At 45.7% G+C, this 110,850-nt stretch overlaps 4 protein-coding genes across 15 annotated transcripts; 1 reads left to right on the top strand and 3 right to left on the bottom strand.

The window, feature by feature from the left end:
- Window positions 1-23,591: 23,591 nt before the first annotated feature.
- On the bottom strand, window positions 23,592-50,962 carry RBFA (ribosome binding factor A). Of its 5 annotated transcripts, none has more exons than XR_016387671.1 (8): window positions 50,677-50,962; window positions 47,988-48,029; window positions 46,588-46,768; window positions 45,915-46,027; window positions 42,668-42,752; window positions 38,356-38,426; window positions 36,030-37,279; window positions 23,592-35,849 (listed from the first exon to the last, which is right to left on the bottom strand). XR_016387671.1 is itself a non-coding variant. In XM_089895368.1 (7 exons), exons 1-7 carry the CDS (start codon window positions 50,802-50,804, stop codon window positions 36,916-36,918), a joined length of 984 nt encoding a protein of 327 aa, XP_089751494.1. In that variant the 5' UTR covers window positions 50,805-50,962; the 3' UTR covers window positions 23,592-36,915. The 5 variants fall into 5 exon arrangements, 2 of the variants coding, with proteins under 2 accessions (XP_089751494.1, XP_022415697.2); XR_016387669.1 differs by having other exon boundaries at window positions 23,593-33,450; window positions 33,552-37,279; XR_016387670.1 differs by having other exon boundaries at window positions 23,593-35,005; window positions 35,660-37,279.
- Window positions 50,963-51,191: 229 nt separating this feature from the next.
- Window positions 51,192-74,347, bottom strand: LOC149747662 (uncharacterized). The gene is given in 9 exon segments (XM_089895373.1): window positions 51,192-52,284; window positions 52,287-52,357; window positions 56,526-56,622; window position 56,940; window positions 58,035-58,209; window positions 59,666-59,837; window positions 61,359-61,741; window positions 74,101-74,186; window positions 74,189-74,347. Coding segments are annotated over 9 exon segments (1,113 nt in total). The 5' UTR covers window positions 74,240-74,347; the 3' UTR covers window positions 51,192-52,207.
- An 89-nt stretch (window positions 74,348-74,436) lies between these two features.
- On the top strand, window positions 74,437-87,003 carry TXNL4A (thioredoxin like 4A). Of its 5 annotated transcripts, none has more exons than XM_022559963.3 (4): window positions 74,437-74,536; window positions 74,833-75,073; window positions 82,545-82,648; window positions 86,599-87,003. In XM_022559963.3, the coding sequence occupies exons 2-4, from the start codon at window positions 74,849-74,851 to the stop codon at window positions 86,768-86,770; spliced, it is 501 nt and encodes a 166-aa protein (XP_022415671.1). In that variant the 5' UTR covers window positions 74,437-74,536; window positions 74,833-74,848; the 3' UTR covers window positions 86,771-87,003. The 5 variants fall into 5 exon arrangements, with proteins under 5 accessions (XP_022415671.1, XP_022415670.1, XP_022415672.1 ...); XM_022559962.3 differs by lacking the exon at window positions 74,437-74,536 and adding an exon at window positions 74,580-74,721; XM_022559964.3 differs by lacking the exon at window positions 74,437-74,536 and adding an exon at window positions 74,586-74,721 and having other exon boundaries at window positions 74,833-75,001.
- Window positions 84,692-97,104, bottom strand: HSBP1L1 (heat shock factor binding protein 1 like 1). 4 transcript variants are annotated; one of them, XR_016387673.1, is made up of 5 exons: window positions 96,791-96,952; window positions 95,754-95,820; window positions 94,635-94,753; window positions 88,753-93,016; window positions 84,692-85,569 (listed from the first exon to the last, which is right to left on the bottom strand). XR_016387673.1 is itself a non-coding variant. In XM_089895371.1 (4 exons), exons 1-3 carry the CDS (start codon window positions 96,839-96,841, stop codon window positions 94,644-94,646), a joined length of 228 nt encoding a protein of 75 aa, XP_089751497.1. In that variant the 5' UTR covers window positions 96,842-96,952; the 3' UTR covers window positions 84,692-85,569; window positions 94,635-94,643. The 4 variants fall into 4 exon arrangements, 3 of the variants coding, with proteins under 3 accessions (XP_089751497.1, XP_089751498.1, XP_022415676.1); XM_089895371.1 differs by lacking the exon at window positions 88,753-93,016; XM_089895372.1 differs by lacking the exons at window positions 84,692-85,569; window positions 88,753-93,016 and adding an exon at window positions 93,530-93,793.
- Between the last annotated feature and the right edge of the window lie 13,746 nt (window positions 97,105-110,850).

The raw sequence follows: 110,850 nt of genomic DNA, 5'->3' as shown, positions 1-110,850 counted from the left end.
CCAGGATCACATTCGTATCCATGAAGTAGTCACTCCCTCTCCCTCACCCCCAGCCCCTGACAACCACTGGCCTCTTCTGTCTATGGATTTGGCTATTCTGGACACTCATATAAAAGGAATCAGACAATATGTGATCTTTTGTAACTGGCTACTTACGTTTAGAATAATGTTCTTGAGGTTCGTCCGAATTATAGCATCTATCATAATTCATTCCCTTTAATGGCTGAATAATATTCCACTGTACATATGCACACTTTTTAATCCATTCATCCACTGATGAACGTTAGAGGTATTTCCATGTTGGGCTATTAGGAATAATGCCGTTATAAACATTCATGTGCAAGTTTTTATGAGGATATATGTTTTTATATCTTTTGGTTATATATACAGGAGTGAAATTGCTGGATCACGTGGTAATTCTGTGTTTACCTTTTTGAGGAACTGCCAAACCCTTTTTCTATAGTGGTTTCACCATTTTACAACAATTTAGGAAAGCTCCAATTTATTCACATGCTGCCAATACCTGCTATTTTTCATTGCTGTTATCGTTGCTCTTGCTGTTTTTGTTGTTGTTACCATCCTCATGGATGTGAAGCTGTATCTCATTATGGTTTTGATTTGCATTTCATTAATGACCAGTGATGTTGAACATCTTTTCATGTACATGTTGGCCATTTATATACTTCTTTGGAGAAATGTCTACTAAGATTCTTGACCCATTTTTAAAAACGTTATTTATTTATTTTTGGCTGTGTTTGGTCTCCGTTGCTGTGCACAGGCTTTCTCTAGTTGTGGCAAGCAGGGGCTACTCTTCGTCGTGGTGTGCAGGCTTTCCCTTGCAGTGGCTTCTCTTGTTGTGGAGCATGGGCTCTAGGCGCACGGGCTTCAGTAGTTGTAGCACTCAGGCTCAGTAGTCGTGGCTCACAGGCTCTAGAGCGCAGGTTCAGTAGTTGTGGCGCACGGGCTTAGTTGCTCCACGGGATGTGGGATCTTCCCGGACCAGGGCTCGAACCCGTGCCCCCTGCATTGGCAGGTGGATACTTAACCACTGCACGACCAGGGAAGCCTGTCTTTACCCATTTTTAAACTGGGTTGTTTGCCTTTTGTTGTTGAGTTGTTAGAATTCTTTATGTGTTATGAATACTAAACTTATCAACACATGATTTGCAAATATCTTCTCTACTCTGTACTTTTTATTTGTTTGATGATGTCCTTTGATATACAAAAGTTTTAATTTTGATGAAGTCCAGTTATTATTTCTTATGTTGCCCATGTTTTGGTGTCAAACCTAAGAATGCCTTTGCCAAATCCAAGGACAAAGAGATTTACCCCTATATTTTTTACAAATAGTTGTATGGTTTTAGCTTTCACACTTTGGCTGTTGATTTTGAGTTAATTTTTGTATACGGAGTGAGGTAGGAATCCAACTCTGTTATTTCCTGTGTGCACATCCAGTTGCTGCATCACTATTTGTTGAAGAGACTCTTCTTTCTCATACTGAAGGGTCTCAGCACCCTTGTCAATTGGCCATAAATATATAGGTTTATTACTGGACTCTTCTATTCCATTAGTACATGTGTCTATCCCTATGCTAGTACCAATACTGTTTTGATTACTGCAGCTTTGTGATCAGGTTTAAAACCAGAAGTATGAGTCTCCCAAATTTGTGTTTCTTTTTATATTTGTTGTTGGTTATTTGGGAACCCTTGCAATTCTTTTGAATTCTAATGAATTTGAGTAGTGGCTTTTCCATTTCTGCAAAAAAAAAAAGCCATTGGAATTTTTATAGGGGTTGCATTGAATATGTAGTTTGCTTCTGGAGTATTGTCATCTTAACAGTATTGTCTTCCAATTCAAGAATATGGCATATTTTCCCACTTATTTAGGTCTTCTTTACTTTCTTTCATTAATGTTTTGTAGTTTTCAATAAACAAGTCTTTTACCTCCTTGGGTAAATCAGATCCTAGGTATTTTGGAGGGATGCTATTGTAAATAGAATTGTTTCTTAATTTTCTTTTAGACTGTTCATTGTTGATGCAGAGAAACACAACTGCTCTTTGTATGTTAATCTACAAGCAATTTTGCTAAATTTATTTATTAGCTCTACTTTTTTTAAATTATTCTTTGGGATTTTCTATATGTAGAATCATCTGCAATTCGAGATAGTTTTACTTATTTCTTTCCAATTTGGATGCCTTTTATTTATTTTTCTTGCATAATTGCTCTGGCTAGGAAATACAGTACAATGTTGAATAGCAGTAGTGAAAGGGAGTATCCTTGTTTTGTTTCTTATCTTTGGGAGAAAGTCTTTTATCATTGAGTAGGATGTTGGTTTTTAGTAGCTGTGGATTTTTCATAAATGTCCTCTATCATGTTAAGGAAGTTTCTATTTCTAGTTTGCTGAGCATTTTGATCGTGAAAGACTGTTGAATTTTGTCAAGTGTTTTCTCTGCATCTATTGAGGTGATCATATGGGAGGGGGGTTCCTTCATTCTATTAATATGGTGGGTTACATTGATTGATTTTCTTATGTTGAGCCACCCTCACATGCCTAGAATAAATCCCACTTGGTCTTGGGGTATAATTCTTTAATGTGCTTTTGGACTCAATTTGCTCAATTTTTAGGTTATGAATTGAATTCTGTTCCCCTTAAGAAAAGGTATGTTGAAGTCCTAATCCCAGATACCTATGAATGTGACCTTATTTGGAAATGAGCTCACTGCAGATGAAATTAGTTTAAATGAGGTCATACTAGAGTTGAAGGAACCTCTAATTCAATGTTCCAGATGCCCTTATAAGAAGACAGCCATGTGAAGACAGAGACACAGAGGGAGAATGCTATGTAAAGATGAAGACAGAGACTGAAGTTATGCAGTGCAAACCAAAGAACACCAAAGATTTCTGACAAACCACAAGAGGCTAGGAAGAGGAAGGAAGGATTCCTCCACAGGTTTTGGAGGGAGCATGGCCCTGCTGACACTGACTTTGGATTTCTAGTTTCCCAAACTTTGAGACAATGATTTGTGTTGTATTAAGCTACTTAGGTTGTGGTACTTTGTTATGGAAGCCCTAGGAAGCTAATACACTATATTCGTAAGAGACATTGGTCTGTAGTTTTCATTTCTTGTGGTATATTCATCTGGCTTTGGAATCAAGGTAATAGTAGCCTCAGAAAATGTGTTAAGAAGTGTTCCCTCTTCTGTTTTTTGGAAAAGTTTAAGTATGATTGGTGTTTAAGTCTTATTTAAATGTTTGGTACAATTCATCAGTGAAGCCATCTGGTTCTGGGCTTTTTTTTTTAACTAACTAACTAACTAATTAATTAATTAATTAATTTAGCTTTGGCTGTGTTGGGTCTTCATTGCTGCACGTGGGTGTTCTCTAGTTGTGGTAACTGGGGGCTACTCTTCGTTGCGGTGCGCGGGCTTCTCATTGCGGTGGCTTCTCTTGTTGTGGAGCATGGGCTCTAGGCACGTGGGCTTCAGTAGTTGTTGCATGTGGGCTCAGTAGTTGTGGCTCATGGGCTCTATAGTACAGGATCAGTAGTTGTAGTGCACGGGCTTGGTTGCTCTGTGGCATGTGGGATCTTCCCAGACCAGGGCTTGAACACCTGTCCGCTGCGTTGGCAGGCGAATTCATAACCACTGTGCCACCAGGGAAGCCCTGGGCTTTTCTTTTGGGGAGAGATTTTTGTTTATTGATTCAATCTTTACTTGTTATAGGTCTGTTGAAATATTCTATTTCTTCTTGAGTCAGTATTGGTAATTTGTCTGTTTCCAAGAATTTGTCAAACTCCCCCAGATTATCTAATGTGTTGGCATACAGTTGTTCATAGTATTCTCTTCTAATCCTTCTTATTTCTATAAGTTAGGTAATAATGACCTCCCTTCATTTGTAATTTTAGTTATATGCATCTTCTCTGTTTTTTCCTTTGTTGATCTAGCAAACGTTTGTCAGTTTTGTTGATTTTCTCAAAGAATCAACTTTTGGTTTCATTGACTTTATCATGTTTATATTCTCTATTTCATTTAAATCTGCTCTAATCTTCATTATTTTCTTCCTTCTGCTGGCTTTGGGTTTGGCTTGCTCTCTTTTTCCTCATTCCTAAGGTGTATAATTTAGACTGTTGATATCTTTCTTTTTTTAATAGTGTAAGCATTTGTAGCTATATATTTCTCTGTGAGCACTATTGTCACTGCAGGCCATGAGTTTTGGTATATTGTGGTTTTGTTTTCACTCATCTCACATTATTTTCTAATTTGCTTAGCTATTTCTTCTTTGGTCCATTGGTTGTTTAGGAATATGTTGTTTAATTTCCATATAGTTTTGAATTTTCCAGTGTTCCTGTGTTATTGATATCTAGCTTCATTCTACTGTAGTCAGAAGAGATACTTTGTATGATTTCAACCTTTTAAAATTTATTGAGAATTGTTATATGCCTTACATATGATCTATCTTTGGAAAAGTCACTGTACAGATGACTGAACCCCTCAACACCAATCCCTGTGGAAGGGGAAGAAGCTGATTTTCAGAATTACCACATAGCAATGTTCAAAATATCCAGTTCTCAACAAAAAATTTACATGGCATACAAAGCAACAGAAAAATATGGTGTATTCACAGGGGGAAAAAAGCAACTGGCCATAAACATCTCTGAAGAAACCAAGACACTGGATTTACTAGATGAAGACTTTAGCTGTCTTAAATGTGCTCAGGAAGCAGAAAAAAAACATGCACAAAGAACTAAGGGCAATCAGGGGAACAATGCATAAACAGTAGGAAATATCAATAAAGAGATAGAAATTATAAAAAAGGAACCAAATGGAAATTCTGGAGCTGAAAAGTACAATAGCTGAAATTAAAAATTCACTAGAGATACCTCCCTGGTGGTCCAGTGATTAAGACTTTGCCTTCCAATGCACGGGGGTGTGGGTTTGATCCCTGGTTGGGGAGCTAAGATCCCACATGCCTCGTGGCCTAAAAAAAAAACATAAAATAGAAACAATATTGTAACAAATTCAATAAAGACTTTAAAAATAGTCCACATCAAAAAAAAAAATCCACTAGAGAGATCTAGCAGCAGATTTGAGCAGGCAGAAGAAAGGATTAGCAAACTTGGATACAGGGCAACTGAAATTACCCAGTCCGAGGAGCAGAAAGAAAAAAAGACCTACAAGACATCAAGTGTATCAATATCCACATTATGGAGTCCCAGAAGAAGAAGTAGGATAGAAAGGAAACAGAAAATATTTGAAGAAATAATGGCCAGAAATTTCCCAAATTTGAATCTACACACTCAAGTTCCATGAACTCCAAGCAGGATAAACTCTAAGAGATATCACTGAAACATGTTACAATCAAACTGTCAAAAGACAAAGAGAAAATCCTGAAAGCAGCAAGAGAGAAGCAACTTGTACAAGCACTCTTCAATAAGCCAATAAGTCAATTTCTCTTCAGAAACCATTGAAGCCAGTAGGTAATGGGAAAATATATTTAAATTACTGGGGAAAAAAGACTGTCAACTAAGAATTTTATGTCCAGCAAAATTATCCTTCAAGAAGGAGAAATTAAGAAATTCTCAGAGAAACAAAAGCTAAGAGAATTCATCATGGGTAGACCTCCCCTACAAGAAATTCTAAAGGAAATTCAGGGTGAAATTAAAGGAACCTAGATGGTAACACAAAGTCATACAAAGAAATAAAGATCTCTGGGAAAGGTAAATATATACATAAATATAAAAGTTAGTATTATTGTGTTGTTGGGTTATAACTCCTCTTCTTTTTTTCCTATATGATTTAGGAGACACATGCATAAAACAATTATTCTACATCTATGTTAATGGGTACACAACATATATAGATGCAATTAGTGATGACAGCAACACAAAGGGGAGATGATGCTGGATCGGAGCAGAGTCAACATATGCTGTTGAAGCTAAGTCTGTGTTTATTCAGTCTAGAGTCATGTAAATTTAGAATTTCACTCTAATCCCCATAGTAACCACTAAGAAAAAACCTAAAAATTATACAGAAAAAAAAAGGGAACCAAAATCAATCCCCAAAAAAGGTGGCAGTATCAGAGGAATTAAAGAACAAAAATAATAACAAATATAGAAAACAAATAGCAAATTGGCAGAAGTAAATCCATCATTGTAAGTAATCACTTTAAATGTAAATAGATTAAACTCATCAATTAAAAGGCAGATATTGGCAGAATGGATTTTAAAACATGATCCAACTATGTGCTGCCTACAGGAGACTCACTTTAGATGCAAAGAGAAAAATAGGCTGAAAGTGAAATGATGGGAAAAGATATTCTATACAAATAGTTACCAAAAGAGCTAGGGTGGCTGGTTATACTAATATGAGACAGTAGATTTAAGTCAAAAATTATTACAAGAGAAAAAGAAGGGCATTACGTATTGATAAAACAGTCAATTCATCAAGAAGATATAAGAGTAATATTTACAATAGCCAAGACATGGAAGCAACCTAAATGTCCATTGACAGATGAATGGATATAGAAGATATGGTATATATATAGATATAAAACGGAATACTATTCAGCCATTAAAGTGAATGAAATAGGTTGGCGCTGCTGCCGGTGGGTGACATGTAGGCCATGCCTGCTCCAATCCCTCCCTCCTCGCCAGGTCTGTGGATCTGTCAGCGGTCAGGCTGTCTTTGTGGACACTGCCCCATGACTGGGAGGGACCTGGCAAGCCTGGTGTGTGGTGCGGACGAGGATGCGGTGGGGCAGCTGCCTGCTGGCATTCTCTGCACTGCCCTCCGCCCCCCCACCTGGCGTGGGAAGTAAATATCAAACCGAAAGTGAGGGAAGCACAGAGGCAGGAGCTGGCAGAGTGATGGGAAGTGCAAGAACCAGGGCCGAGAGCCACGTGGCTTACAGGGTCTTGGTGCTCTGGCCGGTTGTCAGGCCTGAGACTTTGAGGTGGGAGAGCTGAGTTCAGGACATTGATCCACCAGAGACCTCCCATTCCCTCATAATATCAATCAGCAAGAGGTCTCCCAGAGATCTCCATCTCAACACTAGGACCCAGCTCCACTCAACGACCAGCAAGCTACAGTGCTGGATACCCCATGCCAAACAACTAGCAAGACAGGAACACAACCCCACTCATTAGCACAGAGGGTGCCGAAAATCATAATAAGTTCACAAACACCCCCAAACACATCAACAGATGCAGTCCTGCCCACCAGAAAGACAAGATCCAGCCTCATCCACCAGAACACAGGCATCAGGCCCCTCCACCAGGAAGCCTACATAACCCACTGAACCAACCTTGCCCATTGGGGGCAGACACCAAAAACAATGGGAACTACGAACCTGCAGCCTGCAAAAAGGAGGCCCCAAACACAGTAAGTTAAGCAAAATGAGAAGACAGAGAAACACACAGCAGATGAAAGAGCAGGTAAAAACCCACCAGACCAAACAAATGAAGAGGAAATAGGCAGTCTACCTGAAAAAGAATTCAGAGTAATGACAGTAAAGATGATCCAAAATCTTGCAAATAGAATGGAGAAAATACAAGAAACGCTTGCTCTGTTAGAGCAAACAAACAATGATGAACAACACAATAAATGAAATTACAAATTCTTTAGAAGGAATCAATACTAGAATAACTGAGGAAGAAGAACAGATAAGTGACCTGGAAGACAAAATAGTGGAAATAACTACCACAGAGCAGAATAAAGAAAAAAGAATGAAAAGAATTGAGGACAGTCTCAGAGACCTCTGGGACAACATTAAACACACCAACATTCGAATTATAGGGGTCCCAGAAGAAGAAGAGAAAAAGAAAGGGACTGAGAAAATATTTGAAGAGATTATAGTTGAAAACTTCCCTACTATGGGAAAGGAAATAGTCAATCAAGTCCAGGAAGCACAGAGAGTCCCATACAGGATAAATCCAAGGAGAAACATGCCAAGAAACAGGCTAATCAAACTATCAAAAATTAAATACAAAGAAAAAATATTAAAAGCAACAAGGGAAAAGCAGCAAAAAACATAAAAGGAATCCCCATAAGGTTAATAGCTGATCTTTCAGCAGAAACTCTGCAAGCCAGAAGGGTGTGGCAAGACATATTTAAAGTGATGAAAGGGAAAAACCTACAACCAAGATCACTCTACCCAGCAAGGATCTCATTCAGATTTGACGGAGAAATTAAAACCTTTACAGAAAAGCAAAAGAGAATTCAGCACCACCAAACCAGCTTTACAACAAATGCTAAAGGAACTTCTCTAGGCAGGAAAGACAAGAGAAGGAAAAGACCCACAATAACAAACTCAAAACAATTTAAAAAATGGTAATAGGAACATACATATCGATAATTACCTTAAATGTAAATGGATTAAATGCTCCAACCAAAAGACACAGACTGGCTGAATGGATACAAAAACAAGATCCATATATATGCTGTCTACAAGACACCCATTTCAGACCTAGGGACACATACAGACTGAAAGTGAGGGGATGGAAAAAGATATTCCATGCAAATGGAAATCGAAAGAAAGCTGGAGTAGCAATTCTTATATCAGACAAAATGGACTTTAAAATAAAGACTATTACAAGAGACAAACAAGGACACTACATAATGATCAAGGGACCAATCCAAGAAGAAGATAGCAGGGCTTCCCTGGTGGCTCAGTGGTTGAGAGTCCGCCTGCCGATGCAGGGGAAACAGGTTCGTGCCCCGGTCCGGGAAGATCCCACATGCCGTGGAGTGGCTGGGCCCGTGAGCCATGACCACTGAGCCTGTGTGTCCAGAGCCTGTGCTCCACAGTGGGAGAGGCCACAACAGTGAGAGGCCCGTGTACCACACACACAAAAAAGAAGATATGACAGTTGTAAATATTTATGCACCCAACAGAGGAGCACCTCAATACATAAGGCAAATGCTAACACCCATAAAAGGGGAAATCGACAGTAACACAATAATAGTAGGGGACTTTAACACCCCACTTTCACCAATGGACAGATCATCCAAAATGAAATAAATAAGGAAACACAAGCTTTAAGTGACACATTAAACAAGATGGACGTCATTGATATTTATAGGACATTCCATCCAAAAACAACAGAATATACTTTCTTCTCAAGTGCTCATGGAACATTCTTCAGGATAGATCATATCTTGGGTCACAAATCAAGCCTTGGTAAATTTAAGAAAACTGAAATTGTGTCAAGTATCTTTTCCGACCACAATGCTATAAGACTAGATACCAATTACAGGAAAAAAAAAACTATAAAAAATACAAATACATGGAGGCTAAACGATATACTACTAAATAACCAAGAGATCATTGAAGAAATCAAAGAGGAAATCAAAAAATACCTAGAAAGAAATGACAATAAAAACACGATGACCCAAAACCTATGGGATGCAGCAAAAGCAGTTCTAAGAGGAAAGTTTATAGCAATACAATCCTAACTCAGGAAACAAGAAAAATCTCAAATAAGAAAGCAATTAGAGAAAGAAGAACACAAAAACACCAAAGTTAGCAGAAGGAAAGAAATCATAAAGATCAGATCAGAAACAAATGAAAAAGAAATGAAGGAAACAACAGCAAAGATCAATAAAACTAAAAGCTGGTTCTTTGAGAAGATAAACAATATTGATAAACCATTAGCCAGACTCATAAAGAAAAAAGGGAAAAGACTCAAATCAATATAATTAGAAATGAAAAAAGGAGAAGTAACAACTGACACTGCAGAAATACAAAGGATAATGAGAGATTACTACAAGCAACAATATGCCAATAAAATAGTCAACCTGGAAGAAAAGGACAAATTCTTAGAAAAGCACAGCCTTCCCAAACTGAACCAGGAAGAAATAGAAAATATAAACAAACCAATCACAAGCACTGAAATTGAAACTGTGATTAAAAACCTTCCAACAAACAAAAGCCCAGGACCAGATGGCTTCACAGGTGAATTCTATCAAACATTTAGAGAAGAGGTAACACCTATCCTTCTCAAACTCTTCCAAAATATAGCAGGAGGAAGAACATTCCCAAACTCATTCTTCAAGGCCACCATCACCCAGATACCAAAACCAGACAAAGATGTCACAAAAAAAGAAAACTACAGGCCAATATCACTGATGAACATAGAGGCAAAAATCCTCAACAAAATACTAGCAAACAGAATCCAACAGAACATTAAAAGGATCATACACCATGATCGGTGGGGTTTATCCCAGGAATGCAAGGATTCTTCAATATATGCAAATCAATCAATGTGATAAACCATATTAACAAACAGAAGGAGAAAAACCATATGATCATCTCAATAGATGCAGGAAAAGCTTTTGACAAAATTCAACATCCATTTATGACAAAACCCCTCCATAAAGTAAGCACAGAGGGAACTTACCTCAACATAATTAAGGCCATATATGACAAACCCACAGCCAACATCGTTCTCAATGGTGAAAAACTGAAAGCATTTCCACTAAGATCAGGAAGAAGACAAGGTCGCCCACTCTCACCTCTATTATTCAACATAGTTATGGAAGTTTTAGCCACAGCAATCAGAGAAGAAAAAGAAATAAAGGGAATCCAAATCAGAAAAGAAGAAGTAAAACTGTCACTGTTTGCAGATGACTTGATAGTATACACAGAGAATCCTAAAGATGCTACCAGAAAAATACTAGAGCTAATCAATGAATTTGGTAAAGTAGCAGGATACAAAATTAATGCACAGCAATCTCTTGCAATCCTATACACTAACGAGGAAAAATCTGAAAGAGAAATTAAGGAAACACTCCCATTTACCACTGCAACAAAAAGAATAAAATACCTAGGAATAAACCTACCTAAAGAGACAAAAAACCAGTATGCAGAAAACTATAAGACACTGATGAAAGAAACTAAAGATGATACAAACAGATGGAGAGATATACCATGTTCTTGGATTGGGAGAATCAACATTGTGAAAATGACTATACTACCCAAAGCAATATACAGATTCAATGCAATCCCTGTCAAACTACCAATGGCATTTTTCACAGAACTAAAACAAAAAATTTCACAATTTGTATGGAAACACCAAAGACCCCGAATAGCCAAAGCAATCTTGAGAAAGAAAAATGGGGCTGAAGGAATCAGGCTCTGGGACTTCAGACTATACTACAAAGCTACAGTAATCAAGACAGTATGGTACTGGCACAAAAACAGAAATACAGATCAATGGAATAGGATAGAAAGCACAGAGATAAATCCACATACATATGGTCACCTTATCTTTGATAAAGGAGGTAAGAATATACAATGGAGAAAAGACAGCCTCTTCAATAAGTGGTGCTGGAAAGACTGGACAGCTACATGTAAAAGAATGAAATTAGAACACTCCCTAACACGATACACAAAAATAAACTCAAAATGGATTAAAGACCTAAATGTAAGGCCAGACACTATAAAACTCTTAGAGGAAACCATAGGCAGAACACTCTATGACATAAATCACAGCAAGATCCTTTTCGACCCACTTCCTAGAGAAAGGGAAATAAAATAAACAAATGGGACCTAATGAAACTTAAAAGCTTTTGCACAGCAAAAGAAACCTTAAGACGAAAAGACAACGCTCAGAATGGGAGAAAATATTTGCAAACGAAGCAACTGACAAAGGATTAATCTCCAAAATATACAAGCAGCTCATGCACATCAATATCAAAAAAACAAACAACCCAATCCAAAAATGGGCAGAAGACCTAAATAGACATTTCTCCAAAGAAGATATACAGATTGCCAACAAACACATTAAAGGATGCTCAACATCACTAATCATTAGAGAAATGCAGATCAAAACTACAATGAGGTATCAGCTCACACTGGTCAGAATGGCCATCATCAAAAAATCTACAAACAACAAATGCTGGAGAGGGTGTGGAGAAAAGGGAACCCTCATGCACTGTTGGTGGGAATGTAAATTGATACAGCCACTATAGAGAACAGTATGGAGGTTCCTTAGAAAACTAAAAATAGAACTACCATACAACCCAGCAATCCCACTACAGGGCATATGCCTGGAGAAAACCATAATTCAAAAAGAGTCATGGGGACTTCCCTGGTGGCGCAGTGGTTAAGAATCCGCCTGCCAATGCAGGGGACACAGGTTCGAGCCCTTGTCTGGGAAGATCCCACATGCCGCGGAGTAACTAAGCCCATGTGCCACAACTACTGAGCTTGTGCTCTAGAGCCCACAAGCCACGACTCCTGAGCCTGTGTGCCACAACTACTGAAGCCCACGCACCTAGAGCCCATGCTCCGCAACAAGAGAAGCCACTGCAATGAGAAGCCTGCACACCGCAACGAAGAGTAGCCCACGCTCGCCGCAATTAGAGAAAGCCCATGGGCAGCAACAAAGACCCAATGCAGCCAAATAAATAAATAAACAAACAAATAAATAAGTTTTTTTAAATTATAAAAAAAAAAGGGTCATGTACCACAATGTTCATTGCAGCTCTATTTACAATAGCCAGGACATGGAATCAACCTAAGTGTCCATCGACAGATGGATGGATAAAGAAGATGTGGCACATATATACAATGGAATATTACTCAACCATAAAAAGAAATGAAACTGAGTTATTTGTAGAGGTGGATGGACCTAGAGTCTGTCATACAGAGTGAAATAAGTCAGAAAGAGTAAAACAAATACCATACACTAACACATATATATGGAATCTAAATAAATAAATGGTTCTGGAGAACCTAGTGGCAGGACAGGAATAAAGATGCAGATGTAGAGAACGGACTTGAGGACATGGGGAGGGGGAAGGGTAAGCTGGGACGAAGGGAGAGAGTGGCATGGACATATATACACTACCAAATGTAAAATAGAGAGCTAATGGGAAGCGGCTGCATAGCATAGGCAGATCAGCTCGGTGCTTTGTGACCACCTAGAGGGGTGGGATAGGGAGGCGGGGGCAGGGAGATGCAAGAGGGAGGGGATACGGGGATATATGTATACGTATAGCTGATTCACTTTGTTATACAGCTGAAACTAACACACTATTATAAAGCAATTATAGTCTAATAAAGATGTTTTTAAAAAAGAATGAAATAATGCCATCTGCAGCAACATGGACGGACCTAGAGATTATCATACTTAGCGATGTAAGTCAGAAAGAAAGAAAAATGCCATATGATATCATTTACACGTGGAATCTAAAGTACGACGCAAATGAACATATCTATAAAACAGAAACAGAGTCACAGACATAGAGAACAGACTGGTGGTTTCCAAGGGTAGGGGGGATGGAAGGATTGGGAGTTTGGGATTAGCAAATACAAACTATTATATATAGGATGGATAAACAGCAAGGTTTTACTGTATAGCACAGGGAACTATATTTAATATCCTGTGATAAACCATAATGGAAAAGATATGAAAAAAAATATATATATATACAGAAATATATGAGTGCATATATATATATATATATAACTGAGTCACTTTGCTGTACAGCAGAAACTAACACATTGTAAATCAACTATACTTCAATAATTTTTTAAAAAGATATAACAGTTATAATTATATATGCACTAAAAAGGTGGAGTCTCAAAACATATGAAGCAAATATTGACAGAATTGGAGGGGAAGATAGACAGTTCTACCAGAACAGTTGGAGATTTCAATTCTCTACTTTCAATAATGGATAGAACATCTAAACAGGAGATCAATAAGGAAACAGAGGACTTGAACAACGTTAAAAACCAATTAAACCTAACAGACATATACAGAAAACTCCACTCAACAGCAGCAGAATACACATTCTTCAGTGCACGTTGGTCATTACATTTTGAATCAACAGTGAATGTCTGTTCTTTTTTTTAAATTAATTTATTTTTATTTATTATTTTTGGATGTGTTGGATCTTAGTTGCTGCACGAGGAGTCTTCCTGTACCACAGAACAGTCTAATTTTTCTCTTACCACCCTATGACCGCACCTAAAATGAGCACCTTCTCCAGAGTTCCTGCTACCCAAGGAGAAAGCAATAATGAGGCTTGGCTCTGATTCCAGATAAGAGACACCCACCCCAGGAGCATCCTCAGGCTGAGGCAAGAGAGGCATCAAATTGTGCACGTGCAGCAGCATCTCATTATCAAGCAGAAGTGGGTTATATTAGTGTTCTCTTAATTAATATATTTCTCCATGCTTTGGTAAGAGTGTCTCAGTGCCTTCTTACCAGAACCTAGGGAGGAAATGTGTAAGTGGGTCTTACTTGACATACCCATTCCATTATTTTTTAACTCATTAAGCCAGGAGAGTCCATTAAATCAAGAAAGTTATGGATCTCAAATTCATTTAATGTGGCCACCAATTACTCTGGCTGTCAGTCAACCAACTAAGAAAATTGTGAGAACAACTCCCAGCTGCTGAGGCTAACGCTGAGTCCAGAATATCTGCTAAGTACCCCATATCAATAGATTCTGTTCAACCCAACATTGTTTTCCTCCTCGTATAATATCAATAGAATCCATTTTCAAACGTTATGCTCAGATATCCGTTGATAACAACTAGAACAAGCCTTTTGCATACCTCTCTCCCCGGGCCAGACTTGGTATGCATCCCCCATGCACAGGGATCTGACTGTGGTGGGTGGGTCTTGAGAATGGCATTCTCTTGAAAGCTAACTGTCTCGCTGAGAACATTACAAAGTCTTCACAAGGGGAGGTTGGTCTCCTCGGATGGGAGAAGGACACTGGACTCTAGCAGTGAGGGAGGTACAGAGGAACTTGGAGGTTCAAGCTTCTCATACTCATCAGAATCCACCCAAGGATCCCTATTCCACTGCTGAGGGCTCCTCTCTTCCCCAGTCAATGCCCTAACTTTTGGTAAAATGCCTGGAGAGGTGTGACGTCATCTTGTGTTGTTCTTCAGAAACCTGAAGGATAAGATTTGGGTCAAACACAGAGAAGTGGGCTCTTTCACAGCTTGGGGCCCAGTCCACCTGCTTTTGATTCTAAATGAGAACAGCTTAGGAAAATATAACCAACCTGGTGTCCTTGGGACTCTGTGTGCAGGAAGTCCCTGCCCAGCCCATCTAGCCCCTTTCCCATCAGTACCTCCAAGACCTCAGTTCCCACACAGTATTCCCTGATTTCCTTTTAGCCCCTTTCCACAATCCCTGCTTTTATTACTCTGAGAAAGTTTCTTGCTCTGAGCTCTCCTCTCTGGATCCTTCACCTCGTTTATGTCCTCATTACTGTTTTCTGTCTCCACCCTGCCTGAGAGTTATCTGAGACAACCCTGAAGGCCCCTCACCCTTGAGGGGATCCTCACGGGCTTCTCTTAGAGATTTGTAATGAGTTTCTCTTAGAAGCTCAGAGAAGCTCCATAATTAAAACACACACACACACACACACACACACACACACACACACACCCCTTTTTAATGCTGTCAGTTCATGTTTTGTTTGATTTAGTGCTTTCAAAAGCCAGAATAAAGGTCTGACCATTTTAGGAGTCAAGGTAGTAAAATGAAGTGGCCCTGTGTGAACAAGCTCCTTTTAAGAGGAAGTAGAGAAATAGAGAAATTCTTAGAAAGGTACAACCTTCCAAGACTGAACCAGGAAGAAATAGAAAATATGAACAGACCAATCACAAATAATGAAATTGAAACTGCAATTTAAAAACTTCCAACAAACAAAAGTCCAGAAGCAGATGGCTTCACAGGTGAATTCTATCAAACATTTAGAGAAGAGCTAACACCTATCCTTCTGAAACCATTCCAAAAAATTGCAGAGGAAGGAACACTCCCAAGCTCATTCTTTGAGGCCACCATCACCCTGATACCAAAACCAGGCAAAGATACCACACAAAAAAAGAAAGAAAGAAAATTACAGGCCAATATCTATGATGAACATAGACACAAAAATCCTCAACAAAATTCTAGCCAACAGAATCCAACAACACATTAAAAGAATCATACACCATGACCAAGTGGGATTTATCCCAGGGATGCAAGGATTCTTCAATATATGCAAATCAATCAACGTAATACACTACATTAGCAAACTGAAGAATAAAAACCATATGGTCATCTCAATAAATGCAGAAAAGCTTTTGACAAAATTCAACACCTACTTATGATAAAAACTCTCCAGAAAGTGGGCATAGAGGGAACCTACCTCAGATAATAAAGACCATATACAACAAACCCTCAACTAACATCTATCTTAATGGTGAAAAACTGAAAGCATTTCCTCTAACATCAGGAACAAGACAAGGATTTCCACTCTTGCCACTCTTATTCAACATAGTTTTGGAAGTCCTAGCCAAGGCAATCAGAGAAGAAAAACAAATAAAAGGAATCCAAACTGGAAAAGAAGAAGTAAAACTGTCACTGTTTACAGATGACATGATACTATACATAGAAAGTTCTAAAGATGCTACCAGAAAACTACTAGAGCTCTTCAATGAACTTGGGGAAGTTCCAGGATACAAAATTAATACACAGAAATCTGTTGCATTTCTATACACTAACAACGAAAGACCAGAAAGAGAAATTAAAGAAACAATCCCATTTACCATTGCATCGAAAAGAATAAAATACCTAGGGATAAACCTACCTAAGGAGGCAAAAGACCTGTACTCAGAAAACTATAAGATGCTGATGAAAGAAATCAAAGAGGACACAAACAGATTCAGAGAGATATATCATGTTCTTGGATTGGAAGAATCAATATTGTCAAAATGACTATACTACCCAAAGCAATCTACAGATTCAATGCAATACCTATCAAATTACCAATGGCATTTTCACAGAATTAGAAAAAAACATGTTTACAATTTGTATGGAAACACAAAAGACCCCGAATAGCCAAAGCAATCTTGAGAAAGCAAAACGGAGCTGGAGGAATCAGGCTCCCAAACTTCAGACTATACTACAAAGCTACAGTAATCAAGACAGTATGGTACTGGCACTAAAACAGAAATATAGATCAATGGAACAGGACAGAAAGTCCAGAGATAAACGCATGCACCTATGGTCACCTAATCTATGACAAAGGAGGCAAGAATATACAATGGAGAAAAGACAGTCTCTTCAATAAGTGGTGCTGGGAAAACTGGACAGCTACATGTAAAAGAATGAAATTAGAACACTCTCTAACACCATACACATAAAAAAACTCAAAATGGATTAAAGACCTAAATGTAAGGCCGTATACTATAAAACTCTTAGAGGAAACCATAGGCAGGAACACTCTCTGACATAAATTGCAGCAATATCTTTTTTGATCCATCCCCTAGAGTAATGAAAATAAAAACAAAAATAAACAAATGGGACCTAACGAAACTTAAAAGCTTTTGCACAGCAGAGGAAACCATAAATAAAAAGAAGAGACAACCCTCAGAATGGGAGAAAATATTTGCAAATGAAGTGACCAACAAGGGATTAATCTCCAAAGTACACAAACAGCTCATGCAGCTCAATATCAAAAAACAAATAAACAAACAACCCAATCAAAAAATGCGTGGAAGATCTAAGTAGACAAAAAAGACATACAGATGGCCAAAAAGCACATGAAAAATGCTCAACATCACAAATTATTAGAGAAATGCAAATCAAAACTACAATGAGGTATCACCTCACACCAGTCAGAATGGGCATCATCAAAAAAATCTACAAACAATAAATGCTGGTGAGGGTGTGGAGAAAAGGGAACCCTCCCACGGTGTTGGTGGGAATGTAAACCATTATGGAGAACAGTATGGAGGTTCCTTAAAAAACTAAATATAGAACTACCATATGACACAGCAATCCCACTCCTGGGCATATATCTTGAGAAAACCATAATTTGAAAAGATACATGCACCCCAATTTACACTGCAGCATTATTTACAATAGCCAAGACATGGAAGCAACTTAAATGTTCAACAGAGGAGTGGATAAAGAAGATGTGGTACACATATACAATGGAGTATTACTCAGCCATAAAAAAGAATGAAATAATGCCATTTCCAGCAACATGGATGGACCTAGAGATTGTCATACTGAGTGAAGTGAGTCAGACAAAGAGAAATATCATATGATATTGCTTCTATGTGGAATCTAAAAAACTGTACCAATGAACCTATTTACAAAACATAAATAGAGTCACAAAGGTAGAAAACAAACTTATGGTTACCAGGGGATAAGGTAGGGGGGATAAATTGGGAGATTGACATTGACATATATACACTACTATGTATAAAATATATAACTAGGACTTCCCTGGTGGGGCAGTGGTTGGGAATCTGCCTGCCAATGCAGGGACACGGGTTCGAGCCCTGGTCCGGGAGGATCCCACATGCTGTGGAGCAACTGGGCCCATGCGCCACAACTACTGAGCCTGAGCTCTAGAGCCCGCAAGCCACAGCTCCTGCACCCGAATGCTGCAACTACTGAAGCCCGTGAGCCTGGAGCCCGTGCTCCGCAATGGTGGGGAGTCCACCATGGTGAGAAGCCCGCACACCGCGGCGAGGAGTGGCCCCCGCTCGCGCAACTAGAAGAAGCCCGTATGCAGCAACGAAAACCCAACACAGCCCAAAATTAAATAAATAAATAAATAATTAATTAATTAAAAAAAATAGATAACTGATAAGGACCTACTGTAGAGCACAGTGAAATCTACTCAATACTCTGTAATGGCCTATGTGGGAAAAGATTCTAAAAAACAAACCAAAAAGTGGATGTATGTATAACTGATTCACTTTGCAGTACACCTGAAACTAACACAACATTGTAAATCAACTATATTCCAATTTAAAAAAAAAAAAAAAGAGGAAGTACAGCGTCATTCAGAGAAGAGGAGGAGGAGAAAGTTTCCAAAGCTGTCTGGTGTTTCGGAAAACAGCAGTGGTGGCTTAGATAGGAGAAGCTAAGTGGGGACCTTCACAGCACAGAGGTGTGGAGGCCGCAGCTCACACGTGCACCACAGACCAGAGCTGAAATACGCTGGAGGGTGTGGGGCAGAGGCCCTAGAAAGCCTAGGGCAGGCTCAAGGTCAAGAGAAGAAGCGAATTTAGAGAAGAACGCAGTCACTCTCGCTCCTTGAAGCCTTACTTTGCTGGGTTTATTCTGCTTTCAAATAGAAAGTAAAGGGGAATTCCCTGGCGGTCCACTGGTTACGGCTCGGCGCTTTCACTGCCAGGGCCCAGGTTCAATCCCTGGTTGGGGAACTAAGATCCCACAAGCCACGTGACGCGGCCAAAAAAAAAAAAGAAAAAAAAAAGTAAAAACTTACTGTTACTAAGCAAGCTTTCTACCAGTGAGGTATGAAGTGCATATCCTTCCTGGGCCACCCAGCCAGCATCTCGAGAGCGGCACCCTCTCTGGTTCCTCCTGGGAGCCTCGCAGCCTTTGACTACAAGGCTGATTTCTGAGTATCCGCCGCGTGCTCTGGACACCCTGACTTAGCTGACGCGGCACAGGCCACACTCCGCCTTCCTGTTTCAGCTCACAGGTACACATATTCTTTTGTGGTCCATTTAGTGACACTTTTTTTGCATTTTGGTGCCTTTTCTTTGTGTTTTCAGGGTTCCTGAGCCCAGGAGGAGAAAACGCAGTGTTAGATGAGCTGCATCCAGGCTGAATCAGGCGCTGCTGGCCACAAGGTCAACGTTAATGCATCAACAATATGTAGAGGAAGGGCATCTTTAAGCAAAAGCACACACAAAGCAACGTTCTGTTGGTCGGGTGAGGAAAACGCTGTGACCAGAGGCCTGGGGGAAGCTGCCCGGGTAATTCCCGAGGAGCCAGGCTTCAGGGTTCACAGTGGCTTTTTGTGCGTAAGGACCTCAGATCATAAGAATCAACTGTATGTGCCCCTGTGGTGCTCTGCAGAGCACGACCCTCTGCCCCTTTGATGGAAGAGAACACAGCCAACAATGTCCCACCACAGAGCAGACTGTTAGCAGAGCAGAGTGGCTGCATCCCGAGCCCCTCCTCGCTTCACCATTTCCTTTCGTGTTTCCAGTCTTTCCTCCAGTCATTTCCTTCTGCTTCTCAGGTTCCCCAGAATTAAGTCTCACGAGCTGTTTTAATCAGATTCATCCCGCCATAATGGAGAAATAGCAAAACATTGGGAACTTCTGGCCTCCCAGTGGTATTTTTAAGTTTTTATTAGAAGAGGGATACAAGTGGGACTTCCCTGGTGGTCCAGTGGTTAAGAACCCGCCTTCCAACGTAGGGCATGTGGGTTCGATCCCTGGTCGGGGACCTAAGATCCCACATGCTGCGGGTCAACTAAGCCCGAGCGCCAAAACTAGAGAGCCCGCATGTCACAATGAAGACCCAGCACAGCCAAATAAAAAAATCTTAAAAAAGAAGAGGAGGGCTTCCCTGGTGGCGCAGTGGTCGAGAGTCCGCCTGCCGATGCAGGGGACGCGGGTTCATGCCCTGGTCTGGGAGGATCCCACGTGCCGCGGAGCGGCTGGGCCCGTGAGCCATGGCCGCTGAGCCTGCGTGTCCAGAGCCTGGGCTCCGCAACGGGAGAGGCCACAACAGTGAGAGGCCCGCGTACCGCAAAAAAAAAAAAAAAAAAAAGAAGAGGAATGCAAGTATTTTTAGGGGGAAAAAGTCATCATTTAAAAATTGGTTTACACACACTTATTCCCAAACTAAAAAACAAACACACAGTTATCATAAAAGGTAGCAAAGGGAAAGGAGAATTAATACTTAATTCTCAAAAATCACAGAGATGTTATTGTCTCATTTTACAGGTGAGGCAACTGCAACTCAGAGAGACGAAGGAGGTGACTGAATTCACACCCCCAACTGTGTGCAGAGACAGGCCACCGGACTGCACGCTCCTGGTCCTTCCCATTTTCCTGCACGACTGCCACAGGTGTCATAATCACCTCCGACACCGGAGCGGAGCCCGCACGGCAGGTGGAGTGCAAACCCCCCATGAGGCGCGGGAGTTGAGCAGAGAACTACCCGAACACTGAGGTCTTCTAAACCTCGTTTTTGGTCATCTTCTCCCTCCATATCTAATTTAGGCTCACTTTCTAGGTTTTGTTCAAGTTCAGAGACACCACTTAATGACACTGGGACTTGTCTGCCAAGTCATTCCTCCGCGTTCTCCCCATTGTGATTGAAACAGCTTTTACTGCCGGACACACCTCTCCACTCCCGCCTTTGTCACAGCCTTTCTTTTCTTTCATAAAGTGTTGGTCCCAACCAGCTGGAAATGGAGGTGATTCTTGTTCATTTACATACCAGAACACACTTTCTTTCAAAAAGCCATGGAAAAAATAATTTCTGAATTGTTTAGAGGAAAATTTTATGACTGCATTTTAAAATAAAATGTCAGTGAGGCTCACTTTGAGAACTCACTTGAAATCACTCAGCTAAGAGGATGGCTCTGCAGGCAACGTACATACAGTCACACCTACTCTGCCGAGCACCCTGGCAGGTGCAGATGAAATGGAATGCGGTGAAGGAAGCTTTAAAAGTAGACATTTACAAAAATTCAAACTATATATTTTATATAGAAAACAAAACAGTACGATACCTAATTCAGAATTTCTCCTTTATCATAATTGTCATGTTTTAATAAATTTTACTCCTTTTCCTATAAAAGCAGAATGCTCACCATTCTTCAAACAGGCACAAAGCTTAAAAGTTAGGCTTTAAGATAAAAGCAGTCCCCCCCGTCTCCAGCGTCGCACGTCACACAGAAGCTTGTCTGCACAACGTAGTGTAACTTTTATATGTGTCGTCTATTCACTTCTTTTTTCTTCCTTAGTGATCTTCTCCTATCCTTCTCCTTTGGGGTTTTACTGTCCTTTATCTAACTCCAAATTATAAAATTAGAAGTAAAATTTGCGTCTGGCTTTGCCCTGCTACACTGCTAATGCTCAAAAATCATAAACAGGAACCTACATCGTCTGCCCTGTAGACAGTTTGGGTTTGCACTAGCTCTTGGCCGTCCTGGGGGACAGCTGCGCCCCCAGCGGCAGCTGCAGGAGGGTGAGGACCAGCGGGCAGTGCAGTCCTGTTTTGATGTCCTGCGACAGCGCCTGCTTCCAGCCTTTAGAGGGGCCTCCAGGGCCCCAGCCTCCCAAAGTCCCTCAGACTCAGAACGGGGGGGCACAGCCGCTGCCAACAGGAGTCCCTGGGCCTCCCGCGCCCCTTTCTAGTCCAAGACAGACGCTCACCAGGGCCCCTCCCTGGTCTCCCCCCACCAAAACAACAAGCCACCCAATTAAAAAACGGGCAGAGGACCTGAATAGACATTTTTCCAAAGAAGACATACAGATGGCCAACAGACACATGAAAAGATGCTCAACATCTAATCATCAGGGGAATGCAAACTAAAACTACGAGATGTCACCTCACACCTGTTAGAAGAATGGCTATTATCAAAAAGACAACAAATAACAAATGTTGGTGAGGGTGTGGAGAAAGGGGAATCCCCATGCACTGCTGGTGGGAATGTAAATTGGTGCAGCCTCTCTGGAAGTTCTTTTAAAAATTAAAAATAGAACTACCATAAGATCCAGCAATCCATTTCGTGGGATTCACAAGGACAGCTGAGCAGAGGGCTCCTGGGTTTTGGCTCTCAGACCAAGAAAACGCAAATGGATGTTTTGCTTATAATCGTCGGCTCAGAAAAGACCACACTACCCCGTCCTTTGGCGCATTCCTTCCCAGGACGAATGATCCAGTCCCTTCAAAGTCGCTCAGGAATCTGGCGAGAGCACCAGAGACCGGGCTTCACACTCGAGGGGTTTCTAGCAGGTGGTCCGGTCCCCGCCCCCTTTACCTGCTGACTTTCACAAAACACAGGAGAAAGCCATCTGCTAGATTTTCTTTTAAACAAGGGACTAACGTCTTTTCCCCTCGACCTTGCTTCCACGTTCTGCTTTACAAGCCTGCGAAGAACATTTAGCGGTTCTCCCACCTAGAGCCGCCGAAGCCGACCGGCCTGGGCGGGATCTGCGACCTCGCGGGCAGCAAACTCTGGGGGCAGGCTCCCCGCCGGTTGCCCCACGGCCCAGGGTCAGAGACTCCTCTTCCCAACCCCGCCCCTCGCCCCGCCGTCCCCCGCCCCAATCCAGGCTAAAGAGAAGGTCCGCTCCCCGGCTCAAAGGAGGTGGGCGGTACTTGCAACAGCTGGAGACCCGCGTCTCCGCCGGCACCCGCGCGGCCAGAGCACGTCGCCCTCGGAGTTGCCTGCCCGCGGTCAGGGGAGGGGGACAGCCCGGGGTCGCCGGCGCCACGTGTCCGGGGCATCGGGCGGGGCCGGCAGCTGCTCCCGCTCGGCCTGGGGGAAGGCTGCGCCGGCCCGCAGCGCCCTGCCACTGCCACTGAGCCCCGCACGCGCCGTGTCCCGGACCCACCCCGCGCCGCACCTGCGCGAGCTCTCAGGTCCGCCTGCAGGTGAAAAGGGCCGGGACGAGGGGCCCGGAGCGAAGGTCGTCCACTTGGCTCGGCGGCTCGAGTAGTTTCCTCCTCAGACCTCGGAGAAGGCGAGGCTTCAGGGTTCCCGCCCTTACTTCCACCGTTGCAGGCGACCCCGGCCCGGGGCGCGGGAGAGGTGGACGGCTGCCGGGCCGATGGAAGACCACCCTCCTGAGAGCCGGGCGGAGAGCCGCGGAGCCGGGGCAGCTAGGCGGGCAGCCTCGGTGCGCAAGACCCACGCACGTGCATGGGCGCAGCCTGGGCGGGCGGGGCGCGGGGCCTGCTCTCGGCGCAGGAGCCAAGGACGGAAAGGTGCAGGAGGCGGTCGGGGCCCCGGACTATAACCAGGGGCTGGGGGCGGGGCGGCGGGAGGGGCGGGGCGGCGGGAGGGGCCGGGGATGAGGCCCAAAGATAATACACCTGTGCGCGCTCAGGGGCCCGTCCTGAGCCGGGGCTGCGGTTCAGGGCGGCGCAGACGCGGCGCCAACTCCTACCCGCTACCTCTGCCGGGCCGGTATCGCTGGCCGGAGGCTGGGGGCCTTGTCCCCCGACCCAGACGAGAGACGGAGGTTCGCAAGGGGAAGAGGCTCGCCCAGGTCTCCAAGCCCTGAGCCCGGGTCCGGACGCAGGTGTGTCTCGGTCACTCCGCGGCGGCCCGCGCTGCGCTGGCGGCCCCGAGACGGCCAGTGTTGCCCATGAGAACTCCGGTCCACGCGTGCAGCCGGTCCGCGCGCAGCCCCCGTGGTGCAGCGGGGAACGGCGAGTGGTGCTACCTCCTGGGAGAAGTTCTCCTGGACATGCCTCGGTGGTTTGCAGAGTGTACTTCCTGGGCCGGCAGCATGCGTATCTCCAGGGAGCTCGACAGAAGTTCAGGTGCTCGGGCCTCAGGCCTGCGAATCCGGAGGGCTAGGGTTGGCCTGCGTCTGATCTTACCAGCGCCCCAGGGGTGTACACTGAAGCTTGAGAACCGCTGACCTATCTAACAAAATAACAGGCGCTGATACAATAGTTTCTCAGACTGAAACGCGTAGACTCGCGTTCGCAGCGAGAGGTGTTTGCAGAGAATGGGTTCACGGATGTGCTCACAAAGCTAGTTTGAGGACTTCACTAGATCAGCACTTCCCAGCCTCTCGTGCTTACTGTGGACTGAGGTATCCGGGGGGCTCGGGAAACCCCCAGGTGTGGACTGTCTCGCAGGACAGGGAGCGAGGCTCTGCATCTCTAACTGGGTTCACTCTGCGAACAGCAAGATCTAGGACAGTATCTCGGAGACGTGCCCACTGCTGCCCTTTTGGAGACACTAAGCACTCGCTAGTAGGAGCCCGGCTCTGATCCAGACACTGGTCAGCTCCTCCAGCGCAGCATTTCACCTCTGCCTGGACCTGTTTCCCTGTTTGTAAGATGAGGACTGAGCTTGCAAGCCCGTGCCTGTCTGTCCCGCTCTCCACACCGACCCCCCCCCTTTGCCTTTTCCCGTCCCTGGATTTCTCCAGTGTGCCGGCCTCACCGCCCCGGGACACACCAGTCCTGTCACACGCTGGAAAGGGCCCCAGAGACAAAACGAAGGCAACAATATCTTTGGTAGCAAGAAAATAGCCTGCCCATCTTAGGTGTGTCCAGGGATGCACGCTTCCCTACTAAAGGTGGCATCAGAGCGCCCTCTCCCCGCCCACCGATGAGGGTGCGCAGCGGAGGTCAGGACGGCAGGCTGCCTCTGGCTCTGCGGCCTTGGGCTGGTTACGTAGCCTCTGCCCTCATCTATAAATAAAGGCGATAATGGAGTCTGCCTCTGCGGATGCCGAAAGCGCTCTATTGTTACCCTCCTTGGCACCATAGGCTTCTGCTCTCAAACGTGGTAGGTTGTGTCTGATAAACTCATCACCACTGAGGTGTTCATGGCCAGTAGTGAGTTAGCCTATCCCCCTCCGTGCAGCATCTGGATTTCAGTTGGGGAATTCTCAGGGATTACATCTGTCGGGGTACGTCTGGACGCAATTGACAGGACAAGTGAATGTGCTTTAACAGTACGGATACTCCTCATCTCACTAACGAGAGAAAGGGGCAGAGATGCCCAGGCCATGGTTCTCTGTGCTGCGTCACGTCTGCCCAGCACACCTCAGCCACGGCGTCCAGAGGCAGAAAAAGGGGCGGTCTCCTCTGGCCCCCACTTCTCATCGGCCGAGTGTCCATTTCTAAATCCAGTGCTGGCACGAAGAGCAGGGAACACATGCTGCCCCAGTAGGATTTTGGTTAGCAAGGAGGAGGGGGGACCCCATTACCCCCACATGCTGTGATGCTTCGACCCCAAGAAGCCCACCAGGAACAGTGGGACTTTGGTCAAACTGGTAGACAGTCCAGACCTGCCAGTTACTAGCAGTTACTGCTACGAGTTACTGGAGCGCCCAGAGCTAAAGAGCTTCCTCTGTCATGTGGGGTTGCCAGCACCTGCATCCTCCGGTTGTTGTTAAGGAACACCCGAGACTGCCCTCGGTCAGCGTGTGGTGAATGTCAGCTGCTACGACTACCATTACCTCCTTTCTCCCAAGGGCCTTCCTCTACTTAAACTACTTAGTGTGGAGACTTAAATGTTTAACTGCATAAATACTAATGTTTTTGACACAGTGCGCTGCCTCCGGCCGTAAGGATTTCAGATAAGGGATCACAGGCCTATGGATACTTTTCACAGGTGTTACTAGTATAAATAAGATAAAATTTTGTCTTTCTTGAATCTTTGTATGTCAGCTATTTGCACACATTTTCCCAAACTTTTTATTGTGGTAAAATATACGAAACAAAATATACCATCCTAACTATTTTTAAGTGTACAGTTCAGTGGTATGAAATATTCATATTGGGATGCAACCATCACCGCCATCCATCTCCGTAACTCTTTTCATCTTGTAAAGCTGAAATTCTATAAGAATTAAAAACTAACTGCCTATCCCCTCTCCCCTCAGCTCCCGGCAACCACTACTCTACTGACTGTCTCTATGATTTTTGAGCACTCGTACTGCATGTAAGTGAAATCATACAGTAATTTGGGTTTTTGTCACTGGCTTATTTCACTTAGCATAATGTCCTCAAGGCTCATCAATGTTGTAGCATATTGCAGTTTCCTTCCTTTTTAAGGCTGAATGATATTCCATTGTATGGACATACCACATTTTGTTTACCCATTCTTTGGGGTGTATACCCAAGAGCGGAATTGCTGTATCATTTGGCAGTTCCATTTTTAATTTTTTGAGGAACAGCCATACTGTTTTCCAGTGGCTATACCATTTTACATTCCCAGCAACAGTGCACAAGGGTTCAAATTTCTCCACATTCCCGAAAACACTTGTAATTTTCTGTTATTTTTTAAAATAGTAGCCATCCTAATGGTTGTGACTTGGTATCTTGTAGTTTTGATTTGCATTTCCCTAATGATTAGTGATATTGAGCATCTTTTCATAAGGTTTTTGGTCATTTGTACATCTTCTCTGGAGAGATTTCTATTCAAGTCCTTTGTTTTTGAATTGTTTTGTTGTCCTTGTCATTGAGTTGTAGTCATTTTTAATATATTCTAGATATTAATTCCTTATCAGATATATGATTTGCAAATATTATCTCCCATTCTGTGGACTGCCTTTTTATTTTACTGATACTGGCTCTGCACAAAATTTTAAGATTTTCATGAAGTCCAATTTGTCTAATTTTTCTTTTTCTTTTTGGCCACACCATGCAGCATGCAGGATCCTAGTTCCCCGGCCAGGGACTAAACCCGCACCCCCTGCAGTGGAAGCGTGGAGTCTTTTTTTGTTGTTGTTAAATCTATGAACCAATCAGGATTCATGAATTTCTTTTCATTAGTATTATTTGGCTGCGTTGGGTCTTCGTTGCTATGCACGGGCTTTCTCCAGTTGTGGCAAGTGGGGGCTACTCTTCATTGTGGTGTGCGGGCTTCTCATTGCGTTGGCTTCTCTTGTTGCAGAGCATGGGCTCTAGGCGTGTGAGCTCAGTAGTTGTGGCTCGTGGGCTCAGTAGTTGTGGTGCACGGGCTTGGTTGCTCTGCGGCATGTGGGATCTTCCCGGACCAGAGCTCGAACCCGTGTCCCCTGCATTGGCAGGCAGATTCTTAACCACTGCACCACCAGGGAAGCCTGGAAGCATGGAGTCTTAACCCCTGCCACTGGACCACCAGGGAAGTTCCTATTTTTTCTTTTGTTTCCTGTGCATTTTGTGACACGTCCAAGAAATCATTGCCAAATTCAATGTTCTGAAGCTTTAGTCCTATGTTTTCTTTTAAGAGTTTTATAGTGGGTTTTGTTTGTTTTGCTGCATTGCACGGCTTCTGGGATCTTAGTTCCCCAACCAGGGGTCGAACCTGTGCCCTCGGCAGTGAGAGCATGGAGTCCTAACCACTGGACTGCCAGGTTACTCCCTATACTGTTAAGCCTTACATTTAAGTCTTTGATATATCTTAAGTCAATTTTTGTATTTGGTGTTAGGTAAAGACCCAACTTCATATTTCTGCATGTGGATATCTAGGTTTCCCAGCATCATTTACTGAGAAGACTCTCCTTTCCCCATTGAATGATCTTGGCACCTTTGTCAAAAATCATCTGGCCAGGGACTTTCCTGGTGGTCCGGTGGTTAAGAATCCGCCTTCCAATGCATGGCACATGGCTTCAATCCCTGATCAGGGAACTAAGATCCCACGTGCCACAGCGCAACTAATCCTGTGCACCACAACTACTGAGCCCACCCACCACAACTAGAGAGAAGCTTGTGTGCCGCAACGAAGATCCTGTGTGCTGCAACTAAGACTCAATGCAGCCATAAATAAATAAAAAGTAAAAGATTAAAAAACAAAAATCATCTGGCCATATACGTGAGGGTTCATTTCTGGGCTCTCTATTCTATTCCATTGGTCTATATGTCTGTCTTTAAGCCAGTAGCACCCTGTTTCGACTAGTTTTTGCAGTAAGTTTTGAAACTGGGAACCGAAAATCATCCAGTTTTGTTCTTTTGCAGGATTGTGTTGACTATCAGGATCCCTTGAGATTCCTTATGAAATTTAGTATGTTTTACAATTTCTGAGAAAAAATCATCAGGATTTTGATCGGGATTGCACTGAACCTGCAGAACACTTTTGAGTAATATTGGTGTTTTAATGGTAAGTCTTCCAGTTAGTGAACACAGGAGGTTTCCACTGATTTCTCTTCTTTCTTTCAGAACGTCTTGTAGTTTTCATTGTACAAGTCTTTCTCCTTCTTGGTTATTTCCTAAGTATTCTATTCTTTTTGGTGCTATTGTAAATGTAATTATTATTGTAATATGGTGGGGGGGGTTGTTTGTTTTTTTGGCTGCACCACACAGCTTGTGGGATCTTCACTCCCCAACCAGGGATTGAACCCAGGCCCTGGCAGTGAAAGCGCTGAGTCCTAACCACTAGACTGCCAGGGAATTCTCTGTAATGTTTTCAGATCATTCATTCCTCATGTATGGAAATGCAACTGCTTTTTGTGTGTTGACTTCTAATCCTGCTACTTTGTAGAATTCACTTGTTGGATCTAACAGCTTTTTGTATGTGGTGTCTTTACGATATTCTACACATAAGGCCATTCATCTGCACACAGATGAGTTTCCTTTTTCCTTTCTAATTTGAGGCCTTTCCTTTTTCTTACCTACTTGCTCTGGCTGGAACTTTCAGTACTATGTTGAATAGAAATGGTGAAAGCAGGCACACATCTTTGTCTTGTTCCTGACCTTAGAGGAAAAGCTTTCAGTCTTTCACCATTATTATGTTTGCTGTGGGTTTCTCATATACAGATATTATAAATATTAAGGTCTCCTATTCCTATTTTGTTGAGTGTTTTTTCATGAAAGGGTGTTGAATTTCGTCTCGTTTTTTCCTGCATGATTTGAGATGATCATGTGGTTTTTCCTATCATTTTGTTGATGTGGCATGTAACATTGACTTTCCTGTGTTGAACTTTGCATTCCAGGAATATATCCCACTTGGTTATGGTGTATAACCCTTTTTTTTTAAGGCTAGTTTTTTAAAGTTTTAAAATTTATTACTTTTGGCTGCATTGGGTCTTCATTGCTGCATGTGGGCTTTCTCTAGTTGAGGCGAGTGGGGGCTACTCTTGGTTGCAGTGCACAGGCTTCTCATTGCAGTGTCTTCTCTTGTTGTGGAGCATGGGCTCTAGGCACATGGGCTTCAGCAGTTGTGGCACACGGGCTCAGTAGTTGTGGACAGTGGGCTCTAGAATGCAGGCTCAGTAGTTGTGGCACACAGGCTTAGTTGCTCTGTGGCATGTGGTAACTTCCCGGACCAGGGCACGAACCCATGTCCCCTGCATTGGTAGGCGGATTCTTAACCACTGTGCCACCAGGGAAGCCCTAATCCTTTCAACATGCTGCTGAAACCTGTTTGCTAGTATTTTGTTGAGGATTTTTACATCAATGTCCAAAGGATATTGGTCTTTACTTTTCTTACTTCGTAGTGTCTTTGTCTGGCTTTGGTATTGGGGTTATACTGGCCTTCTAGAGTAAGGTGGGAAGCGTTCCTGCCTCTCCATTTTGGGGGGGAAAAGTTAGGATACAGTGCTCTGTTATATGTACTACACTGCCACCCTCTAAGAGTTACACAGATAGAATTCAGGCAAGATTTTGCAATGAATCTTTTGTCATTTCTCAATGGTTCTTTCTCCACCTTTCCTCTTCTGGTCACTAAAATACACTCACACACAATCATTCTTGGCTTTGTGACCAAGATTAATATATCTCTGATGAAACCTGCTTTGAAGATCCAGTAGTTGAGCATGGGAGCCAGATGGGGCTTCTTGATCCCAATAGTGTGTGATGCAGCCATCCAGCCCACAAGCCAAGTTGCAAGTCGTGGGCCTGAGCAGGGACTGACATCAGGAATTCCACTTATCCAGATGGAAGGACCAGCCTACGCAACACAGATGCCACCATCATGCTGGTCACGGTATGAACACAGCTGGCTGCTCTTCTGCTGTGGCTCAGCACCCGCCCACCAGCCCCCACCCCACACCGAATGTTTGCCAGCTTCAGGGGCATCTCTCCCCATTGCATTTCACTAATTTTTGCAGAACCTGCATCAAGCACGTTTCCAAAGCCAGTGCATGCGCCATCTGCATGCAGTGGAGGCACAGAGGGGAATTTTATGTTTGGGGCTGAGTGAAGAGGCTTTATTGGACACTTGAGAGTTCCTTCTATACACATTCTTCCCAGAACAGCTTACTTTAAAAAGCTGTACCTAGTAATGTCATGCTCCATGTTGAGGGCTGCTATGCTATAACATAAAATACGTACAGAAAACAGTGTTGCAGGGACCTGCATTCTATAAAACTGGGAACCGTTGTCCAGAGCTAAATAAAATATATTGTAGGCCACATTTTTTTCCTTCAGTTACTGAAAACCTATTTTTTAAAAATAGATGTAAATTAGATTGCTTCCACATTTACCAGGAACACTTGGATTCTGATCTCAGCAGTAGTTGTATAGTGACTGCATGTCATCTTGGATTATGTGGCACAATGAGACGTCCCACATCCGTCTTCCACCAAAGATTCCTCAGAGCTGTGAAGGGAAGGGAGTTCTCTTAACACTGGTCTGATTACTTGTGTGCACTTCACGGAGGGTAAGGGGAGACGGTGAAAGGCTGAGTCAGAACTGCTTCCCACACACCATGTCCAGCGAAGTGCCTGGTTAGACAGAGCTTAAGTTTTCTCAGGGAAAGAAGCTGCTGCTTGGATGTTTCTAGAGGTGAGTCCTTGGGCACCCAAGCACCCACCCCCAGGGGAATGTGACAGTACCTTCCATCTGCCCTCTGCACCTGGGGGACAGAGAATTCACTCCTGACACCTTGCATGGTCGAAATCTGGAAGATGGGCCAATCTGCATAGTTCCTGTTCTAGAAGGGAAAGAAGCATGATTCCCTCCACCCTGCCTCCAACCCTCGTCGCACCAAGATTCAGAGTTTCAGAAACCAAGGCCTGGTGGCAGGGAAGGCTACCAAGACTCTTGCACTAAGACACTGCACTGAGAGTGTGTGTGTTGGAGGGGGGGGATTAAAAAGGGAAGGTGCCCCGAGATCTAGGAAAGCTGGAATTCTGCTGCCATCCTGCTAGACTTGGCCAGTTTGGTGCTGTTACCACTGCAAAGCAGGGGTTCCTCCCAATGCAAGCAGAAGACATGTTTCTTCAACGTGAATGCTACTGCAGCGCCATGAATTTTCATGCAAAACTGAGACGTCATCTCTTCAGCCTCTGAGGGCATGAGTGTGAGTTCTGGTCTCGGCCTGGCAAGACAGGAGCATCAGAAACGCCCAGGAGGCATCCAGAAAGACAAGGCAATGTATCCAAGCATGTGGAGCTTGAGGCCTGCAAACAAGCCAAGCTGGGGAGGGAGGTTTGGAAACAAAACAAAGAAGCCCTTAACGGGACCTGATGGGTCTTTGTTGACCACTGGCCTTGGACTGTGTGATGCTTTGTTGCATCTTTTCATCTCCTCCACACTGTTTATCCCGGATGTCTGAGTCCCATCTCCTCCGAGGGGGCTCCTGAGACCCCACGACCGGCTTAACCAGGTGAACTATGGCCGCAGCTCGGGAATCTCAACATAGGAGGTTATAAGGAGTCCACGCCTGAGGATCACACTAAGCTTCACTTTCCAGAATGAAAACAACTTGTCAACATTCAGCTTCCTGTTCGGGTTTTACTCAAGTCTAGTGCTGGATGGTATTCAAATTAATGCAGAAGAGCCACACAGGGTACTCATGTTCCAAAGACAAAACCTGAGAGAGAAGGCTGTTTGTGCCTCTGCTTTCCCAACAGGATTTTGGGGTTGCAGAGATGTTTGCATAAATAAGGCTCTTCAGGTGTATCCTTGGTGCTCTGGGTTCTGATCAACAAATTTCACTTCTAACAGGCAGACTTTGATCTCCTCCTTTCATCTTCATGTCCCAAAGACATGAAAACCTGGCCACGTGTACAATTCAGTCACGTCTGTGGGCCCACCCTGCAGAGGCCCAGCCAGCTCCAGCCAGGGGCACCTACAGTCCTCCTCTGCACATCCTCAAGAGGTAGACTGTGTGCATCTCCACCAAAGGACATGACAGAGCCAACTGCCCCCCCAGTCCCTTTACTTGTCACTGAAACCAAAGCCCTAGGAAGGCAGCATCAAGAACTGGGACTCGTGGAGCACATACCATGTGCCAGGCTCTGCTAAGTGCTGCCACATGTACCACCCAGGCAGTCCTCCCAGTGACCTCTGAGGCAGATGCTACCAGTATCCCGACCACGGAGAAAACGGAGCAGAGGCCACTCAGCCACCAAGTGTCAGATCCAAGCACTGAACCCAGGGCAGCAGGTTTAAGAGTCAAATGGCTGAAAAGCCCTTCTCTTCCGCCTGTCGGACCTGGATAACTCGGGGCTCCACCCTCCTTGTATGCAGAGAATCGTGTCTTGTCTTCTTTCTGCTTCTCCCACTCACCCTCAAACCCGGGTTTTTTCCAGTGATCCTAATGCCCAATGTCTGTCTGGTTTCTTGGCTCCACATCTGTTTCTTCTCTGCTTTTCTCAGGCACAGGGTGAGAAAGAGCCTCAAAGCCACTCCCGCGTTTGCTGCTTGTCTTCTCCTTCCTCTGAGCAGCAAGAACGTCTGCCTTCAACCTTGGGGCAAACCTCAACAGCAGTCCACTGCTGGCGGATCGACACGTGCTTCAGTCTTGCCTAGCAGGTCTCGAGGACCGTGGCTCTCCCCGAGAGGCTGACGCTCACATTTCAGGGCCTTGGGGACTGGGTTATGGGCAAGTGCGCTCTTCACCAGGAGAGGCGGGAGCAGTGGGACGAACGTGAGCCCTGATGCAGCCGCAGGAGCAAGCACAGTGAGGCACCGGGAGGGGAGGCTGTGCGCAAGCGTGGACCCTGCCCACAGGGCTGTGGCTTGAGTGGCCTCTTGTGCTGAGGGGTCCTGGACAGAAGCAAGCCTGCAGGCGGGTGACAAGTGGGGGGCTGGGGAAAAGAGGGGTGAATGTGAGTCAAACACTTAGCAAGGAGCCTTTGCCTCTAACAGAGGTAACATCTCAAGGTAAAAATGCAGATTCAAAGCTGACCTGCAGGTGCCCCAGGCGGGGAGCTCAGGCCTCCTCCTCGGCTGCTGCTGCCGGTCTTGGTCTCAGCTCTCCTCTACCACGGAATAACCTTGCAGCTTCCCCTGCGTGTCTCACAACAGGCTTAGCCAACCCTTCCCAGGGCATCATCCCCTACCATCGAAGTCCTGTTTAAACTCGGCTCCAGGGTCCGGTGCCAGAGTGACGGCCACCCCCAGCCAAGCCGCAGCTTCCATCCACAGCCTCAGCAGCGCGCCCGCCTCAGCTCAGCCAGAACTCAGTGGGACCACCAGACCCTTTTCACCTAACCCACAATCCTGTAGATTATTAACATTTTAAATCTCAAACATAGGAGTTTGTGTGTATTCCTGTCAAATTTCATCTGATAGATTTTGGTTTTTCATCTCGAACTGTCTTTAAAAGGCAAATTGGAGCTCTACTTTGTCACATGACGCATTATTCTTTCCAGTGTTCCATTCTACATAGCTCTGATAACCTTCAATTAAGCGTTGAGCAAATTCTGAAACGCGACCTTCGGATACGGGTGTCCACACCTCTCAACAGGCTGGTGTTGAGCCCACAGGCAGGCAGACGATGGGGCAGTTCACTTGCTCAGGCTTTCCCCATCTTTTACTCTAAAGCTTAGATACGTCACAGTTTTGATGGTGATGACTTGAATATGCTTTTTAAAACATATGATGAAAACTACTTACTTTTTATTAAAAAAAAACAACAGAAAACTATACGTATAACAAACTCTTGAACAGAAGATGCCGTAAGAAAATTTTAGGTATTCTGAACTTTACTGATAGGACTTGGAAGGCCAAGACATCAGAGGAAAACTCAAGGTAGAAAAACCCTTTTGAAGAACATGAAGTTTTTCAAGACTAAAAGTAACTTTCGTGGGCAGTGCTCCCCTGGAAGACTGTCAGTTTTTCTTTCCTATTGGCTGTTTTTACATGCTTAATATTCGCTCATCTTCAGCTTTGTTCTTTGGCTGCTCAGATGGCCCTTTCTAAGATATCCATAGTCAGAGTCCCTTTGTTCTGTCTTCAGTAAGTTTAAGTTGTAGGACATCTGGTTGCTAATGAGCTCCACCTGCAGGTCACTGGTTTACTATGAAAGGATGTAACCCGGGAACAACCAGATGGAAGAGGTGCACAGGGCGAGGGACCGGGAAGGGCACGGAGCTTCCCCGGATCTCTGAGCGACCACTCCCCAGCTCCACGTGTCCAGCAGCCTGGGAGCTCCTTCCATGTGCTCTGAGGAAGCAAAGTTCTATGCCCTTTGAATGAAATGAAAGGTGAGCTGGGTGCGTCCTGTATTCAGTTTTGTCTCTTTCCACATCAAATGTGCAGCGTGCCTGCAGCTATTAGACGGCATCTGCACTTGTGAGGTGCCTGGGGCAGGTGCAGGGCTGTCAGGGATCAGCCGTCCCAGCACCGGCATTCCAGGGCCTGTGGAGGACATCCAGGGTCACGTTCCAGGCTCCTTCCTTTTACACCGTCTGTCTGATTCCTGGCCCCTCTTGTACCCTTACAAACCACTGTAACTCCCTCCTGTAAGAGTATGGAGCAAAACCAAAAAATGCTGGTCTGAGCAAAAAACTCCTGTTCCTGCCACTTAACTTCATAGAGAACTTAGGCTGGGGCACAGGCAGGAAGAAGGGTAAGCGGCATCGTGCACCAGCCTCTCCTACGGTCCCGGCTTCTTGCACTCACAGGGCCGGTGCACTCATCGCCTGCCACCATGCTTGCCCCTCGCAATTTGGGATCTGGGCACTTTCTGCAGTGTAGGCTCAGACGCAGTCAGTGGAGAAGACTGCTCAGTGCTGTCGGGTATTAACCATGGTGTTTATTTTCTGTTATGTTCTGACATCCTGGGGGCCTGTGGGCTGGGGAGAGACCCCTCCGCAAGCTGGCTAGCTCCCCGTGAGCGCACCACTCACACGCAGACCAGCCACGCCTGAGCCCTCCCTGGCCAGTGTCTCCTCTGCCCCAAGTCACCCCAGGGCCAGGGACTGGACAACTGGAAGCCACCCCTAGAGCCCGGAGCCTGCTGAAATGACCAAGCTGTCCGACCCCAGGCCTGCCCAGACGTGCTCACCCTACCTGGCCCACTCCGTCCTCCAGGAGCCACGAGACGGGTTCAGCCACGCTTCCTCCTCACCCTCGGCCTGCTGACAGACCCTGGCGCTCCTCGTGGGCCCCGTGCAGCGTGGTGCACCCCTCCTCTCGGGAGCTGTGAGTCAAGAACTCTTCTTTCAAGGTAGCAGTTTCCAACTCTGTCATCTTACCACACCTGATCAGGACACATCCCGTGTACATTTTAACACAGGTCAATCCTCCCTCTGGACATTTCTTCTCTGGTCATAAGCGGCTGTGTAAGCAACCCACACTCCTAATGCAGACAGCCCACACACAGGCTACATGCACCCTTCCGGGGCAGGATCCCACAAGCACCACTCAAACAGCAACATGCCTGGAGCATCCACAGGGTGGCCCGTGATGCCAGCCCTTCAGAGGGGGCCACTGTCCCGGCAAAGACGGAGCTTCTTGGTGCCATATCCCTGCTGGGGCATCACACCTGGTCCCAGATGCCGACAGGGAAAGTGGCATTTGGGGCTTGCCACTGCTGCAGAGGCAAGGCAACGCTTTCCTTCCTGAAACAGTTTACAAGAAGGGAAATTACACTCCCTGAAAAGCCACGTTACAGGTTTCCTTGCTTTAGCTTTGTAGCGTACCCTTCTCCAATCATCTGAACTTTATCATTTCAGTGTTTCAAGGTTAATGATAGTTGGGAAATGGAGCTGCCCCAAGCCCAGGACAACGTTTCTGTGTCAGAATTAAATGATTTATTTATTTCCTAACGAGGCTCATCTAACACGTGCTTTCTCTAGGAGACACATCACGGCCTCTTGCACTTAGGCACCATGAGTGAAATCTCTGTCAGAAGGCACTAACGTGGCGCTAACCCCATCAGAGAGGGTGGCTGTTCACAGCCCGAGATGAACAAAGCAGACAGAGCAGTGCCTTGTGTGACCACAGGCCACATGTGCATCCCACTGGTCTGTCCGTGTCCGAGAATGACCATGAAAGTGCCACAAGTATGGATCTGGGGGCCGTGGACAAACTCTAGTGAGCAAGCAAACATGCAAGCCTGGAACCCCAAATATGGAGGGCAGATCATACGCCATCGACCTAAGAGATTTCACACCCTCTCCACAGCCTCGCCCCATCTCTCACTGCAGCACAGCAATAGGTCTGAAGGACTCAGAGATGACACCCGCACAGCTCAGGCTGCACCTGCACAAGGGCATCCCGGGGGGCACCAGCAGCACGGGTCTCTGTGTGCTCACGGGAGCGGGTCAGGACCCGCGATCCTTTCTCTCTGCCTCTAGTTCCTGCTCTGCCCCTGGAGCCCCCTTGCGTCCTGGGGTGTGCTCCTCGGGAAGGGCCCCGCCGTCCAGGGGCCCATCACTCCCCGTCTCCCACAGGCAGTCCTTGGGCGGGAGGTCGTCGTCCACGCGGGGCCTGGCCTTCCTCTTCCTCATCAGCTCAGCCGTGGGCTCCAGCCACGCTGGGCCCATGCTCCCACGCCCTTTCTCTCTCCTCCTCTTGTACTCCAGGATCTGCTTGTTGAGAGCCTCGTGGTCGATCCCACACAGACTCGAGGGTGCGGCAGGGCCCAGGGTATCACGCGGCGATGTAATGTCCAGGGCCTTGGGGGTGCTGGAGGGGAGAAGAAATCCACACCATGCACAATACTTCCTACAGCCATTTGCTTATGCACTGTCCTAGCACCTCTCTAAGGGAAATTGTGGAAACTGGACAGAAGGGGGATTTGGTCTGGCATTCTCCAGTCCAGAACCTCTCGGCCAGCACTCTTGGAGCCCGTGTGTGGCTCAGGCCAGCATACTTCTGGTGCAGCCATTGTGTACTGACATTAAATGCGTTTTCATTTTTTCCCCACTTAAACATGGCTAGTACACTAGGCTAGTTAAACAGAATTATTGGGGGGACGGGGGAGGGTTCTTTAGATCTGTTGCTCAGGTTACTTGATGAACCAAAAGAGAAGAATCTATTCTGAGAGCAAAACCAGAGCAATCTTTTCAAAACCCAAATCTGGCCACATCATGCCTCTTACCCCAACTCTCTGATCTGGAAGGGCTCCCCACCCGCCTCTCCCCACGTCCACTCACTGCTGATCTGGAACCTGGGGACTCACTGCCGCCTGGGGCCTATGCTCTAGCTCAGGGGTCTGAGTGCTGCAGCCCATCCCCTGGCAGGCTGGCTGGGGGTCCCCACCCCAAGGCCCTGACGGTACCCATATGATGCTGACACAGTTGATCTATGGAACACAGGCCAGACACGTGGTGCAGCTGCTCCCTCACCTGGAATGGGGCTCCCCCCACCTCCGAATCCTCACGTCACCTTCTCAGAGGCCTAACCTGACATTTACTGTGCACAGATGTTCCCTAAGTACAAGAACAGGGCCTGCCAGGCAGCAGTGTGCCAAGGGAGTGGAGAGGATGAACCGCTACTGACAGCACTCAGAGTCCAGGCCCCAGCACTTCTGTGTGGACCCCCAAGGCCCTCCTGACAGCCTTGCCCAGGTGCTGGGTAGCTCACCAGTTGCACGCCGACACCGGGCTGGGCCCCAGGGCAAGAGCCAAGCGCACAAAGCAGGACCCGCTGCCCCTCGACACCTGGCTGGGGACAGGCAGGACTGTGCAGCTGCTGTGGAGACCAGCAAGTCCACACCTGGGTGTCTGCCCGAATCAAAAACATATGCCCACACGTATCACCTGAAATCATTTTGCTCAAAGTCTTTTTCATCCGGGGGTCCAAAATCAGCGATTGCCAGTAACCGATCAACCTGAAAAGGAACAGACAGAGGGTGATTCTCGAGCCACAGCACTGCTTGCGTCGGAGCTGGGCGCCAGCTGAGTGAGAGCATCCGCTGTCCGGTGCCAGCTCCACCACGGGCCTCAAGCCTGCCCGCCGTCCTTCCTTCCCGTGCCGCTGCCCACACCCGCTACCTCAAGCACACTTTCTCTGATAATGAACTGAGGCTTTTTGAAAACTACACTTAAAACTTGTAAATGTCAGTCAAATTTACAAAGAAACAGTTAAATATTAGTTGAATTACTAACGCTTACTGGTTTCTAACGAAGTTTCATAAAATGCTTCAATTTTGCCGCAGAATTTGCGGGGAAACCCCCCAGTGCGGTAACGTGAGTGTCCCAAGTCTAGCGTGTGGCTCCGGTCCTGCAGGGGCTGAGGGGCCTACGCTGGGGACAGACCCTGCTCCTCAGCAGGGCCCGTCAAGGGCCTCTCCACCTTCACGCGTCTCTTCTGACTGCCGCCAGGTCATCCTACTGGGGCCATGCACTGAGACCCGACCTCCTGCTTCAGTGCAAGCCCCGGCGAGCCTGGTCCACAACCGGGCCCTGTCATATGCAGGAACTAAAGCATCATCACCAACCGGTGACACACCAATCAAACCACAAAGGTGAAAAGAAGAACTGGAGACAAATCAGTCCACAGAAAATACCAGGAACAGGACTGACGATGCTACAAAACAAGGACAAAGTGGCCTCCTCCAAAGTTAAAAGTGGGAGAAAATATTCACAATGAAGATTTCTGCCAACTGACTTGTACCAGATATACAATGAACCTACACAACTCAATAATAAGCAAACCTTATTAAAAATGGGCAAGAGACTTTAACTGATCCACAAAAGGAGGAATGACCAGCAGGCACATGAAAAGACGCTCAATATAATTAGTCACCAAGAAAATGTAAGTTTAGGGGGCTTCCTGGTGGCACAGTGGTTAAGAATCCGCCTTCCAATGCAGGGGCTGCGGGTTCCATCCCTGGTCGGGGAACTAAGATCCCACATGCCACGGGGCAACTAAACCCGCACGCTGCAACTAGAGAGAAGCCCGCAATGAAGAGCCGGCATGCTGCAACAGAGACCCAGCGCAGCCAAAATTTAAAAAAGAAAAAAAGAAAATGCAAGCTTAAGCCATCAGGATGGCAACGCCAGGGGCTGGCGAGGGCGTGGAGGCCCAGGGACCCTGACGCTGCGGTGGGAGTGCCTACAGCACGGCCATGGTTAAAGCAGCCTGGCAGCTTTCTGACAGTTAAACGTACGCCTGCTGCTCCTAGGAACTGACCTAAATGAAACAAAACATACATCCACAAACATCTGTACGCAAACGTTCACAGTGCTTCACTCTTTATAGCCAAGGACTGGAAAAAAGACAAATGTCTATCAAAAAGTGAATGGGCTAGTAAACTGCAGTACAGCTGTACAGTGGATACCGCTTACCAATAAAAAGGGAACTACTTACACATGAAACAACGTGGATGAAATCTCAAAAACACTGTGCCGAGCAAAGCCAGAGGCAAAAGACAACATCCCGATTCTATTCATGTGAAATTACAGGAATCTCAGCAGGCAGAACTAACCTACAGTGACTGAAACCAGATGGGTGGTAGGGGAGAGCTGACCGGGGTGAGCAGGGGTGGCGATGACACAAAGGTATGCGTTTGTCAAAGGAGGCACAACTCAACATAAATTAAGCCTCCGTAAAGCTTATTTTATTAAGAACCAAATCCAAACACAACCTCAAACTCTAACACTTTAAACACAGGCCGCCGGGCTAACTTCTTGTGTGGAAGGGGAGCTCTGGGCTCAGATGGTGCGGGCCAGACCATGCGCGGTGGGGCAGCGGGTGCCCCTGCGCGGTGGTCACCAGCTGCCCGACACCTGCTCTCAGAAGCCTGACAGTCAGTGGGGAGACGAGTGTGCATGTACCACAACACTGGTGTCAGAGTTTATGTATTTCCCTTAAAAATTCAGATAAAAAAGTTGTTTCCTCTATAGTTACAGTAAAAATCAACATTTAAAAAACCTCTTCACTGAAGTGCAACATCTATGGGAAAGGTACACAAACCATGAAGTGTAGCTCAGTGACATCCCACAAATTGAACACACGTGTGGGCACAGCCGCGACACTTAGAAGGTGAAGCCCAGAAGCCTCCTCAGGCCCCTCCTGCTCACTCCCCTCCCCGTGACAGCCATTACTTTTACTTCCAACACCAAGGATTAGCCAGGCTCTTCCTGAACGTTTTATGAACAGAAGCTCTCAGCGCGTGGCCTTTCCTTGGCTCCATGGCCGGTGGGAGGTGGGCCAGGGGACTGTTCCAGAGCACGTCCGTCCATTCTGCTAACTGCACTCGCCAGAGACCCTGTGCCAACGTTCCCGGCCGAGTCCGTGGGTACTGCGGGGGGTGGGGGTGGGAGGCCTCGAGGGTCACAGACTCAGCTTCCCTGGGGACGGCCAGTCTAGCGGGGCACTGTGAGCCGCCTTCCCGCCAGGCCCCAGCCCTCGGCGCTCGCACCCTCACTCCTGTAAGGAAAGCCCTCACGGAGGGGTGCGCGCTGGAATCCGGTTGAGCGCCTCCGCGTGTGTTTACTGACAGTACCATCAATATTGATGAATTACTCAGGGTGCAGTTTGGACAGAGCTCATTACTAGTTCTCTTTCAAATGTCCAGACTGGTGACCTAAGGATTATCCTGAGGATGCAAGGTAAGCTGCTGAAACTGGTAACATGTTAGCAGTTGCAACTACCTGTGATTTTTGGTGCAACCAATATGAGACAGAAATAAATGGACTGATAGAAGACTCAAAGTTTCGTCCAGGACTCCCAATTTCAAATGTCTGTCTCTAGCCAAGTGCTTTATCAACAGCTGACTTTAAATCTATTAAAAACATACACAGTGTTTGAAAAACAATGCCCTGACTTACGCCAGGGGAAGCAATGACCATGTCCTCAAATGATCACCTACCCAAATCAGAAACCCCTCTGGTCCAGCCTTCACTTCTAACTACAGTGAGGCAGAAACTGCAGGACTCTGAGGCGCCAGCCGAGGCCTGACCGACCCTTGGCCCCCAGGTCAACAGCTGAGCTCTGGGCACATGCAGGACCCACCGTCACCACGTGGCACGTGTCCGACCCGCGGCCACTTCCCCAGAGCACACGGGGCAGGACAGACGCTAGAGGTCTCCAATGCAAACACCCATCAGCACGGCCTCCGGAATAAGGCCCTCCCAGAAACGCTTAAGCTCGCATGCACCTCCCTCCCTCCAGTGACTTTTTCTGGAAAGGAACCCACACAGCCAGGTAGGACCTTGCAGCTCTGAATTCTTCCTCCACAGAGAGAGGGACGAGCCAGCTGAGGGCTCATCCTCTGAGACAGGTGGGTCCTCCCACCAGCCCCACCCGACGTGCCCGGGGATTCCTGCTGAGTATCTGCACAGCACACCCATGACCTAAACTCCACTTGAGCTGTAAGCGGCACTGCAACTTCACTCCTGTTCCCCTTTCTAGCTAGGAAATCACACATCTATCAAAGTTATCCACATAATGTTTTCAGTATCGCTTGTGTCATGAATAACAAAAGACAACAATGTACAATTAGACTTTTTTTCCCCTCTGTGAATCTGAATACTACCTAGTCCTACAGTAAGTAAGAGCCACCTAATCATAACCCCGTAAATGCTGCCGTTTTCTTCAGTAAACTTTTTAAAGGTATAACATACCTTAATAACCACTAAGTAACCACCACCCAGATTAAAATGTATGTATGTTTTAACAGGTTTTTAACCTTTATAATTAACCTATACCTAAAACAAGGAACATAAGTATGAAACAATTACAGTTACAGGACAGAACGTAAGTGTGTCAGCCTTAACAGTGTAAAGTAACCATAGACAGACTGAAATCTAGGGAAGTGAGAGAAGGAGGTAAGCACAGGAGGGCAGCTCTGGCTGCTTCAAGTTTGTAAACTGAGAGACAGAGGGATCTGCTTTACTAGTTAGGGCTATACTGACAAGCATTAAAACATTAAAGCCATACAAGGTGGTTACCGCTGGGGAACAGGGCTGAGAGCAAGGCACAGGTGCCTTTCTTTTCATCATCTGTACCCTTCTATTGCCTTTTAAAAACTGTATACGTTATCTTTTGAATATTTAAAAATTAAATGTAAAATCTTACCCATATAAAAGTGTACATCATAAACAGGTAATTATGTAAAAGCCTTACCTCCACTACAGCTGCATTTTTTTTGTCCTGAACAAACACTATTGGCGGCATGTTCCTCAGGGTCTGCTGGGACATCAGAAGGTGCCTGGAGAGAGAAAGAGATTTGTGCAGTCACAGGTGACACTTGGTGGAGGGGTGACGACGCCAGAAACAGAAAATGTCATCTCACAAAGAGGTGAGGCATCATTTTTTAAAATTAATTAATTAATACACTTATTTGGCTGCATTGGGTCTTCATTACTGGGCGTGGGCTTTCTCTAGTTGCAGCGAGCGGGGGCTACTCTTCGTTGCGGTGCACAGGCTTCTCACTGCGGTGGCTTCTCTTGTTGCGGAGCATGGGCTCTAGGCACGCGGGCTTCAGTAGTTGTGGCACACAGGCTCAAGAGTTGTGGCTCGTGAGCTCTAGAGGGCAGACTCAGTAGTTGTGGTACACGGGCTTAGTTGCTCCGCGGCATGTGGGATCTTCCCGGACCAGGGCTCGAACCCATGTCCTCTGCATTGGCAGGCGGATTCTCAACCACTGGGCCACCAGGGAAGCCCTGAGGCATGAGTTTTGCTTATCACATTCTTCAAAGATGAAAAGTCTTCCTTAGCCAACTGCCACATTTCAACAGGCATACAAAATGCATGATCACGATTGTTTTTAATTCTCTAAATGCAACTTCTGAGATCCTTATAAATAGTCTGACGTGAACTTGGGACATTCCTGGGCATCACTGTGGCCTTGGGCTCTGTGGTTTGGGCACCAGCAACCTGCCAGCACTTCCGTCCCTCCATCCGGCCGACACTCATCGGCAACAGCGCCACAGAAGTGTGGCTGCCGGCCGTGCTTCCCAGACGTCAGACACAGAAACGATCTTCATATTACCCATCATGCAATACATGCAGATCCAGGGGCGACAAGTATCCAGTGAAAATACTGCTGTGACACACAGCACATCTGCTCAGTGACGCAGTTATGGGAAAACCTTTACACTAAACCTTGGTGATCAAAAGAATTGGGAAAAGGGACATTCTGTTCAACTGAATTTTCTGTTACCTAAAAACTAATCAGAAAACAGCAGGAACTCCAGTCCCGAGGGCTGCTCTGCCAGGTCTCTCTGCATCTTTAAGACTGAGGAGAAAACTGAGTAGCTTCTTTACTCTCAGCCAGCTCAGCGGTTCTCAAAATCCTTGGTCTCAGGACCCCCTTTATACTCTTAAAAATTACTGAGGACGCCAAAGACCTTTTGTTTATGTGGGTTACATCTACCAATATATACCAGACTAGAAATTAAAGCTGAAAATATGTATTTATTAATTCATTTAAAGTAACTTTTTTTTTTTTTTTTTTGCGGTACGCGGGCCTCTCACCGTTGTGGCCTCTCCCGTTGCGGAGCACAGGCTCCAGACGCGCAGGCTCAGCGGCCATGGCTCACGGGCCCAGCCGCTCTGCGGCATGTGGGATCTTCCCGGACCGGAGCACGAACCCGCGTCCCCTGCATCGGCAGGCGGACTCTCAACCACTGCGCCACCAGGGAAGCCCACTACTATATTTTAAAAGAAATTAATGAGAAGAGTGGCATTGCTTATGTAGTTGCAAATTCCTTTAATACCTAGCATAATGGAACAGCTGGATTCTCATCTCTGTTATCTGTATTCAATCTGTTGTGATTTTGCTTAAAATAGAAGAAAATCTGGCCTCACACAGATCTGTAACTGAAAAGTAAAGAGTATATGAACAGCTTTTCAGAAAAGTGTAGATCTTCTTTGATGCTACCCAAGAACTCAACAAAGAGTAGTTTATTAAAGATTGCAATGTGGAATCTGAAACCAGATCCATGAACAGCGTTCTCTGTACATGAAAATCCACTGGCCCTCTTGCCCTTTGAATCGATGTCTCCCTGTGTGTGATTTTGTAACCTCATGCCTTGGTCTTTTAGAAAATACTGGTTCAGCAGGTCACACAGATTTTCAGAATGATGATGTATTTTACAATACGTCACCTCCAATCTCATCAAAAGGGTCTTATGTACCATGAGGCTGTCAAACTCAGAGTGGTGGATACAATACAGTTTCCTAAAATTCTGATTTTCACTGAAAGCTTAAATTTTACCACTGGCAACAAATATGGTCAGTTGTGCCCCTGAAGTGACAGGTTCGCTTTGCTCACTTTGGAGAAAATGTCTGTCCTATACCCACATCCGAATAACCATAGTTATGAATGGATAAAGAAGATGTGGCACATATATACAATGGAATATTACTCAGCCATAAAAAGAAACGAAATTGAACTATTTGTAATGAGGTGGATAGACCCAGAGTCTGTCATACAGAGTGAAGTAAGTCAGAAAGAGAAAGACAAACACCGTATGCTAACACATATATATGGAATCTAAGAAAAAAAAAATGTCATGAAGAACCTAGGGGTAAGACAGGAATAAAGACACTGACCTACTAGAGAACGGACTTGAGGATATGGGGAGGGGGAAGGGTAAGCTGTGACAAAGCGAGAGAGAGGCATGGACATATATACACTACCAAACGTAAGGTAGATAGCTAGTGGGGAGCAGCCGCATAGCACAGGGAGATCAGCTCGGTGCTTTGTGTCCACCTAGAGGGGTGGGATAGGGAGGGTGGGAGGGAGGGAGACGCAAGAGGGAGGAGATATGGGAACATATGTATAACTGATTCACTTTGTTATAAAGCAGAAACTAACACACCATTGTAAAGCAATTATACCCCAATGAAGATGTTAAAAAAAAAACAGCATAACCATAGCTGGTCTACTTGTTCTTTGAAGTGAAGTGTCTACTTTGGGCCACAGTCAGCAGCTGCAGTGTTCCGAGACAACCACCAGCGTCTCGCACGCTTCCCACCACAGATACTAAAAAGATGTGCCAAAGGGCCGGGATACGCGTCACGGACACGCTTAAATAAAGCTGGCGGTGCACTACCGCAAGCGTGAGCGGAAGCCACAATGACCCAGGACATCTGGGCCAGCAGCTTTACCCCCACAGCTTCAGTACAAAATGTCAACGCGGTGGGAACGGAAAACCACACCTCATTGTGAAGAAGCTCTCACTTCATCAACCTCCCCCTACAAAGGACCCGGGATCACACTTCAAGAACAGCTGACCTAGGTTATGGCTTACATGAAGGCGTTAAGTTCTGCTCTGAGATTCAACAAGATGCTTCCCAAATTTTCCTTAAAAGCAAAAATAGTGGACAAAACCAGCTGGAGGGCAGGGTCAAGGAGAGGCCTCACCTCATGTGCGCAGCGCTCCTCTGCAGGACGGCCTCCACGTTTGTGTTTTGAGCCTCAGAGACAGTCGTCCTCCAGAACACGCGGCAGGTGGAGAAGTCTGAAGTCAGAGAGACCTGAGCCCAGCCCCAATTACTCTCAGCTCACCTGGGCTCCTGGAGACAGAGAGCGTCAGGAGAGGCGCACTAACTCATGGGCAGTCCTGGCTTCAGGCTCCCACTGCCAGGGCCAGCGCCCCAAGCACACCACTGGGGACGGGGGAAACGTCCCCTTCCCTGGGCGGAGCCCAGCCTCAACCCACGCACAGCAATGCCTCAGCTGTTGCTACTGCCCCTCCTCCTTTCCCTCTGGCTGCACGCACTCTGCTCTGGGGGCACAGACGGCAGAAGCTGCCTCCCGTGTCTTTACACCAAGATGAAGGCAGATCATCCACCGCTCACCTGACCCCCAGACCTTCAGACACCCCACTTCATCACTTACTGGGCTCTGAGCACCCTCGGTGCTGTCTGGCCAAACACCACCTGTGCACAGCGAGACACCTGCTTTTGCACCCCACAAGCACCTTCCTCTCCTTGATACCCAGACGGCCACACTGAGCATCCCTTCCACCTTTTCTAACTGTCAGGCGATGACAGAGGCGCGAGGCCCACAGTCCCTCCCTGGCCCCGAGGCCTACCTTGGACAGCTCCACATTCAAGTCGCAGAGCTCCTGGCTCACTTCCGGGGTGCACAGCAACTCAGTCAGCGCTTTGTAGAGGAGGCCGTTCAGGGCCCTCAGGCGCACGTGGTCTTCCCTTCTGGCTCTCTTGGAGGTGCTCTTTGTCAGGGATGCCAACTGAGACGGCTTGTGAGTCTCCGTTAAGAAGAAAGGCAGACACACAGGCAACATTACAACTGTACATAAACTTGTACTAACTAAGGATAAAGGTCATTCTCGGCCATCTTAGTTTTCATGATGATACAGTTTCTTTTACAGACCAGGACCCTTCTAGATTTTACCTACCATGGCTTAAAGATCAAGAGTATTGCCAAGCATATATTTTTTTCCAAAAAAAATTTTACTGAAATATAATCCACACAGCATAAAATTCTCCCTCTTAAAAAGTACAATTCGAGGGGCTTCCCTGGTGGCGCAGTGGTTGAGAGTCCACCTGCCGATGCAGGGGACGCGGGTTCGTGCCCCGGTCTGGGAAGATCCCACGTGCCATGGAGCGTCTGGGCCCGTAAGCCATGGCCGCTGAGCCTGTGCGTCCAGAGCCTGTGCTCTGCAACGGGAGAGGCCACGGCAGTGAGAGGCTCGCGTACCGAAAAAAAAAAAAAAAGTACAATTCGGTGGTTTCTAGTATATACAGTGTATTTTTTTCTATCAAGAACCATTCATTACATAAACTCTCACAGTACAGGTATATTTCAGAGATACTGCAGGTTCATTCCAGACCATCGCAATAAAGCAAATATGACAATAAAGTGAGTCACATGCATTCTTTGGTTTCTCAGTGCATATAAAAGTTATGTTTACACTATACTGTAGTCCATTAAAGTGTGCAATAACAATGTCTCAAAACAATATACATACCTTAATTAAAAATATTGCTAAAAAATGCTAACATCACCTGCTAATGCAGGGTTGTAATAAACCTTCTGTTTGTAAAAAACACGGTATCTGGGAAATGCAATAAAACAAGGTATGCCTGTGTATCTACACATATCTGTTATACACACACAAACTGAATGGACATTACCACATTAGAATTTGATAACAGATACGACATCCCGTAAATTTTGTCTTCTTTTTTCTCCGGCCGCACTGTGCGGCATGTGGGATCTTAGTTCCCTAACCAGGGATCGAACCCACGCTCCCTGCAGCGGAGGGTTAACCACTGAACTGCCAGGAAGTCCCCTAGTGTCATTTTTTTTTAAAGGTAAAAATTCTGTGGTTCCAGTGTATCTACTCCCATCTCTACAGAACTTGTCCCCTCCAATATTGAAATGGAAGGGCTGGAGTGCTGCCGACTTTTGGAGCCTCACACCCACCGAGATTCTCAAGTGGCTCATCCCTACTACTCTATACTTACCAAGTGAGAGCCCAAGGAAGGACCTTCATACCAAAACTTCTTCCTATGGGGAGAAAATAAGAACTATGCTGGATACTGACGGCAAATAAACTAAGAAAGAGTTACAAAAGCTAACATCATAACTGTTTCTAAGGGGCTAGCCCTGGACATAGAAATTAGGTTACTAGGGGCCTAAAAGATTTAGATACCCAATGAACAGCAGCACGGGTTGTGGGGACAGACAGACAACAGTTTCAGTTCAAGCTCGTAACTTTTACCTAAAGTCTACCTCTAGTCCCAAAGGTAGAGAACGAGGACCTTAAAAACACACCTACCAAACTGCACATGAGCACTGTCCTCTACTGAATAAAGCTGTTTCCCAGGGGAGGGTTAACGACTGATACCGCCACACATCAACTGGGACTGAACAGCTAAGTAAACAGGAGGCAGATGGGGGATCCAGGCCCCTCACTATTGCAGACAAGCAAGGGAAGGAAGTGAGAATGATTCGTGTGCTAGTGGATTAGGGCTGGAGATCAGTACAAACTCAAGTTTCACTTACTACAGCTACAGGTGGTGACACACAGAAACGTTTCTAGATAAGCACAGACACAGGGATTAACATAAACACTATTTTTTTTTTGCTTTGCCAGCTGAAAGGGTCTAAAAGACAGACACCCCAGTAGCAATAAACATACTAAGCTCTCAGATCATGGTTTCTGACCTCTGTTTCCAATAAAGGAACCAGAGCTCCTTGGAGAAATGGCGGATTCTAGGGCCGAGGCAACCTGTGGTGCCAGAAAGTAAGGAAGTGCTAAAAAAAAAAAAAAAAAAGGTTTCTAATTGAAAAACTACTCCAAAACCCCATAACAACGGGGTGTGTCAAAGGGATATAGGAGCCACCTGAAAGAGCTCGCAATGGTCAAAGCTGGAACAACTCGAGCAAAATTAAGTAGTACTGGATTATAACCCGTGAGTCCATCCTGATGAGTTAATAAATGAAGAGACACATCTCCCCTGCAAAATTTTGAATAATTCATGAATTTCGAATAATTCCCCACTCCTTAGGTGTGAGCTGCATATGGTGACTTCCCCCCAAAGAAGACAATATGGAACTGGGGGGCTGGGCGGTAACTTTACAGTGGCTAAACCTGACAGACACAGATGACCTCAGTCAGTCATCAAGACCAACATCAACAGTGATACACCATGTTGAGAGCATGTGTGTGTGTCCACAGGATGTGATGAAAATGGCACTTTACACCTGTGGTCTTCCTCCCCCAAACCAAACCCCAGTATACTCAAGAGAAAAACATCACGCCAATCCCAACAAAAGGGCATCCTACAAAATATCTAACCGGTACTCTTCAAGCTGTCGAGGTCATCAAAACAGGGACAGTTAGAAACTGCCACAGTCAAGAGGAGCCTAAAAAGATGACGACTAAATGTAATGCGGCCCTGGATGGGATACTGGAACAGAAAAAAGACGTTAGGGAAAAACTAAGGAAACGTGAATAAGACATGGCCTTTAGTTAATAATCATGTATCAATGCTGGTTCATCAATTGTAACAAATGTGCTGCACTAACATAGGAGGTTAACAGAAGGGAAACAGTGTGCTTATATGGGAACTCCACTCATCTTTGCCAAATTTTCTGTAAACCTTAAACTTTTAAAAAAGTGTATTAAAACAAAAACATACATATATACATATCTACAATTGAATTAAAATGATATGAAGTCAACATATTTTATTATACTTATCTCTCGTCATAAAAAACCTATCGTGACAAGCTTTCTTTATTCCTCAAATTAACCCCACAGAAAAAGCACTAATATGGAAAGGAAATTCTTCCTTCTCCTTTATGTGATGCAACTACTCCCCCGAAAAACGCTTCTAGTAACAAGAATCATCACCCTTCAGCACCTGTGGGGAATTGGTTACAAGACCCCCAAAGATACCAAAATTGAGGATGCTCAACGCGCTGTATTTGCACATAACCTCCGCACACCCTCCCGGATACATTAAATCATCTCTAGGTTACTTAATGCTACGTAAATGTTGCCAGCAAGGCAAGTTCAGGTTTTGTGTTTTAGAACTTTCCGGAGTTTTTTCGGAACATTTTCGATCCGAGGTTGGTTGAATCCGAGGATTGGGAACCTCGGACCCAGAGTGGACTGTAAATGTATACATCACTTTGCTTCATAAATTCATGATGCACTCTTAGCTTTTAGGACACTTAGAACTTTACCGTCACAGCTGTGTGAAAGAACAGAAAAAAGGTTGGGTGGGAAAAACGTTAACTGTCAGAGGTGGGCTCTCTGGTGAGCTTTCAACAGCCATTAACCTAACAGGCAGCGGCTGCGCTTACTGACGCGGCTGGGAGCTCTGGCGCCGGCCAATGCGCCGGCGGTGGAACCCCTGCGGACCCCCCGCCCCGCCGAGCGCCCCGCTCCACGAAGCCCCCCGCCCGCGGACGCCCCGCCCCGCCGAGCCTCCCGCCCGCGAAGCCCCCGCCCCGCCGAGCCTCCCGCCCGCGGAGCCCCCACCCCGCCGAGACCCCCACCCGCGGAACACCCCGCCCCGCGGAGCCCCCCGCCCCGCCGAGCCTCCCGCCAGCGGAACCCCCGCCCCGCCGAGCCTCCCACCCGCGAAGCCCCCATCCCGGGCCACCGTCCCCGGAGCCCCCGCCCCCACTCGGGTAACAGTACTTGGTTTTCGAAGCAAATTTCTTGAGTAGGTTCTTGCCGCAGGAGACAGGCGAGCTGTGCAGACCTCGAGCGCCGCCCAGAAGGAGCCCCACATGGAGACCCCCGGCCCCGCCGAGAGCCGCCCACATCTCAGCCGAGCGACGGCCTACCGGGTGCCGCGAGGCGGGCTGAGGTTGGCAGTGAGACGTGGGGCGGGGAAACGCCGGGCGGAAAGACGTGCAAACGGAACGACGTGAGGCGGCTCGGGGCGACGTGGGGCGAGGCGACGTGCGAAGTCGCCGGGAGACTGTGGGCGGGACGAAAGGACGAGGCGGCGTCTGGAGGACAGGTAGGCGGGACGTGAAGCGGCGGGGCGGAGCGACGTGCGGCTAGGGCCGAGGACAGGCGTGACGACGCGTGAGGAAGGGGTGGCTAGACACGGCGTGGGTGGGGTAGTAGGCGGGGCAGGGTGACGTAAAGGACGGGACGCCTGTGGGAGGGGCCAGACGACACGTGGTGGAGAGCGGGGCCTGATGACGTAACTGAGGAGCGGGGACGGGACGTGATGACGTTTGTGCGGGGGCAGGGCCAGCTGGTGCGTGGGCGGAGCGACTGGGCCACGCACCCGTCGTACTCCCACGGCGAGCTGGGTTCAGCTAGATGCTGCCGAGTGCAAGGGAGGTTGCGACTCTGTGGCGGGGAAGCGCACAAACCACCCGGATGCGGAGATTGCGGAGCGAGGAATACACTTTAGGGAAACGCACGAAGCTAACAGAGAAGGGTGCATTTCAACTCCCTTGCCACGGAATATCAAATGAAGAGCAGGGAGGTAAGAGGTCTTAACTGGGTGGGCGTCCCGGAGCAGAGCTCCTTCTGCCTGCACCACTAGGAAGGACTCGAGTCCTCTTTACGCTGCCAGTTCGTTTGCTCACTTCCTATAATACCTCCTCACCAGTCTACGTGGAGAAAGACACAGCTTCCAAACTACTCCAGAAAAGAGGCATAGTCACCTCAGACCCCTCTTCATGGTCATCCCTGATAATTCCATACTGGGCATTGACAGTGGGGACTTTTTTTCCTATAGCAGCCCCAGCACTTAGAACAGGACTTGGCACGTAGAAGGTGCTCAGTAATCCTTTTTTTTTTTTTGAATGATTGAAACAAATGGATAGTGATTAGAGTATCAGGGGGACTATGTAATCCAATAAAGTATCAGAATTTATCAGGATCGAAAGCAACATAGCTCACTGGGAAATCCGTAGACCTAGTGCAGGCTTTTGGACTTTGGACAAGTAATTCTCTGTGCTCAGCTTCATTACGAATCATAACAACATAACTTCCCTCATACAGCTGCCTTGAGGATGAAGTGAGAGTGTAAGGAAAGCATTTAACAAACTCTCAACGGGTGGTAACTATGATTACTATTCCTTAAGTTTTTCATCTAAGTAGTATTAATTCAATCTATATAATGGACTCTTAACATACAAAGTAAGTGTTTTTTTCCATTTAATCTGCCATGTTTTCATCCCATTGAATTCTCAGCCCACATAAATCATTTAAATAGCACTTCATTAGGAATAGGAAGGCCATTGAGAGAAGCCAGGATGCTTTCAACCAAATTTTCCATTGTCGTCTTGCTTGATGAGTTGCACTTCCAATGTGAGGTGTCAGAGTGACGTTCTTCAACTCCAACAAAGGATCTCTGAAATACAGATTAATTGAGGAAAACTATTCAGAGTTGTTTCGTTTCTTTAATGTCATGTTATGGTTTCATATCCCCTACGCTGAGATGGGGAAGGCTGTGGGAGCCTTATGGCGTACTCTTAATGACACCTAGGTATGACCACTGCTCATCTAACCCTGGTTTGGGTGACCCAACATTTCTGGGTGTAAAATACGTATCCTAACTGCACCCAGGCCATTAGTTCACAATTGCACAACATGCATGATGGATTAAATGATACTGACCCACAGGACAAGAAAGGGCCTTGGGGAATTAGGCGTTGATCTAGGCATCATGGGACAAGCTGAATGTGCCTTTAATGGGAATAGCATTCAGAGGGGAAAGATTTATTAACTAGAATTAGCAGATCAGAGGGAGCTCTCGTCCAGGAAGAAGGCAAAGGATGGGAGTTAGCCTGGAAAGATAATGAGGTTTTAGTGAAGTGGGTCAGGCAGACTCAAGCATAATGATGGATAATATTAGCACCCAGGATTGGGAAAGTGCTATGACCTGGCCCAGCGGGCATCCTGACTATTTTAATAGAGGCCAAAGTAGACATGTGGCAGTGGTCCCCCATCATAGATACTGAGGCTCAAGGGGCACACCCTTGAGAATCTTACAGACCCCCAGACCTATGGAAGTTCTCTGGGGGCACCTGTAATTTATATCAATGCAGTTTGACTGCCCTCACCTCCAGGAATGACTGAAGTAAGACATATCCTGTGGTACAGTTAGCAGTGGTAGAAACTATTCTGAAAAACACTCATCCTCCCCTTATGAAGGAGGTGGGTCCTACTATATAACATCACACGCTGGAAAACAGTACAAGGGTGCGAACTGAGACAGGGTGACTGGTTTTGTCCCAACTGACTTGGAACCCAGAAAGAACTGAATCACGGCCAACTGTACAACACCTGCCCATAATAATATCTGGTGTATAGGCAAGAGACAATTTTGTTGAGAAGGCATAGCAAATACCTCTGCAATTGTTATCGATTTGTTATGTAATGAAACTGCATTGTACCACGACAGTATTGCAATATGGTATAACACTGGCGTTGTTGGTAAGATTTAAGTACCTCATGTAAATAAGTCAGATGATAATACTGACACTGACGATCAATGGGAAATGACTGGCCTGAGGAATACTGGATTTAGGTCAATACCAGCTAATTTATATACTAAATAGTGCTACACAAGTTCATCATAATGTACAAATAGTGGTAGCTCAAGGGGTTGGGGGGAACAAGTAATCATATTGGTACAAAAATACAATGGGTTAGTTTCTTTAAATCTATCCCTGCCCCACATTGGCTCCTCCAAATGTTAGGCGAAGTCATACTGTATCTGTCATATAAATACTGTAATAAATGTAGATAATCCAATAAACATCATTTTGCTCTGAGACAGCTAAGGCCAAGGGCCAGTGGCTGGCCTGTGTAGTAAAGAATTAACTCAGCAGGCAGGCTTGGAGTTCTTGAACCCTGCACATTCCAAAAATAGGACTGGCCTTTGACTGGCCTCTGGAAGATAACCTGTGAGCCCTTGAGATATACTGCCTGGTAAGAGTGTCTTATACTTGGGGCCTTGAGCAAAGCCAGATAGTTTATGCTAGTGATTTAATTTGTGGTGAATACCTGTTTTTGTTCGCCTAGGGCTCTAGGCCAATCTGTATCAGTTTGACCTCTGCAGGGTCTGGAGACTACGAAGCTAGTGTCAGACATGTGGGCACTCCACACCTACATGACTGACCCCCTGATACCAACGCTGGGATGAGCTTCCCTGGTTGGAAATACTTAACGTGTGTTGTCACACACCATTGCTGGAGGTGGTAGCACTGTCCCCACAACTCCATTGGGGGGACAACTGGAAGTGCAAGCCTGGTTCTCGACTCCCCTATGAGTTTTCTCCCTTTGCTGATTTTAAACTATATCATTTCACTGTAATAAACTGTAACTGTGAGTAGAAAAGCTTTTCTGAGTTCTGTGAGTCTTGCTAGCAAATCATTAAGGCTGAAGGTGAACTTGGGGACTCCTGGCGCTATTGGCAAATGAATTTTTTCATTTTAAAATAATATACAGGGGGCTTCCCTGGTGGCGCAGTGGTTGATAGTCCGCCTGCCGATGCAGGGGACGCGGGTTCGTGCCCCGGTCCGGGAGGATCCCGCATGCCGCGGAGCGGCTGGGCCCGTGAGCCATGGCCGCTGAGCCTGCGCGTCCAGAGCCTGTGCTCCGCAACGGGAGAGGCCACAGCAGTGAGAGGCCCGCGTACCGCAAAAAAAAAAAACACAAAACACAGTAAATCCTTTTGTAAAGCAAAGAATACTTATGTAGTATGACTAAATAACCACAGGTTTCCTACTTTTTAAATTACTTTTTTCACAGTAAGTGGCATCAAAATGTCTCCCTGAAAAACCAAGATGAAAACTCAGACCTATCTGATAAACATACAGATTAGAAATTAACATGGGATCTGAATATAAGTTATTCATAAAATAGTTGTTAAACCTCTTGGCCACAAAAATGATTTCACATGGGACACTGGGAGCGCATCACCTATTAGAATAAACTAAGCTTTGGGATATAACCCTAGTATTTGCCTTGTGACTTGTGAGTAAAAGTTCATTTTAGCAGGCAACAGGGGTGATAACATGACTTCTCCATTTTTCAGTAAGTTGACAACTGTCTAAAATGGTCATGCTTCTTTATTTATATTGAAATTATTTTTTGTTCTAGATTAGTGGCTCTCTTATTTGGTCTTTACATTCTTAAAAATTGAGAACCCCAAAGAACATGTGTTTATGAGGGTTATGCCTATCAACATTTATTGTATTAGAAATTAAAACTGAAAAAAATTTAATACAATCATACAGAAGCACACATTTCATTAGCTGTCAGAGTGATGATGTCATCACATGTCCTTAAGTCTCTGGAAGACTCCACGGTACACTTGTGTGAGAAAACATGAGTGGAAATAAATAACATCTTATAGTATCATGAAAATAGTTTTGACTTGGGAGCTCCTCTCTACTTGCTAGATAGGATGCTGCCTGATTCATGAATTATCAAATAAATCTAGTTAGACCTTTAAAAAGAAAAAAAAAATTAGTTTTGACTTCACAGACCCCCTGAAAGGGTCTCCAGACCACATTTTGAGAAACTCTGCTCTGAATAAATTATTGTTTTTCTCAGAAATGTCTGTAAGTTCTATGACCAATCTTGATAAAACTTAGGTATTAAATTTGGTCATAATGTCAAACATTCATCTGACAGTAATTTGCTTACTGGATAGAAATCAAAGCTGGAGGAATCAAAGTTAGGAATAGCTGGTTTAATGAATGACAGCATCAAGATTCCAAATAAGTGACAGACCAAGACTCCAGTCCCAACAGGCTGGATCACTGGGTCAAAACACACAAGCAAATGAAATTAAATACAAGTAAATGTAAAATTCCACACATAAACTTAAAAAACAATTGAGAGAATAACAATTTCAATTTTAGCTGACTAAAAACTTAACGAGTTAAAGGTGCAGCGAGGCTTTGAGGAAGGGTGCTGCCAACACAACCTTTGTGTGATTTCTCTACAGTGGTCAGGCCACAACATGAATACTGTGTGCCATTCTCAGGAGCACATTTTCAGAGGACTGTAGAATCTAAAGTGCTGGAAGGCAAGGTGTCTGGAAATGACATCATTTAGGCTGCAACTGGAGGATATGAAGATACTTAGCCTCAAAAAAAAAAAAAGACTAAGATGAAATGTAGTGGTTGTCTTAAAATACATGAAGGTTTGTAAAGAGGAGAATAATCAGAGCTCGCCTTTGATGCTGCAGAAGGCAAACCAGGGTCGGTGGGTAAAGGGAGGACTACTTGGCTTGATCTGAGAACGGCTGTCCTGTGCAGTCTCCATCCGCGGCGTCTGGGGCCTGAGGGCCCTGAGCACCCTGTCCGCGGAGGTGCTGAAGCAGAGGCCTGACCCACTGCAGAACTGGACAGGTCACCAGGGGCCTGCTCAGGCCCCTCCAAGGCCAAGACCCTACACGATTACAACACGTGGCTCAACATGGCCACAAAAGCCAAAAGCAACAGTTGTCTGAGGACTGCCCCACCTGGATCGAGAAAACCGTAGATCCTGTGTGGCTTTCTTACCTGGGCAGGGGTTCTGGGTACGTCACATCCAGCACTGCTGCTTTAATGACCCCGGTCTGAAGGGCTTCCACCAGGGCATCTTGATCAACTAACAGACCTGGGTGGACGAGACCCCTCCTCGGTAGGTCCCACAGTGCACTCTGGTCACATTCACTACTGTTCAAACACGTCTTGATCTTGTCACAGGTTTGACAGCATGTGAACTTCATTCTGCCACTTCGTTCTCAGACACTGAGAGCCTGCTACATGCCAGGCGGCGCACTAAACCCTTTACAGATGCTGTCTCGCCACCTCCTCCACTTACCCAGCAAAAGTCAATACTCTTTTTACACGTGAGGCTTGTAGGTTACATGCTCAGCCAAAGTCACGTGCTTCTAAAGCATCTACCCAGATCTGAGGCCAGGTCTGTCTGACCCTGAGCCTGGGCCCTGCCACTTCACCACACCGCCTCCCAAAGCCACCGCCGGGTTCCGGGAAACAGCCCCCAGGTAGTAGTTTTAGGTACACATTAAAAAACCAAACAGCCACAAACATCACCCATAACTGCATTTCAAATACAAGATAGCAGCAGCAGCTGAGAAGGAAACCCCTTCCTCCCAGCAGAGACCTTCAAGGAACCTCCTTCCCGCTGGCGTGCTGAGCCGCCCTACAGGTCAAGACACAGCACCCAGCCTGCCTGTGCTGCTGGTGGAGAAACCTAGTCCCAAGCTCCTACCTGGGGTGTTTGTTTTTCCAGAATCTTTACTTCGTCACCGACCTCTGACATTACCAAAAGCATATAATGCACTGGTCCTTCCTGCTCATCTACAGGGTCTGAATTTTCAGAAAACCTTCAAGCGTACTAGCTTGGCCCTGTGGGGTTTCACGGCAAGCCCTGTTTTCCTTGTTTTACAGATGAGACACAGGTGGTTGCTGGTGACGCCAGCTCTCACATGTCTTCTGCCCCCGATCCCAAAGGCAAGCCGCCTGCACGTTTGAGGCCAGCACCGATCCTCACGTGTGCTGGCACCCCCAGCGTCGAGCACTCCGACGCTTTCTTCTTCACAAATGCCACACCAACCCACCAGAAAATCTGGTTATCGCGCGGGGCCTAAAGCCTCCTGTATGCAAACACACAAAGCTCTACGAAAATGTCAGAGAACCAACCAAACGAACTAACACAAAGTTATTTTTTTAAACTGAGGCTCAGAAAATTCATCCCCATAAATTTTGCTTGATTATACGTGGAAGGTCAAACTGTGATTCTGCTACCCAAGGAGATGCCCATACTTGGATCTGAAAACCCCACAGTGTACGATTCTCATTCTCTTTATTACTAATTTGAGGTTCAAAATGATGTGAAGACAAAAATCAGACGTATTTCTAAATATAAAGTAAAACCCCTTTAACTCACCACCCAGCCGTCTAAGTGGATTTTTCAGACCACTCAGGGAAAAGGTTTCCTGGGAATGCTGAGAGGATGGCCATGGCTGGAGCCCCCCAGCCTCCACACAGCGGTGGAGCACGCACCGCTGCCGATGTGGAGAGAATGGCAGTGGGCTCCATCCCACTCAGCTCGCGCCTCCCGATCAGGCCCCGGGCCTGGGGCGTCAGGCTCACAGCCAACATCACAAAGTCCGATCGCTGAAGCAGGTCATCCAGCCTCTCACAGTAAGTGGCCCCAATGACTTCCTCCTCCGATTCTCTATGAAGGGAACAAGGGAGAAAAACCACGTTCTCTAGTTAGAAATTCAACTCCCGGAAGGAGTTTCTGAGAGGAGCCATGGACTCAGTCTGTCCTCCCGTGGGCCAGACCCCCACCTGGGTCCAGAGGCGGCTGGACCCCGAGGCCAGGGCTCACCCATGGAAACGCCGTGGGCGTCTCTGGGTGCTCTGAGCCCCGTGTCTGTGGGGTGTCACACCAGACTGCGAGCCCCTTGAGGTCAGGAGCTTCCTCTCACTCAACTTCGAGCCCCCAGAGTCTGGTACAAGCCCGATGGTGTCAGACGTGCTTTCAGTGACGTCCAGCATTGCTGCATATGGGCAAACACATCTGAATTTCCAAAGAAAAATAAAACGGGAGAGAGCCTGGGAGTGCCATCTGTTCAACAGAGAGCGAGGATCCAAGGGTCTGGTGCAGGCAGGATTGAGTGCTGTGTTTTGGGTCCAGTCCTAACTCCTGCTCTGGGCACCCAGACAGCTGACTATTCAACAGAAGTTCCAAGCTCCAGGAGGTCACAGCATCCCTGGTAGCCGCTACTGCCCTACAAATATGGAATACAAAAATATATGAATTGTTTCTACACATCTTGGCCAGCAGAGCACCTGAAGGAAAGAGGAACGGCCAGCACACGCTGCCACTGTGAAAGCCCTGCCCACCTCACACGCCTTGTCCTGGCCTCTGCGGCGGCCCTCACCGCACTGGGAGCTGTGACAGCTACCGAAGCCTCGCCGCTATCCACTGTGCAAACAGGGTGACTGAGAAGGGGGCAGTCCCGATGTGAAGTCTCCCAGCTCACCCTGCCTCTGGGAGTGGAAATCTATTCCGTGGCAACAGAAGCCACTGAAAGGCTGCGAACAGCGCCATCATCTGGCCGGTCTGCAGACGGGCTGAAGTTCGAGGGCAGAGAGCAGCTCCTTAGAGGGCAGGCACTGCAGGTGAGGAAGGCCGGGGCCTAGGCCGGTGGCAGGTGGCAGCGATGAAGTGAGGGTGAACAGGCAGGTCTGAGGGTTGTTTTGAGACAAAATTAACAGGACTGGGTGTTGGGCTGAATGCTGCTGGTGGAGTACGAGGAAGAGGGTTTCAGACTGAATACTGGGGGGTGGGAAGCACACACCTGTGTGTTATGTGTGTTCAAGTGTGGACAGCATCTCCCATGATCAGAAAGAGTCACTGTACAAACTGAAACAGCACAGCTGTAGGTGAGCCAAAATCTCTTTTCTCTCTGGTGAAATTTTTTCAATGAAGAGAAGATTATCCGCTGCATTTCTGGGTGATCATAAAAACACCACAGTCCCTTCCTTGATCATCAATCCTTTTTGGAGAAACAGAATAGGAGAATTGTATGAAAAGTGGAGGAATAATATATCTAAACTATATTTAAGGCAGTGATGGTGCAAGTTCTGCTCAGTCAATTTCAAGTCCATTTTCTGAATTTTACCTGCGTTTCCTACTGTGGTAGAGAATCTCCATTTCAAATGCTCTGGCCCTCTGAGCGATCTTACAGCCAATGCTCCCCACGCCGATAATTCCCAGAGTGGTCCCTGTCACTTCTTAACGCATCCAGTCTGTAGAAAAGTTCTCCGTATGTGGCGAAATAGCCAAATGATGACCTAAAATAAACACGATGCAGAGTGGGCAGTGTGGACAGCACCACACACAAAATCCCCACAACCCTCACTGGGCCGCCTGAAGGGGAGACGAGGTTACAGGAAGTCCAGGGCGGACCCTGGGCGCTCACTCATTCCTATCCGACAGCAAAATGTTTCTGCAAGGGAAGAATGACAGGAACAGGGCAGTTTCCTCATAACAAACCCCAGCCTCCTGGCAGAATGCTTTAAAAGAGCAACTTCTGGAACTTCCCTGGTGGTGCAGTGGTTAAGACTCCAGGCTCCCAATGCAGGGGGCCCGGGTTCGATCCCTTGTCAGGGAACTAGATCCCACATGCATGCCGCAACTAAGAGTTCATATGCCACAACTAAGGAGCCCATGTGCTGCAACTAAGGAGCAGGCGAGCCGCAACTAGGGAGCCTGCCTGTGGTAACTAAGACCTAGTGCAACCAAATAAATAAATAAATATTTTTTAAAAAAACCCAGCAGCTTCTTTCACATTAAGGGAGGATTCCTGGTTAAAATTTGTTGGTTTTGGTGTGTCCAAGTGTCTGTACATTTGTGACTACATGTATGTGTATGTGTGTGTGACTGTGCATATGTTTGTGTGTGCATGTGTGTGTGCGTGTGTCTGTGAGTGTGCACATGTGAACCAGCAGTCAGAAACAGAACCGGCTCTGACTTCCCTGGTGGCGCAGTGGTTAAGAATCCTCCTGCCAATGCAGGGGACAGGGGTTCAATCCCTGGTCCGGGAAGATCCCACATGCCGCGGAGCAACTAAGCCCGTGCGCCATGACTACTGAGCCTGCGTTCTAGAGCCCGCAAGCCACAACTACTGAGCCCGCGAGCCACAACTACTGAAGCCCGCGCGCCTAGAGCCTGTGCTCCGCAACAAGAGAAGCCACCGCAGTGAGAAGCCCGCGCACCGCAGCAAAGAGTAGACTCCGCTTGCCGCAGCTCGAGAAAGCCCGCGCGCAGCAACAAAGACCCAACGCAGCCAAAAATAAAAATTAAAATAAAAATATTGGAAAAAAAAAAAAAGAAACAGAACCTGCTTGGTTCTTGCCTCCTTTCCTCAAGCCCCTTCACCCCAGAGCTCCACCAGGACGACGGCCAAGTGCTGAAGTGCTGCGCTGCTCCTCGCGGGGCGGGCCCAGCCAGGTCCAGTGTGTGGGGAGCTGGGGTTCTGCCTGCTCACTTGGGGGCCTTCACCCCAGGGTAGCATGCTGACCGGCCAGTGAACTACTCCAAGGGCATTTCCACAGTGGTGTTGAAAGTACTTCACACATTGCGTAGTGAGTGGAATTTGGTGGAGGAGAAAACAGCGTATCAGACAGATCACATGGACTGCATGTGCCTGGGTGCCAAGCTTGGCCCTGACTAGGCTGAAACAACCAAAAGTGGCTCCAAGTCCAGGGCAACAAAGTCCTGGACGCAGTGTGAAGAGATCAGGGCCTTATCAGGTGTGATATTAAGTATCTGTCATCTGATCTCTAGAAAACAAGCGTCTCCTGGCTGTTTACCTTCCACGACGCTCAGAGCTGCAGCCAGCAGCAAGGCCATCCCCAGGTCTGCCGTGGGGTTGGAAACGGCGTGTGGCGTGTTGGCCGCCTTCACACTAAAGCTGGCAACGAGTCCCGGGTCCAGGTGGTCCGGCCCCGCCCCTACGCCAGCGACGATCTTCAAGCAGGGCGGGCTGCGCAGCTCCTGGCTAACGGCCGGCCTTCCGCCCCAGACGTACACGGCTTGGCTCTTTGGACCCAGCTGTGTTTTATTTTCCAAAAATTCTTGCATGGTAATGAGATTAAAGCATTTCTGCAGGTCTCCAGCATGATCTTCACATATACCATACTGTCCTTCAAGTCCAGACACCAAAACTCCAGGTAGGTCCTGATCGCCCGTGGCCTGCAGAAAGACAGATGCAATTTCTGCTGTCAGAGTCTTCAAGAGAACAACCCATATGCTCTTCTACTGTTCTTTAGATTTTCTAAATTACAACAGGACTGGAATTCATTTTATTTCCTGGAAAAATTCCTGTAAAACCTGTAACACAGCAGAGCTGGACTCTGAAGGTACCCATGCTCCCATCACTGCCACTTTCCTCCCCACCCGACGGGGGTCTTTATTTCTGCCCTTCGGCTGCGGTGGCAGCCTCTGGGCCCCCTCCGACGGCACTCCTCGTGATCAGGCCCTCGTGAGACCCCCAGCCTGGAGTGCACTTCTCGTGAAGAGAATGCAGCAGAAGCGAAGGCGGGTCCTGCTCTCCCCTGCTCCCCCCTCTCCCGGGGGGCCAGGGCCATGCTGGGAGGCAGCCCTGTGCCAAGGCCCAAGTGAGTGAGAGGCAGGACTTAAGAGGCTGGCCAATGGCCTGGGAGCCTGGGGATGACTGCAGCCCCGGCCAGCGCCTTGACTAAAGTTTCCCAAGGGACCCTGAGCCAGAACCGCCCAGGTAAGCCACTCCTGGACTGCGACCTGAAGACGTAGCGGGTAACAGAGGTTTATGATTTTCAGCCACTAAAATTTAGGGTAATTTTATGCAACAATAACTAACAAATAAAACTGACCATCTTTTACTGTGAAAGTAAAAGATACTTTTTACTGTCTGTCAAACAAATTAAATAATGTTTTATGTTCTTTGTTCCTAATTAAAAAGAAGATATCTTTAACATTTTATAGCTTTCTTCCAAAAAGAAAACCAGTTGCTTTCAAGAGTTGAGGCTAGTGAATGTATTTTATATTTGGGTCACAAACTTAGCTAAAAATGTTTACAGTGTGTTCAAAGCTCAGAGCATGATGGGCTAAAAAACTTGTTTACTTTTTGGACTTTCAGTAAAAGATTAATAGAGTTTCATTCAAGACAAGATCTCAGTTATTTTGATAGAAAGGAGTCTCAATTCCTGACTGCTTTAACGTTGGTTATGGAGCAATGACACACATCCATCACCCCATTATTGTCAGTGGTCGTACATGGAAAAGATCCAAGATCCTCCAAGTGACTCGTGGCTGCTCCACGAGTGAAGAGGGAGACAGTCCCTGCTGGGGCAGATAGACGCAGCAGGGATGGGAGCACCAGGCACATTCAAGAGCTCACTCCATCCTTGGGCTCTGTCTCTTGCTCTGTAATTCCTTTCACGAGCACCAGCCTCTGACCATCTCCACTCACAGCCAGGAGTCCAGCAAAGGAGCACGAGACCGGAAGTGGGACCCACCGTCAACAGCTTCCTGAGAAGGAGCGTGAGCCCTGTTCGCTGCTGATGCCGAGCCCTGTGCGCAGAGGAGCGGGCAGGGCCGCAAGACGAGAACTTTGGCTCCGGCACAGCTCTGCGGCTGATCAAATGTCTCCCGGGCTTCCTGCGTTCTTGGTGAAACCAGAGTGATATCAACAGGTAGTGCTTTATAGTTGCACCGTAAGATCACATTTCATTCTCCTCCCCTAATTTCTGCATAAGGAGAGCTAAGTGGACATGCCTCTGGCAGGTGTCCTTGCATGCACAGTACTGACATGATGGTTAGGTTGGGGACATTCTGACAACAAAGGAACTCACCACAACGTAGGTGTATTTTTACACAACTGCATTTCATCTAAGTCAAAAGATAAACCCATGTGTGAAATTTGGAAAAGTCAAAAACTTTACAGCTTTGTTTTTGGTTAACAGAGTGATAGTTCAGACATGAAAATGTAGTTAGACTACGTCTTCTAACTGCTATGTGCATTCTCCTTACACTGTTTAATTTGAACTGCTAGCACAGATTAAAAATTAGTTTTCTCCTTGCGAAATGATTGCTTAATTAAAAAATAAAAGAATATGTATTAACTTTGTGGAGATTGCCTTCAACAGACCCAAGGCTCTAAATTCAGGATTTTCTTCTTTTAAAGTCCCTGTAAAATTGAGACCCAGAAAGAAAAATAAGTAGAATGAACTTCCAACCTCTTCTTTCAAAGGAAAGTAAGACTGACGTTTGTATAGCACTCATGAGAGGGAAGTGTGGAGGGAGGCATGCAGACCCGTGACCAGTGACTGTGACTGCCCAGCTGGACTCTGGGCCCAGAAGAGCACAGGGCAGGAGGAGTTCTGGGGTAACACAAGCACAGAGAGAACAAATTCAAATCACAGAAGGGGCAAGGATGGGGGCAGGCAAGGGGCAGGGGAGTAAGGAAGGTATTTTTAACTTAAAAAGCAAAAATGAAAATAAAAACCAACTGCAACCAATAAAAATATGTTTTAGTTTTTGGGACAGAGAGAAAGAAACAAAGACGGGGTGAGGGCAGCAAGAGGACAAAGCAGGACCGAGTGCAAAGGAGGAGCTGGGCATTGGGTTCAGGCTGCTCGGCCTGGCCGTGCTTCCCTCTGAAACTCACTATCCTCCAACGCAAAGTGAGGGGAACAGACAGCCTGGCATGGTGGCCCTGACAGTGAAAGAGAGCATTCAGAGCCTGGAGAACCTACTGCAAGCCTTCAAAGAATGGGAGTTACTAATGTTTAAGTCTGAACAACAATTTAGATATTTACCCAAGTGTCTAGAAACAAACTTACACCAAAGAGGGAGACTGAATTCATACAACACAGTAATATTTCTTAAAATCCTATTTCCTCATGAAGCTTCCTCTCTTAATATTTGAGAGGTGAGTCCAATACCACCCCCATCATCCTCACATACCCAACGTGCCAAGACTTGCTTCAAACTGGCACCAACTGACTTTTAACTTCTCTCCCTGCCACTCTGTCCTCTTATCCTCTCTCCAATCCCTTTCAAAGTCTGTCCTCACCTCACCTACCAAGCAGTTCTCTGCCCTGTCTATGGGTATAAAATTAAAGTTGTTTGCTTTTTGTCTTCTACAGATCCCCAGCCCAGATTCTGCTCCAAAGAGGCTCAGAAAACAGCCTGGAAAAAAAAAAAAGAATTCTCCGTAATGAGGGGTAGGTGACGCCATGGTTAGCCCCTCTGCGTTTATAATCGTCCTTAGCTTGATATTCTGGATTTGCTGGAGAACAATCTGTTCACTCATGACTAGATAAGAGTACCTAAAAGTTTAAGATATACCAAAGGGCATATCCTTGAGGGTGTGTTTGCTAGTTCTAGCTTAATGAAAACTGCACTGTTTACACCCTTTATGTGAGGTTTCTCCAGTCACCAGGTATCAACAAATCCAATGTAATTTAAAACCAATACTGTCACAATGTGTCTCAGCAAAAACAGTTGCTTCCCTCCTAAGAAATGGTTTGTCAGGGCCTGCTAAACATTAAGGAAAAGAAAGACAAGGTAAAAAAAAACCTAGGGACTTCCCTGGTGGCGCAGTGGTTAAGAATCCACCTGCCAATGCAGGGGACACGGGTTCAAGCCCAGGTCCGGGAAGATCCCAATTGCCACGGAGCAACTAAGCCCGTGCACCACAACTACTGAGCCTGCGCTCTAGAGCCTGTGAGCCACAACAACTGAAGCCCGTGCGCGCCTAGAGCCCGTGCTCCGCAACGAGAGAAACCACCACCGCAGTGAGAAGCCCGCGCACCGCAGTGAAGAGTGGCCCCTGCTCACCACAACTAGAGAAAGCCCACGCAGCAATGAAGATCCAAAACAGCCAAAAATAAATATATTTAAAAAAAACCAAACAAACCTGGATTCATGCAGGGGAATAAACTATAAAATCTGATGTGGATACCTGAATCTATTCATTTAAAGCTTAATCTGCCACGGCCTGGAGCTTAGAAAAAAGTACCTGTCCAAAATGACCTTTAGATTCTGGCAGTGTCTGAAGCCACCTTAAGTCTTCTCTCGAACAAGGCAGGTACAAATAACAACAATGTATTTTCCTTATTAAATTCTTCAGGATCGTGCCCTGCGAGCCCAGAAGGCTCTTAGGATTCTAATGCTGCCCACCTGCCCCAGGTGAAGTTCGAGGTCAGTCACACCACGCTGCAGAGCGCAGTCCAGTCTGCCGCGCACACCGCGACATCCGGGTCTTTTAAAAAGACCCCAGATTTAAGGGACGCTCCAGCAGGCCCAGTATCCCAGGCAAGACCCGGACAGCGAAGGCGCGAGATCAAAGAGCGTAGTGCCCCCGCCCCAGTCCTACGGCCAGCCACGCTAGAGCCAGGCCCCAAAGCTCGTCGACCACACCTCCCAGCCACGCCCCCAAACCGCCGACCACACCTTCCAGCCACTCCCTAAGCCCGCCTGCCGGGCCCAAGGCCACGCCCCAAGCCCCACAGCTTGGTCCTCGTCTGCTAGCCCCGCCCAATCAACTAGGCCGCGCCCACATCTCCGGTGTTCGGTTCGCGGCCGGTAACTCTGGGCGCCAGGAGTGCGCATGCGAGAAGGGCAGGTTGCCGAGGCCCCGCGCCTGGCGGGCGGGCTTAGGGTGGAGCCTCCTTCAGAAGCGGAGTCTGGGTGGTCGAGTGTGGGGACTGTGTGGTGGGGAAGGCTGCTGGCCTGCTTCAGCGTGACGAGTGTGAAAATTAATACACAGAAACCTCATTTAAGATGGAGCCGGGAGTCCAGAAGGGATAGCTCTGGCACCACTCCCCCTCGATTGGAGATCCAGCAGGAAAAAGGGCACAACCTCGCTACAGGCGGGGAAGGAAGCCTTTCTCCGAGTCTGGAAACAGCCCAGCCAATGGGAAGCTACTACACTTCCAACTCGGGGTTCCCTCCAATGGGCTCTTTGTTTATAACAAGCAGCCACGCCCAACTCCCCCTTCTCTTCTATAAAAGGGTTTCCCCTCTGTTGTTCTTTGCACTTGCCTGTGGTTTGCTATAGGTTGAGCGTTTTAAATTGCAGTTTTTTGCTGTTCCTGAATAAACCCATTCTGCTGGTAATCAGCTATTTTATTGTTTTAGGTGGTCGGGTGGGGGGACCTTGCGGGGGCGCATTTTTGGGCAGGGTCTGCACGCTGGCGCCTGGTTGGCTTCTGTAAAGAGCAAGTCTCACCCTGAGATCAGGACTGCCTTCTTCCCGGGAAAATGGGCAGTGGATGACGCAGGCCCTCCCTGCGGCAAGAGGCCTCCTCCTTTTTGGCGCTGCCTAGGCCCTGCTCTAAGTCACCCGCGAGGGTTTACTCCTGTGTCTCCACGGTTCTGGGTCAGTGTGTCACAAATTCAGTCATTTTTCATAGTCACACACCATCTGTGTTGCTATTTACTCATTTCCCCCCCTAAGTAAATTAAAAATCAACTCAAGTGTTTACTTACCTAGTCAAAAATAATACTATCTGGGGATATCTCTGGTATTTTTAAAATTAGACTAGATGGTACTACTGAGAACAGGTAATGAACAGGTATAGTCCTCTTTAGGAAACACTGATGAGCGTTTCATCCAGTGTCCTGGCTTCACTTGCTGCCTTCTACTCCGATGGCTCTCAAATTTTTATTTTCAGCCCAGAACTCCTCTCTGGCAGCTTTCATTACCCTGAGGCTAGTCTCCCTACTTCCCTCTCTTCAAGTACTCCCTTTGCAATCCTTTCTCCTGTACATGGCAGCCTAGATGCCTGAAGGACATATAAATCTGACATGTTAATCCCCAGCTTAAAGCCCCTTGGCAGCGCCTTGTTCATATGGTAAAGTACAAAATCCTAAGCACAGAGGTCCCATTATCTGGCCTGTCCACCCAGCAAACCACTTGTGTGTGCTGATCATTTCAGCTGCACATTTACCCAAACTGCCATGCTCCTGGCACTGGACTTGTTCCCTGGCTGCCTGGACTGGACCCCAGCTCTCCCCCTAGTTCTCACTCATCTTGCAGGTCCCCATTTAAGCGTAATATCCTCAAGGAAGCCTTTCCTGAACTCCTTAAACTAAGTGTGTTCCTGCTAAATGTTCTCTTAATACCCTAAACTCTTTACCTGTAGGACTTTGCTGTGAATCCAAATTCAGTGTACGATCTTCTGTGTAACGTCAGGCCTTCTGCTAGACTACACTCCATGAGGGCAGGGACTCAGTCTTGTTATTGTTCTATCAGTCTTGTTATTGTTCTATTTCTTGATAACAGCACCTGATATCCTGTCTGGCACATGTACATGCTCAATAAATATTTATTGAAACACTAAAGAATAAATAAAATACAAATAAGGGAGGAAAGCTTCTTAGAACTGTTTGGAAAGTCTAGACTGAAAGAGGATGTAGAGTTTTACTATTCTATCTCAAGATCATAAAAAAGCTCTTGAGAAAGCATCGCCTTGCAAAAGTGAATACTACCTGTCACAAAAGATTATTTGGAGTTTTGTTACCATCCAGCTACCTAGCCAGAGGGCCTCTATTGAATTTGGTCCAGCAAGAAGAATTCACAGATTGCCAGAATCCCTGCTGTGTTCAGTTGGGAGTAAATATAATGAAAAAATTAGAATTTGATAAAACTGGCCTTAATTTTTAAAGTAAACACACGTTACAAATACACAATGTTATAAAATATGCATGTTATGAAAACAGCAATAAAATGAGCCCCTGGTTATATACCACCAAACTTAAGAAATATACCATTACCGCTACTTTTGAATTTCCCTGTGCCACTCCCTGCTGCTCCAGATATAACTCCTATCTTGAATTTTATGATATAGACAGATAGATAGATAGAAAATTTGCCTAAATAATATATTGTCTGGTTTGGCATATTTTTGCATTTTATGTTAATGGAATTATACCTTATGCAGTCTTTGGTAACCTGCTTTTTTTCTAAGCTTGTCAGTATGTGAGATTCATCCCCGTTTATACATGGAGGTGTAGTCATTCATCTATACAGCTATATAGTATCAATAAGTACACTTCAGTTTATCTATTTTTCTGCAGTCAGATATTTGCATTGCTCTTAGGGTAAGTAAGGTTGAGCGCTGGCCACTTTCAAAGAGAGCACACTGCATAAATTTGAGGGTTCCTCCCAAGAGTTCAACTCTGGTCCCTTTAGCAGGCCTGGATGTAGAAATTTCTTCAGCTAAGCATACAGTCCTGGGTGACAGGGTCTTTTGCCTCCTGACCATTTCCCACCCAAAGTGAGGGGTTCTTTTAGAACTCCTTTGCTTGGCTTGAGGCAGGATGGAAGCATCCCTCTCTTTCCCAAAGAGAAGAGAATGAGAATGGGACTGTACATCACTCCATAACTTCCTCCAAAGAAACGATGTCAGTTTTTCCCTAACACATTTTCTTACCTCCTCTGCAAAATCTGGAAAAAGCTGGTCTGCCTTCTTTATTTGGAATATGGCATTTTAAATCATTTAATCTTCAATTTGGGGCCTCTGCTGAAATTTAAGAGGAAAGTCTCACTGTAACATTGTCTTACATATGACTTAAAACATTTCTTCTTTTATTTTTATTTTTATTTTTTGCGGTACGCGGACCTCTCAGCGTTGTGGCCTCTCCCGTTGCGGAGCACAGGCTCCGGACGCGCAGGCTCAGCGGCCATGGCTCACGGGCCCAGCCGCTCCGCTGCACGTGGGATCCTCCCAGGCCGGGGCACGAACCCGTGTCCCCTGCATCGGCAGGCGGACTCTCAACCACTGCGCCACCAGGGAAGCCCCATTTCTTCTTTTAAAAATGCAAATCCCTCTAGAAAAGTTATAAGCCTCTCCAGTGATTTTTGTATTAGTAACAATTAGTTCAGTCAAATTGCCTTCTTCTCAACTTAACTCAAGCCAGTTGCTCTGCAGGAATGGGCACTCTGTTTGGACATGTGTATCCTTTCCCAGTTAGGAGACACAGGGACATCTTCCACCAAACATCTGTCTTGCTCTTACTTGAGAACATGAGACTGCATTATTTAATGCTTATGTTTAGTCATTTTTTTAAATGAAGAATTCAATTTCTAAAGACAAAATGTAATTCAAGGAACTTCCCTGGTGGTCCAGCGGTAAAGAATCCGCCTTACAATGCAGGGAACATGGGTTCAATCCCTTGTCAGGGAACTAAGATCCCACATGCCCAGAGGCAACTAAGCCCATGTGCCACAACTACTGAGCTCTAGCACACCTCAACTAGAGCCCGCCTACCGCAAACTACAGAGCCCACAGTCTGGAACCCGCGCGCCACAACTACAGAGCTCATGCACCCTGGAGCCTGCGTGCCACAACTAGAGAAGAGAAAACCCGTGCACCGCAACCGAAAACCCGTGCACCACAACCAAGAGCGCGCGCACCTCAATGAAAGATTCCGCATGCTGCAAGGAAGATCCTGAGTGCCGCGACGAAGACCCGACGCAGCCAAAAATAAAATAAATAAATAAATAATAAATAAATCTTTTTAAAAAACGTAATTCAAGAAGTTTGATTAACTCAGAGATGATTTAGCCTATTTATTCCCATTTTCTAAATGATCAGATACTTTTTGAGGAAATGGAAGTAGAAATGCAGAGTCTTGGTCAAATTATCGATTTTTCTTGTCTGGGCTGGTGACTTTTCAACTCATTCTTTGAGGCCACTATTATCAAAATCAGACAAAGGTACCACAAGAAAACTACAGACCAATATCCCTTGTGAGTTACAGACACAAAATCTTCAATAAAATACTAGCAAACCAAATCCAGCGACATATTTTGAAAAGTTGCTGTGACCAAATAGGATTTATCCTAGGAATGCAAGATTAGTTTAACATACAAAAATCAATGTGGTACACCATATTAAGAGAATAAAGGACAAAACTCACACGATCATCTCAACAGATGCATTAGAAAAAGCATCTGACAAAACCTAACAACCTTTCATGATTTTAAAAAAACAAACAAACAAAAACACTCAACAAAGTAGGAACAGAAGAGAATTTCCTTAACCTCATGAAGGGCATTTGTGAAAAGTCCACAGTAAATAGCATAATAGTGAAAATCTGAATGCTTCCCCCCTAGGATCAGGAACAAGACAAAATGTCTACTCTTGCCACTTCTATTCAACATTGTACTGGATGTTTTAGGGCAGTTAGACAAGGAAAAAATAAAAAGCAACCAGATTTGAAGGGAGGAAGTAAACTGTCCCTATTTGCAGATGGTACGATCTTATATACAGAAAAGCCCAAGGAATCCACTAAAAACCATTCAAAATAATACATGATTCACCAAGGCTGCAGACCACAAGATCGCTATACAAAACTCAATTGTATTTTGTGATATACAGAAATAGCAAATCACTATGTTGTGCACCAGGAACTAACATAGTGTTGTAGGTCAATTATACTTCAAAAAACACACAGAAAATTCATGGAAAAACAGATAAGATTTGTGGTTACCAGTGGTGGGGGGTTGGGGGGAGGGGGAATTGTAAGAAGGCGGTCGGAAGGTACAAACTTCCAGTTATAAGTACTAGAGATGTAATGTACAACATAATTAATATAATTAATACTGCTGTATATTATGTATGAAAGTTGTTAAGAGTATACATCCTGAGTTCTCATCACAAGGAAAAAGTATGTTTTCTTTTTCTTTTCTTTTGCAGCTATACGAGATACTGGATGTTCACTAAACTTATTGTGATAATCATTTCATGATGTACATAAGTCAAAGCATTATGCTGTACACCTTAAACTTATACAGTGCTATATGTCAATTACATCTCAATAAAACTGGGAGAAAAAACAAAATAAATTTTAAAAAATGAAAAAAATCGATTCTATTTTGCAGTCTCCATATTACTATGTTTTTTCAGTGTGATAACATAGATTTGTAAAATCTACAAGCATGCAAACATCACTTTCCATATACATTCAAAGGTCTTCAAATTGACCTCTACCTAATAGATTCTTAGGAGTAACTGCATTTCTTCATTCTCTTCACAAACCAAGCTGAATGCTCAAGCGGCTCCCTACACATCTGTGCATTTTTGCTGTCACCAGTTGAATTATATGTGATCGAATTTAATCCCAAACCAGTTTATGCAAATTTTGTGGATTATTGAAGTTACATAATTTAAATGTCCCATAAAACTATGAAGTATGAGTGCAAAAGGCATAGAATGCTTATATCTATGACGACTAAGTTATATGCTTTAGAAAGGCACTAAAGATGCGTCACTAAAAATTTCCATTGAATTATGTGTGGTTGATACAACTTTAAAAGATTCAAAAAATAAAATAAAAATAAAAAATGATTGTTCCCTCCCTCCTCCAAAAATCTATTCTATTTCTATACACTGATTACAAATAATCTGAAAATATTTAAAATAACAATTCCATTTAAATAGCATCAAATGGAATAAAATATTTAGGAATAAAATTAATAAAAAGGGCAAGACATGAATACTGGAAACTATAAAAGTCATAAAAATTAAAGAAGGCCTAAATAAATGGAAAGACATCCCATATCCATGGATTGGATGACTTACTAGTGTTAAGATGGCAATACTCCCTAAATTGGTGTACAGATTCAACACAATTCCTATCAAAATCCCAGATGCTTTCTTTTTTTGGCAGAAATTGACAAACTAATCCTAAAGATCATATGGAAATGCAAGGGACCCAGAATGGCCACATCAATCTTGACAAGGAACAAAGTCGGAGGACTTACACTTCCTGATTTCAAAACTTATCACGAAGCTACACTAATCAAGCCAGTGTGGTACTGACATAAGGCTAGACATACAGATCAATGGAATTGAATTGAGACTACAGAAATAAATCCTCATATTTAAAGTCAATTGAGTTTCAACAAGGGAGTCAAGGCAATGTGATGGGGAAAGAAAACTCTTTCCAATAAATGGTGCTGGGACACCTGGATATCCACATACAAAAGAATAGAGCTGTCAATCCCTGGTGGGGGAACTAAGACCCCACAAGCTGCGTGGCACCGCCAAAACAAAACAAAACAAAAAAACAAAAGAATAGAGTTGGACACCTACCTAACACCGTACATAAAAATGTATTCACGACGATCATAGACCTAAAAGTAAGAGTTAAAACTTTAAAAGTCTAAGAAGAAAAGAGGAATAAATATTCATGATCTTGAGTTAGGCAATGGTTTCTCAGACACGATACCAAAAGCACAAGCAACAAAGGGAGAAACAGATACCTTGGACTTAATCAAAATTTAAAAGTTTTATGCTGCAAATGATACCAATAAAAAGTGAAAAGTCAATACATAAAATGGGAGGAAACATTTTCTTATATCTGATGAGGAATTTCTATCCAGAATATATAAAGAACTCTTCCAACTCAATAATAAAAAGACAACTAATCCACTTTTAAGAGGCCAAAGGAGATGAATAGACATTTCTCCAAATTGCCAATAAGTACATTAAAAGATGCTCTATATCTCTAGCCATTAGGGAAATGCAAGTCAAAACCATAATAAGACATCACTTCACAACTACCAGGATATCATTGTAAAAAAACAAAAATAAAAACACACAAATAAGAGTAGACAAAGACGTGGAGAAATCCAACCCCACCACATTGCTGTTGGAAATGTAAAATGGTATAGCCGCTTTTAAATACTGTGTGGCAATTTCTCAAAACAGTAAACATCACATGATTCAACCATGCCACCTGCATACCCAAGAGAAATGAAGACTTAAAATCCATACAAAAACTTGTATACAAATGTTCATAGCAGCATTTTTCACAACAGCCAAAGAGTGGAAACAACCCTGATGTCAATTAACTGATGGAGAGATAAAATGCAATATATCCAAACAATAGATTCATCAGCAACAAAAAGGAACCAAGGACAGTTGACCCTTCAACCACGACCCTCTGTGAAGTCAGAAATCCACGCATAATTTTCCAGTTGGCCCTTCATATCCGCGGTTCCCCATCTGCAGATTTAGCCAATTGCAGATCATGTAGTACACATAGTACATGTGTAAGTTCAAACCCCTGTTGCTCAAGCGTCAAGTGTGCTGATGCCTGCTACAGTGTGGGTGAACCTTGAGAGTATTAGGCTAAGTGAACGAAGCCAGTCACAAAAGACTACGTACTTATGCTTCCATTTACGCGAAATGTCTAGGATAGATTAGTAGCTGACAAAAGCCAAAGGGATGGGAGGAGTATGATACTCACTGCTAATGAGTACAGGATTTGGGGTGATGAAAATTTTCCATAATCAGACTGTAGTGTTCCACAACTCTGGGAAAAACCATCTTATTTGAAATGGAGGAATCACTTTACGGTATGTGAATAATACCTCAACAAAGCTTTTTAACAAAAGAAGTATTTGGAGTGGTGATGGCTGTACAAGGATGTCAACGATGCCACTGAACTATATGGCTAAAATGGTAAATTTTATATTATATATATTTTACCACAATAAAAAATGTTTAGAAATACTAATTTAAATAAATTATTTGGGCGCGTGTGAGTCTTAGCAGGACTCTTCTGTTAATCACTTGCTTTTGACAAGTAAAGCAACTGTGTTTACGTCTGGAAAGCGTGACCGCCAAAATGATTAATTTGGGGGACTTCGTCTGGGGGTAAAAGGGGACGAGCCCTTCCTCAGCGATGCCATCCTCTCCGTCCAGCCCGGGGTCCCGGCGGGCCGGTCCGTCCACCCCGGGCCCCGGTGGCACCATAGGAGCTCAGACTCCGATGTACCAACCGGAGAGGCAGCAGGTCTGGACCAGCCCTACCCAGCCGAACCGCCTCCGAGCCTCTCACTATAAGGACCTCCCAGCCACTCCCGTCACTGCGGCGCCCAGTCAGCCCCCAGGCCCCTGCCCGGGGGCGCGCGCACGCACTCGCCGGCGCGCACGCACTGCGGGCGTGCGTACACGCCCGGAAGGAACGCTGAGCCGCAGGGCCCAGTGTGCGTACCGGGCCGGGCGCCGGAGCGGGTGGCGAGGGAGGCGTGGGTGTACGACCCCAAGGGTCCCTTCGCCCTGGGTTCTGGGCCGCGGGGCGGAGGCGATCCGTTGGTGGGGTCGGTCGGGGTCTGGGGACGAGGTGGACGCGGGCCTGGCCTTCCCGGCAGCGCACCGACTGCCCCGCGGGGTGAGGCTCCGTGGGGTGGGGGCCCCGCGGGGTGAGGCTCCGTGGGGTGGGGGCCCCGTGGGTGCGCCGCGCTGGAGCTGGGAGGAGCTGGCCGGTGGTTCCCTCCCGCAGACCCGTCGGCCCCAAGATGTCGTACATGCTCCCGCACCTGCACAATGGCTGGCAAGTGGATCAGGCCATCCTCTCGGAAGAAGACCGCGTGGTCGTCATTCGGTTTGGACACGACTGGGACCCTACTTGTATGAAGATGGACGAGGTTCTGTACAGCATAGCTGAAAAGGTAACGCAGCCCCGCCTCACAACGCGTCCCGCCTTCCGTTTGGTCATTTCATCGTGTTGGATTGCTTTGCCGGTAAGATTTAAGAAGAACCTAGGGGTAAGACAGGAATAAAGACACAGACCTACTAGAGAATGGACTTGAGGATATGGGGAGGGGGAAGGGTAAGCTGTGACAAAGCGAGAGAGTGGCCTGTACATATATACACTACCAAACGTAAAACAGATCGCTAGTGGGGAGCAGCCGCATAGCACAAGGAGATCAGCTCTGTGCTTTGTGACCACCTAGAGGGGTGGGATAGGGAGGGTGGGAGGGAGGGAGACGCAAGAGGGAAGAGATATGGGAACCTATGTATATGTATAACTGATTCACTTTGTTATAAAGCAGAAACTAACACACCATTGTAAAGCAATTATACTCCAATAAAAAAAAGAATAAATGTAAAAACTAAAAAAAAAAAAAAAAGTGTGGCACGTTCACCGGCGAAAGAGAAGCAGTAGGATTCACAAACGGACAGTCTTCCCTTGGGATGTGAGGATGGGCTCCCTGAAATTGGTCAGAATAGCTTATGTTCTTTTCTGGGAGAATTTTCCATATATTTTCAAATTTTTAAGAAGTTCATGATCTCTCCCCCCTAAAGAAGTTCATAATTCCTATTAACTTACAGGGGTTTTAACTGAGAGGGTGTTTTCAAAACTTTTCATCTGTAGTGCCCAGAGCAAAACACATTTGCAGACTGGCAGGAGCTTAGGAGCTTACTTTGAATAGCTTAGTTTAAAAGGATTGTCCTTTTTTCGGTACCATGTTTATTTGTTGCGTTTATGAAGCAGAACATTTATGTTGATAGCATAGTAAATCCTGTTCTTTTTCTTGGGGTCGGTTCTTTACCCCACCGGTGCTCTTAAGTGACTTGATTTATAGCTTAGAGTGACTCAGGTGCAGGAAACAGTGGGAGAAACTAGAACTATACTTGTTAGAGCTAATTTTCCTAATTCTTAAATGCAGTACACTGGATTGTCTGTAGCCTTTGTTTGCTGACAGTAAAGTGCAATTGTAGGGCGCTGTTGAATAACCAGGGCTTAATTCTTTTTCTATAATTGTCTCATAGGGATTCTAAGATAACTTTGATTTAGATTTTTGCAGGTGTAGCAATAGGGCAAAAGGCAAAAGGATGCTAATAAAATATTTAACTTATTAATATTCCATAATAATTTGAGAGGTTGTTCATTTTAATGAAGAGCAAAAGTAAGAAACACTGAAGCCATCTTTCACAGGAGTAGGATATGCTAATATGGGCTGAGTTAAAATAACGCCTTTGAGTAAAGAGTAACAGGTGTGAGGATATATTTTGTATTTAGGAAAGGAAAAATGATCTGACCTGCCATCGGTAATTTCCACTGTCTCCTATTTGGTGGGACAGGCAGAGTTGGGGGAGGTGGCCTTGTGAATATTAGGGACCATCCTTCTGTGTCTGTCAGCGTAAGTATCGCTTGGGATACCAAAGTGCATCTCAGAGGTCCTGATTCTACAGGTCTGCGGCGAGGTCCAGAAACGGCTTTTTAAAGAAGCTCCCCAGGGAATTCTGACTTGACTTTCAGAATCCCCTCAACGAGGTCAGGGTCAGAGTAGGAGTGCTGTGATTATAGCCGTTCCCCTGTTCTTCCTCTTGGGCGCCTAGACATTGAGGGAGCTTGAGGAGGTGCCTGGGGAACTCAGGAGAGCAGGGTTCTCCCCCGGGGGTCCTCCCAGTCCCGTCAGAGGTCAAGAGTGAGGTGGTGTCGGGGACTCGTGTCTGCATGGCTTAAGCTACAGTAGTCAAGGGCAGAGACTGCAGGCTTCAGTGAAGAAGGGCAAAGACACTGTTCAGTAAGCGAATCACTGCTGTGTTGACTCTGAGGTAACTTAGGTGTGTGTTCTGGATTCTGCCTTGCAGGTAGCACCAGGGCATGTCCAGACCCGGTTGCCCCCAGCACGAGGCTAGGATGGCAGAGGCGTGAGGGTTGTTTGCTCTTCGTATCTGAGCAAAACTCAGCAAGATACTCTTAGCTAGGAGGCAGATTTTGTGTCAGCCTAAGTTTTTAGGGAGTTTTACCAGAACTGTTCCTTTCTAATCCCTATATACCAGTCAGAGAGCAAATCGCTGTAGTACTAGCAGACGTGCTCTTTTGGTACAGTTTAACTGGGCTCACTTTGAGTGCTTTTCTTTGGTCTTTTAAGTTCTTCCATTTCTTTTGTCCAAAACTTGGATTTCTATTTTAATAAACTTTCAATACTATATTACAGTATAGTTATTCAGAATGCAAGCTTGAAATGCATTACAAGACTATTAATGTTTTATTTTCTACTTAGTATAAGGGCAGAATATGAGTTTATAATTCTGGAAGCCCTTTCTGGGGAAGCACAATAGGAATTTTTGAAATTTAAGGTTTTAGTATAAAGAACAATTTAACTGTCTATCTCCCTCTGCAGAAACGGCAGATAATGGGGGATCTTCCTCATCTTGTTGCGAGCCCTGTTTGGATACCCCAGCTGTGTTAAAGTGAGTAAGAGTCCCAGTGCTGAGGCTGGACTTGACCGCTCTGTCCCTCCTGGAACGGGACTCACCGACTCGCTGCTTGGTAGCTCCAGCCCCGCCGCATGCTGCGCTCGTTTTGAGCTGTACGGAAAACGTAGAGATATGTTTAAAGATTTGACAGATGCCTGGAGTTTGGTAGAGTGATAACCAAAATAAAGGTTCCTGTTGAGTGGGTGATTTTACGCACAGCTTCGAAGCGAGACTACTTTGTGTACTTCTGAGCTGTCTTGCCATTTTGTAGGAACGCACTTTGCCACAGCTCACTGTTTCTAAATCCCATTATATGTAAGAATAAGTGGGATGTTTAATTTTGGTCTGTTTAAAAAGCTCATACAGATAGAGTTTAAAATATGCAAAACCTCAGTGATACTATCTCATAGCCATAAGTGCTAATTAGATTGTACATAAGGTAAATGTATTCATGGAACTACTTAGGAATGACTTCAGGGGGTCATTCTTAAGCATGAAATAAAGTAGGTTGAATCAGCAGAAATTTATGCTCAAATGAGGAATGTCATAGGAACCAACAGCCAATCAGGGCAAACAGTAATTTGAGAAAATGAAGTTATCATGCAGTTTTTTGATGGCTTTGAAGTGAACTATCTAAAAATGTAAAAATTGACACTTCAAAAATACATAGTGCCAATTGACAGTCAAGAACATTTTTTCCAGAATCTTAGGTGGGTTCTTAGCTAGTGGAGGAGCTCTGTACAGAAGGGTGGAAGCGTGGCTGGCAGCACCGACGGCCTTCCGCCTTGGTGACTTGCACGAGTTACATTAACCTGGAGGCACCTGGCAGCATGCAGGACCACTGAACTGCATAATCACTGACTTGCTGAAGAAGCAGCCTGCTTGTAAAATGTGTGGCAGCAGGGTTGGAAAGGACAGTTACTAGTTTAGACAATCAAAAGAACGTATACTAGAAAACAACTTGATAACAGAAGGGAAATTTGTACATCTGGTTCTTGATTTAAAAAAAAAACACTGTTCAACAGGTGCTTAACATTACTGCAAATCCAGTGGGCAAAATACTGTAGACACTGTAGCCTCTGCAGGCCAGCTTCAAGTACCATTTAAAAAGGTAAGACCCCTGTGGATAAATGGCACAGAACTGGAAAAAAAGAGGAAATTCCAACGGTTAAATAAACTCCAAAGAAGCACACGTTAAAATAGTGTACTGTCATTTTTCAGGTGTATCAAAGGTCTAACTCTTAGGGCGTACGTTGAAAGCAGATCTAACACTCAGGCAGAAGTGAAGCTGGTACCGCCCCTGGGAAGCAGCTCGGCATTGGGTGAAGAGCCCTAAAGACAGCCGTGCCTTAGGCTCCCTGAGACTGTTGCTGTGATTGATAGCAAAACTGGAAAGAACCGTGATGCCCAGTGAAGGGGGAGCATGCTTATGACCATAATCTCCAGTGTGTGGCACGTAGGCCCGTCACGGTGATAGGTGGGAAATGGACTCCCGGCGTGGTCCTCACGGCAGCTCCCCGAGGCAGGTGCCACGAAGTAGTTTGTCCGGGCTCAGAAATGGGGCATTAGGATTTAAAGTGGAGCATCTTCTCCCCTGGATGGGATATTATTTGACCATTAAAAATGATTTCCTAAGAGCTTTATTTAGTAACGTGGGGAAACATTGGTTAATGACATTAGCTGGAGAAAAGCAGAATGTATGCAGTTTTCTCACAAGAGAACATGTGGGTCTGGGGAAAGGGAAACATTTACTTTTCATTTTAAAACACTTATATACTATTGATTTTATTTGACTGTCATATACTTTTTTTTTTTTGGCCGGGCTGCGTGGCTGTGTGATGTTAGTTCCCCAACCAGGGATTGAACTCGGGCCCTGGCAGTGAAAGCACCAAGTCCTAACCACTGGGCCGCCAGGGAATTTCCTGATTGTCGTGTACTTTTAAATTATATAACTTGTTTTAAAAATACTGGGCTGGAAACAAAGCAGTGATGTTTCCATTCCATTTCTATGTTTTCAAAATGGACATTTTTTAAACGGAGAAAAGATCATAGACACCTAGCTTATCTCAGTTTTATATAAAAAATACACAAGGGTTATAGTTAATTGCAGATTCATTAATGGATGTGAAACATTCAGGAGAAATAGTTCAGCTCTTGTAGAAAGCATCATGATAGAATCCGCGCAACCCCCTTTAGGACAAGCTCTTCCAGAGGAGAGAAGCTGGGAGGGTCACAGAATTAGAGAAAGGCCAGCTGGTGCTGTGGGCCTTTTCCTCCCAGAGCTGCAGGGGCTGGAGGACCCGTCAGGGCACCTCCTCTAAGGACGAACCGGGACCAGACCATCTCTTAATGCAGGTCTGTTTGAACTCAGGATTAGGTAATTAAGTCCATAATGACAATAATATATTTCCTGAATTTTGAAATATAGGTTTATTTCTGAAGTTCATTCTTTAATAAATATCGCAGGTGTGGTTCCCGACCTTGTGAGGCGTCACGTTTACCATGATGTGGTTTATGTGGAGGGAAGAGAAAATGAAATCCTGTCGTGTCAGTTGTTTTTTGCTTCTGAATGAGCTACGGTTTTCTTACTCATCACTGAAGGCGAAAGATAATAAGGCCTGTTTAGAAAGTCTCACATAAAAACCAGTGTTTACAGTGTGAAAATTATAGACATTGAGTTGGGATAGTTGAATGTCTTCATACGTGAACTAGTTGTGATATATTCTAGTAACTTTTAAGAAAATGTGGTTTCTCCGGTCGATTTCTGCTTTAACTTGGGAGATTTGGAGGTTCTAGGAAGCAGAACCCATTGGCTTCCGTTGGATTGAAAGGTGTCTGGGACTCTTGTTGGATTGTCATTTTATGCTTTAGGAGGCAGATGTGTGTGTGTGTGTTTGTGTTTGGTTATACTGTGATGTTAGTATCTATCTTTTTAATTATAATATCTGTTTTATATATATATATAATATCTGTTTTATTATGTGGGAAGAAATAAAATATGTCTGCTTAGTGAAATTGGATGTGGGCAGAACCTTAAACACCAGCGGGGTAACTTTTGCAGGAAGCAGTTCCGCCAGCGCGTGGCTGGCCTTGCCCAGTCCTCCACCTCAGTGTCCACTGTGGCCACGTGAGCACGTGGTGCTCAGCTCACCCTCCACCTTCTGCAGGTGTGTTCTCTCCTTTCACCAGGAAAGGGGCATGTGGCTGGGAGAGACACCTGTTCTTCCCCTCCCTCAGCACCGAGGTCTGTCCTCAAAAGGAGTGCCCACTAAATGTAAACTTCCTTCCCTCCTTTTTCTGGGTGATGGTAGTTTAAATTTCCATATTAAACACTTCTTCATATTCCCAAGTAAAGGGGAGAGAACAGTGAATTCCTCTGTACCTGCTGCAATCACCAATACTTGGTCAGTCTTGTACACTTTCCGTGCTGCAGTATTGAAAGCAAATCCCAAACGCCGCATTGTTTCATCTGTAAGTTACACTTAGGCTTTTAGAGTTAGTTCTATATGAAGAAGCGTTGTGCATTTTCTATGAATTTCCGGGGGCTGCTGTAGCAAAGCGCCACAAACCGGGCAGATTAAAACAACAGAAATTTATTACCTCACATCCTGGAGGTCAGAAGTCCGAAATCAAGGTGTCAGCAGGGCCGTGCTCCCTCTGAAACCCTCAAGGGAGAACCCCCTCTTGTTTCTTCCAACTCCTGACGTCTTCCGCGATCTGTGGCACTCCTTGGCTTATAGGTGTGCGTCACTCCAATCCTCCGTGTTCATGTGGCTTCTCCCTTGGTGTGTTTTCACATGGCCCTTTTCCTATAGGAACACCAGTCAGATTGGATTAGGGGTCAGACTCCAGTATGACCTCGTTTGACCTTCACTGATGAGCTCTGCAGGCACCCTTTTTCCAGATCAGGTCACATTCTGAGTACTGGGGGTCAGGACTTCAGTATATCTTCTTGTGGGGTGAAAGGACATAATTCAACCCATGATATAAATCGGTATAAGCTTTCTAAAAGGCGTTGAGACCGTATTTACAAGGAGCCTTTAAAATGTCATGTCTTTTGTTCTAAAGATTCTATTTTAGGTGTTTATCCTTAGGAAATGATGAAGTATGTATATGAATTTAAGGGTAATAATGTGCACATGTGAATAATTGATATCAATGAAAATGTGAATTATTTATATTCATGAAAAGTCAAAGAAAATAACAAAAGAATGGTAAAAATAATGGCATAGCCACTTGGTGAACTGTTATGTAGCCATAAAGTTTTGTTTTTCTCTTATGTAAAGTATACGATTCATATAAGAGGATGCTCATAATTAAAGCCGGATGCAAAATCTTGTAGTATGACCACTCTATGATCACATTTGTTAAAAGAGTGTAAACATACATACCAGAAAAAATGGGGAAGGATATAGTGAAAGTGTATTCTCAGCAGTCAGCTCTGCGTGTCGGGGTTGAAGGTTGTTTTATTTATGGTTTTCTGGGTTTTCCAGATGTTCTCTGATGAGCTTGCAGCTGTGGAAGAAATTAAAGAACCTTAGTTACCTGCAGTGTGACTTGGGGTGTTAGGCCGTTAGTATGTGCAAGTGTCCAGACCTCAGTAAGAGGGGAGTGTGTGGCTGAATTCCAAAGTCATGTTTTAAAGCAGTTGTTTAATGCGTGTAATTCAGTATTTGTGAAAGTCCAAATTGGAAAAGTTCATGTAGATTATTAATAGATCAGCGTGAATAATGTATCTGTGGACGTCTTCTGCAGGATTCTCATAACTTGCTGTTCTGAAAAACATTAAACGAGATGTTAATGGACAGTTGCTCAGGACCCTGATCCTCTTGAAGTAATTTCCTACATGGCAGCTCTACTGGGAAAAAATGTTGCAGAGTCAGTTTGAAGATTGTCCTGTTATACACAAATTCTTCTGTTTTTGTTTTTGAATGTGCTTTTACAGAATAAAAAGTTGATTTGTTATTTTAGTTTTTTTCCCCCAATCTCCTTTACTTTTAGGTTAAAAATTTCGCAGTTATTTATCTTGTGGATATTACAGAAGTACCTGACTTCAACAAAATGTATGAGTTATACGATCCGTGCACTGTCATGTTTTTCTTCAGGTATGTTCTCTTATCTTAAAGTTGTTGTTTAAATTGAATAGATGGTCTGGAAGTTTAATGAGATCAAGAAATCTTTAGATTCTTTTATTTAGGAGGAAATCAGTTATGCAGTCATATTATAATATAGTTTGTATCACCAGGCAATCAATCTTTTAAATAATTTTCAAAGTAACAATTCCAGTTTTAGCATTTACTCAGTAACAAATTGCCGTTTTGAAATAACTGCCCAGGAACCTAGGGGAAGTGTTATTAAATGGAAGACATTCTTACTGAAATTTAAGATACCTTTAAATTTAATCTGTTGATGAAAAATGTCTTTAAAATAACTCACTTTTTAAATGTATCAGTGACTCTATTTAGCATCCTTTTGTGATATCCAAGAGGAAAACCTGTACTTAATTACTTTGCTTATAAATACAGAATCTTGTAAAAAATCTTTTATCAGCTGAAAAATTCTATTGTGTACCCTAGTCAGTCAGTCATGGGCTCAAGGAATAGACTTTCTCTAATCACCTTAAATTAATTTGTACCCATGATTGGCAGGCTTTGCATGAAAGGAAAATGCAGAGTTAGGTACACAAGAGTCTGATGCAGACGCAAATACCTTTGATGGTATTTATATAATAAAGTTAAGTAACATCATGAGTGAAAAAAAAATTCTGTTGTGGAGGTTTAATTTGGAAAGAAATCACCATTTTTAAAAAAAAAAAATCACTGTTTTTACTTGTCAAAATTTCGTACTGTTTATTGTTACTACAAAAGTTAGTAAGTAGCAATATAAACATTAGGCCGTACTGCAGAAGCAGAGCTCCCTAATGGTCGAGGAAGGTCTGGGTGGAGTGTGCAGGGTGTGTATTCGGTTTCTATTTTCTGTAACAAACTTGGTGGCTGAAAACAACACCATTTATGAGCTCAAGGTCTGCAGGGCGGAGTCCAGGCAGGCTCAGTGGGTTCTGCCTCGGGGTCTCACAAGGCCAGAGTCACGGGCTGGGCTGTCATGTAGGCAGTTGGTCAGGGAAGAATCCACTTGGCTCACCGGGGCTGTGGGCTGGATCCATCTCCCGGTGATTGGGGGTCTGAGGTCTCTTTCCGCCAGGGCCGCTCTCTGCCTCTAGAGGCCCCTCTGTCTTCGAAGCCCTGAGCAGTGAGTTGAGTCCTTTTCGTACAGCTGCTCCAACTTCCTGTTCTGCTTTCAGAGGGCGCTTGTGATTGGATTAGACTCACCCAGTAATCCAGGAGAGTCTCCTTATTTTCAAATGAACTGAGGAGTAACCTCAGGGACATCTGCAGAATTCCCTTTGCAGTGTAGTGTAACTGATCAGAGGCATGGTGTCCCATCATAGCACCGTCCCAGGGATTAGGGCGGGAAGTAGCAGGGGTTATTTTAGCATTTTGCCTACTGCAGCCTGCCCTCCGACTCCCAAAGATTCATATCCCTCCCATGTGCAAAACTGGGTGTGGATGAGGCTTCCCAGGTGACCCATTAAGCACAGCTCCTGGACACAGCTCCGTATCTGTGGCCCCCTCTCCAGGACGCAGTGTGGGACAGGCACAAGAAGCGATTTGGGTTCACCGTGGGGCGTCAGGGTTCGGAAGGGGGCTCTGATGCGGCACTGGGACCATAGTCCTGGCCCAGTGCCTCCCCCTGGGAGGGTTCTACCCAGTTTTTCCTGCCTTTTTTATGAAAGCCATTTGCAGCTGGTTCATTTTTCAACCTGCTTCCTGCCAGCAGCATTTTGGGGTTGCATCAGCCCCTCTCACTGCGTGCTCTGTCCCTCTTAGCCTGAGCCAGTCAGGTTTCTGTCCTGGGCACCGGGGCTGCCCTCTGTCCGATGGCTGCTTCCTGGGGGAAGATCCTGTCCTGTGACTGAACCGTCTGACTTTTAGGTCTTTACTAGGTTTCAGCAGAAGGTGGTGTGGCCTCTGTGTCAACAGCTCAGCAGCCATTTCTGGATTTCAGCATCTTTTGCTATCTGGAGAGGCTGAGAAATCTTTTGGGTTAACGGATCTTACTCTGGTTTGTCTCCCTCCTTTTACTATAAGCAGTACGAACCCAGGCAGCGCCTTCAAGACTTTGCTTACGTGTCCTCGGCTGGTATCCATGCTCATCACTTTGGAGCGTCACAGACATTCTGCCGCTGTGCAGCAAGGATCCCTTTCCTCCACTCCCCGAAATGCATCCCCATCTTCTTCCAAGCCACGTTTCCACTAACAGTCTGTTTAAGGCAATCTCGGCCTTTCCTGCCATGCTTCTCACGTTTTCCCAGAGCCCTCCAGGTGGGCCGTGGGCACTGCACTATGTAGGGCCCACCTGGGCGGGGCTGCCCTGACGGGGAAGGAGGTTGCAGAAAGGAGTCGAGTGGCGCTGCGGCCACCGTGTGTTTTGATGGTTTGGGACTGATGCTGCACTTGGAAAAGGGGACAAAACCTACTGTTTCTGTGACCCGGGATTCCAGGATTCTAAGACAAGTAGTAACAGTATTTTAATTTATTCACCAAGTATATATACGTATAGAGTCCTGCTGGCTTTTATGTCTAGTGCTGGGACATTCAGTCAGATAAGACAGGCTTCCTCCTATCACAGACCGTCATCTGATGGCAACAGCTGAGTAAATTAGCACGGGGAACCAGGGAGATGCAAGGGGACAGATGATAAAGGGGTTCCCAGGCCCAGTTGCAGCGTGTGCGCGTGTGCGCGTGTGTGCAGGCTTCCCTACGCCAACAGGCGATTCTTGCGCACCCTGCTGGTGGGATCTAGAAGTCACCTTCATTAGCAAACTCACTGTGACAGAAAGGGTGCTTATGCACCCGTTTCACCTTTATGGCCCTAAAGTGTCTTCAGGAACGGAGGACTAGAGTCCAAATATCCCATCACTCTTGTTGCTGGAAATTCCGAAGGTTTTGCAGCTGTGAGCCAGGATCTGTGGGTGAAGACCAAATGCATATGAGAAATATATTCTTCTGAGTGACCAAGTATATATTTTTCCTATAAATCACAGTATTGCAACAGGTGTTTACAGAGGCACAAACACTGAGCGCAGCAGGGCGATGGGGAGTGCCCAAAGGCTGCTGGGTAAGGTTGGCATGAGCCACGTGCATCACAACGGGCGAGCGCAGGCAGGGGCACAGGGCAGCGCAGGCCGCACGTTTGGGGACCTGCGGGGATGAGGGAGGACGGACAGGTGAGGGCTGGGGAGTGGCGGGTGCTCAGGGGAGAGCGTGGCGGGGCCCAGATGCCCGGTTTCCTGGGCCAGTGTGTGGACTTGGAAGGTTCCTGGAAGTGAGTGTTTGCAGCAAGAGAGAAGCATCAGGTCTGCCTTTTGGAAGCTCGCCCTGGCTGAAAGGAGGCCACGCTGTGACCTCAGGATGGATGGGGCACGCACCGTGGAACAGCAGCCGGGGGCCAGACACACAACCTTGCAGAAACAGGAAGCTAAACTGATAAAAGTCAGTGCAGCTGGTGCAAGAAGCGTTAATATCTTTCTTTTATGCATTGCCCGTATAACTTCATTTCAGAAAGAAGCGTCTTGAAAGGTCAGTCTACGAAGAATTATAGAAATGCAAAATATCATTTATTTCACAGTTAGTATGGCTTTCAATAAAATTTACACCAAGTGCTCATAAGAACACCATGACAAACGCATACATTGCCTTTTTCAGGTAAATTAGTGCAGCCCTCTGGAAAACAGTTTGTCTTTCCAGGTGACTGAAGCTGTGTCCTTTGGCCTTGATTGCCCTGTAGGTTTTTTGTCTTAGGGAGTGCAGAGCACGCGGAAGGAGCTGTGTGTCTCTTTAAGCAGCATTTAGGTGGTTTCCAGCCTGCTAAACAGTGGCGGACCCCCTTGATTGTGCGTGTCCTCGTTCGCAGTGGGAGATACAGGTATGTTTTCCATGGGATTCTGCTTCAGAAGCATTTTCACGAGCACTGACCCCCTCTTGCCCACCTACAGGAACAAGCACATCATGATCGACCTGGGCACTGGCAACAACAACAAGATCAACTGGGCCATGGAAGACAAGCAGGAGATGATCGACATCATCGAGACGGTGTACCGGGGGGCCCGGAAGGGCCGCGGCCTGGTCGTGTCCCCGAAGGACTACTCCACCAAGTACAGATACTGAGCCCCCGTCCAGTCCTGGTGCATGCAGTGCCATGGGGTCGTTCTCACGCAGAAACATTTTCAACTATTTAAAGCCTGTGAGAAAGCGTTTGGGAAAGTACACAGAGCTCAAGGAGCCGGAGGGTTCTGCAGTGAGGGTGGCATTGCCTCAACTTGCAGTCTGCCTGGTCCTTGTATTTTTGTATCAGCAAATATCTGTAAATATCTAGCTGAAATAAATAAAATACATGGTGATGGGGACAGTCGAAATCATTTCTTATGAAAAGTAGTGTATAGATTAGTGATTTTGGTAGTCAAGAATTAACTCTTCACTGTTGAGTGAGGTTCAGGTGTGGGTCCCATGGGGCTGCTGTGGTTTGCACACTTGTCAGTGAGAGTCTGTCTGAGTTTCCTGGGTCTCCTGTAATTAGGGACCTCAGACTGGTGACTCGACACAGTTCTGGAGGCTGGGGTCAGATCCACGTGTCGGCAGGGCTGGTCCTCCGGGGCCTGACGGGGAGTCTGTTCCTACCCCCTGCTGGCCCTGGTGGTTTCTGGCATCTTTGGGTCCCTTGGCTGGTGATGCCTCACCCCAGGCCCAGCATTCGCCTTCACGCGGTGTTCCCCCCGTGTGCGTGTCTGTGTGCAAGTGTCCCCACTGGGTGGGGGCCACCCTGCTCCAGCATGACCTCATCTCCACTAGTTACACCTGCAACAGCCCCGTCTCTAGAAAGGGCACATTCTGAGGTCCTGGGGTGAGGATTCCCAACATGTGAACTTGCAGGGGGCACAATTCGACCCACAGCAGAACCAAAGGCTTGAGTTCAGGAAAAGGGAAAAATCATCTTTTATTCTTCTGGTTATAAAAACAGTGCAATAATGATTTTTGGACTCCCTTTAAATATAAAAAGTAAGAGGTGTTTCTCATTCCTCCTAAGATTGTATCTAACGCACTTAAATGCATCGTATTTTCCACAGCAACCATGACCCTTGAGTCCGTGTAGCTAGTTTCCTTATCGCAATCTCAAGTTGCTCTCCCGAGTCTCTTACCCCAGCAGCGTGTTTGGTTGGGATCTTCACAGGCACATCTCAGGGCACACAGCCTCTGAGGTGAAAGAGGGGGCATACGGCGTGGAGGCAGCCCGGGGCCTGGGGGGACACACCCTGGAGCCCCTACCTGGTTTCACAGCCAGGCTCTGTCGTTACTGAGGACCTTGGGCGAGTGGCCCCCAGAGCTCCGTTTCCTCCCATGTGAAGGGGATGATGGTGTCTGCTGTCCGACCTGTGTTACACGCAGATCAATTAGAACAGGGCTGGTGGGCCCTCCATGGTGTGAAAACACCCACTGCCTCGTCAGATTGACTCATTGTTGAAACATGAGGAGTACATACCAAAGAATGAAATTAACAAATACAAGAAAAGCTACACACTCACACGAAGGAGTGTACTTTTAAATGGATATAAAATTCAAATGTAAATCTGCAGTTTAATATCTCCAGCTTTAATTTTCCCATTTACAAAATAGTATAATACCATATCAAATGAAGTGCTAATGAAAAAAGTCAACGTGACCCCAAGTACCTGGCATATAAGAGACATTCAATAATATATTTCCGGGACTTCCCTGGTGGCACACTGCTTAAGAATCCACCTGCCAATGCAGGGGACACGGGTTCGAGCCCGGGTTCGAGCCCTGGTCCGGGAAGACCCCACGTGCCGCAGAGCAACTAAGCCCGTGCACCACAACTACTGAGCCTGTGCTCCAGAGCCCACGAGCCACAACTACTGAGCCTACGAGCCACAACTACTGAGCCTGCGCACCTGGAGCCCATGCTCTGCAACAAGAGAAGCCACCGCAACGAGAAGCCTGCGCACCACAACAGAGAGTAGCCCCTGCTCGCGGCAACTAGAGAAAGCCTGCACGCAGCAATGAAGACCCAACGCAGCCACAAATAAATAAATAAATTTATTTTAAAAAAATAATAATATACTTCCGACACTTACTCAAAACAAATACTGTAGCCAGTAATCACCTGAAAAGACGCTCACCGTCATTTCTGTGAATATACCAAAAATCATTGAATTGGATGCTTTAATTGGATGAATTGTATGGCATGTGAATTATATCTCATTGATAAAGCTTTATTAACTGTTAACAAAAAATAAGCAAGCAAAAAGGTTACACTTCACATTTGTAAACTTACTGTATATTTATTGTAAATTTAATTTATAAGTTGTAATAAGTTCATTCACATTTGACTTTAATAACTAACTTTTCCACTAGTGCTTTGTAACTGCAATATTGTTGAATTTATAATGATTTGGCCTCTTCATTCCAAGTTTATATCTTATTGTTATAAGCTTATCATTGTAATAATAAGCTTATATCTTATTACTATCTACCTCACCCTGAACCAAGTAACTTATAAGCCATTTTCTCAAATCCTTCCAAGCACCTGCCAGGTAGATAGTTTGCAGAGAAGGAAACTAAAGCATAGATTGCCCAAAGTTACAACTAGTCGCAGAGGACATGAATTCAAAACCTAGATCTGCAGGGTTACCAAACCTTACCTCACTGCTGTGCATATTGCTTTAATCAAATTGAAATTAACTAGTAGAGAAAGTATGCTGATACCCCTGGTTCTCTGGGCATCGAGTGACTTCTGTTTCCCGACCTTCCCAGGATGGCTTTTATGCAAAGTCCAGGAATTAGACATGGCAGCTGACACAGAGGCAACCAGCCTAGGAGGTACAGAATATATTCAGGAATATAGTAAGTTATCAGGTACACTAGAGAGACTGACATACACACAGCAGACATGCAAGAGTATTCACTGCAGCATCATTTGGAAACCAATGGCAAAGAGTCAAAGGACTATTACACTGAAGTTAGTTACGTTGTCTAGACCTATACATATCAACACAGGCAAATCTCAGACTGCTGAATGGAAAAGCCAGGTCCAGAGGACACTACGGCATAATGCCATTCATATAGTTTTAAGACACTGAAAACAAGATCTGAGACAGTAAGACAATCAGCAGCCTCCGTGTTTGCACTAGGCTGTTATGTAGGCGTCCAAGGGTCTGTGGGCTTGACTGCCCTATTCTGCCTGCGCCGAGTCCGGACGAGACGGGGAGCTTGGGGCACCAACAGAATCAAAGCATCTCCCATGTAAAACTACCCTAGAAAACCGCATCACCGATGATTCCAAAAACCACACTGAAAGTTTGCTTTCTCGGGTTGCTCAGTTAAAATGCAGGGTGTTCTTGTGACCTCCCCGGATTGCCTGGGAAAGTCTGAGGTCTTGAAAATCAGACCAGGACATTTTGGAAGACTTGCTTTAAGTGGGTATCATTTTGAATTGTTTTTCCTACATTGTTTTTATTAATGGCTTTTAAAATGCATCTGATCGTAGCATTCTTCTGTGGCGTTTTTACATTTATCATCAAAGGTTCTATAAGAAGAACCGCAGCTCCCCCAGGAGCTCAGCATCACCTCCCCTGCTCTCTGGGGGCCACATCACGCTAGTCTCCTCCAGTCATTGCTGTTGTCCCCAGCCCTCCCTCTGGTCTCCGGTTTTCTTGTTCAAAAAGTGGTCAAGTTTTCACACATCTCCATGGACAAAAAGATTGCAAAGTATTCTGAAACTCTCAAAATTCATTCATTAATTCAAAGAAAATGTTTGAATAGCATCTGGGCACCTGGGGTGAACAAAATCAATCGAGTTGCTGCCTTGTGGAGAAGACAATCAAATGATCACATAAAAGTAAAATTACAACTGTGATAGTCAGCAAGAGATCCCATAAAATTACTTCAGACCCGGACAGGCGCTCAAGGAAAGAATCTCTGAGGAAATTATTTTCAAGCTGAGATCAGATATAAAAAGTGCTAACTAGGCGCGCGCGCGCGCGTGTGTGTGTGTGTGTGTGTGTGTGTGTGTGTGTGTAACTCCATTCCAGAGGGGACCTCAGGAGCCAGTGGTGGGAGGGAGCGGGGCTCGTCTTGCAGGGAGAGTGTAGTGGGATGCGGGGTGGGGGAAAGGGGGGTGCTGGCAGCTGCGGAGGCTTTGCTTGGGGAAGGAGGTGTAAGGTGATGGAACTTCAGTTCTGAAAAGATCTTTCTTGCCCAAGCTTGGAGCGGCTGAAGGGAGATTTGGGGGGAGTTAAAAATCTATGGTAATAGATTGGGCAATTGTAAAAAAGGAAGTGAAATGTGAGAATTTAAAACTTCAGACAACTGCACCCAGAACTTCTGCCTTATAGATTCATCCCTTTATTATTAAGCTTTATGTTTTCATAAGTTTCATAACAGATACATGAATGCAGGATCTGATATTGAAGTAACTCCATTTTACTTAAGTATTCAATGAATACACTGCTTTCTACTAAAATGTTGTGTTAGTCCAATTTAGATTAGAATAAGAGTATTTAAGTACATGTAAATCCATCTGTTACTTTCCCTCTTTTCCTTATGAAAACATTCTCGTTTCTTTTAAATATATGTAACAGGGTGCTGGAAAAAAGCAATTCTTTATAAAAACATTAGGAAGATACAGAAACAGGTATGATATTATGAAATGCCAAATAATCTCTTTAAAGCTAGATGTCTGTGGTTTGAGTGAATAATTGAGATGTCAATCGGATGAGCCAATAAAAGGGGATCAGCCTGGGACTTTCTTTAGAAAGAAGTTAGCATATTTTTGACAATATCAATGTTTTTATTTTAGTTAATAACTAATAGAAGCTTTCTTTTCTACTTATTTAATTCCTTAAAAATCCTGGAATTTAAATTGTGTTCTATATTATTGATGAAGGCTCAAATCTGTTTAGTTTACTTTAATTCAAGTATTTGCCCCAGTTTCTACTAAAATTATAATTATGGCTAAGATGCTTTGAGATTTTTCACATAATCAAATGGAAATATCGTGATTTTAAACCACCAAGAATATTGAATTTAAATGATGCTATTTTAAAACTTTGGGTTTAAACTTTGGGTTTGCATCACTGTCGGGGGTGTGAAATGACCCTTCCTTTCTTTTCTTAGGTGCATTCTGCTCAATGTGCTTGGCCTGTGGTCATACTTCTGGCCCTAGTGAAATGTGCACAGAATTCGTGGATAACAGTGCTCATTAAAGCATTATTTATAATAGCAAGGAAGTGAGAAATAACCTCAAAGTCCAAGGAATAGTTAAGGGGATGGTTAAATTATTTCAACCACATAATAAAATATTAGTAACCATAAAAAGTGGGTATGAAACTTTCACCTGGGGTAAAGTGTTTACGATATGAGAACAGGATATTAGATTATAAACAATATGATCAGCTATATAAAAGTGCCTACATAGAAAAAAGTATTGACAGTGGTTAATTCTAAATTGTAGAATTGTGAGTGATTTTGACTTTTGTATAAAGAGTATGATTTATTTTATATGCAGGAATAATGTTATTCTTTACAATGAAAGCCTTTTTAGGTGATCATAGCTCTATTTGTACTTTGGCTCAGAGACAGGTGAATTGAACAATTGTTTGAAAGCATCTCTAACTGACAAAGTAAACTTAGGTGCAATCTTTGTGCATCTCCTTGGTAACTACCTCTATGGGGGCTGGAGCGGGTGAGGGTGTCCCAGGAAGCAATCATGGGGCTCCTGCATCACCTGTTTCTTTGGCTGTCCTTTGATTGGTTTCCTTTGGTTTGGAGAACATACTGTTAGAATTTGCTTGGACTGGGCAGATTAAACCAAGTCTTCCCCAAAACTGTGACTGGAATTATTGAATTGGAATGCAGTTATTAAAAAAGCAACTTCTGGGATTTCCCTGGCAGTCCAGTGGTTAAGACTCTGCACTTCCAATACAGAGGGTGTGGGTTCGATCCCTGGTTGGGGAACTAAGATCCCACATGCTGCAGTGGCCAAAAAAAAGCAACTTCTATCAGAAAACTGCTTGTGGTATTTTAAAGAAGGATCTATATAGAACTTAATTCTGGAAAAAAAATTACCTAATATAAGTCGTGCTTTTCCTCCATGATTTACAAATATTAGGTGTGCATTGAAAAGTGTTCTGCCATTTTACAACCATCTTTGTTAAGTGGTTAATCACCTTCTTAATTACATTCTTACTGCATTGCCTTTGTTCTTTTAATCCTTTCTTTTACTAAAATGAATTCTTAAATTAAATACTAAAAATAAGAACTCGTGTTATGTAGATTATTACTCAAAAAGTAGTTTTCACTCTTTCACATTTTCAAATGACTGGTCTACTGTCTTCAAGTCTGTAAGAAAAAAGTTGAATGAAGTAACAATTGATTTATATATCAATTAATGTACAGTTACGTAAACTGGAATCCAAAGCTATCAATAAAATTAGCTTACTTTCCCGTAATTACTAGAACAGTTTTGTACAGGAAAAATTCGGAATATAGAAAACCCTAAATGTTAAATGATGTTCATTTTAGTCAGATGGAGTCTGTGTGGATTCACAGCTTAAGGGGTGTGCTCTTCAAGTGACAAAGCATCACTTTGCATCAACAGTGTGGAGAGGTTCTCCTCAGACAACAGCGTGCCTGCTTCCTCACAGCAGGAAAAGGGTTCAGATGTCGGGGCGGCGGGCCAAATCCGCTGGAATACGGAACAGTAGCTCCTACCATCTGGGGGTCATGGACTCCCCACCCCACAGCAGGAACACAGCAAGTTTAGGGGGTTTGCCGAATCCCCTGAAATCCGCAGCACTGTGCTAGGAATCCTTGACCCAGCAAGACCAACAAGCACAGATTTAGCCAAACAGATTTAGACTCACTCAGGTCCTTCTTTTAATTTAAGAGGCATTATCAGCTTTTAAACGCACTTTTAGATATCTGACCTTCTCTCATGCTGCTTTAAATAATGGCTGTACGTGCATCAAAAAAGTGAAGTTTTGGGGCTTCCCTGGTGGCGCGGTGGTTGAGAGTCTGCCTGCCGATGCAGGGGCACGACCCGGTCCGGGAAGATCCCACATGCCGCGGAACGGCTGGGCCCATGAGCCATGGCCGCTGAGCCTGCGCGTCCGGAGCCTGTGCTCCGCAACGGGAGAGGCCACAACAGTGAGAGGCCCGCATACCACAAAAAAAAAAAAAAAAAAAAAAAAAGAAGCAGACTCACAGATATAGAGAACAAATTAGTGGTTACCATTGGGGAGAGGGAAGGGGGAGAGGCAACTAGGGGTAGGGGATTAAGAGGTACAAACCATTATGTATAAAATAAGCTACAAGGATACATTGTACAACATGGGTAATACAGCCAATATTTTCTAATAACTATAAATGGAGTATAACATTTAAAATTTGTGAATCACTACATTGTACACCTATAACTTATATACTATTGTACGTCAACTACAATAAAACCTTCAATTAAAAAATAAAACTAAGACTAAAAATAAAATAGTAAAAGAAAAAAGATGAAATGCAAAATTCCACTGGAAAAGAAATATTTGCATTCTGGGGGGTGGGGTGGGATCCTCAGGAACCACTCATGAAATGGGGTGAGAACCTAATGCACATGTGTCTTCTTTAAATCCTTCCATGAACGTCTCAAACAGAAGCCACTAGTTGTCATCCCCAAGCACTCATTCATCATGACTTGTGTTTTGATTGAAAACTAATTTGAGGGATGAGGGTGAAAAGTACTTTAACAAAATCCAATTTTTAAATAATAGTTTTCCTTTAAAATGTGCACTTTTTAAGGAACAATGACAAAGAGTGTTTCTGTTCTATTTAGAAAAGAGCATTTGTGAATTTTTTTTATTATTCCTGAAGGTTTTTCATGTAGTGCAGAAGCAGTAGTTCCCTTAGTGAACAAATATGGGCTTAAATGTTTCAAGATGAAAGCAGAAGATATGTAAACGGTGAACACCTTAGTGCCTTAATAAGGCCTCGCCATTTTCTCTTGAGCGGAACTTTCAATCCCAGCTTGCACCATCAAGTCGTTCACATTCTTCTGCAAGTCTTCAATGCGACCTCCCATTTCTTCCAGTACGAGGTTAAGGAGAACAGCACATGGAACACGGGCACCTACCCAGGTCCCTCAAAGCCTCCATGTAAACTGCATCACCAGGGCTGATAAAAATGCCCTGTGGTGCATCTAAAATGAGGGAATCAAAGGCAGCGGATGTGTACTAACACCTTAAGTCAGTGCACATTAATCACATCCCTGAGGGTCTGTACGTGCCTTTAATCTTTGCACTGTGAGCCCGGTTCTGAAACCTTGGCTCCCTTTCTGTGGACATGGATTCGGGGAGATGAGGTTGTCTGGTATGTTTATGTTTTAATCAAACTCTAATCAGTATGTAAATACAATGAAAATTAACTGTGTTTAAAACAAACTTTGCTACTGTTTAATTTTATCCTGTTTCAGAATCTCTTTTTCCCTGTGGGAGCCCCTCTACAGGATCTCTCTGCAAACAATTTGCACACATTTTAAGACAGGAGTTTAATTGTGTGAAGTGAGTTCACTTGGGCAAGTCTTAGGGCAAGTGTCCCCTTTTCTGGATTTTCTTAAACCGGAAACAAACATTCCACCTAACTCTGTTTGAATCCATGGCTTACCAAACGGCGAGCTGCTGAAGTTACAAAACAAAACAAGGCAAGGAGAGCCACACAGCGTACCCTGCGCTGGAGACCTAACCAGTACCTGTGCAGGGTTGACTGTTTGGGGGGGCATAAATGCTATTTAGCAGACTAACCAGATTTCTTTAGGGCTTGCTGGGAAGCCCCACTGGGGAGTATGTATTGTTCGTGTGTCCTTGTGTTTTATCCTTGCCTCATGAAATGCCCCGTATTGCTGGTCAAGCAGGAAGTAATTACCTGCGAGCGGTAATTAATACATCAGGATGCCATGTAAAGGCGCAGACGTAAACACCAGGAAGTCTTAGGTCAACAATTATCCACTAATACAGAAAACAACAAGATAGTCCACGACAGTTCAATAGTCCAAAAGCAACTGCAGTATTTGTTATGAGACAGAAAAGGATATTTCTCAGGTTTAACGTTGCAGTCAGAGCTTGAAAGTGTTCTTGAAGTTCCTGAAATAGATTTTCTGCCTGAAAAATGAACCACAAGTGAATATATATTTACCCGTGATGCAGAGCATTCTAAGCACCATGGAAGAGGACCATCTATATATACAATTAGTTGGTTCCTGACAAGGTGTTAAGGCCTTCCCACTCAAAGGGTAAGGAAGGTCTATTCAACCAACAGCACTGGAACAGTGCTAGCCAAATGCGTAACTCACTAAATAAGCAGGCCCGACCTTTACCTCACACCATTCACAACAATTAACTCAAAATGATCATACACTTAAATATACGATAAACTATCAGACATCTAGAAGATGACGTAGGAGAAAGTCTATTAACCTTGGGCTCCTCAAAGACTTCTTGAGAAGGCCTGAGACAATCACCAGACACACCCACCGTGGGCCTCTTGCCTCGCCCACACTTGTGGGTATTTATTAGCTGGGATTGGGGTTGCAGAAATTGTTTACCAGGCCATACGGATATATCATCTACGGTGACTGACAGCAGGCGGTATCGTAAGTCGCCTTACAGTTTACAGATTTAAATCTCATACCATTTACGACACAGTTCACTCCTGGCACCCGTGTATTATCTCCATTTTAGAGCCCAGGATATGGAGGCGGATCTCCACCTGAAGCCTGCGTTTACGTATGAAGAAGGCCCTCTGTCAGGAGCTCTTCCCTTCAATCATGTCAGGAAAACGTGGATTCGAGTGTGCACAGCTAACCAATTCTTTTTAACGAGGCAAACTGATCAGTCCTGACCACTGGTTGTCTCCTCTCCGGCGCTGCGGCTCCTTCAGCGAACGGGAAGCAGGACCGCTGGCCTCCCAGCGCTGGGCGGGGTGGGAGGTGGGGAGGGGAGGGAAGGGAGGGGAGGGAGGCGGAGGGAAGGAGGAGGGGAGGGGAGGAGGAGCGGGGGAGGGGAGGTAGGTAGGGGAGGGGAGGGTGTCCAGCCCGGGAGCGAAGCTTGGCGCGCGCGGGGTCCGACTCACCGCGTCCCGCAGCGCGCGCCCGCTGGGGGCTTCGGGGCCTCGCGCGGCCATGGGGGTGTCCCCCGGGTCCGGGGTGCGGGGTGTCCAGGTGGGTCGGCTGGTCCCGGGGCCGGTGGCTCTGTCGGCTCCACTCCGCCGCCCGCGGCTCCCGCGGCGATGGCCGTGGATCCACCCGCGCGGCCCGGGCTGTGCGCCCGAACCGGGCCGAGCAGCCGGGCACGGAGGTGAGGCCGTAGCGGGGCGCAGGTGGCCGTCCGGGCGGGGCGGGACCTCGCCGGACCAGCCGATCCCAGCTACGCTGTTGGCTTCGTTTTCATTGCGTCAGAGCCCAGAGTGAGCACGACCTTTCATTATCATTGTGGCAAAGAACACACAACCTACAAGTTGCCGTTCTCGCTGTTCTTCAGGGCGCAGTGCGGTGGCGTTAGGTACGTTCACACTGTTGTGCAAACCACCCCCTGCCCCCCCCCGCTCCCCCCGCGACTTCCTAACCTTCCCACACCAAGCTCTGCATCCAGGAGACACCGGCTCCCCAGCCTCACCAGCCCCCAGCACTCGCCCTTCCCCTGTGTCCCGTCGTGTTTTTGCAAGGCTGTCACCCGTCTAATGGGGGATCCTGGAGGCAGGGGTGGGGATGGAATGTGGCTGCAGTCACCACACAGCCCAAGTTCGCACCGCGGTCTTGGGACCTGTGACCATCCATCTAGGAGGCTCGGCCATCTCTCCGGACCCCTGCCATGTCTGCTGTCAACTTTAAGATTAAGAATATTTATGCTCTGGGACTCCCCTGACGGTCCAGTGGTTAGGACTCCAAGCTCTCACTGCCAAAGGCCCAGGTTCAGTCCCCAGTTGGGGGAATTCAGATCCCACAAGCAACACGCTGCAGGGTTAAAAAAAAAAAAGAATAGTTATGTTCTGTGACCAACTCCAACAGGATGCCAACACTCGCATCTCTGCTCTGATTTTATCGAAGATCTGGAAGGAAGGCCTCACTGTGACTTTCCCTCCCTCAGATGCCCTTTAGGCCTGTCTGGATTGTGGCTCATGGGGCACTTTATGAGTGATGTCCCAGGACCCTGTTCTCAGCAAGTACCTGCTTTGTTTACATGTCTGTACCCCTCTGTGGGGCAGGGCTGTGTCTGTCTGGGTCCTGCCAACATCCCGGGAGCCCAGCCAAGTGACTACGTGGGGACACCTGGTTGCTGAATGTGTGTGAAACACAGCCTTGCATGCAGAGAAACCCAACATCCTTAGTCATCATGAGAATGCAAATGAAAACCGCCACAAGATCCACTTCACATGCACTGTGATGGCTAAAATCAAAAGGGACAATAACAAGTGTGGACGAGGGTGTGGCAAAGTCCGAACGTCACACGCTGGTGGGAATGTAAAGTCGTGCAGCTAGTCTGGCAGGTCCATAAAAACTTAAACATAGAGTTACCATAGAATCTCAGTTCTACCTCTAGGTATGTACCCAAGGGAAATGACAGCATATGTCCACACAAAAACATGTACACAAATGTCTATAGCAGCATTATTAACACTAGTCAAAAGGTAGAAACAACCCAAATGTCCATCAACAGACGAATGGATAAACAAAATGTGGTCCCTCCCCTCGATGGAATATAATTCAGGCATAAGAAGGAATGAAGCCCTGACACATGACACAACATGGATGAACCTTGGGAACATGATGCTCAGTGAGAGAAGCCAATCACAAGAGGACACGTGGTTGGATTCCACTCATGTGATGTGTCCAGATTGGCAAATCCATGGAGACAGGAAGTTGAGGGGGAAGGGGAGAGACTGTGCCATAGTTAAGGGGTTTCTTCTTGGGGGCAAAAATATTGTAAGATCAAATCGTGGGGGGACTTCCTTGGTGGTCCAGTGGGTAAGACTGCGCTTCCACTGCAGGAGGCCCAGGTTCGATCCCTGGTTGGGGAACTAGATCCCGTATGCTGCAACTAAGAAGTCTGCGTGCCGCAACTAAAGATCCCACGTGCCACAATTAAGACCTGGCTCAGCCAAAATAAATAAATAAATAAATACTTAAGGTCAAATCGTGGCGACGGTTGCACAACCCTGTGAATATATTAAAAATCATTGAATTGGGGCTTCCCTGGTGGCGCAGTGATTGAGAGTCCGCCTGCCGATGCAGGGGACACGGGTTCGTGCCCTGGCCCGGGAAGATCCCACATGCCGCGGAGCGGCTGGGCCCGTGAGCCGTGGCCGCTGAGCCTGCGCGTCCGGAGCCTGTGCTCCGCAACGGGAGAGGCCACCACAGTGAGAGGCCCGCGTACCGCGAAAACAAACAAACAAACAAATCATTGAATTGTATACTGTAAATGGGTGGATTGTATCGCAAATATATGTGAATTACATCTCAATAGGGTTGTTAAAGTTGTAACTTTTTTATTGAAGTATAGCTGAAGTATACAATATCGCGTTAGTTTTCGGGTGTACAGCAAAAGGCTTCAGATATCTACCTCTATCTCTATCCTAGATCTAGATCTATATTCAGATTCTTTTCCATTATAGGTTATTCAAGATACTGAATATAGTTCCCTGTGTTATACAGTGAATCCTTGTTGCTTATCTGTTTTATGTATTGTTGTGTGTATCCGTTAATCCCGTACTCCTAATTTATCCTTCCTTCCCTTTCCCCTTTGGTAATCATAATTTTGTATTATATGTCTGAGTCTGTTTCTGTTTTGTATATACATTCATTTGTATTATTTTTTAGATTCCACATATAAGTGATGGCATATAATATTTGTCTTTCTCTGACTTACTTCACTTAGTATAATAATCTCTAGCTCCAACCATGTTGCTGCAAATGGCAATATTTCATACTTTTTATGGCTGAGTATCTATACCTCTGTATACCTATGTCTCTCTATACAGATCTCACATTTTCTTAAACCAGTCATCTGTTGATGGACACTTAGGTTGTTTCCATGTCTTGGCTATTGTAAATAGTGCTGTTATGAACATGGGTGTGCCTGTATCTTTACAAATTAGAGTTTTCATCCTTTCTGGATATATGCCCAGGAGTGGGATTGTTGGATCTATTTTCAGGTTTTTTTTTTAAGGAACCTCCATACTGTTTATCATAGTGGCTGGCTGCACTCATTTACATTCCCGCCAACAGTGTAGGAGGGTTCCCTTTTCTCCACACCTTCTCCAGCATTTATTATTTGTAGACAGTGTGAGGTGATAACTCATTGTGGTTTTGATTTGCATTTCTCTAATAATTAACGATGTAGAGCATCTTTTCATGTGTCTGTTGGCCATCTGCATGTCTTCTTTGGAGAAATACAATAACTTTTCAAAAGCATGGCCGTCTTGCCACTTTTCTGTGTGGCAAGATGCTAAAAAGAGCTGTGAGGGCTGCCCCTTCCCTGGAGGGGCCTCTCTGTGTGGCCACCGCCTGGCCTGAGGTTCTTTCAGTTCAAGCTTCCAGAACAGCTTGACCAGGGCGACTAGCATCAGGTGTGCACAGCGAGCCACTGGGGAGGTGGATTCACCTGTGGAAACAAAGCCCTAGGCCCTCGCCCAGAGTGGGTGGAGGTAGGGGTGGGTGACAAGGGTCTCCCCAGGTGGATCTGGCGGAGACGGCCCAGGTCCACCCTCGGGGAGGCACAGCCTCGGGAACGCCTGAGGCTGAAGCCTGGCGGGCTCCCTAAGAGCGGGAATCAGGATGCTGCAGCAATTCCTCAAGAAATCAAACATACAGTTACCATATGAATCAATTCCACTTCTGGGTATAAACCCCAAAGAAGTGAAAACAGGGACTTGAACAAATATTAGTACACCATGTTTATAGCAGCATCATTCACAATAGCCAAAAGGAGGAAGCAACCCGTGTCTATCGATGGATGAGTGAATGGATAAATAAAATAATATATATATATTTTTTAAAAGGAAGAAAATTCTGACACATGCTACAAAATGGATGAGCCTTGAGGAATTATGCTGAGTGAAAGAAGCTGATCATAAAAGGGATCAATTTTGTATGATTCCACTTATATGAGGTCCCCAGAGCAGTCAAATCCATAGAGATAGAAAGTAGACGGTGGGTGCCAGGGGCTGGGGAGAGGGGGATAATGCATTAGTGTTTAGTGAGTGCAGAGTTTCAGTTTGGAAAGATGAAAAATTCTGAAGACGGATGGTGGTGATGGCTGCACAACAATTATGAATGTACTTAATGCCAGCGAACTGTACACTTAAAAATGGTTAAAATTACACCTGAAACTAACACAATGTTGCAAATCAACTGTACTTCAATAAAAAACAATAAAGATGATAAATTTGATGTTATGTATATTCTACCACAATATACATATATTTTAAGTACATCACCCCAGCTTCAAACCCTAGGCTAAGAATTCCAGGAGCTAGGAAACCTGTGACTCTCTTTCCCTACCCCTTTGTGTTTTTTAGTATGTGTCTATCATTCTCAACTGTAATCTCTGTGGTCCAGTGGAAGCCTACTAGACATTCTCTGATAACCCTGAGAACCTAATCTCTAATGGAGAAATAGAATCTGTCATTCTACATCTAGCACCTGAATGGTTTTTCACCTATGCTGCCTAATTAGGGATCAAATTCTTAGTTCTGCATCCGTGGGGGACAAAATCATTAATATGGAAGCAAGAATCACTCAACAAAAATTCATTTTGTTAAGGATATTAAATTTCAGGAACTAGGTTCAGGGGAAAAATTCTCGAACGCAATTCATCTTGCAAATCTACAATAGGAGAGTATTCAAGTGTGCTGTGGAGCTGCAGAAATTAGATGATGTTTTTAATGGTGCAAAGATAGTTTGGGGAGGAAAATAGAGTCTAGGTAAGAAGTACATAATGGAATCAAAGACACAGACCACAAGAGCAGCAGCTAAATATGAAACAAAACTTTAAATTAGAAAAGTAAAATTTTAACTTTGATAGATGAGATTATAGGGTGACCGAATGTAAGAGGAAGTTCTATCCTGTGAGGCGTGAATGCCAGTGGAAGCGCCCAGATGCTCCTTTGATTCCATGTGAATGGCTTCATTTCTAAGGCCTTAAACCTAAGACGCTGCTGATTTTAAGATGCACCATTATTGCCAAGAAAGGGAGGAATGCTGCTGATTAGACGGTGCTGTTTTTTATTTTATATTCATTAAAAGAGCTTTTTTATAGTTATTGGTGCTGGGTGATGGATACATGGAATTCACTGTGCTACAATCTCTACTTTTGTGTATGTTTGAAATTCTCACTTAAAAATTCTGTAAGCAAAGAAGGGTTCTTTCAGGGTACTGATTTGGACAGACAGATTTGAGCATAGAATTTTTTGCTTCCTTTTATTGATTCTAAAATTGTTGCAATGTTTTCATAATTTTAACTTTTTTGTGTTTATTTTATTTTTTTTTGCCGTACGCGGGTCTCTCACTGTTGTGGCCTCTCCCGTTGCGGAGCACAGGCTCCAGACGCGCAGGCTCAGCGGCCATGGCTCACGGGCCCAGCCACTCCGCGGCATGTGGGATCTTCCCGGACAGGGGCACGAACCCGTGTCCCCTGCATCGGCAGGCAGACTCTCAACCACTGCACCACCAGGGAAGCCCTTAACTTTTATTTTTAATGCAACATAATTAACTATTTTTTTAACGCACTATTTATTATGCAATTCTGGCCCCATTTACAGTAAGTTGCCTTTCCCAGAAGCAATTATCCTGAGTCATGAGGACTTCCGGTACTAGTTGTGAATTTTAAAACAGTGGCTCTCAGACCTGGCTGCACGATAGAGCCACGTAACATTTGTCAGCACTCTGGACGCCTTGGCATTTGTGGTTTTAAAGCCCTCCAGGGGTTTTGGTGTGTGAACAAGCGGTCAAAACTGCAGAATGAACAGATTGAGGAAAACAGAAAAGGAGGAACTGGCTTAAACCTCCCCAAAGGCAGAAAGGGTCTTCATTTTCTCAAATTTGGACATAGACCAATGTCTTACTGCCAGCTGTTTAGAACTTGAAATAAGATAGATTTTTCGAAAGATTATTTCTTCTGCCTGCTCAAATCTGCCTTTGATTTCTCTAGTGAGTTTTTCATTACAGCTATTGTACTTTTCAGCTCCAGAATTTCTTTTTGGTTTCTTTTAGGTTTTCTCCCTCATTACTGATAGCTCCACTTTGTTCACACATTGCTTTCTCAACGTTCTATGTTCCTTTAGTTCTTTGAGCATCTTTAAGGCAGTTGTTTTGAAGTCTTCGTTGAGTAGATCTGTCATCAGGTCTTCTTTAGGGCCTGTTTCTTTGTATGCCTTGTGATTTTTATTTTGTTGTTGCTGAAAATTGGACATTTGAATCCAATAATGTGGTAACTCTGGAAATCGGATTCTCCCCCTTCCTCAAGGTCTGATGCTTTTTGTTATTGTTTTTGTTCTTTGCTTGCTGTAGGTCGTCTGAGCTGAGGCTCATCCTGAGGTGGAAACTTAATGTCTGCTCAGGTCTTTCCTGAGCCTTTCCTTGGGCATGTGCAGTCACTTTGTAATTTTCTCCTCTATGCAATTGTTCTTCAATGCCCTAGTCTCTAATGTCTGGCTTGAAAAGGGGAAAAAGAGAAAAACAAAGGGGGATAAACGGGGCACTCGCGCTTGAAATCCACTTGGTGGGGGAGGGGTTTGCAACAAGGGGGGAGGTGTGGCAACAACGGCCACCAGCCTCTTTGGCTGCATCTCTGCCCTCCTAAGCAGCATCAGAGCACAGGTTCCTGATATTGGAGGACAAGGTCCTTTCGGTCCACCCTGGCTGGCTTCTGCAAGCTGCTCTAGAAACACGTGTATGGCCTCCTGCCACGTAGCTGAGGGTGGGACGGGAAGGTGCTACGTGCTAAGACCTGAAAGTCACCACAATTGACTGCAGTAACCATCCAGCGCTTCCCCTGGAACTTGTAAGCCTTCACCAGCTCTGGATTCCAAGTTAGTCACATCAGACGGCTTCTGTCCCTGCAGTTGTGGTCCAGGCGGGGGCCATTCCCGGTGCTTCTTGCTCTGCCATCATCCCAGAATCCTCTCCAACCTATAAACTTCTTTAAAAGCTTTTAAATACTTACTTCCAAGGTTGCCCCAACTCTTGCTCTGACCAGCCCAGCATCTGGCTTTTATTCTGCATTGGTCAGTGTCAGTGTTGACGTTCCCACCACTCCAACAACTCCTCCCAAAGGCCACCCCAAGGAAAATACACAATGAAGAAACAGCTTTCTTTGCCGAGTAAAAATAAAATAAGCTCGGCTTTTTCCACTTCAGGAAAATCAGTCTCTTGCTGTCAGCCCCTCAGAGGTAGAAACTCTGGGGCTGGCTCCTGGCCACCCCCCACCCCATGTTAGCATTCACAGGTACTTCTGAGCCTCTCAGTGGGCACCTGTTTGTGGCCCACAGTTGCCTTGGGAAGAAAAGAAAATCCAAAGTCTGAGTTAAAAATGAAGTTGCTTCTTTTCCAGGTAAACAATTTTATCACGTCACAATCTTCCGTTTTTTTCTGCCGCACCACGTGGCTTGTGGGAGCTTGTTCCCCAGCCAGGGATCAAACCCAGGCACCCCCACCCCCACCCTCCCCGCCCCCCGTAGTGAAAGTGCTGAGTCCTACCCACTGGGCTGCCAGGGAATTCCCTGTCACATCACAGTCTCAATGAGGGACCTCAAGGAAACGCTTGCATGAGCTTTAGAGAATGTGTCCAGCTGGACGAAAGTGTCCAGCTCTCTGGGGAGCCTCGGGTGCTTGTTCCAGCCCCAGCGAGGAGTGAGGGCCCAGGAAACTCTCAGGCAAGGTGGGGGGAGGGAGAGAGGGAAGGAGGGAGGGAGGAAGCATTCAAGAAGCCTCTGGGTGATTGGTTGCAAGTTAACGCACACTTTGTGTGTAAAAACTCTGTTTAGTACAGTCTATTTCCCCTTTACTCTAGGACTTTTCAGATAAAAACTTGTGCTTTTTGCTACTGGTCAGGTCACAGTCTTAAGAGGTAAGATACTTGAGGAAATGTGAATGACAGAAAACTTAAGTCGCCTGAAACGTTTCTGGAGCTCAAGCACATTAATTATCATTTAAAAAGCAGGCCACCAGGCAGGTGAGCAGTAGGGGGGTTCCAGGGGCCCCTGGAAGGAATGAGCATCCTGCACCCCTGCTTCCTTGGTGTAAACATGATGCTGGTAGAAGCAGCAGACACAAGGCCAGCATCGTGTGAGTCCATTTTCTGAAACGTCCAGAACAGGCAAAGGCATAAAGACAGAGAGCAGACTGCTGGTTTCCAGGGCTGGAGGGGGCAGGGGCTGGGGAGGAACTGCCTAAGAGGCGTGAGGTTTTATTGGGGGATGAAAATGTTCCAGAACCAGATGGAAATGGTGCTCCCACCACACTGTGAATGGACTGTATGCCACTGAGTTGTTCATTTAACAGAGCTAATTTTCTGTTGCATGAATTTTGCCTCAATTAAAAACAAAGAAGAGGAAGGTTCACAGGCAAAAGCGTGCGCTTCTGGAGTCGGGATCGTGCGTGTGTGCTGTGTGCTCTTGAGGGCACCCCTCAGCGTAAGCACTGCTGTTCTCGGCTGACTGGTAGTAATCTGCACCTCGAGCCTGCATTCTGCATCTTCTTTCCAGCAAGAGTTCCTTTCGCTGAATGAGTGAGTGGTGAACCCCGATGACGCGGCCTTTCTCTCCGCGAAGCCACCTCGAATTCACAGGCGATGCTGCCTCTGGACGCCTCCTCCATTTCTGCTGTCAGCCCTCACGCCCTCTGCTGCTGCCTCCAGCTCTGTCCTCGTCTTTCCCTTCCTGAGTCAGTCCCCTTTGCAGAGTCATGAACTTCTGCTATTAGAGCTTGTTGCAAACCACTGCTTTTTGTTTGTTTTTGTGCTACAAGAACTTGCATTCATTTTCAGTGGATTTTTAGCCAAACACAGTGAACAAAGGTCACATTCCAACTTTTTTGTTTTTATTTTTCATCTCACAGGTAGCTGAGATCTAATTACCTGGTTTGAATTTGAAATGGTTTCTATTCCAACTATTAACAAAGAATTTTGAGCACGAGACGCCTTCATTTGCCTTCTCTTACTTTCCCTGTGCTCGCTGGCCACCTAGTCTGCTGGATAAACCAACTGCACGGAACTTCCATGTCACTTTTTAAAATAAGCGAAACCTTTTCTGGGTCTTTTGAGACTTCTGATGTGACCCCATCAGTCCTTTGAGCTCTGCACGTTGTTCACATCTGGACTGTTCTTTGTCTAGTAAACTGCACACGCTTATTCTGGTCTTTTCTTTTTAGATGTGATCAGACCTCATCTTTACTCAGTTTAATTTCACTAAGGGCTTTTTCTCTGCATGTTTTACAAAATAATTCCTTGATAAAACTTGTCACTATGTAGTTCCATAGCCTTCTAGCCTTCCTCTAGTCTTCAACCTATGAGCAGATTTCCCACTCGCATTTGTTTAGTTTCTTCAAACTGCAGTTTTACCCCCCAGCTCAGCCTCCTTTTCAGAGAGCACCTTGTTCTGTACACACTTCCGGCCTCCCGCGAGGGCGGCTCACTTAACCAGGGGATATGACATGGTTGCCACCATGCTACTGGCTAAACTGCAGACGTTAGGTCTGTCCAGCTTCACAGGCACGTTGCTTATTCACGTGCTTTTGGTGCATGATGCTACCACCACCCGACAAATTTTAAGAATTGCATCATTTCTCTGAAGATATTTAAAAACGTTCGCACACCCTGCTGTTCAGTCGCTGGCGTCTTTTGCACTTTCTGGAAAGTGAAGTTCCCAGAAGAAAAGTGGCAAAGCAATCGATTCCTGACAAAGCAGTGAGGGTGCCGGGCGCCCAGGTACTTCATGAAAACCAGGCTCAGACCCCCGTGGGCAGCACCGCCAGGGCCCCCGGGCGCTGCTCCACTTGTGATTCTCAAAGGTCTCCAACACCAGCCTCTGCACCCTTGCTTCCTACTCGTCTCTTGGAGGCCGACGGGGCTCTAACTAGTTCCCAACCTTCCTACCACCCGCCTCTCAAGCTGGGGGCTTGCTCTGTAATTCGGGGCCCAGCCGGTGGTCTCCTGGCTGCGGGACACCCCCGCCCCGTTCACTTTGCTCAGGTGGTGTCCCACCTCTGTGCTCGGGCAGCCGCCCCACGTGCTGTGTGGTCTTTGGTGTTTCTGCCGCCCTCCTGATTTCGCTGCAGGTGGAGTCTGCATTTCCGTGTAGGGGCTCCTCACTGCTTTGGGGGAGGGGACATGTGCATCTAGGCTGGTGCTCCGTCTGGCCAGGCCTGCGGCCCAGGAGCTCTGTCTCCATCTCACCAGAGAAACCTCGGGGCTTCACAACCAGGAGCCAGACAGGACACCTCTCAGGATGCACATCTTTCCTTTCCTGCTTTTAAAAGAATATTTTCTCCCCTTTGTTGTCCTTTTATCTTACTTTTGTGTGTTTGTCATTTAAAATCTATAGAGGTGACAGTGTTCTTGTGTAAGGTCCTAGCAGTCCATCGGCTACATGACACTCCTGCACAAAGGCTGAGGTGGGGGGCCCTCCAGCATGGGGCTCTGGAAGGCAGAGGCAAGGCTGAGAAGGGTGGTCATATCCTCGACCTTCGAGGATGTCCAGGGCCTGAGCTGAGCCCAGTAGAGGCCAGAGGAGACCTGGAAGGGTGATGGCCTGTCCCAAGCCCTGCGGAGATGGGACATGCGGCGGGTGCAGGGGCTGGAGCACAGTTCTGTGCGCTCTGCAGGTGCTCTTCGCCTGCAGAACCATTGTATATGGAGCAATTGCAGAGCCGCTGTGCTTTCAATGAATATTGATCCTTAATGAGAGGTGCCATTTATGTCTACCGCCTGCTCTGTGTTGGGCCGAGTGGCAACTCGGGTGGGCTTGCAGTGGCTCCACAACTTGGGAACACAGGTGTCAGTCTGGAAAGTCAGAAGTGGGCTGATGTGGGTTGTTAGGGGCCATTGGTCTGGGGGTTTGTGTAGTATGGTTGACTGTTGTTAGATGCCATTTGGGAAGTGCTAAAGTTGTGGACACTTCAAAATTTGTGTGCGTGTTACGGGAAGTGATGCTCCTTTGTAATGAACAATCCCTGTTCCAGTGGTTGAGCCCAGCGACATTCTCGTTGGTGTCACAGTCCGAGGCCGGCAGGCAGGAACTGGGCCACGCCCTAGTGGAGCTCTCTACTACCTTGTTCGCACATGGCAGGAGATGGCGAGCAAGGAGGGTGGGGTGGAGACTGGTGGGGCCAGGCACTTCCACCCATGTCACTGGCCAGAGGTCAGCCACACGGCCGCCCCGAGGCAAGGGGTGGGCCTGGGGGCCAGCAGTGAGCCCGGCCTCACATGGTAAAGGTACGAGCTCAGGATACATGAAAATAGACATTCGCCAGGCAGAAGCCAAGGCCGGGTCCATGATGCCCTGGAGCTGCCCTTCCCAACGGTCCAGCTCTGCAGCCTTCTACAAACCTCAGCTGGGTGCTTTGTCCACAGCCCCTGGATTCTATTTTGTCTACATTCAGAGGCAGAATGAAGTTCTCAGAAACAACCGGTAAGCACATCCTCCGACAATGGGATGCATGGACCCTCGGGTGACTCTCGGCCCACGTGTCCTCATCGTGCCAGCTCAGCACAAGCCCTCAGCTTGGTGGTCTCAGTGACTTCGGTGAGAGCTTACCTTTCTTGGTGCCGTTTCCATATTCTCGACTAGTTCCAAAAATAGCACCTGTGAGCTGAGGAGAAAGTAAGAGCTCACACCTGGAGCCCATCTGTCTCAGCTACAGCCTTGCAATGGAGCCCACAGGTATCCAAGAAGTGGCATGTGCTTGGCTCAAGGGCAAATGGGGGACACGTTTGGATGCCACATGACCCAAGTGTGGGACGTGGCCTTTCACTTCTGGGGAGAGGTAGCAATGCAGAAACTCGCCTTTTCTTCTGGTAAAGTGAAGCCATGTATTTTTTTCAATTAGAAAAGTCATATAGGGAATTCCCTGCTGGTCCAGTGGTTAGGACTCCGAGCTTCCACTGAAAGGGGCACGGGTTCGATCCCTGGTTGGGGAACTAAGATCCCGCATGCTGTGTTGCAGCCAAAAAATAAATATTCCCCCCCAAAAATCATATATACTCACTGTAAAAAATTTAAACCAGGGATTTCCCTGGTGGCTCAGTGGTTAAGAATCGGGGATTCTGCCAATGCAGGGGACATGGGTTGGAGCCCTGGTCCAGGAAGAGCCCACGTGCCGCGGAGCAGCTAAGTCCGTGCACCACAACTACTGAGCCTGTGCTCTAGAGCCCCTGAGCCACAACTACGGAGCCCATGAGCCACAACTACTGAGCCTGTGAGCCACAACTACTGAGCCCGCAAGCCACAACTGCTGAGCCCGCGTGCCACAACTACTGAAGCCCGCGCGCCTAGAGCCCGTGCTCCACAACAAGAGAAGCCACTGCAATGAGAAGCCCGCGCACTGCAACGAAGAGTAGCCCCTGCTCGCTGCAACTAGAGAAAGCCCGCACAGCAAAGCAACAAAGACCCAATGCGGCCAAACATAAAACAAATTAATTAGTTAAAAAAATTTAAACCACACAGAAAGGTATAAAATAGTCATATGAGAGATAAGTATTAAGAATTGAGGCTTTATCTGCTCAGACTTGTTTCCCATGCACTTACTCATATACGTGAATAAAGTACTAATGGTCTTGCTGACGCTCCGTCTTTTTTGCAGCATAAAAACAATTCCCTTGGGAGGGCGAAGGGCCAGCATCATTGCCTGAGACAGCTGGCCCTGTCACCCATCGGCTCACAGACCCGCGTGGTCCTCTTCCCTGTATTTCTGCTGCTCAGGACACCACAGACCCCAGGCACAGTGTCGCTTGCGGAGGCTTATTTCTGATCCTCACCCAGCCTGACGGTCTCTGTCTTTTAATTGGTGTGTTTAGGCCACTCACATTTAAAGTGATTATTGATATAGCTGGATTAAAATTTAGCACTTTATAATTGTTTTCTATTCATTGCATTTATTCTGTTTCCTTTTCCTCCTCATTTTCTGCCTTCTCTGGTTTTAACTGTGCATTTTATACAATTCCATTTTTATCTCATCTCTTGGTGTATTATTTATGGTTTAAAAAAACTTTTCTAGTGGTTGCCCTAGGGTTTACAATATATATTTTAAAATTATCTAAGTTCACCTTCAAATAACATATACTGCTTTATGTGTAGTGCTGGTACCTTATATGAGAATATTCCCCAATTCCTCCCTTACATCCCTTGTCATTCATTTCATTTATCCACGTGCTATAATCACCCAATACACTGTTACTTGATTGCTTTAAATAAACAATAATCTTTTAGATTAAGAATAAGAGAAAAAAAAAGATTTACCTTCATTTATTCTTTCTCTGAGGGTCTTCATTTCTTTATGGAGATCCAATTTTCCTTCTGACTAAATAACTTATTTTAACATTTCCTCCAGGGTTGGGGATTTCGCTGGTGGCGCAGTGGTTAAGAATCCGCCTGCCAATGCAGAGGGCATGGGTTCGAGCCCTGGTCCGGGAAGATCCCACATGCCACGGAGCAGCTAAGCCCGTGCGCCACAACTACTAAGCCCGTGTGCCTAGAGCCCGTGCTCTGCAACAAGAGAAGACACCACAATGAGAAGCCCGCGCACCACAAGGAAGAGTAGCCCCGCTCACTGCAACTAGAGAAAGCCGCAGCAAAGAAGACCCAATGCAGCCAAAAACAAAACATTTCTTACAGGATTGGTCTGCTGGCAATAAATTCCTTGGTGCCACGTTTTTCTGAGAAAGTGTTTTTCCTTCGCTTTATGGATTCTATATTAGTTTCCAGTGGTTTGCTGTGACAAATTGCCACAAGCTGGGTGGCATAAAACTGCAGAGATTTATTCTCTCACAGTTCTGGAAGCCAAAAATCTGAAATCAGTTTAACTGGGTCAAAATCAAGGCGTTGGCAGGGCTCTGCTCCTTCCAGAGGCTCCTGGGAGGATTCGCTCCCCGCCTCTGCCAGCTGCTGGTGGCTGCCAGCATTCCTGCGTTGCATTACTCCAA

This window comes from Delphinapterus leucas, chromosome 14 (genome assembly GCF_059928025.1).
Source record: "Delphinapterus leucas isolate spDelLeu-1000000601 "Yukka" chromosome 14, BTC_Dleu_Yukka2, whole genome shotgun sequence".
NCBI lineage: Eukaryota > Metazoa > Chordata > Mammalia > Artiodactyla > Monodontidae > Delphinapterus > Delphinapterus leucas.
Note: the sequence above shows the minus strand (reverse complement) of the source record. Positions and strands in the feature narration are given on the sequence as shown.

Coding starts and splice junctions, on each gene's coding strand:
- RBFA (XM_089895368.1), bottom strand. CDS start 50,804: ATGTGGGCGGCTCTCGGCGGGGCCGGGGGTCTCCATGTGGGGCTCCTT. Junction 48,030..50,676: donor AAATTTGCTTCGAAAACCAA/GTACTGTTACCC, acceptor TTCTCCCCATAG/GAAGAAGTTTTGGTATGAAG. Junction 46,028..46,587: donor TGAATGTGGAGCTGTCCAAG/GTAGGCCTCGGG, acceptor GGCTGGGCTCAG/GTCTCTCTGACTTCAGACTT.
- HSBP1L1 (XM_022559968.3), bottom strand. CDS start 96,841: ATGGCCGCGCGAGGCCCCGAAGCCCCCAGCGGGCGCGCGCTGCGGGAC. Junction 95,821..96,790: donor GGCGCGCGCTGCGGGACGCG/GTGAGTCGGACC, acceptor TTCATTTTTCAG/GCAGAAAATCTATTTCAGGA. Junction 94,754..95,753: donor TGCAACGTTAAACCTGAGAA/ATATCCTTTTCT, acceptor TTAACCTCGTAC/TGGAAGAAATGGGAGGTCGC.
- TXNL4A (XM_022559963.3), top strand. CDS start 74,849: ATGTCGTACATGCTCCCGCACCTGCACAATGGCTGGCAAGTGGATCAG. Junction 75,074..82,544: donor CGTGTTGGATTGCTTTGCCG/GTAAGATTTAAG, acceptor CTTTACTTTTAG/GTTAAAAATTTCGCAGTTAT. Junction 82,649..86,598: donor ACTGTCATGTTTTTCTTCAG/GTATGTTCTCTT, acceptor GCCCACCTACAG/GAACAAGCACATCATGATCG.